This window comes from Onychostruthus taczanowskii, unplaced genomic scaffold, assembly GCF_017590055.1.
Source record: "Onychostruthus taczanowskii isolate IOZ18803 unplaced genomic scaffold, ASM1759005v1 scaffold41, whole genome shotgun sequence".
In the NCBI taxonomy this organism is placed as follows: Eukaryota; Metazoa; Chordata; class Aves; order Passeriformes; family Passeridae; genus Onychostruthus; species Onychostruthus taczanowskii.
The window spans coordinates 1,175,562-1,319,740 of NW_024501571.1; the positions used below are offsets into that span (position 1 = coordinate 1,175,562).

At 39.2% G+C, this 144,179-nt stretch overlaps 1 protein-coding gene across 1 annotated transcript; it reads right to left on the bottom strand.

Annotated features, from left to right (window-relative positions):
• Window positions 1-28,718: 28,718 nt before the first annotated feature.
• Window positions 28,719-98,193, bottom strand: SEMA3D (semaphorin 3D). Its single transcript, XM_041413425.1, has 16 exons — window positions 97,963-98,193; window positions 93,225-93,287; window positions 91,494-91,613; window positions 87,107-87,200; window positions 83,725-83,853; window positions 77,186-77,328; window positions 65,080-65,194; window positions 64,566-64,635; window positions 62,619-62,763; window positions 52,107-52,329; window positions 48,977-49,065; window positions 47,131-47,172; window positions 45,751-45,908; window positions 43,659-43,723; window positions 41,318-41,457; window positions 28,719-31,729 (listed from the first exon to the last, which is right to left on the bottom strand). Exons 1-16 carry the CDS (start codon window positions 98,110-98,112, stop codon window positions 31,316-31,318), a joined length of 2,160 nt encoding a protein of 719 aa, XP_041269359.1. The 5' UTR covers window positions 98,113-98,193; the 3' UTR covers window positions 28,719-31,315.
• Window positions 98,194-144,179: the final 45,986 nt, after the last annotated feature.

Sequence of the window (144,179 nt, forward strand, 5' to 3'; positions counted from 1 at the left end):
TCAGAAATCAGTGTTAAAATTGAGAAATTAAATTAAAATCTGAATCTGCAAAGGAACTTAGCAATTCTACATGTGCTGATATAATGCTTAACTTCAGATCACTGCATTTTTTGGTACCATACTTAGCTTCTAAGTGTGCCCATGATGCAGTCTGTGGCAAGACTTTGGTTAGATCTTTGTGTACAGTGCTCCTCAAGGTAAGTGCAAAAGCCACCTGAGATCACCAACTAAAAGAGACAGCAAGAGATATTTCAAAAGAGACCACCAGAGCCTCCTAAGGAAGATCATATTCTATGTTTATGACGAAGTTCATTATAATGTTCAGTCAGAGTTCAGAGTTTGGATTTGTCTTCTGGGGCTGGATGTCCAAGTTGTCAGTTTCCTAAAGCACAATGAAATATCTTCTATACATTATCTTCCTGTCCAGATAATTCAGGGGGAATCAGAAAACCTGTGCTCAAAGCTCATCTCTCAGAAATTATTAATTTCAAATCCACACCTCTCACTCGCCCAGATAAGAATGATGAAACTGTGTTTCAGGTGAAAATATTGACTTTGTTCTACTCCTTAGAAAAAGACTCGTGACCCACTGAACAAGAGTGATTGGACAGTCATTGGGCCACTTTGGTCCCTGCTCCTTGACTTAGAGGCAGTCCTGCTCCAGAAGCAGAAGTCAAGTTTCCCTTGCTATTCTCTCCAATATTGTTCCATATCTAAGATATTGTAAAACTTTCTGGATTTGCAGGATTACAGGTCTCTGAGACACAAAATAATGAACTATATACCTTAGGGGAAAAAAAAAACTGAATTATTAAGAATGTCATTAAAGTGTTTTCTCTGGGAAATAATTTGCTGAACCTCTCTCCTCTGCCCATAAACCTTTCCAACAGAGCAAATGCTTGTAATTTTAATGCTCCAACATAGACAATAGCAAGTGTTTATTCTGAATTACATGTGCTTGCTAACTGGTGGCTGCAGGCAGATGTGCTCACCCCATCAACAAACCAGTGAAAACTGGCCTGGAGGTTTATTTTCCAAGGTGACTGATAACCACAAACACCTGTATTTAAGCCAATAGTCATCTTAAGAGTTATGTGAAGTAATGAAGAGGCAACAAATCATATCCTTTTTGCTGAACTCCTGACAGTTTAATTCTCTGTGATATTTTAATCACAAGACAGGGTGAACCTGGCCAGACAAAGAAGAGGGTCATCTTATATCAGTTTTATTAATCTGTGACACCAACATTTCATGTTCTTTTCACCCGTACAGATATGGTAGCTTCCTAGTACTGAATTTGACTTTAAAAATAAGAAGGAAATCTAAAAAATCAAACATTACAGCCTATGTAGACAAATAGACAACCACCAATGGCTGTGGATTCAGAGACATTTGTCAGTGGGGACAAGGGGCAGTTTGACTATTTAAAAAAATCCTGGGGTTAGTGCCCTATTACTCATGTCACATGTTTTACTAAGGAATAAATTAGATGTCTATCTAATCTTTATCTGCTCCATAATGCATAAATGTTACATATACAAAAGATTGTGTAAGGCTAACATTTAAAAAATAAATTAAAATATGGGGCAGTAATCTGACTTTGTTATATTTCTGTTATTTCATGGTGGAAAGGACATAGCACATAAACAACATTACTAACATAGATGTATCAAACTTTTACTTGCAGGACAGTTATGGAGTGGTGAAGGTTTTTTCATTGCAATTTGATACTGAAACAGCATTAAGAATGCAAGGCTTATCCGACTTAATAACTGAAAAACCTATGTGTTACTATGATCCATAATTATCAATGCAATCAGAGCTTTAAATTAAGGTATTCTATTTATAAGGCAAGTACATGAATGCCATAACACAAAGACCAGACACTAGGATGCAGTACAAACACTAAGGTTATTTGCCACTGTAAAAATTTCTCTAGGACTGTGGTAAAGTTACCAGAACATTAAATATAAGGTATGACAAGAAAAACATGTGCTTGGGTTGGTCATGGTGGACTTTGCAGGGCAATGTATAAGTAAATGATGATAACTCCTCTTTCTGGTTATAGGTGAAGACTGTAGACAGCCTGTCCTTGTTTGACTGCTCTGAGGTGAGGATGCTGCCTCCACTGCTTGGTGCAGATGGGGTAGTTTGATTGTTTTTTTACTTAAGTAATTAGCTGGTTTGGATATCTTAACTTGAAGAACTGAACAAGAATTTTACCATTACCACACAGACCTCTAAGTAGACACTAAAGTAAGAACTAAAAAATCCACTGTCTGTCACTACTGATTTGGTTTAGAGTTGAATTAATTATCCTTTGTATAATTCATAAAGTACATTAGAATATTAAGTTAATGTAATGCTCTGCTTTCCTGATTAGAATATTTTGTCAATCTTTCCTTCATCTAGGTTTGCAGAATCAGGTATTCCAATCAGTGACATTTAAACACGACTAATTTCAACTTCAATGTGCAATCAGTAGTTTTTCACAAGCAATCACACCAGTAGATTAAAGAGGCTGACTCTCTTTGAGAGTCATTTCCTTCTCCAGCATCCAGGAAACAATCTGGTTTGAGGGTAAAGCAGTACTTTGAATAAAACCAGTAGTCTTGGCCTCTGGTATTTAACTGGAGTGTTATAAAAACAGGTGCTAATGTCAAGCACATTATGCACTCACTCCCCTGCAGTTGTTAAGGTGATAGATAGTGTGGCAGAAAGCACCTCCTGGCAGATGAAATTTCCGGAAATGTCCTTGTATTCCTCACCAGCTGTGTAAAAGTGGGGTCAACAGCCATGCCCTCTGGGCTGAGATGAGCAATTCAGTTATGAATTTCTCAGCTACAGAGCTTGGAGGCCAAAGTAAGAATGTGAGGAAGAGGGTGGAATCCTGACCCTGGAAGAATACAGGGGAGGGCTGCTAACAGCCTTAGGAAAGACCAGGATTTCCTTCAGAGTGTTTTAGTAATTGAAGTCAGGTAAGAGAGTCTCAAAAAGACAGAAACTAAATGAACTGTTTTGTTGGTTACAGGGCAGTAGTTTTCCACTGAAAACCATTCAAAACATTACTTCTGGAAAAACTTTGTCTTCTTCACATGTTTGTAGCTTCTAAACCAGGAAATAACATCAACTAAACCATGATTCTATTAAAAATCATCCTGGTTTCATCCACAAGAAATAACGACTTTGAAATTTCTGCATTATACAATTCTGGGCAGAATGGACAGGTGAGGAAGGATCCATGCTGAGAGCAGGAAGCACACAGCAGCTTATGAGCAGAATTGCTGGAACAGTTGCATGGAGCAAACAAGCTCTCAGATTGCAAGGTCGGTGCCAGGCTGCCTCTCATTCCAGATGAAGGGTGATACAAGGTCACTCCTCTGTCTTCAGGCTGTTGTTCCTGGTGCAGGCTGCACTGCCAGCAGGAAGCACCAATCCCTGCTCTCAGACTGATTTCTCAGGGATACACAGAGCAGAGTCAGCTTTCTCCTGCTTCAAAAATTAACACAGGCTTGTCTCACCAGTCATGCCATTATAAACCGTGGCTGGGGCAGGGGGCTTGCATTTTTGCACAACACAAAAACCAATGGTGGATCTTGTTCAGGTTTTCTGCCCCCATTCCCTGTCCCTTTATCAATACTCGTGTCTAAAAATAGGCATATGGACAGAAGTGCGCCTCACTTTCACAACATTATTATAAATTACCCTGTATAAGAGAACCATGATGCTATTTCAGAGGACACTTATACTAATGAAAAAAAAAAAAAAAAGAGAGGAAAAAAACCAAAAGACAGCAGATAGATTCTGTCCAATGTATGCCTGCCAAGCAGCTATTTCCTATAACTTGTCTTCTAGCAGGAATATTCATTCACCATCTCAGCAATAGCTGGAGTTTCTGAAGTATCTGAGAAAGGAGAGGTGGGATGGATGAATTCAAAGCTAGAACATATTTCTTTACAGAACTGGTTGGTGACTAGAATATTCAGGATATCAAAGCTATCTCGCCTGAACTTTAAATAAGAGGACTCATTTGAACTTTCACATGTTATTTTTACTGAGCCAAAAGCTGCAGTACTACTCCATGAAACAGGGATTTGGGCTTAGTATTCACAGCCCTGACCCTGTGGCTTGCACATTTGTGTCATGAGAGGCTCTTGCATTACGTGATCACATAACAAATTCACAGCCCTATTCCCTTTAGATGATTTGCAACTGTTGGAACCTGAGAGTTGCTCACTCTCCACCAAGCCCCGTGCCAGCCAACCACAAGTGTGCCCCACTTGAGCAGCTGAGGCTGTTCCAGCATGCTGGGATCCCCGTGCAGGCAGCACATGTCCTGCTCTGCACTCGGATATCTTGGTTTTCAGATGCTTGGGCAGGTGGTGTGGTTATGGCCTGCGAAGCAATTGTGTGTCCCTGACTAACAGATCATAAAATGTGGGGTTAATAAAGGGATAAGAGGTGTCGCACTGGCAATATCAGTGGGGAGGGGCTCAACAGGAGTCCAAGGTGTGACCGTGGTTTAGAGGATATTAAGTGATTTGTGAGGCTTATTAAAAAGTAAGAACTGTGTCTCAGTCTTTCTCTGCAGTTCTCTCTCACCTTTTCCATTGTCTTTCCCCACACTTCCCATGTATTGACAAAAGAATTTTATTACTATTGTGGCAGTTATATTTTTCATGGGTATTTAAAGCATAAAGCAGACTTAGTTTGTATATTTGCTTCTAAGTAATTGAGTAGGAAGCCTGCATGACCACCGTAATGCGGTGCTTTCTCTCTTTTCCTTTATCTTCTTTCCTTCTTATTTATTTCAGAAATGAAAAGACTACACATCATGTGATGAACCCTCATTCAGATTAGATAGACAGATAGATAGATAGAGTCAAACTATAACTCTGGAAAGCATGCAAGCAAGAAAATACCACTTCATTACACTAAAAGCGAGTTTCAGCAGTCCCTTCCTAGAGTTCACTTAAGATCTATTTATGTTTAATAAATAGTTAATAACAGAAGTACTAGGAATTAATCATAATAGCAAATTAGATAGGAAGAAAATTTTGATTGTAATGTGGGACCCATAGTGCAAACTGTACACTATTTAATGAAGTAGATTAAGGGTCAGATTTTGAAGTGGTGTAAATTCTCCTTATTTCATGGATTTTGTCTCCAACGCTTCACTAGCTCTGCTTTTGTCTTTGATTCACAATTGGATTTATGACAAATTTAATCTCAGGTTTTCTCTGCCTCTGTTCCATGATTTTTTCTAGCTGCTAGTTCAGTTAGAAGTTATGTATACCTAAAACTTTGCTGTGTCCAGAGAAGTTTCAGGAAGCAAATGAATACAGCAGTGTTTTATAGATTTTATGAGTCAATAACTCATGTTAAGCATCAAATATCTACTCCAGAAAAGATTGAGCTTACTTCTTTTTATTTTTCTAATGTACTTTATACAGGTAGAGTACAGGTATATCATATAAAGGTATACTACGGGCAGAATATTATTAAAAATACTGAAGTTGCAGGTTTGAGCACCCAACTTCAGACTAGTAAAAACTTAAAGAACAACTTTAGACACTAGGACACCAAAAGGATTAGATCTGATCTCCCTTTAGCTTTATAATTTAAAGGTCCTTCGTTGCAAGTTTAAAGTCACAGGGAAGCAATAGACTCTTAATTGAATTAATTTAAAAGGCATATTTAAATATTTTACTCTGAGACTCAAACCAGGAAACTTTCTTTAAGCTGAATCAGCAGATACATCTTTAAGCTATTAGCTGTAAATCAGTCTTTGAAGATCGTAGGGTGCCATTAATCCACATTTTCTAATTCACTAGACTCAAGAACATAATTCAGTAACATTCTAACTGACTCAGCAGTCCCCAGGAATGTGTCAGCTGTTTGACTTTCAACCTTTTCAAATTAAAAAAAAAAAGAAGAAAAGAAAAAAAAAATAGGAAGACTTTTAGGTAAACATTTGATTTCAATGCTGGCCAAAACTCCTAGGCTTTCTGCCTTATCTCCTGGATTGTATTTAATTTAACAGAGGTGACATGTTTGGAGTATCAAGTGTATCCTGCACAAAATATATCTAATTACAGAAAGGGCCTGAAAGCCAGAGCAAAACGACATCAGCTGACAATCACTCCAGCTCCTTGGCTTTGACACAAGATTTTACATTGTTCAAGTACTAGATATCATCCATTTTACATTGTTCGAGTACTAAATATCAGCCCAGAAAACCTGATGCTTCCCCTTTGGGCTGTGCAGTAAATGAGTTCCGTCCTCCAACACATGTGCTCGTGCAGTGTTTGCTATTAAAGTGCGTGAGTAATGGAGCATAAGAGTATCTCAGACATAAATCAAAGCATGTGCCCTCTCTGTGATGTTCAGTTTTGCCCAGACTTGAATGACCAGGAATGCCTGCTGGCAAGCAGTCTGCGTTTTTGAGATAACACCCACTGCTCGTGGCATAAGTGGGTGCCACGGAGGGTATCATTTAACCCCACGTGGGAATACCCCAGAATGCAACACATCATCTGTAACTTATTCCCCTTCAAGAAATTGCACTGCAATTTTAGAAGGCTTGTTCTAAGTTACTGCTAGAATGTAAAGATAAACTTTAGTCAGGGAAATACACAGACACACAGATCATGTTTTTCAGTTCTGACACTTTGCTATTTGGATAGGACACAAGAGATTATGGTCAAACCTGCTTGTTTTGCTTTCAGCAGAAGTTGTGTTAGCCCTGTGCTGACTGCTCCTGAATATTCTGCCTCCTTTAACACCCACCTTCATGGTATTTAGTTCTGGAGGGCAAAGTTCTCCCATTTGTGTCATTCTTCTTTTCATTGCTGTGGGACCACATATACTTTTTACATGTTGATTAAAACCTAACTGTAGGGCTTGAGAACAAATCTCATCCTCTTTTCCTACTTTCCCAATTTCTAGTGATGCCATGGAGGTTGTAATAGGATGAGGCAAATGCATTACACCATACAGAACAGAAGTTTAAAAATAAGTAAATTTTCACATGTCACTTGAAGAAAAATCATGAAAAACACCTTCTACAACTAGCTGGAAGGCTTTATGTTTCAGCATAGTTTCTTTTTCAGAGGAATTTGAACTAGCATTTCAACCATTCAGATAAATACAAAATGCTTTTAATTGCAAACCACAGCCAGTATCAGCAACATTGCTACTTTATTAAACAGTTAAGTAAGAACAATCAAGTTCTGCCTATATTACTTACAGTGACTATTCAGATTTATGATTGATTAGTCAAGTTTCAAGTGATCTGTATCTTAATAAGAATATCCATGGCAATAGGAATATAAATTTACTCTTTTTCACCATAGTTTGACAGTCCAAAACTACAGTGATCAGCTACAGAAGTGGTAGGCATTATTATTTTCCTGAAAGAACAGTTTTGCACCAAAACATTGATTAAATGACTTGAAAATTTCATAGGAGCATGACATTTTTATCAACAATTTATTTCTTTTTAGGATCACATCAGAACGCTTGCTTTATCTGGCTAAATAACCTTTAAAATACAATCTACCTTAAAACATTTTAATAAGTTCAGGACAGAAATATTTCAGCAGTTTGTTTGACAAAAAGTTTCAAACTATTTGATATATTGATGTAACAATTCAGAAGGAAAACAAATGTCAAAATGTCAGAATTTCCTGTGGGTTGGGACACTGTTTTAGAGCTCACTCTTTGGACAAGCCTCTGCAGTAACTTGTGAAAATGAAGACTAAAGTGCAGTTTGGGATCACATCCTTCTGCATAAACTAATGTGCATCAAAAGTGATGTTGGGACCTGGGAACCACATAAAGAATTTAATGGAATTAGATCACAATCATCCTTCCACTCCTTTGAAATTCTTAGCAACAAAGAACAAAGGAAGGAAGAGCTTAGAGCAGGTTGCACCCTCAACTACAACAGATTGCTGAAGTTTTGGCCCTAGAATAATGAGGAGGAAAAAAAAATTTAATGTCCTGATTCCACCCAGTAAGTAGAACACTTCATTGATATTTAACCTTTATTCTTCTTTCAAGTAGTGGAAACATGTAATTTCACAATGTCGCAACATTAGTGACAAGAACAGGATTCAGAACTTCAGCTTGAAATGACTGGAAGTTAATCACAGAATTACTCAAACGAAAGCATGTTTTAGAGCAGTTGCAAATTTTTTTGGGTTTTTTTTTTCAAATATAATTGAAGAAATTAGTAAAATTTTTGATTAAAAGGTTATTAGATTATTTTCCTCCACGATCTTATTTCTGCTTTGAGGCTGGATTTTTTGGTGATATGTTTTCTTTTTATTTGCCTGCTTGTGTTTTGATTTGGATTGCTTTTTGGTTTGGGTGTTTGTTGTTTTTTTTTTTTTTGTTTTTTTTTGGTTGTTTGTTTTTGGTTTTGGTTTTGGTTTTGGTTTTTAACAAAATGCTACAGGATATTTGCTTGAAACTACAGACCTGCTGTGTCTGGCAGTCAGATGTAGCAGCAGCATTTAGAAATGTACTCTTTCTGGATCTTGAAAATTAAAAAATTGAATAGTTCCAATCTGAATTCAATCCATAAGCCTCAGGGTATAAATTGATCACCAGATGGAGTAAGGAAGAAATATCCCCTGTTGTATAATATCACATAATATCACATGCACTAAGTGGGTTTAACACCTTCTTCTGAAGTATTCTGAATTGAGACAAGATGCTGGATAAGATGGATTTTTGATCTGCTCTGTTAAAGCAGTTCCTCTGCTATTACATTTCTCACCCCAATGACTCATTTCATGCAATGGAATCCAGCAGCTCCAACTTGGGTGTCTTAAATAGACAGCACAGCGAGCTATGGAAAGGGATCAGGAAACTTCCTTGCTTCCTTCAAATGGGAAACTATTACTTTATTTGATAATTTTAGAAACCATTAGGAACTTTATTAGCAGAACATTTAAACCCTCCAGCCAGTGTCAACAGAAGCAGCAGGTGCTCAAGTCCTTCTGGAGATTCATCCCTTGGTTTGCAGCATGTGCTAAATATACTCTAAGGTCTGGGGGAAGAATGATGAAGAAAAAATAAGGGAAAAAAAAATTGAAATATAGAAATGGAAAACTTGCATATACTCAAGGATGAGCTCCACGTGGACATCACATGGACATCTAAGAAATCAGAAAGGACATCTTCTCAAGGATCTAAGAGTTTATAGATCAATTTGTACAAGGTTTGAGGACAAGGTTGATGGCATGGTCAATGCTACCCGTAGCAGTCTCACTATTTATCTTTCCAATTGCTGTCTCTATAGTCTCATTTTCTTCCTTAATCTCTTGGCTTTCAATGCACTCCATGTTGAGCTATCCTGAGCATTTTTTTTGCTCCTATTACATGTAGAGGGAATTTGTTGTACTGCCTCTGATGGCAATAGAGATTGAAGAGCAATGAACTTGAGACATTCTCCAAGACTTGGCAGAAAATTCAACCTCTGAAACCTCCAGCTGATTACACAGTTTGCATATACACATTAATTTGTGTTGTAAGGGTGGGGAAGGGAATCAAGTGAACTCTGAAGATACAACCAACAGCTTGAGCAAAGCTTTTTGCTCTGACCTCAAATGTTTGTCCTGTCCTGCAGAAACAGTCTGAGGTTACTCCAATCCCACCCCTCCCTCCTAAGCACCCTGTGGAATGAGGGAAACTACATAAGTAATTAAAATTCAAAGTTTCATCACTGAACAACAGTGTTTCAGTGTCAGATTTGATGCTTAATACTCCAGCCATTTTTAACCTGACCCAGATCTGCTTTCTCATTACCCCTAACCCTCAAGCAATGGCATGTCTATATGTCTGCTTTATTTTTGTTCAAAAGCCAGAAGGAAGACTGATATCAGACACAGGTAAATTGTACTGCATGAACTGTTCATTTCCTTCCTTCTGTTCCATTTCTCACAGCAGTTCTGACAGACGAATACATTAGGAGCTGCTGAGGAATGTGTGATAGCAGTTTTTTGAATTAAGCAGATGTATCAAGCTCACATTTCAACTATCAATAGAATGTGGATACTTAGAGAGCTTTATAAAGGTGACTATCTGTTCATAAGTTAACAACTGAGATTCTGAGGTTCTGTGGAAACCAGCTTCCAAAGCACAGATCTGTACATCCAAGAACCTCATCCAAGATTCCATTCAACTTGGCACTGATGTGTTGACTGATAAGAAGCAGGACTGCACCTTCTTGTGTTGGGGGATATCGGTGCAGACAAGAGTTGTGCTGGTGTTCCACAGCAGAACATCCTTGGCAGTTGGAATCACATTTGGTGTTCTCTGCTGGAACAAAACTAAGACATTGCTTCTGATCTGACAGGCTGGAACTTGAGCAATTTTGTGCTTCCTGTTCAACAGCACATCCAGCTTTCAGAAAAGTAGGACATTGGTTTTATTTCATTGTAAAAAGGAAAATCTTTTAAATGCAGATCTTATTAGCTGAGGAGAAGAAAAGTAGGAAAGAGGAGAAGCAGTAGGAAAGAGGAGAATCCTACTCACCTGCTTTCTTTGGAATTGTTCAAGTAAAACTTACTGTGGGAAAGATTTTCCAGATAAGACAGTTCTCCCTGTTTTTACACAGAGACCTTGCATTCCCATTCACATCATGCTTTTCTCTGAATCCCTAAACACAACAAATAATCATGCTTTAGTAAGCACCTGCTTGGCTTATTTGAAGAATCCTTCTGTGATGGCATTAAATCCTGACCTTTGACTTTTCCTGTCTGATGCCAAAATGATTATTTCTGCTGGTTCTCAGTTTGACATCAGGGAGCAATTGGTTAAGCCTCTGATCCTTCATCTTGTTATCTGCAGTTCTAACATGTCCATCATGCTTCTGTATTCAGATTTGTAAAGACAGATTTACTATTCCAATAACTATAGAAATATGCCTCACTTTCAACTGATATTAGCTCATCCACAATGTACAAGAGCAAATAATGTTTTTGTTGTTGTTTTTTTTCCCCCCTATTTGCCCACAAAAACTGATAAAGGGCAAAAAGACCATTCAGTCCATGGAAGCCAAATAGTCAAGAATTTGAAGCCTGTAGAGTTCAATTCAGCTCCATAGAACAAACTCTGTTAATGAGAATTCTGCTATTGTTTGTCACACCTAGATAGATAGAAAAAAAAATTGAAAATATTTTCTAATTAAAGCATATTACAGACTTGTGCTGTCCTAAGTAATGAAAAAAAAAAAAAAAAGAACTAGCATTGAAAATTAAGCATTAAAAACATAAAAACATTGGTTTCAAAGAAAAGCTCTTATTTTTCAAGTCAAGTTCACTTGTCATTAGTCATTTGTTCATTTGTCATTTTCATGTGTCAAGTTTCACTGACACATTTGATTTCAGATATATGTGTTAACAAAAGTGAGGTCAATGTATACATCTTACCTTAGGTTAATATGGACGTGCTTACCTTAGGTAAGCATATACCTTAGAAATTAAGTATTTTTTGTGAACTAATTGCTTTTATTTTGAAGTCACCATATTTTTTCAATCTTCTGAACTAAAAATGCTGACAAACTTGCTTCTAAAACAAAGTCCAAAAGTAACAACACAAACAACCAGCAATTTTGGTTGCTAATAAAAATACAGCTCACTAGGAACATGTGGTTTCTATGTAGACAAAATTCTGTGCTAGCCCATTTCTGATGAAAGAGGAGACCCAGACCAAAGACTCTGGCCCCCACAGTGGTGCAAACAGAGCTGTCACGGTCATGCTGCCAGAGCTGGTGACCTTGTGTCATCCTGGTGTCCCAGCAGGGACAGTGTGCATCACCATTAGCTCCAGCACCCCCATTACGTGCTCCAGTGATGGGGGATCCATGCTCCAGTGATTGCACATACCAGGGAGATTTCCATGAAAATCTGCTGTTAGGAATGCTTGGGCACTTGTAGGAAATGGAAGCTAATAGGCTGAAGAGCTCAAACACACATCAAAGTCAAGAAGCTAATGCCTGGAATTAGTGACAACAATGGCAGTGTCCTTGGTGATTTCCATTTGTGGTGATTTCCATTTGTTGTGCCATGTTCCAAGGCAGATCCATTGTGACAATTTCCTAATGCATTCACTCAGAGAAGCATAGGTTGTCGGTAATGTGACATTTTAATTTAAACTGTTCAATCAAATCACATTACATGTCATTTGCTGTTTGGTCAGAGCACTGAGGTTGTTTCTAACATTGCTGATTTCCCCCAAGCGCAGGTCACAGCATTAGCTGACATCAGTGCAGCAGCTCTATTTTACATTAGCATTTCTTCTTCTTGAAAAAAAATTTATTTATTCCTTTGTTTTTATACCAGTGTTTCCTTCAGTATTATAGTTTCCTTCAAACCTGCATTGCTCTATCCTTCCTTTCAGGTAGGGAGGTCTTTTATTTAGAATTTTCATCTGATTACTGTGGTTACCCAGTGTCCACAAGAGTAGAGTTTCCTACCAAGTCAGCATATTTTTAATTCCCAATCATGCCCACAGTAACAGAAATAAGTAGAATTGGTTTCAGTATTCCATTGAATCTCTTCTCTGCAGGGCTGATCCAGCTCCACATTGCCACTGTCAGGAGCCAGAACACCTTTGCTGTGCCCCTTGACTGGCTGGAGAACCTAAACCTTCTCTTACAAGTAGATGTTGATGCTGGTTTCACTCTCTTTCTCTAATCCATCTTTTATTACCTCATCTTCTGCAACTACCTGGAGCCACTGACTCTCCACCCTGGATTGTATGTTGTCCTTTATCCTTTGGTTTAGATATTTGTGCGTTTCTCCCTGCCCTTCTCCCTTTTCTCCTGCATGCAAACTGTGACTTTTATTTCTAATGCATCAATTCATTTGTGAATTCTTCTTGCACAGTAGCTTCTGGCCTAAGTCTGTTCCCACGGAGGTCAGCTGGCAGCTTGCCACAGACTTCAGTGGGAAGAGTCTCAAACTGTTAAGTGTAAATTCATTCCCAAATCTGCAGTTTGAAGGATGACATTATGTCCCAGCCTCGCTCAGTTTGATCTGTTGATATTTTAGCCAGTTTAACATCTTATATCATGTTCTTGGCATGTTGCTCTGAAGCTGAACACCCCCCATCTTTTGTTACCTTCATGATTGCACTCTCCATGGGTTCTTACAGTGCTCTCATCACTGTTGTATCTGAAGCCCTTCCAATTATTCATTGAGTAACTAACATTGCTCACATGCAATTCATTTCTGGTCTCCCAGGAGGAGCTCAGTGGAGAGTTTTGCCATGGTTTCCTCCTCCCCACATCAAACACAGTCTATCCCCTGGCCTACCCATCAACTAAAAAATTAGGGTTGGTAAGAACATGCTGTCTAAAAAAAAATCCCTCTCCAGCCATAATGAATGTTTCCAAGGTCAAGACATTGCACTATTCCCTATGTAAGGGTCTGTTTTTGCTCCAGGATGTATTGTGATACAGATGTCTGGGCTACCTAACTCTGCAGGAGGCCATCTACATTCCAGATGTGGATTCTTGTTCAGATCATGCTGGCATTACGTGCCATAGTCTTGACTATTTCCCAGATGTAGCCTGAGGGATGTAGCATAAAACACTTAGCTATACTGAATGGATGGGTTGCCTCACAATTTCAAGGATGTCCTTGTCCTTGTCCTCAGGCAGTGTCCTTATCCTCCCAAGTCTATCCACAGAAGTTTCTATTCCCTTACTGTCTTCACATGCCCCCCACTTCTGTCTATTGACACAGCAGAGACCTGGCACTGCAAAATAAAATAATGGCTCATACCATGTCTCAGGTTCTTTATTGTCCAAAGGCTGGGAAGCAAAAGAAAGAAGAGAGAAATGCCATGATTAGACCAGAAGTGATATAAAAATTAGAGTGCTAGTTAAATTGAAGAAAAGATGCAATAAACTGCACTAGCATGTTTGTATCTATTAGGAAAATATTAATTCACTGTAAAAATACCTTAGAGTCACTGAATACCCCAAAATACAATTGGTTAGGAAATTGGAAATGGGGTTAGGAAATATTCAGGATTAGGTCTATATGGGAGATTGGAATTGCCTCTCATGATATTGTTCACAACAGTTATTCTATACTAGAAAGGAAAACAATGCTTCACAGAAGCTGAAAAACTCCAATTTGTATGAAAACAACACTTTGGAAATTAAATCTTTATGACCTTGCCCCAGAGGATGATTTCAAATGTTAGTCTGAATTGAATGTGCACATAGGGCAGAGGATATGAAATATTCAGATTTCCAAATCGTCTTTTTGGCTCTGCACACATGCAAAATCTGCCAGTTGCAGATGGATTAAACTGAGGTCTCATCCCTCCTTAGTGTCATTGTGCATTAACACATAAGACCAATACGCAGAAAGAAAGGAGAGTTTAACAGACCTCTGCTTTCGTCTTTCCATCCAAAATCATCTTTTGTGAAATTAAAACTGAAATAGTTTGAAACTGAATAGCAAGGCTTTTCTGTCTTTACAAAATATCATATTTTAACAACAAAAAACTAACCAAAAGTGTTGCCTATCTCTTTGTGAACACTTGGCACTGGAACCTAAGTGTTGTTTTGGTTTGGTTTTTTAAACACCATGAAAAAAGTGAAACATATGAAAGTAAAACCCATCATTTTTAAACAGTTCATCATTTCACAAATGAATCATGGCTGTGATAAATAAAATACTTCTGGATGATCCAGTCTGTCCAAGAGAACAACAGATGGTGTAGAATGTCACTTGTCCTGCTGGCCCTCAGAGGTGCCATATTCATCTAAAAGCAGATTGGTAACAGCACAAATGTAAAATATTCTGATCTCAGACAGTCACCACATTGATTTACTAGTGGTATGATTCTTTAAAAACAGAAGGCTAAACCACAAACCAAACAAAAATCACTTGAAGATGAAGTAGTGTGCTTTGAGGCCCTTCTCTTTTTTTTTTTTTTGTAAGTACAAGCTGAAATTCTGACTGCTTCACTAAACATCATGGCTTTAAGAAAACATTTGATTTTGGTAATACCACAAAATCTTGACAACAACACTGTCAAGTAAAGTGGAATAGCTATATTGGGAGTAAAATAATCGAGTTTGGTTAGAATAGAACATACTGGACACTCTGAAGAAAAACATGATTTTCATTAGAAGTTTTTATTTAAAATCTTGAAAAGTCTAAGAGTGATATAAAACTTTCATATGTTTCTTTTCATTAAAACAGTTGTAACCTTTCTCTGTCCCCAGTGTTTATGCTTTTAATGGGCCCCCTGAATAAAGCACTCAGATATTATAAATAATCACTTTTGCAATTAGCTTTCCAACTTTCAAAGAAGTTATTGGATGAATCAGGAATGGAATGGGACCAGTTAAGTTATTATGGAATCATAATAGGCAAATAAATTCTGAAACAGCATGGGAATGAAAACTTCTTCTCTTTCAGAAATAGTCTTTATTTTTTTCTTTTTGCTAAAGTAAATTGCTTTAATGATTCATTCCACAATAGTCAAATGTCTGCAGGAAAATATTGCCTTTGAGGGTTATCTAAATAGTTACTCAGCTTAGTAGAACTTCACAGTGGAAGATGGAATCTACATTAATAACATGAATTATGAAAAAAAACCCTGCCTGTGATCTATTAAAAAATCTGTGAGTGAGATTAACTATCCTCAACTAAGAAGCTTTCCCTTGTTATAAAAGTCAGCCTGAAAAGCCATACATATATCAGTAATGGAAAGATTGTGCTATTTATTATGACACATAAATATAATGAATGTTTAATTTTATTCCTTTTGGAAATCAGAATTTTCCATTTGTTCCTCTGAAATACTGTATTTCTGAGTACCTTACTGAGTTCTAGTGCTTTCTCTGCCCCTCAATTTCTCCCCGCTCAAGAAACTTACTAGAGAGAAGAAATCCAGGGTAAAATCCAGCATAGAAAAAACAAACAAACCCTTAAGCAAAAAATTATTTTTGCCTTCTTCTGCTTCCATGCTTTTACCTGATCTGTTTCTTTGTTTGTTGTTTTTCATTGTCATTTTAGCCACAGTGCTGGATTTTGGTAAAGAAGGCAGAAGGAAGGAGGATATTTAAATAACTTTAAAAGTGTCCTTTTAAGATTTATTTTTTAAATTATTTTCCTAGCTAACTCAAGGGAGATTTTTATTCTTAAAGGAATTGATATACTAAATTGATTAGCTGCTCATCCTGACATTGTTCTTTGTCTCCAGAAGTTGAGGGGTTTAGTGAAAGGAACTCATTAGAAATGGACTTTATAATTCCATACTATCCTACAGAAAACAAACGACAAAAAAGCTTCTTCTGTCAGCCACCATTTACCCTGCAAGGATAGTAGGAATTAGTGAAATTGTTCTATATTGGATAAAGACATTTCTAACTACTAAATTATTCACTGTTACTGGTGGGCATTTGGAAAGAGTACACACTAAAGCCTGGTCTTTTTCTATTTATAATATGTACTGATATATCACCATGCCAGACTCACAGCTACATAAGCTGAGAAAATTGCCCTGTTGACAGTCACATCTTTTACCAAGTAAGAGCAGAAATTCTATGCCACAAATCCAGATTCAAGGGTTATATACCCAAACCTTTCTGTACCATATGTTTAGCCTGAGATTTTGATCTAACACAGTGACAGTTGGATATAATCTTTATTGGTCTTACCTTTGCAGAGGTTAAATGCACAAATGAAACCAGCCTGTGTGGATTTAACTAGATTTTTAAAATGATATGAACAGGGTGGCAAAATGCACACACAGAAAATACAAGCATCTTTCCTTTGCTGACCTAGGTTTGATTTGATTCAGCACAGAAGCACAGAAAATGTTAAAGGTCTGGGTTATGTTTTTGAAAGAAGACTCCATAGAAAATATGCACACAAATTACTATAATGAAGGACAGTTGGCAAAAATGATAAGAATGATAAGGGAAAAAAGTGAGCATATTTCAGTCTGAAATAGTCTTTCGCTATCACAAACCATCTGTTTTCACAAAGAGTTGGAATGATGCTTAGCCATGTTTTCCTAGCTGGAAGTAAGAAAAAGGAAAGTATTTCTGTCAAATCCCCATGATCATGCTAGCAATTTTTTAATGCCATGGTTCTGAAAATCTTTTCTTTGAAGTCAGACTCCCTGGAAGCACTGAATTCACAGTTTGTGGCAATGTTTTAATGTAAATCAACAAATCATTCTACTGGATTCTTATTCTTGCACTCCAAAGCAAATAGAAATATTTTGTGTTCAATACAAAATCACTGCTTTTAGGAAAAAAATAAACAAACACATGAAAAGAGTGCTTCAGAGCAAGCTACATTTTGATCAGCAAATGAGAGCTTAGTTTTTGTTACTTTCTTCCCCAGCTCATCCCTGGAAACACAGAAGCTGTTTGAATTTTAGACTTGGCATTTAAAACAATGAAATAATGAAACACACTATATTTAAAAATTCCATAGGAGGAGTCTCAAATTTAAATTGTTAGCATATATATTTTAAGTAATTGGCAGGAAATTTTTTTTTAAAAATTCTGGCTACATGGCTTAATTTGAAGCTTTTAACCTAAAATTAGTTGTATCTACAGTTTGTGAAGTAACAATGTTAACTCTACGTTCAAGTTCAGATGAAATTTGCCCAAGCCTTTTCAGATGCTGCTATAGGAGAGAAGCTGCCTCATTGTAACTATTTTCTGATGCAGAAGCTTCTTAGTGAGGAATAATGTCAGATTGTGACTTATAACCCATTTCTTCAGCACCACTTACATCATCTTGTAACTAATCATGGAGAGGTCAAAAGATTTCAAGAAGACAACTGACTTAATAGAGTCCTGTTAGCACAGGTCAGACAGCAAAATGGGATTCTGAAGTTATGCAGTCCAAGTATGTCTTTGGTCAAGTCACATGGAATAGATGTGCAGGTCTGGGGCTTTTTTTTTCCACTTTCAAGCAAAATGAATTTATGACCATGCCCATGTGCCGCGTTATGTGTGTGTTAAATGGATGCATCAAGCAGCAATCTCTCAGTAGCACAAACAATTCTGTACTTGGCTTACACATACTTCCTTAAGGTGGAAGAAGAATGTTCTCTTAGCTGATAAGGGCTCCAGGTGTACTATATCTTGCAAGCTCTCTTAAATCACTTCAAGCAATTATTTTGGAAGGAATTTTGAATAATAAAAGGATGTTTCTTTAGTCATTTGTCCTCAACACGTGATTTAGGCAATTTTGGTATGGGGCTTGAGAGATCACTGGTTGTGTGCACTTTACAGGGAACCACAGGCAGCAGCACTTGGCCATTCTCAGCAGATTTCTGTGCCACTCATGCATAAATAATGTTCACTGGCACTTCAGGGGTGAGGTCATCAGGAGAAGGGTTTTGAGTGAAAAAACTTTGAATAACAATTTTGGCTAAGCAGAGCAGATAAATCTATATTGATAGCAGTTATCAGAAGCAAAGCTGGTGACTGGTATATCCAAAAGATGCTTCAAAGCTTCAAAGCTCCAAAACAGCATTTTAAATTCTGGGAGTTTAAGATATTTAAGAGGTTGGACAAGTGATTGTGGAGAGGGACAGAGAGTTAATAGCAGTTGAATGAAATCTGTTTACAGGATGAAATTTCAGATAACCTATGAATCACATTACAGATTGGGAAACTTTTCTTCTTGCAGTTTGAATTCTGGCTCTGTACTGTATCACTCATACCAATCAGAGTGCAAAAGACCAAATTTTTGGTGCTGACTCCACATTCTCAAGCCAAACTCTAAATAAAGTTTTCTTATTTAGAAAATGCTATATACAGGCATCTTGGAATTTGAGAACAGATCAACGTGGCAACAGACAAATAACTTACACTTTTTAGTGACATTCAAATCCTTTTAGTCTGGGACCAACTCCCATGTAGCTGTTTAGTGATGGACTCGGTGCTTAGTGTGCCAGATTTCATAGCTATGATTCTTCAAACTCTGTGACACACTCATTTTAAGATTAAACAAAGCAGTCTCTACAGCATAGCAGTAAGCTAAAACATGAGCCAGATTCTCATGTAACAACACAGGACCAGAATGGAGCATCAATGCAAATAGGCTATTATAAAAAAAAATAAACCAGGATGGGAATTTTAGGCATGCCTTGGAAATTTCAAGTGGATCAAACTGAATTTAGTGAAGCTGGAATTCAGTCAATATCCTGGAGGCATATCAGCCTGGCCTAAATTAAGATAACTATGAATGATTTAAGAAACTGACCAGGGGTTGGGATTGTACTCCATCACATTTCTGGTACTTTCAGATCTATCATTTATGATAAGCAAGTGGGAATGATGGCTGTTATCCTGTGATCAGTGAGCAGATGGATCCCATATTTCAATAGGAAGTAAAGCTACAAATGACACAGCCAGGTAATGATGGCTTTTGCCAATAGCCTTTGATAGAATATCTTTTGTAATAAAATAAGATCCTTGTGTATGGTCTATAAAACAGCATTTCACAAAAGGCTTTGAAAGATTTTTATTTTTTCCTTTTAAATAATGTGCTTCTGCAACAATATCTACAAAGACATAGACCAAATACTCAACATCTGTAAATCTGGTTTCTTATTTTGAACAGACATTGGCACATTCACAGATGTATTTTCCCCCAAATAATACAAAGCAGAAAACACATTATCATTTCCATTAGTTCTTTATCAAGAGAAAGGAAAAAAAAATTTTGATTTCAGTGTAAAATTTTTATCCATTCTGCCACCCTTGAAACACTAATGCTTATGACACTCTTTACAACACAGTCCTAGTCACTCAGCTAGTTTAGGACTGAACTTGTCCTAATATATATTAGGATCTGTCATTAAAAATGCATCACACATTATCTCTCATTGTTCCCCAAAAGCTATGATCAATGGTCCACATTTTGGATTTCTCTCTCCTGAAAGTATAATATATGAAATCACTGTCCAAAACACTAAATTTTAAATCTCAGCTTTCCTAACACATATATTGCTGTCACTATGTTCCTAAAACTTCTCCTGTTATTGTAATTATTTATATGTGTGCCTCAGACAAAGTTCAGATTTTTGATTCAATGTATTATGCCAATGAAAAGATTCATCTTTGAAAAACCACGGTGTGTGACACAATGCCACATAGTATGAGACATGCAGCTGCCTTCCACACATACTTTCCTGGTCTTTGAGTTCCTGTCTCTTCATTTAACCAACTGGCTGCACATTGCATAAAACAAGCTTCTCGTATTATGTCTGAAATTTTGGCAGTTTCTTAATATTGTTTTCCTCTTTCAAAAAACTTCTATACATGAATGTAATCCTACATTCTGTTATGAATAAAAAAGGTCTCCTTCCAGTCTAAACAAAAGCAGAACGTATATCACAAACAACAAAAGCTAGAAAATAAGACCCAGAAGTTTTAGCGTTGTGTGTGGAGAAAAAGGACAAGAACACTCATGATGAAAAAATCCTTTTAACAGGAACAAAATGGAGTTGCATTGGTGCATAAAATAGCATGTGCTTCCTACTACTCATATTCCAGAGCATTTTCATTTGTCAAAGAGGACCTTCACAGGCCATTTTAGTGACATGGAAAAGGAGGGAAGGTGAAGTATGCAACAAGTGAATTATGGGTTCCTGAGATAAAGGCACCTCTACAAAATGGAGTTTAGACAGTATTAAGTGAAAACATTGTTACCCTCTTCAGCATGTTTTAAGTCCTACGATCAGGAATGCACATTGAAATATACCCCATGTGAGAATATGACATCTCCTCAGGATTAAGTAAGAGAAAAATGTAACAAGAAGTAAAAATACTTACCAGGTGCAAGGGAAAGATACAAAGAAAACAATATGCAGATGCAGGTTGATTGTTGCCTGTTCTGTCTTCCTAGTATTTCTTTTACAAATAAAATAATATGAAGTGAAAGGTGCAATATGCCCCAGATGAAACCAGCACAGCCTCTTTCATGAAACATACTTTGCTAAAAGTACATTCCTTGAGAATATGATTATGATTTGCTGACCTGGCAGCATATATCTGACTTGTATCAGATTAAGAAACGGAATTTCTAGTCTTCTCTTCATTAAAAGGGAATTATCTGTGTTTCCCTCAACTTTCCTATTACTAATCTGGAAAAATTTTCTTCAAAAATCTTCAGTCCACAGCTGTGCTTTGGGAAATGGAGGAGTTTACCTTAGCTGTTGACATTTGAGGGCTTTTCTTTAAAGGACAGCAACAATTTCATTCTGCTACCCATCTTCCCTGTATGTACATTGCTTTGATTTAATAACAAAACATTGTTTCCTTAACTAATAAACCTTAATGACAGTAGCTCTCATGTGAGTGTTTTTAAACATGTCCTATGTGCCCAAGCTGTCAGCTTCCAAAGCTAAAACAACAGTTTCATGGCTGTGCACATGCCAACACCTGCGCTCAACTTGAAATCCCTGACATTGATCCATCCACAGAGAGAATCAAGTCTAGTATGTGTTAGTAGATACAGTCCAAACACTGAGTGTTTATGGTTGTTTTCTTCATGAAGGAAAAAAACAACAGCTAAGTTTTCTTGGGAGAAAGTTAAGAACCCCACCTACCCATGAGAGAAGCAGAGAAGAAACAGCTTGCTCCTTCCTTCATGTGGAAATGCACCTAACACTGGAAGATGGAATTGTAATGACACGTAATTGCAATGACATGTAATTGCAACACTGGAAAATGTTAAGAAGGATAGCCATTAACACTTTTATTGCAAGGGAAAGAATCAAACTTTGGCCAAAGAGTCAAGATTTGTCATTTCCTGTCCTAACAACATTTCAGTTTCATCTAGCAACTCTTAAAACTTCTTGCTAACTTTTTCCGTTTATATATTCAGTTACAAATTGTTACAAAGAATTTAAAGCAAAACCAGGGAGGGAGATAATGTGTGTTAGCAATTCATAAATTGTCCTGTCTAAGCTGGTGTGCATTTTTGTTCAGTGTTTGATGAGCATTCCTGCAGAAATGGGCTTGGGAACTGCAGATTCTCCCATTCTGCAACTCTATCCCTTGTTACTCTGCACAGTAACTACATGGACGCAGTGGTGCAAAATATATGAACCCCTAAGTATCCCCTGGACTATGTTTTACACTGCAGAAATAGAAATGATTATGAACAGCCTGCTAGCTTGTTTTCACAGTGCACATGGACTCTGTGTGTGAGCACGTCCCAGAACACTTCCCGCCATTTGAATCATGAAGGGCCGGATTTTACCTCATAGCTCTTACTTTAAGCACAGACTTCCTCAGCTAACAGCCCTCCTGGATTCCAAGGGCCTGAAAAGAGGCATCACAGGTGGAAAAAACAGTGGAGCAGGGGGAGCTCAGGAAGCCAATCAGCTCTGAAAATGTTTCTGAGCAGCTAGAGAAGAGCTTGTGTGCATCTTCCTGAGACTCATCACTAATTGTCTTGAAGTCTGACCCTGCTAAACTCTTACAGAGAAAATGACAGATTTCAGCTTAATTAGCTTTTGTTTCCTCGAGCACACACAAACCATTGCTGCATTTAAGCTCTTACCAAGCCTGTGGTGTCAGAAGGAAGCTGAAGGGTTTCTCTCGTTCTTTCTCTCCCTCTGACACCCGCCTCTGCTAATGAACGCGGCTAATCAGCCAGGCTGTGCGGAGCGCCTCTTCTCCTGCAGGAGCTGGAAGTGCTTTACCAGCTGGATGCAGAGCCAGATCTGGGACACGCTGGCAGAATTCCCACTTACTTCAATGGGACCAAGATTGATCCTACATGAGGCATTATCAACTGCAGCCACCTGTGGGGAGGGAGTGGGGGAGCGCAGCTGTTGAGCAGTGCGCGGTAACGCAGAAACAAGAGTTCAGGCGCGTAAATGAAGAATGCTGTATCCAATTGCAGCTGCAGGTGGAATTTAGGTGAGCAGAATGCTACTGCCGCAGTTGGGATTTGGCATCAGCTTTCAGGCCAGCAGTACCCTGAGACCTTTCCCAGCAAAGGGTCAGGAGCACAGTGGTCTAATGGACACAGCATGGGACTGGGAAACAGGCATCCTTGAGAGCAGCAATGCGGCTGTCCTTGGAAGCAACATGCTGACCGTCTGCTAACAAATTAGCCTCTTTAACCTTCCATAAATCCCCTGAAACCCAGGGTGCTGTGCTGAAGGCTAGAACAGGAGGTGGACCAGTCAGCCTATTTATTTTCCTGCCTAGAGATATTTTTTTTTCAAAAAATTACTTTCGCTCTGTCGCTGTGGACAGATGCAGCAATGCCTGGCTAAAACAATGAACAAAACTTCCTTCTCCCCAGTTACCCCCGTCCTGAAAACACTTTGAGGGAGACAATCACACTCTAGAGCCAAAGGTACTCCAGAGACAGCCCAAGATGGATGGGTGATCAATTTGGCTTGTGGGTAATTAAAAGCACAATGTCAGCGTAGACTTTCAGGAAAATGGTTGCTGCTAATCATCTAGAAATGCAGGCATTAAAAAGCTATTATTGAATTTAAATTAATAAGCATAGAGCTACCTATTGTGTATTGCTCTGCATCAACCCCTGTGCAGCCCATAGCTTCTCTAAGCTGTCTGTAAACTCACTCTGTTGGCCTTGAGCACATTCTCAGTGGAGTGGTGAATCTCAGTCCATCCTCACTTAAGAAAGCCTTCTAAGAAACACACTTCAGATTACTGAACCTTGCCTTAGCACCCTTGCTATTTCTCTAGCATGCTGTGGACTTTGTTTCTCTGAAATCTTATGTTTTATGCTTTAGTTTTACATGGGTTTAAAAAAGAAGCAAAACCTCTGATTTTTCTTGTTTTATTATAGTACTAATAAAATCTAGATTTGTTTCAGTTACCTTTACATATAAAATTGAAATATGTAATAAGCTAGCAGGCTAGGCAAAAATGTAGATTAAGCTCTACTTCTGTAATAATGTCAAGTCAATGAGCTGCAACATGTACAAATAGATACTTCAGTCTTATTGCTGTATAAATAGTTGTACTATAGAGCGAAAATCACCCCAACTCTCAAAATCAACCTGAGAACCACTCATGCCTTTTAAATTAAAAATAAGCCAAATGGCATACAATTCCTGTGCTGGGCAGAATGATAAATTTCACTTAAAGAGAAAAAAATAGTCTTTCTTATCAAAAGTGAAGTATTAATCATAATCCTTGCAGTCAGTCCATTTAATGTGACTTTTCATTTTGGAATTTATAATTTGGAGATAATAAACTTTTGCAATCTCCTCCTTTCTTCCCAGCCAAGTGACATTCTGAGACAGTTACTGGGGAATATGGGATGGAGATGCATCATCACCAAAACTGATAAGTAATGTAAATATTTGGATTTTTTTTTCATTTTTTTCATTTATGTTTTCATAGACTCATGTGCTATGCATCCAGTTTTTACAGCCAAGACATGTTCACAGGTAGTCTTAATATGTGATTATTACAATTAATTTCAACAAAAAGCATCCTGGGAGGAAGTTACATGAAGTCTCTGAAGGAGGATATGAAAAACCTCTGATGCTGATATCTCTTTGGACTTCTGGGGATTTTTTTTTAGTTTGTTTGGCTTGGATTTCTTTTTTCTTTTTTTTTTTTTTTCCTTTTTTTGAGAGGTTTGAAAGTGAAGATTTAAAACATATTTTAAGAAAAAAAATTCATAAAGTAAAAAAATACACCTTCTACAAATCTAACTGAAATTTCAACTTCGGCCAGGGAAGTACTCTATGTTCACTGAACTCTCAGCAGAGTCATTTAAGCCTTAAGATTTTGTGTCTTGCAAACAGACTGTGCTGTCTCCATACCAAAATACCTGCCAAGCCTTCTGTTCCTCTTATTTCTTTGTCATATATTACACCACCAGAAAGCATCTGGCCTTGGGCATGGTCCCTTTTAGTAGGAGAAATAACATGAAAGAACAGACGAGTAGAACACAAAAGCAAACCAAACACACATATGCATACAAAATAAAGCAGAAAAAACCCAACCATCCAATCAAGGAAAAACCCCAAAAAGTCTGAAAAACCCAGACAACCAAAAGAGGCCCTCCTAAAAAAAATTAAACTGACAAAAACCATTCCATCACTCCAAAAAAATTTCCCAAAATCCAGACAAATCCACTTCTATACCACAGAGGGAAGGGAGAAGAATATGAAATACCACCCAAACTGAGATGTGTCTGGGGTCCTTACAGATATCACAACAAACTGTTTGGATACATTATTTTCGTGGCTTGTACTATCTGGACTAATGCATTGACACTGGACCAGCAGTCCATATTAAAATAAAAAACCAATCACCTAGAAATGTTTGGTTTTTCTGTTTTTTACATCATGTGGAAAATCTTATGCTTTTAAGCACAAAATACTTTAATTTTAAATTTTACACAGCAACCACATGAGGAAAAAGAGAAAGGAGACCTCTCAGCACCAGTCCCAAAAAAATTTCTTTGTGAACAAAAACTCCATCTGGTCTCCAGTTTACCTCACAGTGTCTGGTTTGCATCTGCAACTGAATGCTGAACTTAAAGCTAAGGGAAGTCTTCACCTGGAGGCAGACTGCGATACCATGACTGTGTAGGGGTGTGCATATGTCACAAAATACCTGATTCCAAAGCCCTCCTCCCTGTAAAAGTGGGGTTATCTGCTAGACCAGAGTCTGAAAGGTAGGAGACAATGGGCTTACTGGGAGAAGAAAAGATCAAGCAAGTAAAAAATGAGTCTCCCCACAGCTGTCACACCAGCTGTTCCTAACACACATTGGCAAGTGAGACCCTCAAGATTACAATTTGTTATGTATCCTTACCTGCATGGAAAACAAATGGTGTTTCTCACACATTCTAGTATAACGACTATTTTGTTATGTGGAAATAAAATATTATAAATCTGTTTTGTAGAATTAATAATTAAACTTTTTTTCACATGACTTCATTTTTTCTGCTGTAATGAAATGAACTTACTTTACCAACCTTGAAATCTGGATTACAACTGAAAAGAATGTCACACTTCAGCTAGTGACAGCAGCCTAGTTCAGGGTAACATTAGCAACACTACGGTGAAATATTACAAGAGAGACCATTTAAAGTTTATAAAATGTAACAGAATATATTAGAGAGACATGTGGGCTTAATTTTCCATTCATGTAGATGTAATTTCTTAGATCTCCATGTTTCATCTATAACTGTGTGCAAAAAGAACCAGGCCAATATATTCCACAGAGCAACACATAGATTTGGGATTTGGCTACCAGACTATAAATAGATTATAGTGTATTTAGGCTTCAGTTCAGTTCCAGAAAGATTTTAATCTCTGCTGTCAATGGAGGCTGAGATGAACCCTGACTCTTGAAATCATATTTGCTTTTTGCAAATTAACCTTTGTTACAAAATAAATAGAAAATAAGACATTTGTATATGCACTCCTGTACACATAAGCTTGTATGAAAAAATGTCAGACAACTCAATTTCCATTAGCTGTTATTAAATATTGAGACATTATTATGGGACACAGGCTGATTACATGATCAATGAGCAATGATAACAAATAATTATTCATTCTCTGAAATGTTAAATGAAGATCAATAGCTTCATAAGGGTTTGAACAAGAGGTTCATATCATTTGAACTGTAGGAATCTTCTGATCTCAAAAGCACATGAACCAGGGGGTATCTGTTGCATTTAGCCTAATTACTTCATTATGAGTGACATAAGAACTGGGGACAAAATCTACATATGAACTGGAAAGTACTCAGGTTCTTAGATACCTCAAGCAGCTAAACTGCTTAGAGGGGAAAGTATTTTCTTATGGCATGAACACACATTCACACCTGTTGTTGGAATGGTTTCCAGTAACAGAACCAGTTTATCAGAGTAAGTGTTAATACTTTATTCCTTTTTCTGCTAATCCCATTTTGTGTTTTATTTTAACTGACTGCAAGATTGCTGCAAAGTTTAGAGCCCTGTTGGGCTTTAAAGCTTATATCAGTTTTCAGCATTTTTATAACTACAGCTCACATTGTATTGGTTATTCTAAGAATCTGCTTGAAACCACTTTGGTTCAGTAGAGCACTGACCTGTATTAATAACTGTAATCCCTGTTGAATGCATATTCAAATAAATATATCATATAGAAGCAAAGATTAGAACCATAGAACCATAAAATTGGAAGAGCCCTTTTAGACCATTTAGTCCAGCTGTCAGCCCAGCACTGTCCCTGCAACCTTTGAACCACTGAACCACATCCCCCAGTGCCAGATCCAGGTGCCTCTTAAACACCTCCAGGGATGGTGACTCCACCACCTCTCTGGGAAGCCCATTCCAATGCCTGATCACCCAGGCAGCCAAAACATTTTTTCTAATATCTAATTTGAATTGCTCCTGCCTCAGCTTAAGGCCATTTCCTCTCATCCCCTAACTGCAGGCACAGCAGAAAAGCTGGCCCACACTCACCACTCCCTCCTTTCAGGAGTTGTGGAGAGTGACGATGTCCCACGTGAGTCTCCTCAAGACCAAACACTCCAAGCTCCCCCAATCATTCCCCAAAAGAAGTTTTGTAGTAATTTTTACCCTTTGCTGGACACACACCATTATCTCCTTGTCCTTTTCAGACTAGGGGGAGCAGAAATGAACGCAGCGCTTGAGGTGTTGCCCCACCAGCGCTGAGTACAGGAGGGAATCTCTTCCCTGGTCCTGCTGGCCACACTATTCCCAACACAGGCCAGGTGCCATTGGCCTCCTTGGCCACCTGGGGACATGCTGGCTCATGTTCAACCACAGTGGACCAGCACTCCCAGGTCCTTTTCCACTGGGCCACTTTCCAACTCCTCTACCCCGGCCTGTAGCGTTGCAGTGTTTTTTTCTGGCCAAAGTGCAGTGCCTGGCATTTGGCCTTGTTGAACCTCAGGACATTTGAAACAATGCACTAAGGGATCTGTTTAAAAGCTACAGTTATTAATGTGGAGGCAACTTTTTTTTTCCACTCTGTATCAAAAATTCACTCAATTTAAATTTTTATGGCACTCTTGAAAGAGGCGGGGCTCAGTTTCATTTTAACTATGGGCCTGTTGTGGCTCATAGTACAGCTCACAGCATCCCAGCTGACCCCCAAATCACAGAATTGAAATTCAAGCAGACTTCGAGATGAGCCTCTAAATTACATTAAAGATGAAACCCCTTTGAAAAGTGGGGGCTACTCCTCTGTTAGAGTTTCTGGTCTAGTTCATCTTCTGAACCTCCCTCTAGAACTGGTTTGCAGAAAAGACCCATGGCTCCTCCTGTTCTTGGGTTTGCATTGCTGAGTCCCACCTAACAAAACCCTGCCTTACTTCCAGTACTGATTCTCAATCTATCCCTCTCATTCCTTGGTCTCCAAGGTCCTGTGGATTCCTTGCATGTGTATTACCTGAACTGTAGGAGGTGTGCTACCCCTGCCAGCTACAGCATTCATCTTACCCAGTGTATCAAACCACAGACTTTTATCTATGTGGGATTATTAAATATGTTCCCTGGGGGGGCATGAACCCAATGCAACACATTGGTTTGGAGGATATTGAATTTATTTCCCATGATGGAAGAGGTCTTATATATCACTTGGGGTTTTATGCTACCACTGTACCCCAGACTGATGAGGTAATTTCTTTAAGAAGAATCTCATTGCAAGAATATTTGAAATAAAAGAAATGAAGGTAGTTTTTAAGAGCAATAACATTTTAATTCAACCATTGAAATCTAATGTTCCCAGTACTGAGACCCTTACCCCGTATTTCTACTGAAGTCAGTTGGGAGGGGTTTCATTTGTAGAACACAAACCCCCAATCATACCCAAACATTAATCAAATGATTTAGTTTTCATGGAGGAGAAAAAGTATGGAAAAAGACCTTGCTTTTCTTTTTTATGGAGTAGGCAAACATGTGAGGATAGTTGTCAACTGAAGTACCTTGTCACCACTGATGAGAAGAGTGGATCCTTTGCCAGTGCCTGGAAATGCAGCCCACCTGCCATTCCATAGCCTTGGTGTGGTTCCACTCATTTCCTTAATGCCCAAGCCAGAGAAATGGGACTTTGTGGACTGATAAAAATCTAATAATAACTAGGCAGGTTCTGTATGGTGACAGCATAATCTTCCAGCTAAGAATATTAAGTATCCCTGTGCTTTATATGTAGTAGTTTAATACCCCCATACCTTCCCTAAGTAGTCTTAATTGGCCTTAAAATCAAGGTGCCCAAATTGATGAGCCTCTTGTGAAATGCCTGGTCTACATTATTTTGCAGCAAAAATGCCAAAAAGTTCTCTGCATGTTCTCAAAGTACTGTACGACTGGTTAGTATCTTCAGCATCAGTCTTTCTGCTGATTAAAAGTCCTGCGCTAAGAAATTCCCTCCTCCCCACAGATGTATTTTATAATATTTAGCACTCAGTGCTTTACACTATCAAAGCATTGTAAGCATGCTATCTAATATCTCCTAATTAACTCATACATCTCCTATTAAAAAAGCATCTAAAATTAATGACATATGGTATCGCTGGCTTTTGTACAACACATGCAAAGGCAGCTTTCAGGTTTTACAAGAAACGTGGGTAAGCTGAGATTCCTTTCTGAAATCTGACAAACACTTTGCCATATCCGACTTTCAACAGAGAGGAAATGAACAACGATACAAATTGGACCTTCACAATTTCAGATCTGTGACTGAATGCGCACACAAACACCAGCACGGGCGAGGGCTTCAGAGCCAACAGTTTTGGTCCCTTAATGAGGTGCACATCAATTGCACGCGTTTCCCACAGACTTTGCTCTCAAGATCTGTAGAATGCATGAGAAACAAGCAAAGTCTGTCATTTTGGTATCCATCAAAGCTGTCTTCCATGTGAGGAAGTGGCTAATTTGTCATTTCACACTCAAAAAGGCATGAAAGGCAAAAGGGAAGGAGGTTAGATGGAACAGAGGAAAGGGGGGCTGTGACTCAGCCATGAGAGGAGACAGTAGGCCTGATTTTGAGCTTGTGTTTGTTGCTGCATATCAGGAATAAAATCAATTGAATAATACTGATGTAAAACAGACAAGGATGAGGCCAGTATTTCTTGCTTATGTGTAAAAATTTACATTATTAAACCCAAAATATAAACCAAGGAACAAGGAACACTTTACAAATGAAATTATGGTATACAGCAAATTTCTAACTTACAAGTTTTATTTACATGTGGACATCTCTTATTTAATTATAATAAAAGTATTAATTCCAACAATACACATTTTCAACTTAAAATTACATAAGATCTTTGAGAAAGAATCCCAAAGAATACGCACATCTGAGGAATGTCAGCTCCATGTCAAGAGCACTGGTCTCAGCCACTACATATTTCCCTCATCGTCTTTTATTTTAGCCTTGTTGTTGTCTTTTAGTTTTCTTTTCCTCTGCATAAAACAAAGCCAGCAAGGGGCCAGAGAAACAATCAGAGTCAAACCATTAGAGACATAGAAGAGGTGCAGGCAGGAGTCCCATTATTTGTTAATAGGATTTGTGCACATACCTCCCACGGACCACTTAGGAAATTTACTCCCAAGAATCTCGGTGGCAATTTCAATTAGAGTCAGCATTTCATTTCAGCAGATGGACTGCAAACTGGTGGCTACTCAAACACTAACGAGTAACACTTGATAATTCCCCTCTCTTAAACTATGATTATGCTTTCTCTTTTTTATGGGCAGAATGAATGCTGTCCCTAAGCCAAAACTTAATTTGATTTTTTGCTTGCCTCTCTGTGCTAGCAAACCCCACCCATGTGCCTGTATACAGGCCCAGTGGGTAAATTAGGGGTATTTTTGCAGATCTGTCACACATTTCTACCATGCTTCTTATTCAGAAAGATGCCAAAGAACTGGAAGTACATCTGCCTTCCCCTGAAACGCAGCCACCTCTGGGGTGGAATGTGGCAGCAAATGTTAATATGGGAACACAAACATTAAACCCTATGTGAAAATTACAAAGGAAGTAAAGAACACAGCTCACGCACTCTAAGGCTACCCAGAAATTAGCTAAAAGTGTACACTTTTTCTTTTTTAATGAATGCATTTGAAGTGATTGCCTGGTTTGCGGCACTCCAATAAGGAACATGTCATTTGGCATTGAATCCCACTGTACATTCTCACACAGATTAATAGTGATGGTAAATTTTCTGATTTCAAGAAGAAGCAGTACTAATTCATAGGCAAGATGCACAAAACCAGAACACAGTATTTTTTTTTTAATGGAAAATGTCCTTTCTTTAAATAGCATTTACAAACTACGTCGATGGTGGCCTGGCTGGCTTGTGGTGCCTTCGGTTTCGCTTTTTTTTCATCTCCTGCACATGCTTCCACTTGGCACCACCTTTGTTCCGCTGCCGCCGCTTCTCCCGGTGCCACATCTGTTCACAGTACTCATCCAGGCTAAAGCTGGGGCTGCTGACCAGCTGGATGTAGTCCTTGTACCTCAGCCGGGACTCCGTCAGGAGATCCCTCACCCGGCCCTCCTCATCCTCAGTCTTCTGAGTGCTTTCCATCTGTCCATTCTCGATGACGTTCAAATTCAGCTTCACGATGGTGTGGACAAAGGTGTGCTCCTGGGCTTTGCAGAAATAGGCTCCCGCGTCCCTTTTCTGCAAGCTGCGGATCAGCAGCCCATGCTCTGTCTTAATGATCCTTTCATCAGCCTTCAGCTGTGGGGTTGGACAAGAAAAGAACACAGGAAGTGAGTCTCGTTGTCAAAATGAGATGTGTGTGTCAGTGCTATGCTGAGGTGGAGACATGGCCTGGCTGGCACATGGCCAGGGTGTCCCATCCCTACGGTGCAGCTGGGACAGAAACCAGCAGTTCCCTCAAGGCCCGAGTGCTGTTCCTAACTGCAACATCTGGATCATGGACACTCAGCATGCAGTAGCAAAAGACACATGCTGTACAGCTGACAGGACAGACAGCAACACTCAGCACCATGCAGTGAGTGAGGCTGCATTCTCCAAGGAAGGGGAGCTATTTACTGCCACAAATCCCACCATTTTTTAACTGCTGCTTTTGAGGTATCTGTAATACACCCAAAATACCAGAGTGCTTGCAGTGCTGAGGCCCTGTTATGATGAATATGAATACTACTACTACTGATCTTTACAGTGAAATGTTGTGTTTCTGATCTTCTTCAACCAAGTTTTACAAAAGGAAATTGATCCTGGCTTTGACTCACTGAGATGTGATTAAAAGCAGGCAATAAGGCTGGATGGATACAACAAAGTACAGTTCTTTTATTGCTAAGATCTGTGGAGAATAACTTAGAGAAAAACAAGAATTTTAAAAAAACCAAAACCCCGAAGAAAAGAATAAGATTGCAAGTGGGAGCTGAAGCCTGACAGCATAGAGGTGTAATTTAATTTACGAACAGATATATTTCAAAAATACAGGGTCTCACATGTTAAGAGTAAGGTCTACCTTAGACTAGTAACACTGTCAGGTAATATGTATCTGGTAATTTGAAAATTAAAAAACAACCTAAATCAAAAAATAGTTCTCCTCAAAAAAAAAAAAAAAAAAAAAAATCAGAATGGGGCACTGGGCACCTAAGTATTTTTGCATCTGGGAAACATAGAAGGTAAGTGATTTGCCAAAGACCATATAAAGATTAGTAGCAAAAGTGGAAGTAGAAAGCAGAGCCCTAACTCCTGACATCCAACACCAGCATTTCCTTTGAAAACGATGCCGGTTTGTCCCAGGCTGTTCCCTCCCAGGCGTGCTGTGTTCTGCTGCCACACAGAGGCTGCAGCACAGCTGGCACCCACAGACCTGGACTGCTGCTGGAGGCAGCCTCGGCTCTGCTGCTGGCATCACTGCCAAGGGGGAAAAATTCAGCTCAAGGCTGGGTAGTGGGTTTGAGAAGGAGGGGCCTGGGGGAGGAAAGAACCAACACAGAATCTGCAAAGTTTCCCAGAGTGCACATCTGACCCTCCAGCAAACTTCAGAGGGTGAAGATCAGGGAGGCATAAAGATGACTAAATTAGATTTATTCACAGTGGGTAAGCTACACACTGTTTCTTTATGTAAAAAATCTGCACACTATTCCCTCTACTACTCCATGGGAAAAAATTTATACATACATATGATTCTCCATCTGTTATGATTCTAACTCACTAGTACTTTATCATAATAGAGTCTCTTGGAGCAAAGAGATGGATGAGATGACCTTACAGTGCTTTTAGCTTTACCCTTTTCTAAGTTTCTATGACAATGACTTTGAAATCATTAAAAAAGTTTTAGAGATCATACTGAGATCACCAGAAAAAAACAATACACATAAATATAATACAACCAGAGACAGAGATTTTTGTTTCCTACTGCTTCAGCTGTAAAAGTCGTCAGTAACATATGCATCAGACAGGTATGCAGGAAAGTCATATGGATGGATGGATACAGGCCTGTGTACTGCCACAGATAGGAGAGCAGCAGACACAAGAAATCAGCTCCTACAAAAGCAGGTCAGATTTTGCAGCTCTGGTTGCCTGTTTCTCTGGCCAAGTATTTTTTGGCTCCTGCCCCCAGTTGTTGGTGTTGAGAGCTTTAGTTTCACTGTTTGTAAACTGTATATAAGCATGTCTACTCAGTACCCGGAGGGTGAAATTATACAAATTTCAGGAAATTCCTGGAAAATCGATTGCCCTGACAACAGGTGCTACATGAGCACAAGCTACTTCTGATTTACCACACTGAGTTTAAACCAGATAAATTATGGTCAAGCCACATGCACACAAGATAACAGGGAGACAAACTAGAAAAGGCTGCTCTTCTTTTGCAGAACCCACGGCACAGGGCACTAGTCCTCAACTGGATCAGCTAGTGACACTTCACTCTAAGTAAATGCTCTTTTTTTACAGTAAAAACAGGAGCGTAAAATTTACAAAAGAATCTACAAATAGGGTGCTGTAGGCAGAAATATGTCTAGGACAGGTCTTTCCTTGTGGTGCTGTGCTCCACAGAGAGTAGCTTGGAAGTGCTTGGAGGCCTGGCTTTTGCAAGACAACAAGGAAATCCCTTTCTTCTGCTCAGGCTTCATGTCAACATGAAGATCCAAGTTTGTGAAATTGAGGGGAGAAGCCTGGGAAGAAGCAGCTAACTTCCAGACATTTGGGTTTCATAAGGCACTGTGCAAAGACCAAGTTCCCACATTGCCTGAGTGAAAACAGGACTGATGTCTTTGAGCTTGGGGCTTGATGCAATTGCAGCAGTAGCATCTGCCTGCCGGTGGCTCTGCCAGTATTGTAGTCTAGACCCTCTTGACAGCTGTGCACCTCCCACTCTTGGAAGGGCTCCAGCTGGCTCTTTGGGCTGGCTGGATGCCAGTCCAAAGTGCCCTCTCTAGGGCTTTGCCTCTTTTCAGTGAAAGAAAGGCAGAATAATGGCAGATCTAGACTTGAAAAGATCACTGGACCCCCAAGTCCAGCACCCTGCTACTCACAACTATTTGCCATTTGTGTAACAGCCATCACATTTTAGTCATAAATGTGTTAACTGATGGAGCTGTCCCTCCCTCTGCCTTGGGATACTGCGGGGAAAGGTAAAGTCTAAATTGGTTATGTCCCTTAATCCCAGCCCATCATTACTCCTATTTTTAATGAAGCAATGCTCCTACACAGTGTCCTGTGTTAACCTTGGACATTGATTTAGGGTGACTGTCACCTCCTCCTCTGTTCCTTCATTGTTCATTCCTTTCTTATCCTCTGGCAGGATAAAATTATGGCTCCGATTTCACACATATTGAGCAACACTTCATTACTGCTTTCCCCCCTCACTTCTCTTTTTGGTATCCTGTTTATGTTGTTTTACCCATAGGTTCAGAACTCCTCCTGTCTTTCCTCTCTGCTTTCCTCCCCACAGGGCTCTGGAGTTTCATAAACACCTGGCATTTCATTACTTGGTAGTAGATCTTTAACCTTTCACTTGAATGTTTAATGTGGTCTTTGGTTCCTGACCTATAGATGTAAAATGTATTTTATTAAATTCTGAGGAAAGTGAAAAGATTACTTAGATAAAAGAAATTTTGTTTTGTTCAATTGTGGATTCCCTGTTTCACCCCCCACCATGTCAAAATCATTAACTCTTCTAAAATATTTCTAAATACGATTTAGCAATTCAGAAGTACACAGGCTTAAATTCATAAAAGCTTGCTGACATGTCCTTAAATTTGAACATACAATAAAACATTAACATGAAAGACAGCTTTGTTCCATAGGAAACAACTTAAAAATCACAAAAAATGAAGCAATTGATTACCAATCACTTTCTTTTCTTAGTGAAGTGGAAGCAGATTTTTGATGAGATTGTATCAAAAAATTGTACTTTCATCCTTCATGATAAGCACGCAAGTTTTCCAAAACTTACAGTAACTGAATTATGGCACATGCCTTAGATTCTGGCAATGTATGACAAAGAGAAAAGAACTCCATGCAAATCTAACATTTGATTTTCACAACCTGAATTTAACAATGAAGAAAAAAAAAAAGTATTGCCAATAATGATGGCAAATCTTTCAACAATCAGTAAGTTGGAAAACAACCAAAGATTTGAAAGTGCTGTGGCACCAGATTAGGTCAATGCTTTTTGTCCTTTGCTAATGATGTGTTTAGATAGCTCCCTCTTTACAAATAATTCACATGTCAGCTCTTTCACAGTTAAAACACTGCACCTGTCTGGGAGAAGAAAGTGGCTTCAAAGCCTGCCTTTTCTCATTAATCAACATGTGAAAAAATGTTAGAGGTAAAGCTGGACTAATCATGGGTTAGCTGCAACCCCTGAACAAATTGAGAGAGGGAAAAATGAAAATGAGGAACATTTGCAGAGAATTCACATTCATCTTTGTTTTTCTATTGTTCTCTTCTTCATCCTCATCATTTGACTGGAAATAAAGATCACTCTAGGGTTTTTCTGACATTATTGTTACACATGACTGTTTCTCTTGTATGGGAAAATAATAATTTAGCTACAACACAGCTGTACAGTTAAATTTTTTTAACATTTTTTTTAATTCACCAACAGCCTCAGGAAAAATGAAGAACATGTTGCTGGTACAATGGCATTATGGACACGCATGATTCCTATTAGTTTCAAGGTGAAGTTTACTTCTTGCTCTGAGTCTAAACTTGAAATTCATCCATTCCTATCACTTCTCCAATATATCCAAATCAAATCAGAAATGTCACTCAGTTCAGAGTTACTTCTTTCACCATGAAACTGTCAAAAATATTAGTCTTACTTAAGACACTCAAGATGTTAGAAGAAAAAGAAGTTATAAAGTAAAATAAAAGAATGAAAGCATGAGAACTATAAGTAGTCCTTAGGCTGCAGAATTCATCTCTTTTCTTTTTTCTTTCCCAACATTCTTGACTTTCTTTTTCTCACTGACCTAAAGATTCAAACACTGAATTCACTCCCCCAACAGAAGGCACTACTGGAAATTCAGTCCTTGCTGTGTGTCCTCTGCCTTACTCAGCCACCACCCAACTTTTGGATTTCAGGGCTGGCACTGAATCCGTGGCCTTTATTCTTAAGATTCTGCTAGACCAGATATTTGTTACAAAGTTGCCAACATGATGCAAAAACCTCCAGATGCAAAAAGATACTAAAACTTATCTCTTGGATAAATTGAAAAAAAAATGCCTAAAATGTGGAATGAAACAACATCTCCCTGCTCTGCTGGGGGAGCTCCTGGGAGTCAGTGTTGTGCCCTGCAAAATGTCCTGCCCAAAAGTGAGTCCAGCTCTTGTATCTACCAAAATATCAGATGGTCCTTAAGTTTGGTCCATCAGGAAAACACAGCCTGAGCTGTGGGGCAGGAATGTGGAAAGGTTGAGAACTGCTGAAGGAGAAACTGGAACGTCCCAGGCATTTTGGTGGATTTATTTTCACCACCAGGTATAAGCAGAGCAGAAAGAACAAAATTAAAAGTGATCTGCACCTATTTTGTCACTTTAGACCATATGGTTTATTCTGTCCCCTGCTGCTGAGGTGGCAGCTTGGTAGATTGGGAGCCACAGGGGATTGAGGGTGAAATCCTGCCTAAAGCAAAGGGGCTGAAGCTTTTTAGAGCAACGAGGCACCAAAACTAATGCCTTTGTAGGGAGCCACGCATTTGCTTTTTGCAGTCCTGACACTTATCATATACATAAAATAACACAGGACTTTTTTTGAGAAATAACTAGTATCTGTTTAAAGCTTCAGAGAGCTCCAGCAGTTTAAGACACTAAGAACAGATGACGTCCCCAGAGTTTTTTATGAACTCCAGGCACTGAAACACTCTCCGTCATCCCAGTGACTAACGCTGCACGCACAGGAACAAACATGATCAATTGCGTGAGCAACACTAACCACAAAAAGCACTAGATATTTGACTCCTGACCTTAAAACAGCCCTAAACTACAGGGAAATGTACTCCCACTGGCAGCAAAATGACCTGGTGACAGCTTCTGTACCACAGGAGATCCTGTCCCTCCCCACAGGTTGCTCTGCCTGGAAGTCACATTCTGAACCATGACCTTAAGGGTGAAATGTCGGGGACATCCTGCTGGGCCAAATGCTTCCCATCTAGTCTGGATTTTGCCCTTTCCCTTCCCTCAGGAAGCTGCAGTGCATGTCTGGGACAGTGCAAAGCCATCTCTTTGTAAAGCCAAGTTTAAAGACTTGCTAAGACATTACAGCTCCAGCCCTGGAACTAAAAGTCCGTAACCTAAGTTCCAGGTGCGTGGAGTCATCTGCAAAGCATGGTATCGTCATCACAATAAGTTACACTGCTAAGACATGCACCAAAAGAATGCACAGTGTTATTTGAGAAATCTGCTGCAGGAAGGGAGACAGAGAGAGCAGAAGATATATTTGTAATGGGAAAAGTTATGGTAATGCATTGGTTGAGCAAAGATCAAGATATACATTAAATATGACCTCACTGTTTCTGTCACATACGGTATTTTTGTCAAACTGAAGTACTTTGACAAGAAAGTCAATTACTCTGCTCTTTAGATTTTCTATGAAGGTCTCCAATCAGGTTTTTATACTTGTGAACTCATTTTCACTGGTAAGTCAAGTTAGAAAACGTGGGAACCTCAATTTCTGGATCCGCAAATTATCGAGGGATTAACATTTTAACCATTTCACCCTTATTCCATCAAATAGGAGGAATGATTGCTCAGCATCTCTACAAACCTGGTCAATCATTTAGGGATCCATAAATGAAATTAGGAATTTAACTTCCCGCATTTGAAAACATGTAATTTCTACATGAATATAGTTATCTTAAAAAGTAAATAAAAAGTTTCCTTATTTTTTTGTTTCTTCTAAAAATGATGTATACCAATATAAGCAAATAGATTTTGTTCAGGAATTCAGTTTCTCAGGATCCTCAAACTAAGCTGGGTCAAAATACTATAAACTGTTATTATTAGAAATTTATGGCAAACTTCAAACAAAACTAGTATCTATACACTGTCTTTAAGTGACTTGATCCTCTAATCGTAAGTGTGTGCATATGCATTTCTACAGGCTATTATCTTCAGACTGAAAAAACCAAACAACCAAAAAACCCCCCAAAACCCCAACCAAAAAAACCCCAAAACCACCCCAAGAGCTGAGTTTTCCCGAAACCAGATCACAGAGGCACTGCTGTGGGTTAAGGCACAAAGTGCGGCAAGAAGCTCCTTGCCTACTTTTAACATTCATATTGTAGAAAATCTGTGCACATTTCTCCTTCAAATTTTCTACTAAATTTGCCTCAGAGGTTAATCCAGCCTTTTAGGAAAGATTTACTTTTCTCATGCAAACAGATGTCAGACTGTTTACACAGAGCAAGCCCAGTAAACATTGCTGTTAATGTGCAAAGATGAATTCTGTGTGCCTGCTGGGGCTCCTAATGCCACCACACATGTGCACACATTCCCTAAATCCCTCCCAACGTGCACATCCTTGGCTTGCTAGGCAGTCCTGCTGTACTGGACATCACCAGGCCTGGTAAAGGGGCATTTGGATCTGAACAAATAGGAGGAGCCACTGCCACAACAAATCTCTTGGAAATACAATGTATATTAAGAAAGAGTATAGCCTTTATTTAGGCTATACCATACATGTTAGCATGCTGTAAATTTGCTCAGAAGTTGGTTTGACCTGCAGTTTGTTCTATGATCAAACAAGAAAGACAGCTTGAGCTTGGTTCTACGACCTTCAGAGGCCTAGCTGAACCTGTGATTTATGAGAAAATCAACTGATAATATCTTTTTCCTTAAATTGACACAGATAAAGACTCAAAAGCAGCCCTTCAAAAGAGGCTTTTAAGTCTTCAAAGTGTAATCTCTTATGATATAGAAATATTACATTCTTCACAGGAAACTGGCTCCTTTATGCAAAGTTTATAGTTCATGGTATAGTTGCAACACATTCCTTTTAAAAAGACTGAGTCTTCTAAAAACTTGACTTCTCATTCATAAAAAAAAGAAAGAAAACCACACAAAAGGAAGAAAAAACAACAAGAAAAAAACACCCCCTCTCCTCCAAGTCAGAAACCTGTTAACTATCTGCTTAAATTTACTTTAGAATTAGTCTTAAATACATAGTAATAATTAAGAAAGTACTTTACTTGTTTCCCTGACCAAATATGTGAGTGTATTTACAAACTGCTCCCTTAGGGAAGGTGAGCACAGAGTCTCCTGTACAGGAGAGTAAAGGTAACTCCATTTCAGTAAAATGAATGACTGTAGGTCTTTAAATGCCAATACAATAATAGCTGGGTGTGCTCTTCAACCTCCTGTGTCTGAGAGAGTGCTTGGCCATCTGATCAGAAGACAATTTTTTTCCACATACAGCTACAATGGGAATTACAGGTAGAATTTCAAAGTAGTAGTATCTTTCTTTTGGTGTTAATGCACCTGTCTAAAACTTAATTACATTTTTCCCCCCAGCAGAGGAAAAAAGTTTTGCCAATCCAAAACATGTGTAAGAGAAGGGGAATAAATTAAAAGTACTGTAGTGTTACAGTCAACATACAGCCTTGTAGGTTATGTTATGTGGTAGAAAATCAGAAGTATCCCCTAACTCTGGCTTTCTGGGCCAAGACATAACTGGGGATGCAACTTTGGGGTGACTACCATGAGTCACATCTCACCCAGAGGTGATTCCCTCACAGACACCTGCCCTGGCCAGCATCTCCCCAGCCTTTGGAAAGCACCAGCACGTCCTCTGCACTCAGAAACTCTCATAGGATGAATTATCTCTGACCAGTTGTATGTTTGATAGTTCCTGTCATTTAAACTAATTTTTGTCTTGGATAAACATCTAACAGAAAGGCATATCTAGCACCTGGGACCAGATCCTTTGAAAGGGCAGCTCATTTCCCTTCTCCTTCCCTGTTGCCATGGTTGCCTTCACAGCAGGACTTGGCCTCAGACACAAAATCACTCATGTAAGAGAAAGGCTATGAAAACTCCTGAGGTTTGAAACTCACTCACAAACACAGTCCAAACCAGTCCCAGTACACATTGACCTTTTAGTCATGTTGGAGAGCCCCTTTGTCACTAGCTCAGAGAGGAGTCATCAGGAAATTGTGCACAGGGTTTGCAGCAATCTGGAGGCTTCTCCAGAGCTCCTCCATCAGTGAGGACCCCAAAGTCCCATCCCAAAGGAATTAAGGGCCATGACAAATCTCACTGCTTTCTACACCAGATGCATGGAGCAATCCTTAACCTGAATTCTCTAAATGCCATTTAAGCAAAAAATCTCAGACTCCACTAACAAGAAAAAAAGCAAATAAAAAGCCTTTTAACCACAGACCATTCCTCCTCTGGGAGAGATGGAGAGAAGCAGCAAACCATACATGCAGTTCTTAGCTACACTGCTTAACATGGTGAGGGAAAGCAATCAGACACTAAATAGAGCTGAGACTTCACTGAAACACAGGGTTTTGAACATACTTTTGCCTACAGAAGCAGATGTGTTAATTATCAGACAAAACAGCTTTGACTTTTTATCACTGATCTATATTATCTCCCTTTTTATTATTTTTTAAGAGGATAACCAGGTAAGTCAAAATAAATATCAAAATCTGCTTATGATACAGTGCAAATGGCCTCTCTCTTCCCCACTGCATGCCCCAAATGGTGATAGCAGAATGCTATGTGATACCCAAGGTGAGGCAGGGAAAGTAAAACATCCACTAGTCCCAGTAACTCCTGCCTCTCAATGCTCAGCTGAATTCCCTATGGAGGAAGCCAGCCTTGATGATTATAACTTACCTCTTCTCGATGTTCTTCTCCAGAGCGTTGAACATACCACCTAATAGAGGCTTGCTGGGACTTAGGAGTACATTCCAGAAAAGTGGAATTAAATTCAATGCCAAAAATCACCTTTTCATCAGCAGTTTCATGACTAATGCCTGGAAAGCAAACATGGTACAGGAGATTAACCCTGACCTGCTTTTTAAAGCAATGGGAAAACAGCCTGATTCAGAACAGATGCTATAAGAGTGAGTGAATTATAAAAACGCAAAAGGAAACTTAACTTTTAGCTTAAACTATAACTATGAGGATTTAGAGGCGGCTGCTAACCTTCCTTCAGTGCAACTGGTTTTTAAGGAGGTCAATAAAATCTGTATCATGACTTGCTCCACTTTAAACTTGGGGCTTTCACCTATGAGGAATTTAAAAGCTGACCTGTATTTTCCCTTTAAGTAATGCAACTACTAAACCTGAGCTAAACCTGTTAAGTTAGATTGTATGGTCTGGTTTGTTCACCCAAAGGAGTCACAGGACTAAAGTAAACTGAAGTTTGCTTCCCTTCGGTGCAACTTGAAATGCTCTGTAGTATGTTTCAGAACAAATACTGAAGGAGCCATGAAAAGATCTGAAATCCTTTCTTGGTCTTCTGTAAATCTGAGCAAGTAATTTCTAATCTCTGCATCTTCATTTTTCCTTCTAGTCTGTCTTATCTGTGTCTTACCTACCTTAGCAAGAGACTAAAGCTGTTTCTTATGTCTTGTGAATAACAGAAATGAAGGTGAAAACAATGGTGTCTCCTGAATCAAAAGTTAGCTCCACATCAGAATTTAAACCATTTTGGATCATGCTTTCAATACAACAAATACCTGTATGAGATGTATAGACATTCAAGCTCTCTGCATAATTTCCCTGTGCCACTAAGCTTTCAGTAGAGCCAAACAACTTCATTCAGCCAACAAAGTCTCTGGGAGAGAATCTCACACAGTGGAGCAGTGGATTTAAATAAGTTTGGGGGCCATAATATTACTGATTATCACAAATGGCCTAAATAAGCCAAGAGCCTGGAGTAGCAAAGGTCATCTTCATGGGTTTATGGCACACAGGAGTCACTCCCAGGTGGATAAAATTGCTATTGGTGGCACTGTGTCAGGGCAAAGAATTAATACCAATTTCTGTGCTACAAGACTGTAGATTTGTCTAATAAAGCTAACTCTTCCAGTATCTCTTTATCCTTCCAGGAAAATGTGACACTGTCAGCCTTTCTGCTAGGGTTTCTATAACCTTGAGCTTTTCACAGCCTCAGATATCAGTGTTTGGAGAGTCGTGGCAAGCAGCAAGCAAGGAAATTCTGGCCCCTGGGATGAACACAGGAGTTTTGCCATTGACTTTGATGGAAATGAGATCTTACCCTGACTTTTTAACTATGTCTGCAAGCACACATGCACAGTCAGAGCCCTCTAGACTGTGCAACAGACTTCAGGCTTTGATCCCATGGCAAGCAGCTCTGATTTCTGCACTGCCTCCCACTGAGGTCTGCAGCAGGGACCCAGCACCACAGCAGCACGGAATAACCGGAGATCAATGGGAAGGGATGGCTTGTCCCAAAGCCAGTGCTCAACGTGGTGATACAATCAATACTGTTTTGTCTGGCTTGTTCACTTTAATAAGCAGCTAGAAGAACCCCAGACAAAGCCACGCTTGGGTTTGAATGCTATTCATTTATTTTATGCTGCCACAGAGATTGCTGTGTAACCGCAGGGTTTCACACTGACAGTGTTCGCTGAGAGAGAAGGGCTGCAGATGCCAGAGGAGCAGCCAGACCCTTTGGCATCTGAAAAGAGGGTGTGGGAAAGGGAGGGGGAAACAGGCAGGGGGAAAGGGGTAGGTTCTTGTTAATAACAGGAGTATTTAAGTAGCTGTGGGAAGGGGAAGGGGCTGGTTTGGCAGCTGCAGCTCAGCCTTGGGGCCTGTGTCAAGTGGCAGAGGAGAGATGGCATGTTCCCCACCCAAACCTGCAAGCTTCCTGTGGGATTTGCTGCCATGTTTCTGGATGGAACATCATGCACACCCCATTAGCTACCTTCAAGGATGTGTGATGTTTTGGTGTCAGGGGCATATCTCCCTGCCTGGTGTGAGTACTGGGGAGGGTTGCCCATAAGGGATGCCAGGGTGACATCCCATGGTGGCTGTCCCTTACCAGCTCCAGCTCTGAAAATTTAACTGTGTGAGGGGTAATGGAGATGAAGTGTGGCAAGGGCAACTGTTCTGTTGAGCTTAGCAAGTTTTTGGAGACAGAGACCCTCACAGAAAAATCTGCTGCCTAAGTGACAAAAAAGCAAGAAAGGTGAAAAATACTCACTGTCTTCCACATCCCAGCACTGTGCAACTGGGTCTCCATACTTGACATCCTGCCTTCTGGCTCGCCTATGGGAAGAGCATGCAAACTTGTAACACTTCAGACATAATTGCTGGAATGCAACAACAAAATACAGAGGAGCTCAGCAGATGTGGACTTACATTGCTCCCATCCTACTGCTGACAATTACAGTCTTAACTAAAACCAGTCTCACCCTCAAAGCAGCATGTGGCCTAGAGAGATTTGTATGACTGACATCAAGGGAAGAGCCTGTGATTTGGGAAAACCACTGGGAGGGAAAAGAGAAAAAGCAACAGAAAACTACCTGCCTAAAATAAAGAGTGTGTAAAGCAGTGACAGAAAGAGTGTCTAAACTTGCTTTAGGAGCACAGGTCTGATGGTGGGGTTGACTGTGTTGCAAATACCTAAAAACATTTCATGTTGTAGAATGAAAAACATCTGAAGTTCAACAGGTGATATTCAAAATTAAGCTCAGCATTAGCCCAAGGTAATACTGACTAATAAACCAATTATTAAAATGTAGAGAGAATAGCATGTATTTTAGTTTGTTAAAAAACAATTGACAAATCTGGTTATCTTTCATCTTAATGGACAGAAAAAAACATAAGGCAATGGTCTGAGATGATCTACTAACTTGCTTAACAGTCTCTGGGTTTGTCACATGAACTCACCATGATTTACTGTCATTTCAGTGTAAGAGCACTAAAAAAAAAGCAAACTCTTCCTCTGTGTATGATTGGATTTATTTCACAAGAGCTATGGGAAAAAAAGGGAAACTTTTTTCAATTTTTCAGTAGAAGAATTGGAGACCCAGGAAAGAACTGGTTCTTTCCTCACAAGCAGCAGCAGTGGGACCTCCCGTGTGCAGAGCACGGCCTCAGAAGGAGAGCAGGTTGCTAAGGCTGATCTGTTCACTGAGCAAAAGCTGTAGACATGCTAGAAGCACAGCCTTCAGCACAGAAGGAAAACATTCAAGTAACTGATCGGCTGCAGGATTCCCAGGGCCAGTCACCCATCTTTTGTTTTGGAGACACAGACTTTTGGCCTTCCCTCCAAGCTGCACATCTGTTAAAAAGCATGGACCATCGATCTCCGTGTCCCAGCCCACCCCAGACTTCAGCAAGCCTCATGTGTCACTAACTTTGCAGTGAGCCTGAACACTTGCTTTTCTCCTTTCTTTTATGCTTCTCTGAATTTAGTTTGCTTTGGCTATGAGGGAGAACACATAAAGTTTCTTGACACCATGACATGATAACTTATGAGTCATTAACTTCAATGGCTCAGGACCCACCCCTGTGACCCCTAAGGTAGAAAGTGTCATTCCAGAGCCTGAGCTCTAACTACAACCCCACTGCAAGAATTACTGTCAGGAGGACTTTGTCCAAAGCAGAATAAAGAGGCTGTGAAGGACTCTGCTTCCAGCTAAATCAGCCAAAACCTTCAGGAGACACATCCAGCAGCTTAGGCACTGCACTGCTAGACCCTGCTGTGTGCTCTCCCTCCATCCAGACCCAAGGTGTTGCCCTAGCTGGTGGGTACAGAAAATTTAGATGACGCTTCTTTCACTGTGGAAAGACTGCTGCCAATGTGGTCAAATCATGGTACTTAAATCTCTGTCTCCCTCTCATGGCTAGACCACAAATACAATTGTTGGGTTAGGTCAGGGAATTAAATATATTTTATTATTGACCACTCTGGGATGCTATGTTAAACTCTGCTTTCTAACTACTCTGAAAAAGTCAGAAGCTTAAGAGAGGCTCTTGCCTCTTGGGTAGAGTTAGCCACAACCTGGACCTCCATCTGAGCATCTTGTGTCTTAAAGCATTCAGCATAAAAAAGGAAAGTGATGGATTTATGATGTTAGCTGCCATGGCCAAGTTACTGTCACACACACTTAAACAAAGCTATGTTGTCTTCACAGCTCTTCGAGCAGAAATGTGAAACATGGCCAGAGTATGATGGCATTTTAAGGCAAATGATATGCTAAGTAAAAAGGCAACAAGTTATGAATTGGAACATCTAAAATTCTTGCAAGCAGCAAGATCTTTTACAGCACGTTGTGGTTTTTTCTTACCTTTTAGAAGTGGGGGCATATCTGGAACAAGAGTTTCCATCCCAGGCACAGTATGGGTCTCTGGCAAGGCAGCAGTCTGCACAAGCCTTCCCATACGTGTGACATCTGTGCAGAGAGAGCTGAACCAATCCATCCCTGGAACCAATGTACAATTGTTGCTGCAAATCAGGCAAAGCAAATTAATTAGAAGTGTTCTCCAAGTAGCCAGTGTAAAAAGTTCCCTTCTTCAGTGCCACAGTTGCAGACTTTTAACCTTATCCCACATTTTGTAAAACAAGGGGAAAATTCCTCCTTTAGTGTGAAATGTTTCTCAGGGCTCAGTGTGAATTGGCCAGTGCCCATCCATCCCAGCTACACAGCAGAGAGGAAAGGGGACTGCAGTCCTGGAAAGACACCAGCACTCAACACCCTCACACCTTCAGATGTGTGCTGTAGTAAAAGATCAGAATCAAACCACGGAAAGAATGGCTTAATAACACATTTAAAAACAAGGGCTGGATAGTCATGATGTTAACAATCTGGGAACTAGGGGTGACCTTGCGTGAATAAACTTCATGTTCTGCTTCTGATCCTGAGGTAGGACGGGGATAATGTTACTCCCCTCTCCCCAGTGTGCGAGTGGATCGCCTGTGGAGCCAAGGGTGGTCCAAGCTGGAGCTGGCTCATGCAGCCCTTCCATCTGGCCTGCCACCTTTTTCATGGGAGATGGGACCCAGCTGTGCTGTGCGTGCCTGAAAGGCAAAATACCTCCTCCTGTGTGAGTGAGCCGTGTTGTGGCAGAGCTGCTTTGGCCACTTCTGCAGGTCAGGGAGGGGTGGCTCTGGTGTCACACTGCCTCCTCAACACGCAAGGAGCCATCCCAGAGCCTGGAGCTGCTATAAAACCCTTTCCCATCAGGAGATACCGTGCTGGGACCGGCCCCTGCGCTGCCAGGGTTGGACCACCCAGATTCAGGCTGCAATTTTAGAGGAGGGGGACTGGTTGTGTGCATACAAATTTTAGCACAGTGAGACCCTGATCTCTCCTGACTACTAATAAAAATAAAAACAAAAATAGCAATAATAATTTATTACTAGATTGTAAAGAGACAAGTATTTCTGGAGGCTGGAAAAAGAATGTGCATTGGCTTCACTTACAAATCCCACTACCATATGACTAAAGGTTTGTTTCCCTGAATAATTACCAGCCTGGGTACACAAATTACTGTTTGTAAGCAAATAGGAATTAGGCAAGCAAACAATTTCAAACATATCTCCTTCCTTCCAGTTACATTTTAAGAGACATCTGTGGAAAGCTTGGCAACTAAGCAACAGGCGTCACCTGAAAATAGGTGTTCAGTGTACCCCATATCCTCCAGTAGTTAAACAAGATTATGATTACCTGTTTCTGAGAAATCTCCATGGTCGAGATAAATGAAGGATGCTGAAAAATAAAACAGCAAAGTGTATCAGTTTACAAATTCCCTGCTCTTAGTGAAAAAGAGAGCAAAACTTAACACACAATAAGCAAATAAAATTGCAGGTTCGTTTGCATGGTTTAAACAAAAAAAATCCCAAACAACAGAAAATCAAGAAATTCATGTTGCCAAAAAGAACTCCCATAAATTTCCCCAGCTGGAAGGAGGGAATTAGCTTCTCAGAGTTTGCTATCTACCCCATCCTGGGCAATGAACCTTTGCATCAACTTTAGTTCATATTAAGCACTATTTGAAAGGCTTAGCTGCCATTTCAGGGATACATAGGCAGATCCCTGCACCAGGATATATTCATGGCTATGAGAGACAGTGAAATTTTTGCCTGTAACTGATGTAAGACCAGCACAAAGCTCAGGGTATTAACTATCACCCAACAGAAGATTAATCTAAGCCTATTGTTTAATATTAATGCAGTTTGAGGAAATAAAGCACATTTTTTCAGCCATTACCCCCTTCAATTTTCTGGATTCAAAAACACAGAGGTAGCAGTTATAAACATTACCAATAAAAATGTGAAGGAATGTCTGCAGAGCAGAAAAAAAATGACCTCTTTTTGTTTTAAATACGATATGGCACATTTTCCCTTGACGTTATGTTTTAAGAATGCAGCAAATTGGTGCACGTACTGGAACTACTCATTATTTGGCAGGCCACTGAGTAATCTTGGTATTTTCTGAGTGATATTTATAATTGGTGTCCAAGACAGTGGGAAGAAGACATAGAGATACTTTAAATCAAAGTTTCATCATACACATGACATATCAAAAGGCATATAAAGAAATAAACTCTTTGAAATAATTGTTAATGATCCTATGCTTACACTTGGAAAACTCACAAATTCATTTGTTCAGTATGAACAACAATTTGGGCTGGACAGAGCATAGGAGAGAAGATGTGTGTGAAATTAATCAAAATGCTGTGGATCCACATGCACTTTGATGGAAAAGCAAAGTGAAAACTGAAGAAGAGCTGTGCAACATGAGAAGAAAGCAAAGTGAGAACGTAAAGAACTAAGAAGAAACTAATAAATGGAAAAGAAAATCAGTAGGGAAGACAAAGGTTTCCATTTTTCTGATGTAAATGTTGATGTCAGCTCCTTTACCAGCACTAAAGCTAATCAGAAATTGTGCCTGCGCAACAAAAAGAATCTTGGGCTTTTCACAAGCTGTATTTATGAAGAAGTCGTTGGTGTTAGCAGGGTTCCAGTTACAGAATAACCAAGTCAAAATGGTCAAAAATGCTGAGTCAGCCTTCACCAATAAATAAAGGCACACTTATAATCAAAACTAACTTCTTTTTTATTTTCCTTATGTTTTCAATTCCCAGTGTTGTTATTTTAAAGGATTTCTCTGCACCCATGGAATTTTGTGTGCTTGTCTTTTAAAAATTATGGTTGTACCTGGAATACTGTCAATGCCAATTGGGCCATAGAAAATTTTACATTAAAAATACAATACTGCTATTTTAATATGTATAAATAATAAAAAATGTGGGCTCACACTAAGATTTCAAACTAGAACAAAGCAGGCTAAATGACACTTTCTACAGGTTTGAAAAATCACGGTCTGTTTGGTTTTGGACATTTTTCAATTGACTTGCCCAAAAAATACCAAGGCATTTAAAAATTTACATAGTGTCCCTCTGGAAACTTGAATGAGTTCCAGTAAATAAACAACCAGACAGACAAAGCCAGTTTAGGCCACGAAGTCCCCTGAATAATATTTAATTGATGTTGTGGCTATTAATGCTTACCTTGAATATCTGCAGCTCTTCCAGGACCACCTCCTCCTTGGTCCACTTCTCCTTTGTGATACTCACAACCTTCAGGACTGTGCCCACATCTGAAACAAACGTGCCTCATGTAAAACCCACAAGTATGTTTCAATATGTATGGGCCACTCCATTTCCTGCCCTGTAGATAAAGCTAATCCATGAGGGATGCTGCTTTCCAAGAACACCTATCCCCACTGCATCCACTGCTGCCTGCAGAGCTCTCTCCATACAGTGCATTTATGGTTTCACTGTATGGCTGAGCCAACACAGTCACAGGCTGCTCCTGGCAGGGATGGTCCAGCTCTCCTGCTACACAAACACTCAAACACAGACAAGCACGTCCATGCTGCCAGCTACAAGTTTCTGCACATTTCCCTGAGCCAGAACTGGGGCCCATGTGACCCCAAAGAGAACTGGCTCAGGGGACTAAATTGGCAGAAAATTATTTCCTCTTTTTTATAGAATTCATTTGTTTCCAGTATAGCTCCTTAATCAGAAGTAAGCTTCATTTTAATGCAATGAGTTAAGCAATTTTAAAAACTTTTTAAATTTATTTTTTCATTTAAGGACTTTTTTTAAGTGACTTCTTTCAGTATCAAAATCTTAATTTATTCATTACTTCTTTGGAGTTATTTAGGGATTTTTTTTAAAGTTAAATCTATTCATCAATTTTAACCTGGATTCTTGCTTGGTGAAAAAAATAGCTGCTCACTTCATGTCAGACCATTACACGTAAGTGAACCTTGAACGGCCTTAAAAAGAGCTCAGAAATTGCTCAGGGGAAGTGGGTTGGGTGCTGGGATGTGGGAATGATGCAGTGCAGCTTAGTCCTAAGCTCTACACATAGCAGTGAAATAATGAAAAATAATACATTATACGGGAAAGAATGATATTTTCATTCTTCCCGAACTACTGAAGTTCATATTACCAATCAAAGCCAAATTATTACAGTTTTCCTTATGAATTAGAGATTTTTTCCAGAGTTTGTTTGACATAATTGCCAAAGTCTGCACATGTACAAGTTGGCTGTGTACATTCAAACATAATAAGCAACTGATCTGCTGCTGCTCAACATCTCCAGGGTTATTTGTTATATCCCTATTCAGTCTCTCTATATAATTGAAATTTTATCTTTGTGTTAATTGCTTTCCTTACAATGAGTTTAGAGGATAAAACAGAACAAAACCATGCACTTAAAGGAAAGAAAACTCACTTTTAAAGAAGGCATTGCAGAAAAATAAATGTCTGCATATTGCGGAGTGCCATCTAGTGACTGCATGGTACTTGCTGGCCTTGACACCTCTAAACCTGACCACTTACACTTGAAGTGTTTCTCTTAGTGCCAGGTAGGAACAGTTAACCTCAGAGTATTTGATTGCTGGTCTCTCAATACAATTTTATTTCTACAAAAAGCTTTAAAATGGAGGACAGCAAACATCCGAAAGCAGCCTCTACAGCCACTAAAATAATATTTTGTACATTTTTACAAGTGAACTCATCTTGTCAGACCACTGAATTTCAAATTATTTCTTCTCACTCTTATCACAAGGAAAGTAAGTTGCAGTGAGCATTCCCAAATTCTAGGCATCACACAGTTTGGGAATGAGTACCTTTTGCTTTTTTGACTGTATTCATACTGCTCTCAGAAAGCAACAAGGACTTTCCATCATCATACCTAAAGCTCATCTCCAGCCTTCTCAGCCAGCAGGGGAGAAAGCAGCACTTCAATGGTCTCTTTTTAATGAAACTGTGTTTTTTTCTCTGACACCACTGTACTAACTTGGGATCACATAGAGACTGTGACGTTGTCTGTTTTTGGAAGACAAGGGTTGTGAAACCACTTTTGCTGAAAGACATAAAAGTTCTGAGAGAGAGGCTATCTCTAGACTCCTGTGTGGGGAACACAGATAGAAAACTCTTCAAGGCTGAGACAACCCACGTTACAAGAGATGATGCTCTCTGACAATTCACTCCTTTCCTCAAATTACTTCAGAATACCCACACATATCATATATGACAAAATTTGGTCACAAGCCAGATAAAATGCTGGGCAATCCAATAGCACTGGGGTGGGATTCAAACTGAAATTTTAATTTCCCTGCAGCTCATGGCAGTAGCTCATCCACTGCACTTAGATAAACCTTGCCACCTTTATGTACCTCAGTTTCACTTTCTCTGAGATGGGGATAATGGCAATGAGCTCCTTGCTGAAGATCTGAGATCCACTCAGATCTACCAGTGGAAAGTGCTTTGTAAGACCTATACAGAACGGAGTGAGACAATGCTGAATTATGGAATAAGAACAAAAAACCCCAGAGCAGTAATGTGGTAGATTATTACTTCAGAATTGTTATGAATAGGTATATTCACATTCCTTAGCACACCTTGCTGTAGCATGATTCATCCAATGATTCTAGATTTAATTACTATGGGAAAACTAGGCCTTTTCCTTAAGGCATTTATCTATTACAAACATGTAACAGATAAATAATTATCCATAGAAAAACAGCAAAGCAGTTTATTCCCTGTCAGAATAGCTTAACCTCTCTCTGTTCAATCCTGGTTGTCACATTTGGAGCTATCATGCTGCTAATTTTTATCTTCAAAATTAGTTGAGTGGAACTGTTGCCGAAGGCTCAATTTGAAATCTTGAACTGTTCAGCATCACATGAGATAAAATGCTGAAGCACCATGTCACTACTGATAATAGGAAATACTCCTTGAAGCTATCAAGGTAATTTCTTTTAATAGTTTTATTGATGTGCTTTCAGCAGGATATGAGACTACCATGTAATGTAAAGACAGGCAGTACTTGGAGCGTAGGAAAGTTCAGGTACTCTGACCCCTAAATGGTTTATCACCTAGGCAGCAGGAGGCATTTAAATCCCAGCAGTAGTAATATCCTGAACTGACAAATTAATTTAATTTAAGCACTTGCATGGAGGCCTGGATCAGAACCAGGAGCACCTATGTGCTTCCTGAAGCCACATGCATAGGAAAAAGATATTAATCTAGAGTTTTATTGAGGTTTATTCAGGATCTACTGGACTAAAGGTGCTCTAAAAGGACGGGGTTTGTGCAGAACGACACTGGAAGTTCTCCACCATACCTGTTCCTAGGAAAATGACATCATACTGCCCGTCCTCTGCCATGACGTGGTCCACCACGATCTGCGTGAGGCGGTAGTCCACGTTGATGCGCGTGAACACCGGCGCTCCCGTCACCGGGTAAACCGACTTGTACATCAGCGGGTGCCGCCTGATGAAGCTGATGACTTCGTCAGGGAAGTCCCTGGTAGACTTTATGAGCGGATCATAGGTTTTGCTTGGACACTGAATGACAGAGAACAAGGAGATGAGAGGAATTTTAGGAAAGAAGTTCAAGTAGAACTCAAGTTTTCCGCAATAACATTTGCAAAGCTGGTAATAATCATATTTTTCAGTGGTTCTTCTCATCCCAAAGCAGCACTTGGTCACCAATACATCATTTTTTGAAAGAATTGCTTTAAAACCAGAGAAATTATCATGATGGGCTGAGTATGGGTGCAGAGAATTTTACCTCCTTGTTCTCTGCCAAACTCACAGCCGTAACACCACGTTTGGTATTTTACAGAAACAAGGAGAAGAAAGGAGACCTGCCATGCTCTGTAGGATTCACTTTAACTGTGCTAGCAGCACAGTTCAGTTTGCTGCAGGCTGCCCGGAGCAGAGCAGGTACCAGAGCAGGGGCAGCCAACAGCAAGCCTGGGCTGCCCTCCCGTGGCTGCTGCAGGAGGAGCACATGCACTTTAGCTGCAGCATCGCAAGGTTTTCCTGCTTCTAGTGTTTCTGTTCCTCTTTCCAAAGCTGCCTGAGTTTCTGCCTGAATTTCTACCTCTGGTCTGAAATCAGAGGCCATAGCTTTTCCCTGTATATGGCCTGAAATCAATTCATTTTCAGTGAACTGTACTTCCTACAGATCACATTTATTTTTTTCTTTTAAAAAAGGTGTATTCTCCAGATGCCAGACAAGCCCTGTGGCTCATTATTTCTCAAAATTTACTTCCTTACTCATTCACTGAGCTGACACTCTTGGCCAGGCCCATGGCTCAGCTGCTACAGCATCCTTTTCTCCAGCTTTTAACTGCACAGTCTCATCCTCTTCTGCTCCTTCAGACAATTCTCCATGCTGGGGTTCACTCCCACCTCTGACAGACCCCTGATTACTGACAAACTGATTTCTTTAGCTTACACAAAGTAGGTTCCAACACATCTTGCCTCAAGACCACCCACAAACCTACCTCTTCAACCTCCATCAGACTTTTTCCCTTCTGTGCCTTACAGGGTAAGCCCAAGTGCATATGTGCAAGGTGGCTCATTTTGGTGGCCTCTGATCTCTCATCACCTATCTCTGTGTTCTTTCCACAACTGTTTGCATGTCTTTTCTGTCCCTTCTTTTACAATCAGTCTCGAATCCAAGACTGAGAAAACTTCTGTTTTGAATCTGGAGGCATCTAGATGTGTTACTGGGGAACAAAAATTCTGGATAAGATGAACTGGACACATTATTCCAGCTGGTGACAACCTTTCACATACGAACTATCTATTCTTTTTCAATACTGTGTTTAATGAAGCAATCCCTGTGTTTACTGCCAGGTGGAGCTCTAACACAGCCTGTGAAGAAAGAAATGTGATCTGCTAATACCTCTGTATTCTTTCAAGACTAAGTTAAGATTCACGGTGAAGTTGCTCCACAGTCCTTCATAACAATTTTTGACAGGGAAGACTTTAGTTCACATTCCCAGCCACCCAATTTGATACGTGTTGAATCTGTGATGCCAGTTAAAGACTTGTGGTTAGGATTTCTTCCACCATGTAAGGTAGAGTAGCAACGAAACACAAATTTCTGACTGAGGAAAAAGCTTCACAGAAGTATCTGAGACTACCTGTATATTCAGAAACAAAACAGGCCAGCAAAGCACAGACCAGCTGATGCTATACATCCACACCTATGACCACATCTGAAATGTCTGTTTGGGTCAATTCCTGGTCTACCTTAGACCCCAAACACTGCCACAGCACTGCCATGGGGAAGGTGACACTTGGAGCATGCCTAAACTACAGCAAAGCCCATCTTAACATTAAACAAAAGACTGACAAGGGGTCTGCACTGGAACCTGACCTCTGGTTTTAGTTAACAGAGCTGTAGCCCCGGTGATTTAAGAGTCTGCAGCCTATTTCCATTCCTTGCTTGAATTGAATTTTATGGCTATCTAGAGTGCTAACAGACTTTGTGCAAGTGTTCACTTGCTTAGTGTTTCAGACTGTGGGAGTTAAGCCTCTGCATGCCCATCTTCATAATGGATCTGAAATAGTTTATTGAAAAACATCTTAAGCCCCAGGATCACCTAATAGCTTTTGACAATTTCCCCATGGACAGTAAACCTGTGCCAATTTGAATTAAGATAAATTCCATCACACAGTCATTTTTGTTTCATTGTACAATTCCATTTATGGCTGTGAAAGAAAAGACAAGAAAAAGAAAAAAAAGGGTTGCATTGTCATGTGATAACCATCCAAAAGACATTCCTTGAAGATACAGCTGAATACAAGCAAGAAAGAAAAAAAGGAAAATCCTGTTGAAAAAACCAGTTCCACTGGAAACACATATTGCAGGGAGCTATCCCTAGGGGCTTTGTGCCAGCAGTCCTGTAAGAACTTCACCCTCTGGCTTGCTGGGTATCATCTCCCACATTTTGTTTTCTGCTGTGCTTTTACAAAGTCTTTGCAAGGTTACATCCTTGCAGTGCGCTGTGATCAGCTTGCCTTTTGAAGAGAACAATATCAGTAAAATAATTTCACAAAGAAATATGACTTTGGGACAAAAAGTAGACTTTGGGATTCAAAAATTATGTTTACCTTTAGAGGTGTTGAAAAAAAGCTTTTTGGGATAAATAGAGAGAAGCATGTGATAACTTTAATTTTCTTTGAATCAGAGTTTTGCATTAATTTATTCTGTAAAGGATGAGAAAAAAATTCACCTCTTCAACTTCCCAACCACGCAGTAACTCTCTTCCCCCTCATGATGGACTACAGGTTGATTTTCCCCACATGTCCCTTTTCTGTGGTTCATGCTCTCATTACTCAGAGTGACCATTTGCATCTATTGGAAATGTGCTGACTGCTCACCTATTAACAACTCAATTCCAGAAGCCCATTTCTATGTGAAAAATGGGAGTAGCCCCTTCAGTCTTAAAGATCTCCTAGATTTTTGCCAAAAATCTATCATCAGAGGAAGATGAGAGCAGTGACATCACTTACTAAAAACCACTGGGATAAAATTTCTGACAATATGGAACTATAGAGCTGCTACAGTAATCCCAAAGGCCCAAGCCCTACCATGCACGATACAGGGAAATCTTCTGCCAGCTTGCATCGTTAATTCAATAAAAATAAGGACTAAGGGTTTGATCCAGAGATCTGCTTCAGTCAACAGGGTCTTTTCCAATTATTTCAGTGGGCTTTGGACCCTATCCTAAGACAGCGTGACCACCAAGAACAGCTGGGCAGGTGCGACTGTTATGCTTGGCCAAGGGAGTTATTTCCAGAGGCATCACTCACTGTGGAGTGATGGATGGAACACGGGAATCAGAAAGTCATTTTAGCCACCCTTTGGCAAAGTTCTCAGGCAGTTTTTTAAAAGCTGTGTCCACCCATCACTGCAGAACAATTCCTGTAGGCTTGTGCTTCCTTCCCTAGCAATCAGTAGGATGTAGGATGGTCAAGTGGGTGAGTGAAACAACCTTTCATGTCTGAAAACGTGAGTTCACATCCTGTTTCAGGTCTCATGACAGCGGTACCGGGTTCTCTGCCCAGTTCATAGTTCATTTATTCACATCATCAGCACCAGATGCTGTCTCAGATATGTGACATCTCCCACTGGGGACAATAAGATATTAGCTTTTATATCAAATGTCACAGGAACAGGTTGGCAGAGTTGTTTCATGCGGACTACAAGAGAATCTGGCTTCATAAAAGTTCTCGTAACACTATCACTGTGCTCTCTCAGCACCTTCAGCTTTTGCTATAGGGTGGGATTCATCTCACCTGATCTAGATTTTAATCTTGGCTGCATGTGAACTGCACAGAAGAGCAGCTTCTCGTCTCACAGAAGGCTATCTTTCTCTCTCTGATAGAGAATTCTAAACAAGCAGCTCAGATTTGATGTTCTTCTTCTACATAGCTGATACCAAACAAAATTAATCACATCATATCGGTCAAGTTCCTACCACTAGATAAGAATTTTGCAAGAAGCTTGTTCACCATATAATCTATTCTTCAGAGGTTGCTTAAGCCTTTGCTGCCATAAATAATAACTTGATAAAAATATATGTGTCAGAAATGAAGGATAAAACAAAACAAGACATGCACTCAAAACAAACAAACAAAAATCCCCAAACCCAACAGAAACAGAGTTGGAAATGCTAAGGACATCTCTATTCAACTGCTGTATAAACTCTGTGGGCACATATCTTTTGAAAAATCAGTAGTTACTTAAATTTACTGAAATGCCTTCTGTGTGAGCTCAGTTTGACAGTAATCAGTCTGGACTAAGTGCTGATCCCATGTGATCTACAAAGATGCCTTCTCTTCCCTCACCTGATATTTGTATCTGAATGTGGTCACACAGCGGTAAGTCAAGGCTAATCTTGCTTAAATAAAAGCAAATACATAATACAAAAGCAAATTAACACCACCACATATATGTAAGATTTTCTCCTTTTTCACTTGTCTTATTAAATTTGCAGCTTAGCAGAGTGCTGGATGTGTGGATCTCACACAATGCTGAGACATACAGTGTGACTATGTTAACATTATGTGGGAAACATGGCCAAGTTTCTCAAAAGCTGGTGCCAGAAGCTGGTCTCCTAAATAAACTTCCAATTTGCCCAACTGGATAATGCTTCACACCATCTAGTGAACTCAGTAAGAGCTGCTGGATCTAACACCTATTAAAATGTTGGCAATTATTTGGGAATTCAGCTATAAGGTATGTGAATACATATCCTTTTGATTAATGATGCATCTGTAGTTCAGCAGTGCTGGTGTCTACTGACAAACTAAAAAGAGAATGTTTTTCCCTCGGAACTTCAGAAGGGTTTCTATTACAAGTGTGCTGAAAATCCCAGTTTAAAAGTGTCTTGTCACATGTATCCTGAGACCCACTTAGCAGTGTGACTCAAGCGCCTACAGTGTAGGGCAGATTGATTATACTGAGTGAAGTAGGCATCTGTTTGCTTTTATAATGTCCAGGCTGGGGATTTTTATGGATTTCAGAAGGACAACTGAGAACCATGCCAGCAAGTTACTCTTGTGAGTACTGGAAGTATCCAGTATGAAACATGAAGGAGTGAAGTATTTCTTAAACCTCTCTCATATCAGGGAATTAGATGTCTTAATCTGGGCTTCCTTCCTTGAGCAGGTGTCCCTTATCCTGGGAACTCCTTGCTCCTTCCTGTTGAAGGTGTTTTACTTTTCACAGGTTAATTACCTCGCAGCCAAAACTAGTAACTAGTAAGTTACGTCTTCCAGGCTCGAAATAAGTTGTCTTATCACTGATTCATCAAGCAAACAGCAGATAAAATAGAGAACTACCTTCATCCTCTCGCTTCTGCGTTAAATGGGGACCTCCAACACAGCCAAGGCACTCAAGATGGAACTTGGGTTCTTGAGAGGCCTAAATACCATGTGGCTTCTGTAGACTGATCAGAGCTGCACAACCCATTCTGTATTTGTCTACAAGGTCTACAAAAACCCTTAATGCTCTCTACAAGACTGCCAGGAGGACTGAACACTCAGTGGGGAGACTTCCACAGTAACCTTGAAGCTACTCAGTGAGCCTGAGGCTGGGGTGAGGGGAACAAGTCAGGTTTGTAGGAGAAAAACAAACAGTTTTTGCCAATTTTAAGTGGAATCAAACTCACTCTTCCCTTGCAACAAAAGCACAAACAAAGCAAACTGAAATTTTAAGTCCCCTATTATTTTTTTATTGGTTGTATCCCATTGCTTGTGCAAGATTTGTTCTTGTGATTTTTCTTAAGCACTGTGTATTGCTTTCCCATTTAACACACCTGTGCTCTTGACAGAAAAAGCTGAGAAAATAGAGCATTAATCTGAGGCTAGCTGAGCTGAGACCAGCTGGATGAGTGAACTTGACTTTGCAGGTGGCACTTTGCAATTCTCTGCTGACCTCTGCCATGAAGAAAGGTGACAAGGTTTGCAGCATTGCAAAAGGCTGTTACAAGCTGGAAGGTGATTCACGTTGGGGAAAACAGGTTGGTAAGTAACAGGAGGTGTAGGAGGCTTTCTGAGGAAAATAAAACCATAAAGTGAAACATTTCACTTAATTAAGCTGCCCCATTTTACAGTAGGGAGATCAAAGGAGACAGGAATTGGAGAAGCAAAGAATGCTGTCTGTCCCATAAAAGATAGGTGAAAGGGGAAGATAAGTCTAAAAATAACAAGGGAAACCTGTGCAACCTCAAACGTTTTATGAACGAGCTTATTAAAGCAGCAAAACTAACCAGAAGGGAGGACAAGGGAGGCTTTTGGCAGGCAGTATTTCTCTGTGGCACAGCCAAGTCCCAATGATCAGCCTGCACACTGCACTACCAGAAGAAATAAAGGAAGGGGTTTCACTGAAGAAGGGGAGAGAAAGCAACTAAGAGAGAAGAAGATGAAGGATGAAGCTGAGTCAGGGGAAGTTTAGGCTGGGTATCAGGAAAAGGTTATTCACCCAGAGGGTGGGTAGGCACTGGAACAGGCTCCAATAGAAGAGGTCACAGAACCAGCCTGACAAGAGTTCTGGAAGCATTTGGACAATGTTCTTATGTACATCCTGTGACTCTTGGGTGTCCTGCACAGGGTCAGGAGTTGAACTCCATGATCCAAATGGATCTCTTCAAACTCAGTGGATTCTATGATTTTAAGATTCCATGATTACAGGAAAATCCGAGGGGTTGTAAGGGAACTCATTTAATAAAAAGAAAACACAAAGAATTCAAGAGCCCAGGACCATACTCAGACCTGGAGTAGAAAGAGGTGAGACATTAAACTCTTCAAATGGACAAGACCAATGTGTTGGGGTGCTTCTTCTTGTAGCTATGTGACTCAGACTGCCAGGTTCTTGCTTTGCTCATTCAGATGTTTGTTTTGATCTTTTGACAAATCAGATCAGTAAGATATCTAGACCCATCAAAAACACGTAGCATTTAGCAGTCCTGCATTCTGCAGTAGATCAGACTGAGTGTTAATCTGCATCTTTAAACACCAACATTCCTCTAAAAATCTGACCTTAACAACATTCACTCACCATCAATGGAATGAGTATGAGTCCTGTGTACCCCATCAGAATTTCCAAATGGGCACTATGAGTTGCTGTGATACTGCAATTGCTACAGCTCAAGAAATAAACCAGAAAAGTTTTCTTCCTCCTAATTCACTGGAAATCTTATTCAAATGCAGTCTGTGATTTCTGGGAGGGCATTATGAATACTCTGCTTCAGAATACAGAACACATTTTAAAGGAAGTTCTCCATGGTTTCTTTATTAATGGATGATTTCCTGAGAGAAACCCTAAGAGACTGGAATAAAACTGGATTTGTTATCTGGGGACAGCTGCAGATACGCAAGTCCAATTTTTTAAACAGCTAAAGCAGATAGAGCAAAACCTCCCTAGGTTTTCAACTCACCCTTTGTGTCGGGGCTGCCTGCTTCATGCTTTTCTTTCTGTCTCTTTTCATTTTCACTTTCCAAATGGAAACATATTTGAAGCCTTGCCTCTGTTTAATTCCCACTATTTCCACTTGCGCTTTAATACCGCTGAGGGAAGTTAAAGAGCTGCATGTTCTGTAGTGTCAGTGGTGTGGAGTGTGCCAGAGGTGCCCTGCCACTGTGCCCAGGGGTGTTTTGATGACAGCAGAGGGCAGGCAGTGCCTGCCCCAGCGCAGGGACATGAGCAGAGAGGGGCTCCTGCTGCCTGAACCCACTCAGCATTGCGAAGGCATGATATCATGGTCATGTTGGGAGTTTATCTCACACACAAACTGCCACAGGAAGCATTTTGTCAAAATTTCAAAATCAAAGTAGTCACAGTCTCTATAGTGAGCAGCTTTATTTACTTAGGAGATAAAGGCAGCAGAGCAGAAAGTTAAATTAGGGTATGCAGTCTCCTGCTTCTGTATAAATGCTGAAAGGACGTCAATGCATTTCTCAAAGCCAACCACCAAAAGAAATGCATTTCCTAGAATAGCCATTTTTAGACTTTGCCAGGAACTTAAAAGTATAGGAAATATAGAATCAGAGCAGTGTTAACTTTGCCAACTGTAAGCAACCCTTATGAGGAGCTTAAATTTCAATAAGGTTCTAGTAACTTAAAAAAGGGTAGATTATCCCCCTGGCTTTGTTCTGAGCATTCCTGAACCACCTCACAGCTGGCAAAAAACTATGGAATTAATCTTTAAGGAAAGATTTCAGATGCATTTCAGCATTCGCACTGTAGTGCTCTTCAAGGTTCATGCTGCTTCTTTTCCTTGCCTTTTATCACAGTACTGCTTGTCCAGATCCCATCCTGAATCCATTCATATCCAAGTATGGCATAGCCCATCACAAGCCAAGAGCATGGCATGAATCTACTTATTTGGACACCCTACATCAAACTACTGAGCCTGAAGTATTTTGCAATCTAGCTCACTAAGGGAACAGATAAAAAGTTATGCAGCAAAACGTTTACCTAATCTACATAGTATATATGATAGATATCTTTCTTCTGACAGCTTTCCTTCGTAAATTGACTTCCTTTCTCAGACCTTGGTCAGACAAACTCCTACAGAAATCCACTGACTATGAAGGTTTGGAGGACTTTTAAGACACTGTTTTTTCACAGCTGTTGTCAGGTGCTTAAAGGAAGCAGTTGGAGACCTAAGGGCTGGCTTACAGAAAATATTTAACTTTCCAGCTTTTACAAAACTTGCAGCCATGGATATTCAAATCAGTGATAAAGATCAACACTGACATGGTTCAGCATGGCATGTTTCCTTCCTTGTGAATCCCAGCTCAACCATGTGATGGCTAATACACTCAAAAATGCAATGAGCTTATGACCCGTCTATCTGTGCAAAGTGTTCATCCTTATGGGGCACTCTGAGTTTTTCAAGAGAGTTATTTTAATCTCTTTAGATGCCATGGGACCAGCTATTGTTCTCCCTGGCACCATTTTTGTAGCTAAAATTAAATTAATCTGATCTTGTTAACCACCCGTGGAAGTTGCACACACACACAAAAATTAAATTTAATCTTCTTTTTGGGGGCACTGTGTATTTCACATGACAGAGAGATGTGTAAGCTGGCAATGTCCAAATAAGTTGAGATTTGCTCCATCAGGGCAAATCATGGGCAGGCTAAATCAGTCTCTGAGCTGTCCTGGTCTCTGGAGAGAGAGCTGCTCTGAGGCTCATCCTCAGCTGAAAGAAGGGAGTCAGCATTTGGGGCCTGACCTGCCGAGCGCTGGGACCACCACGTGCAACAAACAGCATCAGCTTGGGCCACGCAGTTCAGCCCAGTGGAAGGATGAAGAAGGAAACACAGAGACACAAGAAAATGTGTGAAAAGATGAACTAAATTAAGTAGATAATGTGGCTTGAGGCAAAGGTTACACCAGTGCTGAGGTCAGAGAAATAGTGCAGAAATGGCCACATGGCTTCTAGGCCACGTCCAGCACTGACAGCTCATGGCTGGCTGCCTAATTCTTCTTCACTGAATACCTGACCAAGAGAATGAAGAACTATTCCAGATAAAATTGATGCTCTTTTACATTTCTATGTACTAAGACTTGCTTAAAGTTGTGATGATGCTTTTAAAGTTGACATATTTTTTGAAAATACCATTTCTTCCTCATCTGTAATGTTGGCTTGTGATTTTCCAAATTTAATACTGTGACAGAAATGGGAAAAGAAAACTTTAATGAGTTTTTCAAAGTATTTTTTCTTGTTTTGGCCTGTTACAGCTGAAGTCTAAGAGACTAGGCTTAAAAGTATTTCCAGATACCAAAATTTTCTTTCCTTCCTGTCACTTACTTTTTATCACATAACATGTCCAGCAGTTAGCTCCTCATTTTACTTCAAAACACAACACATGCACAAATACACACAACAGAATCAATGACAGTATCTCAATGATTTTAACAGACATAAAGTAATAGAAATACAAATTAAAAACCTCATGATAACTTAGCACTATATAAAGAAATGCCTTTGGCTTTCTGTGAAGCATTGATGCCTTAGTGGAGATCCCAACAGACAGAAATATAGCTGTACAGTGGAAGACCACAATATGAGAGACAATCAGGAAATAGTCTGGACACAATGTTATCTCAGAGACATGGAAAAATGTATATTTATATACTTACAGTGTAGGTATAAGTCTGAGCTATCAACAGAAAGGGGAAGAGTTGAGAGGGTAATTTGAAACATCCGGAGCGGAAAATACAAATTTACCAGCCTGGGGAGGGGTGTGAAGCATGTTTGCTTTTGAGTAAAACAGAGTCTCTTAATTACACAGAGGTGTGTAATTAAGGAGAGACTTACCGTGCCAGGCCTGGGGTAGGGGATGCGGCCCTCGTACTGCACCCAGCGGTGATCCGCGCTCTCCTTGTGCGCGTAGGGCCCGTTGAACACGGCCCTGATCTCGGCCATGCTGTACACACACACTGCAGAGCCCTTGAACACCGAGCTGAAAGGGAAGAGGCAAGCATGGGCAGGCTGCAAACACCCCCTGTGCCTCAGCCAGGGAGTCAGGGATGGGGCTGGGGACAATCCCACACCTGATGGGCTGGGATCAATCCCACACCTGCTCAATCCCCGCGGCTGACATGCTGCTGAACATCAACGTGCACAGGTCTGCTAACTACAGATATTTAATGTCACTGCTGTTGATGCCTTGAGAGGCTACCTGGAACAGAGGCTAGACAGTGTTACAGGAATAAAGTAGGTATTTATTAAAAGGCCTTTAAAGGATACACCTTGGGCAGTGCAAGGGCCCGGCTGGGGCTCTACCCAAGATGGATGACTGGTCAGGAGTTTTCACATTTTTATAAGTTTGGGTCCATTTACATATTGGGGTTAATTGCCCAGTTACAGCTTCAGCTTATGAAGTCCCATCCTCACAGACTGCTCTCCTCAGTTCCCTGCTATTTATACTTTTTGGGTCTGAAGCTGCAATGCTGTCCTTGGTTCTTGGGCTGGAAAATGATTCTTTTGTACAACTAAACTGTGAAGAGAACTTGTTAACGCTTTATATGAAGTTCAGAGTTATATATTAAAGTAGTACAGAATCTGGAAAATATGAAAGCTAGAACTTAAGGCATCATTGTTACAGTTTTAAGCTTTGCTCAGTTGAAACCTGGTTTGGCCTTTGGGACTATTTGAAAGAGTGTCATTTTTTCTAGTGGCTGACAGTTTCCAACTATCATTTACTAGCTTTATTTTTACTAGCTATTTTGATTAGAATTTTATCCAGTGAAGGACATTCATTTACAATGTGTTCACATCTGGAAGCAAATATATTAGTGATATAGGTAAGGTCCCTGAGAATTAAAAGTTGCATTGGAAAGACCAAAAAAACAAGATACAAAAATAAACACTTATTTAATTTTCATGCATTTTCCCTTTTTTAAATGCACTTGTCTAAAAATTCTAAAACATTTCAGTTTTCCAGAGTACACCTCACCATGTTGCTGAGTAGCATGTACTATAGTTCCTTCACAAACCATTTCATTTATTGTGCAATATTTACTTCAATTTTAAGTATTTTCTGTGGTTATATATTCTAGAGAGCTATGTGGTAACTGCTTCTGAATTAAGGAGTGTCTTGGCAATCCCTTATCATACTCCTACTCGTCAGCATTTGGCTAGTAATTATTTATACTTAATTCAAAGGTTCTGGAGACAAAAGAAAGAATTTTTAATTCTCTTTCTGACTTTTTATAGAGAGCACCTCACTACTGATCTGAAAGGTCATCAATTAATTAGTGCAATCCCCTAAGATGAAGTTGGGTTATCCATTTATTAACTCTGAACTATAAAATCACTTCACTATCAGTTTACAGAGTAATTTTGATACTAGGAAATAGCAGATGTCAAAGTGTAGCTTACAGAAATGAGGCATCACAATAATAATTTGCCTAAAATTGTAGCTGTTGGTTACTCAATAAATATAGAAATTCACAAATTCAACTGGATGAGGTTGAAATAATCTAGTTTGCTTTTGATTGTTACATTTATATTACTTTTTACAATCACTCTCAAAAGTTAGATACACAAAGGTTTAGGAACATAATTTATTATTTCGAGTTCTGAAAAATATTGTCCTCAGTGACTACAGCCCTGACATTGGACACCTTATTCCAGCAGTTCCTGACTGCTCTCAGGAATCGGGATCTAGTCTAGAAGACCTGAGTATATACAAAAGTACAAAAGTTCTGAGTAAGATCTTCACCATTTGTTTCCAAATGCAAACATGATCCCAACACATACCTTGTTGTAGTGAAGACTCCATACACAAGAGGGTTCCTCTCATCTCTTGTAGAAAGTAAGAATATATCTTCTGCAATGAGAAAAATATATTTGGGGATTTTAATTTTTTTAGTTAAACATCCATTGACTATTTCTACATTAACCATCTGTAACTAGGAAATTTGTAAAAATATAACCACGTTTTATTTTTGTTGGAATTTTAATTTCTGCCATGTGGATTTGTAGCAATATTCTGAAATGTGTTCATTTGCAGATAGTGTGGGTTTTATACCAAATCAGATTTTTACTTTCCAGCTTTTGGAGGGAAAGGGAAAAACACTGTAATTCTGATCAGATCAATATTAGTTATAATCAGGGACTTCTGAACAAAATCAGAGGTATTACCAGCATGGTTTGGAAGAGGAGTAAAATCAAAACACGACACAGTGCTTCTATAAACCAGAGGGAAAAAAAAGCCCAAGAAAAGCAGGTATCACTAATATCAAAATAAACCATTAAAGATAAATCAACTTACGCAGCTCATCGAAATGCGTGTCTGCCCCTTCAGGACCAGGTATGGAACACACAAGCCTGGCTTTCAGAAAAGTTGTCCACTTGTTTATTAGGCTCCTTTGGCCTCCCATATCATTCTAAGAAAAATAAAATTGAATTCTTGAATATTAACAAAGTAAGGGCTTTAACACATGACAGCATAGTATGGACTGTGCATCTTCTGTCTGATTCCACAGTTTGCTCTAACCACAACAACATAAAAATCTTTTTTTTTCCATTTTCTTTTTCCTAAAAGAGTGTAGGAGAGCCTTTTTCTAAGTAGTTTCTGTAGTTACTTATCAGCTCAGAGAGAGGGCAATTCAAATTTTCTAATTATATCCAAAACTGATTGTGAAGTTCCTTCACCAGCTTTTTAACTGGAATATCCATATCACATGATTTATTGCTCTCTGTGAGGCTAATTTTTATAATCAGTTGTTCTTCAAAATTCTTTACAAACCAAATAATAGAACAGAACATTTTTGATAGATTTTGCAAAAGAAAAAGGAAAACTATATTCATCAGCTTACAATGCAAATACTGCACTGTTTTGTTTTTTTTTTGTGTACACAGTACAGAGAAAAATGCATTCCAGGCAAAACCAGTCATATTATTCTAATAATCATTGTTGCAGAAATATCAGTCTGTCCTCCTGCAACAGGGATTTTTTTTTTCATTTATTTTACGGTGGCTTTCCAAAACATAAGCATGCTTGCCCAAATGTCCTTTAGCCACTGGAGAAAGAAAAAAAACCTATAAATGATGGAATTACCTTTCTGAAGGGTAAGTGACCTTCCACTGACTTGGATTAGCAAAGGTGTATCAGTAGTAGATTTTAGTAGGTTTAAATTTTAAGAAGCCAAACGAGGAGTTTGCTCATGTTCTTCCATGGACTACATGAAAGACCCTGCTGGTTCCCAACAGCAGAATGATTTAGGTTTTGCAAAGCTATCTGAGCTCCAGAACTCTTTATCCTAAAAATGGTAAGGGCAATGATGTACCAGCAGGAACCAAGAATTGAAACAATTAAAAGAAATGTTATTATCAGCAGTAGTCTCCCAGCTGTAGGTTCTGAATGATGCCAGGAAGGTGCCTGCTCCCCTCAGTTACAAACTCTGAAGCTTAGAGGATCTGTGCTATAAGTTTAAGGACCGCAAATTTAGCCATAAATATTCAGCCCCTTCAGATTCATTAGGAAAACCCACTTTTTTGTTAATTCACTTTGCAATCTGAAGGCACAGAACCAGCCAGAGTAGGAAACACTGGGTGGTGGGAACTAAATGTCATCACCACAGACTGTATTTGGCCCTTCAGGGCTGTATCATACATACTACAAGCATTCAGAAAGATGGTTTTAAGTGCTGAAATCACTTCACAAGGAGTAACACTTCTCTGGTAATGCACTCTAACTGCTTTTCCTTTTCATGTACCTGCTACTTTCAAACAGATTAGCTCAGCTGGAAATTATTCCTGTTAATGTATGGCCTTTGGAACTCTGCTCTTACAAGAATTGTTGCCTCCTCTATTGATTTCCTGAGGTTCTGCCAAGCCTGAAGCTTTGCATCTCCCCAACAGATTTATTACAAAGGTGTCAAAATTAGCAGCCTGAAGCCAATAGCAAAAAAACCCTCTGCATGTGTGTGTTCTGTTCAAAGGCAGAGCAAACAGACTTTGTGGTGCAGCTGAAACCAAACAACTACAAAGATGCAACAAAGAATGTTAAAAAGCAAAGAGTGTTAAGCTGTTCCTTCCCCTGGCAATTCAGATTAGCTAAGAAATCTCACATTGCAGGGCTCCCACTTTGATTTCTGGTGGATGCAGTGCAGCATCACAGGAGATGAGGTGTCTCTAACTACCTGACTAAAATCTGGGAACAGGAAGAAAGCGTGGAGCAAGTGATGGGGCTCGAATAGAAGAAGGACCCTTGTCTAGTTCCTACTCCTGTCACTGCAGCATTCAGCTTCTGCAAGAGATGGGAAGATATGTATTTGTGTTTTACCAATCTTTAGTTGTGATCCACCATGGCATTTTCACAAACGCTTATTTTAAATGTATCAGTAGTTCCACTGAGTTGCTGGAGAGCAGTATGAACCACTGTGCTCAAAGGAAGCAATCTTAGCAAGTGCTATGTGCATTAAAGTATAAAATATATGAATTTAAGATGTATCCACACTTGTTTGCTCTCAAGCCAGGACATGATGTTAACCGTGCTATTTGAATTTAAGAGACATTAGAACAGACATTCACTAGGTATGTTTTACACATCCAAAAGCTGCCAAAGTAACACTGTACACTTTATAATGGAGCAAAGGGGATTCAGTGACCAGTCAGCATTCCAAGAGCTACCATGTCCTTCTGAAGCCAGAGTGACAAATTTATGGCACTGAGAGACTGAAAAGACCTTAGACAGTTGCACATATAATATGCTGACATATCCTTCAACATGCTTCTTCCTACTGCCATGGCTGAGTGAAATAAAAAGCACATTTTACTACGAAGATATTTTTGTTTGTGGTTTTGGGGGATTTTTTTGATCAGTAGCCATATAGTACTCAATTCTATATGTCATCTCTGTTTTTGTCTTTCCTTTCCTATAACGTGCCCAGGATTCATTGAGATTGACTGAGAAAGTGCAGGAACTGACAAAAGCCATGATTTTATCTACACACAGAATTAGTTCAGCTCAAACTAAGGAGGTTCAGAAACTATATATAGTCTAGGTATGTCTTTGCTCCTCAAGTCTCAAGTAATATTTATGTTACTAAGCTCTGTAAGTGTCAATTTTTTAAAGAAAGGGCACCCCTTCCTTCCTCATACTATTTTTTGGTGCATATTAAGTCAGCCTCTGACTCATCTTGAGGCTTCAGATGCTGGATAAGATGCAGTTATTCTCCTTTCCTTCAGACCATGTTGATGTGTACTCACACACTTTGCATTGTATCTGCCCACTCTGGTGGAGATTCCTTGGACCCTCATCATTCCTGATTACGTGCCTCTGAGAGACTGCACAAAGGAAATACTGACCCAAGTTATTTTTGAGACTGAGCTGCTACAGAAAAAAGACAATCTCTTTTGCCAAATAGATTATTTAATAGTAGCAGTCTGGAATGAATCATTGATGTGCTCAAATGCTGTGAGCTGGCTGTAGAGCAGGACATAAACACAGGAGGATGTACAGGCTGGGAAGTCAGTGGATTAGAAGAAAGGCATGGCAGAGTGAAAATCACCAAAGCAAAGTCCAGTTAGTGCACAGATGGACAGTAGTAAGGACTAAACACAAATTCATAGACTCCTAAGAAGCCCATTCAGCTGATTTATACCAAGCAAAGGTTTGCCTCCAGCCTGTTTAAGTAATTGGCTGGATGTACTGAAATGATTTTTGACAAGAGATATGGTCTGAATAGAAAGAACTCTAAATATTTCAGGGAGATTGGACATGGAGACAAGATAAATTTAAGTGCTGAGAGAAGGGGAAGGCAGCTTGAACAAACCTTTCATTCCAAAAAATATGGTTAATCTTTTAACAGCCAACCAGCTTTGAGTATCTGAAATCTTATCTCCCAAAATATCACTTCTAAGCACACCGGATTAGCTGTGTTTACTATAAACTTTGTTACTGGACAGATGAAGGCACTCAGGGACTGCATATTTCATTTTGAATATAAATAAAGCTTTAATTAGCACTTACTGCTTTGTAATCTCACAAGCTGTAACAAATACCAACACTTCTGCCTGAAATTCTTTTTAACAGAAAGAAGTGCCTGTAAAATCATGGTTACTTGTGCTTGCCTGAGTTAGAAATGTAGATAATTACCAGCTAGAAGGGGGGCTCTTCAATCTGTCACCTGTTGAGGAAATACTACCCCAAAAGATCACAAAAAATTTTAACTACAAATTACTTAGATAAACAGGGAAGTAATCCAATAGGACTTTAATAAATCAGGCAGACTCTTATTTAAAGAAATCCTAAAATTTCATCCTTTTTCATTGAGCTGGTTGCAGAAAACAATTTGTTGGAGTGAGAAATCGGGTTTCTACTAAATTACGTTGAGAATTCAAATATCAGATGTCCCACTTCCATGAGCATAGGTAATTGTATGGCTTTCTGACATTCAGGAAGATTGCTGTTTAAATGGCACAGTGTAAATTTTGTGAAGTAATTTAAGGTCATGTCATGCACCTCTTCTGGGAGTCTTCCATGGAAATTTCAGTTTTCTGATCTGAAATTCATGTGTAATTAAACAAAACAACGGGTTTTTCAAACCATGTAAGTTCATATGAGAGTAAAAGCCATCAGAAAAGATACTGCCCTGTGATCAAGTGATTTAAAAATCAACTTATATTAAAAACTTTCTGTCATATCTATTTCCTATTCTGTTGCATCTCGTATGCTATATAAATATAGCTTCATTAAAATGAACAAATGTTAGTCTTGGAATCCAGCAGGCAGGAAAACAGATGGCAACGAAACTAAAGAACATCTGCATCTTTGGGGATTTAAATCTCTTATTTGCTTGTAAGTAACAGTGACAAATTGAACATTAGAACAAAAAGTGCAGTTATCTGAAAAATCAGTCTACATCAAAGATGTCAAACACTGTGATTCATAAAACTTTAAAGACAGTAATTATCCTGAACAGCCTCTAAAAGGAAGAAAAAAAAAAAGGAAGAAAAAAGAAAAAAGACAATGAGTGGAATTTCTAGAAGCAGGTTATTAATTACAGCCAGTGGCAAGATGTGCAAAAGGACTACCCAAAGAGAATTCCTGGCCTGAATAAAAGGAAATGCTGGAGAACAGAGAGGAAAAGTGCTGAAACTGCAAAAGGCCCTGGAGCCTTTCTCTTATTGAAGCTTAGCTATGTGACAAAGCTACCAGAAACAAATGGCATCCCCTGAAGCAAAGCCTTATAACATGGAGGAAAAAACCTCCAGCCTTGTAGCTGACTTTATAAATGGACAAACAGCCAACAGTCTCCTTTCAACTTCTGTCTTCAGGTTCACAGTTCTTTCTATAATTATTTTGTTTTATTTACATATTCTGTCCCCACTCAACCCTGTTAGGTACCAACCTAACACATGAAAGTTAAATTGCTCCTTCAGGAATTCACGTGCAAAATTTCTTGTCAAAACCATACGAATGTAGATGAAGATTCCTCTCATGATTTCATCAGGCTAAGGGTGAAAACATCAAGCTACCCATGAAGTGTAACTTGAGAGAGAATAAAAGCACACTTGAATTATAAGCAAGGGAAAGAAGGCACATGAGACATCAGAACTTTGGCTGCTCTCCTATGGATACATCAAGTAAACTTGGGAAGTTACTTCTCCTCTGTGTCTGCAGTTCCCATCTGACAGTGAGGTGGGGACTCTGTTTAGTTCCTGCTCCTCAACCAGGCTTGTTTTTATTTCATTGAGAAAGTACACTGAGCATGCATAACTGTTTGGTTCACCATGGAAAATGCTGATTTTTATTTTGGAAAATATTTAAACATCACACCCAGAAGTTTCTACCAAATTATCTTTGGATGGGATCCAGACTGGAAAATCTAAGTACACGTCAAAGAAAAATTCTGGGCTGTAACTAAACATACCATGAAAAAAATCCCACAATTCAGAAACTAACAGGCTCAGGTAAAGACAAAGATGGCTTGGGACAAATAAAAGAATAAAACTAAGCACCATTTTACCTTAAGGCCATGCAGCAATCCTGCTCAGATTATCTCCAGCAGGCATGCTAGTATTAAGAATATTCCCCTAAATTGTCCAAATGCTACCACAAATTAAATGTACTCTACTATATCCACCACTAATCTGTTCAATCTAACTTCAATTGGAATCTGAAGTTAGCAAAGTCTTATGGCTAAAGAAATAAAATACGTTATGGGATTCTCAGGAAAATCTACTTAAAATTTTGAGTATAAATTGTACATGGTTTATTCCAGTGTGTTTTATTTGCCTTTACCTGTCTGTCATTTAAATTTTCATATATGCATAACATAAATTATACTATATATATGCATAAGAAATATATAAAAATACAGAGAACAAAATTTTCAGGTTATGAAAGGCAGCATTCTTAATAATGAGGGCAAGTCAAGTAATTAGATGGATCATGCAATTAATGTCAAACAGGAAATCAGAATTTTTATGATTTGAACAGATTGACAGCACTGTGAAACTGGAGGAGTATGAGACCCAGCACTGGGATAAACTGGTTTCTTTATGAACAAATAAGATTGAATTTGCCATTCAGAATTTCACATTCTTACATAAGCATGTTTTGCATTTCAGGTTCCAGGGACTCAGTAGGGCAGAGCTCCCTTTATAGTCAGTGGAAAATATGTCCTTCAGAGAGTGATTTGGGTTGAGATGGAAGGAGTCTTCCTCCAAAAACTGATTGTCTGCCTTTAGTGAAGGAAGGGAATGCCTGATAATTAGATTCCTCACTTGGGTATACACAAGTGCCTGAAGTCACTTGCATGAGATATTGTGACCCCAGCATTGACAACCACAGGTTGAGAGCTGGAAAGGACATGAGATCAAAGAAAAAAGGAAGGTCATCTTCTTACAGAGTCCTTTGGAATCTGGAATCCTGAAACATCTGTATTTACAACACTGTACTCAATCAACAATAGCAAAACTGCAAACCTTGGTACATTTTTATCATAAATGTACTTACAGGGGAAAAAAAGACAAGAAGATAATTCAATCATGTGAGGAAACTTCGAAATCAGAAAATCATTATTTGTACTCTTACAGATATTTGAACATCTGAGCCAAAGCACTCACAAGTCAGAGACTTTGGATTAGCCATAGGAACTTCAATTAACTCTAGAGACTTCCACTTCTGAGCCAAGGTGTGCTGGCAGTGTCTTATGCAATGTCTCTCTGGCAACTAGGATGGTTTCCAAAGTTTGCTTCAGAGGTTGTGCAGCTGCATTTCCAAAGTTCAGTTTTTAAAGATCTATCTTGACACTGCAACTTCTTTCTCACTTTCCCTGAGGATCAGTAAAATTCAGTCACACCTCTTTACATATAAGCATATCTCACATATTTTTGCCTCATCTGTAAATCATGATTTCCCCTTTCAAAACACCAATTATTGAAACACACCCATGAGGGACAGAAATTTACGAAACTTCCTATACTTATATAACCCTTGCCAATAAGGAAACTTGGACCAAAAAATCTGACAAATCCTGATGTTATATCTCTTAATCCATCACAGTTAGAAGGAGATACTCTATGGAACTGGACCATCTCCAACACATCAGCCCTTAAAAATGAAATAATCATGATGAGCATCTGCTTTTCTACATAATTTGAAAACTTTCAAATGGCACATAATGTGCAAATATCAAATTTGGAAGTCCAAGAGGAGTTGGTTGCCAAAGGACTCACGGCTGCAAAGACACTCAGTGGGCAAATGAGGCCCAAGGTTGTTCAAGGGATGACTCTTTTAGAGAGTTCTTAATCATTCTTATTGAGAAATCAAGGAAAAAACTATTTCCCATGGCTGGAGTTGTGGGCAAGCAATATTATGGTGACAAAGGAGGTATGTAAGCATGTAACACACAGGAAGTTAAATGTCGTCTGGAATGAGTTGCCTCCAGAACTGGAAGCAGGATAGCTGCACAAGCATGGCTCTGAGCCCAGATTAATTAGCCCAGCTGAGAACATGTGAACATGGCTATTTGGCTTCCGGGACCCGGCTAGTGCGGCTGAACGGGAAAGCAGGACACTGCCAGGACAGCTCCAAGGGCTGTGGGGAGAGATCAATTACCTACACAATACAGAAATACCAATAATGACAATGGGCCAGTTATCCCCAGTCACAGTAAAGGCATGGCTAGACTACATCCAGGGCAAGAAAAACACCTCTTAACTTCTACACACCAGCAGCTCTGTGGCAAAGCCCACGGAGACTCTGGACTTGGAGCTGCAGAGGAATAGCTCCCTCCTGCCATCCTGGGAATACAAATTGCTCTGAGCACCAGACAGGAGGCAAGGTCACAGCCTTGAACTCTGCTGATGTTCATGGCTTTGGAAATAAATTACATTACCCAAAGGTGGAATGCAGGGTGTGTCCAGGGCTCTTGACTCAAGAGCTCTTAAAATGATTACATTCCACTGTGCTTAGAAAGTACAGTTTAACCAAGAGGGCTGTGCCTAATTGCAGTATTCTTTTCCCCAGGTACAGCTTGGTGTATATATAGGGGTGGAATGGCATTAAGAAAAAGAAAAAAGGGGAAAAAAAGGAAAATAAAAAGACAAAGAGCTCACTTGTTCCCACTAGAACAAAGGCTGCTTCTGGATACCAAACACTTTGGGAAATATGGGAAAACATCAGGAGCTGAAGTCTGATTTCTTGGCAGTTGAGGTCTCGGAAACCAGCCTCTAAGACTGCAAGCTTTAACTTTTGCAATACATCACCAAAACCATTAAAAAGAAGTCTGTAACACAGCAAATGCAAACCACTGTAATAATAAACAGGATTTTCATACTGCAGCAGAGAGACTACTGCTTTTGGCTAATTTCCACTTCATTCCAATAGGATGAGGTTGTAACTATGAAAAGATGTGTTTCTATATAGATAACAAACAAACAAAAGCTCCAACAACTTTCCTCCCTCTTCAAAACTTTTTCTGAGACTATTCTACTTTAGATTTTTATTTCTCCCTTTATTTGAGTGGGGAAAATAGGAGGGAAAACTGTCTTTTCTAGGGCTATACTTGTACACATACGAGGTGTCAACAAAGTAGAATTACAATTCTGACGCCATTTAGCGGTGAATATGTACAAAAATGAAGCTGACTTGCTACTGGACTGCATAGAGCATAGTATATGGATGATGAAATTGTATTTTTTTTCAAGATCTTCCTCAATGTGCAATGACTGTGTCCTGTCTTTACCTGATGCAAAGTGGTTCAGCATTGTGGGCTTGAAGACAGCGTTCCTGTAAAAGCTGATGCCTGTGTTTCTAGAAATAGGAATAAGTGGATCCATGCTCTTAAGAAGTTAAGGTTTGTGTGATCAATTAATATACATATGTCTAACTGCATGCATATTAAAAAAGAAATAATTTTTTCTGCCTGAAATAGTGATTTTTCTTTTTGATTATGGCCTTACTTGAAAAGAACACCAATAACCCCAAACATCCCAATTTATGAAAGTATGAATGCACCAGAAGTAGGATAAGGTATTGCAGACAGGGCAATGATACTTTTTCTGCCTTGGTCAAACCAAAAACAGGAAATGCCATTTGCCATGATAAATGACACAACTGGTTCTGAGAGTGACTGTTGAAAGCAGTTGCTCCCCAGTGCCATGACAGCCCCCAGCGACACAGAAGAGATGATGTGAGCCGAGTGAGGCTGTGCAGGGCTGCAGCGGCTGCGCTCTTGCAGCACAGGCTGCAGGGCACTGGGTGCAGATGCTCTGCTGAACAGGACAAGTGACAGCTGCTGGACTCTGGGCAAAGAGCTGCCAGCAAGAGCGCTGCCGTCTTCTGGGTCTGAAAGTAGCTGGGAAAGGGGAATGCTTTCCAGAGATTTTCCCTAAGGGAGGGGATCACTGAGAGACCATATTGTTGAACTCTTGAAAATCAGCCAAAGAATAGGCTGCATTGACTAAGCTTCTTACTAAAAACAAAGCCTATTCCAATTTCAGCATGTGTTTCTGGCATTAATGGACAGGAGCCCTAAGGCATAACGAGGTAGAGAGCAATCAAGTTCCAGCAGAAAAAAACTGTGTTTACACCAAGCAAACTACTTCAGAAGTTGCTGAGCTCCTCACAAATACTGTTATTCTCTGCTTGACAGGGTATGAAGGCAAAGGCTTAACTTTGTGCAGCACAGATCACATTAATGAGACAGTGCAATAAGAAATTGTTGTTATCAATTGTTGCAATCAAAGGCATTGTTCCCATGTCAGAGACAATTAAGCACAGCAGATGTTTCATGCCACAGCACAGATCCAAAATATCTCAGTCCATGAACAGACAAGTCTATTTGCATATTTAATTTATATCAAATGCCCATAATAATTCTATTTTCATTATAATAATTAGCAATATAGTTTTTAATTTGTAGGTAATTAAGACAAATATAAAAAAGCAGGAGTCTGGATTATCAAAGAATTCTGCAACCAGTGGGAAGCGCTCAGTACATAAAGAAGACAGTGTAGAACAATTAATAATAATCACCTTGCTTATCAGCTTTCATTGTTTTGGTTTGACTACTAAAAATAAAATTCATGACATTTTTCCTGTTAACATGATTACTCTACAAATTCATTCTCATTTGAGGTATGATTATATGCAGTCATTAGGATTTCCTTACAATACATTTGCTTTTATTATGATAGCTTATCTTCCTTTTTCTCTAGGTAAAGGATGCTGGTTTTCTCTAGCCAATATATCTTAGTTTACTATACTCTCTCATGTGCCTTGGCTTGAAAATGTTGTCTATCAATTTCTCCTAATGCATTAAGTGCTCTCTCATAATCAGCAAATGCCATGTCTAGCAGCAAATCATAAATGTTTGCATTTCCATTCTGTCATTAATCACTCTGCTGTGAAATACCTAACTAAAGATTATCCATTCTTTCGTCTGGCTAAAAACCTACTAGAGATCTGATTTATGAATGAATGTTTTGTTATCTTAACACTTTAGGTCAAGGACAGAAGTGTGAAATGGCTGTGGCCACTTAAATCTCAGCTGAAGCTGGGAGTCTGCTGGACTGCAGAGCAGTTGTAGATCTACACATCCATACACTTGTCCACTCTTTGTTTCCAGTGTGTGTGTCCATAGCTGAATGAGTGCTCTTCTCCCACACACATCTTATTGTAAATCACAAACACTTTTGTTCATGTACTAATTTTCAAGTTTCTCAAGAAACTGCCAGCATAGTCACACTGCTCAGAAAGTCAGTTAAAACTTCTGAACAAAATCATAGAAATGTACCTACTTGTGTGACTTCTGTAGTGCTGCTTATATCTAATTTATCACAAGATAAACAATTGCTGAAAGCTTAAGTTTATATATTACTAATGTGAAAGCAGCTTTCAAGTTCCATTTTCCTGATTTTTACCAGTGATTCCTGAGGACCCAAGGACAGGATGGGAGCACTTCTACTAAGTGCTTCTGTTGCTACAGAATAGAGGGACAGAATGTCCTTGGGGACAAGGGACTGTGTGTTTGACACAGAAGTCTACAAACCCTGGGGTAGAGACCTCAGTGAAACCATCAGGCTGCTAAACAGCAAACTACACTGACTGCTGTCTTCATGTGCAGGAATGATGTTTTTCTTCTCATCTTTTGAGGAGGCTTCTGCCCTGGACAGAGATGCTGTTCCAAGAAGACTGAAGCTCATGAAAGCCTGTGTCTGTATATTGCACTGAGGCACAAATCTTTCATAAAGGGCAAACCCAAGCAGAACGAAGGAGAAAGTGAAGGAGTAATCATTCAAAGGAGGTCAGGGCACCAGCCAAATTAACTTTTTACATTGCAGGAGACCTGGGGTCTCATTCCTCCTGGTCAATGGGTCAAGGATTGCTCCTCTTCCAAAGGGAGGAAACCTCTAGGCAGATGTGGGTGTATCTCAGAAACTGTGTATTTCCTTAGCTTCCCCTCATCCTAGCGGGTTATCAGGAATGTGCAGAAACAAATGATTGACCCCAGCTCTCAGCAATGCCCAGGAATGGTGTACAGAGCCAAGCTCAAGGAATGGGCTTCCATGTCCACACATCAATGGGCACTTTCCACAAATACCTTGCCACTGTGTACGCTTTGGCTCATCCACCTTCACTGGAAATTCATGAAACAAGACATGACATTGTTGCACTGAAGGCCAAAACTTTACTTTTTGGACACAAAATTATAATTTATAAACCTATTAGCATTTTAAAAGAGGTGCACAGTTAGTATCAAGTCTATTTTCTGCCAAGTAAATTTCAGATGGCATTAGTAATTGATGTTCAGAAAAATTACTACAGTGGCTCATTGGGTAACAAAGGAGAAAACATGTTTCTCATAGAAATAAACCACACCACGCTTGCTTAATTTTTATCAAAAACATAGAGTCCTCACCTTACAAACTCTCCCAACTCTGGAAAGGATTGTCTTGTCAGATGTGCCACTATCTTGTGATATTTCTCGAAAAAAGAAGTAGATTTTATCATCATCCGGGTTATAGGTATCTGGGATAGGGAAAGTTCCAATGAATTTCGCTCCTGGAAATTAAAAGAAAAAGGGGATTAAAAATCTGAAGAAAAGACTTAGTACTTCCTGTTAAACTCTGCATTTATGTTGCATCTTTCAGTGAAATAAAAATATTATGTAGATATGTAGCAGTGAGTTTTTTACGAACTCCAAGTGAAAAGCACCATGGAGTCTGAAGTATTTACTCTTAGGCTGATGTTTTTGTGTGTAGAACTTACTAACACTTGCAAAAGTATGCAGCACTGGTTATCATTCTCTGTTTGGAAACAGATTAACTCTCAGAACAAAGTATTGTTTACACAAATCTACCTTACTGCTTTTGCCACCAAAATGAAGCTAAGTGGATTTTCTGAAATCACCTGGTAGAATTTAAATTAATTTAATTACTCATGGCAGCAGTTATGAACACAGAAATATACTACTATTTACTAGAGATAGCTTGCAAAGGAATGTTTCCCACATATCTGTGATACAGCAATCTTACTGACTATATCTACCAAATCTGTGGAGTTTTTAACCTTTTTTTTTGTCAGAGTTTGGATTAAATATGTGAGATGGTATATTTTTGTTTGGATTTAGATGTTTATTAGTTCATATTTACATTACAGTCTCACAAACTGTGAGTTCTGTAGTACTTCATTTTAACAACCTGAAAAATGGAGCCATATCTCTCTCTCTATGAGGCTTTTTAAGGATAAACTATTTAATTAAGAAATGATATTTAAATTATTTTTACTTTTAGCTCAATAACTAACTACTTGTCGTTTGTAATGTAGACTTTTTTATTTAATTATACAATATCACCCAAACCCAGGAAGAAGAAGGTGAACAAGGACTAGCTTCTGCTTTAAAACTTCTGTCTTGTTTTATATATTACTATTTCTAAAGCTTTAAATTCTAAGTTTTTTACTGTGTGATATTACACACCTCTATTCAAACTCTACACTAATAATCTTAGTTTCATCACTTAATTTTGGAAATTTTCTCTGTGGCCTGAGTTCAAATGTAGAGCTCTCTTAGGAGTCAGTGTTTGTCAGCACAGAAAGTCTAAAATTCTCAGTAACCAGGGTTCCAACACAAATCCAGCACAGTGCCACGATGGGATTCCCCAGTTAGCACAGCAACCTCCAAAACCGGTTGGCCAGTCTTAAGGATTCAGTTCCCTGTGCTTGAAAACAGATTGGCTATATCAATGTAATGGTTTGTTTGGGTTATTTTAATCTGCTTTTTGCAAAAAATGCCTTGCTGTGTCATGTTGGGCCATTACATTATTCCTGGTCTCCTCCAAGGCAAGCGTGGGTGTCTGCCTGCATCTTGCAGGCATGCTTACTGGGCCAAGATGTTCCTCACTGCCCCCAAGCCCTCTCATCCACGGCCTCCAATCCTGCTCTACCTGCTCTTTTGTTTCCAGTGTTGGGGTTTCTTGTTTGTTTTCCTTTTAATTTTGCACTAAAATCAGAAATTGAATCAATTTGAGGGTCCATGACTGCAGCAGAACCAAGGACCCTGCCTTGCACAAGTGAACCAGCTACCTGGAGCAGTGATTTTTAAGACATTCCCCAGTGTGCTGCAATAGATGAGCTCTTCTCAGGGCACTTGGATCAATGATGTTTTTCTTTAAACAGAAGTGGCTATACAAATACAGTGCAAAGAGACCCTTGACTCTAAAATACATTCTTTCAGGAATAAAATACACAGTCTTTGTGCCCCAGTATCAGGTAGGCCGCAGTAGAAAGCAATAAGGAGGGTGGTGTAAGAATGCAGAGCAAACAGAGCACACTGTTTATGTGGGGGAATACTATTATCAGCTTTCAATATATCTTCATGCCTTTGTCCTTTTCATAATGATTGTTACTTTATATTAGCCTTGAGGAATTTTCACCATCAACTCCACAGTACACAAAAGAAGAAAAAGAGAGTCCTTGATTCAAAAGTTTGCAGTCTGAGACAAAGGGTCTGACACAAAATGGAATGTGTTTAAGTGCTCAGTGTGCACCTTTGTGACAGAAGAGTAAATTTATGGGTGAAAACAGTCACAGTGCTGCTTCCATTTTAAACCTTTCTGACACTAGAGAATGGTGTCAGCAGAAAAAATGAAATGATGCAGGCATCAAGATCTATAAATTTAAGTCAGGATTTCAAAATGAGCTTGAGGAAAATATTCCATTACCCCTCAGGGCCTATAAGGCTACTTTGAAGATTAGATCTCTAAGCATGAATAAATACATAAATATGCTTCTAGTATGGTTTCTTAAATATGTGGTTAGCAAAATAGCCATTTAAGAGGAAACCTGTGAAATTCTTCTATACCATGTTTTTGAAAGTCATATCCCTTTTTTTCTTAATCCACACTCACAGAACAAAGCACTGAATGTATGGGGGTTGAAGATTAAACTTCACTGCTTTCCTTGGCACGCCAAATGAAAAACTGAATGTTGCAATACCAATTTCTGGAACAGATTTAGAAGAATCTCTAACGAATTAAAGGAACACCAATATTTAACAATTTTAAATTACAACTAAAAACACTGAAGTTGAAAGTTAAATTTGAACAGAAATACATATTAAAAGATATGAAGATGAATTGAAAATAATTAAATAGAAGAGATTATGCTCTCAAAAGCACATAATGTTCTGTAATTGAGATCTTTGTCTCATCTTTTCTAGCCCATCTATCCAACATACAAAAATGCATTTAATCTAACTGTGAATTAGGCTTTTGGATTCTTTTCATGGGAGAAAAAAAATAATTATGATGATTTTAAACTACTGTTTGTTTTCCTATAGACATAGCTATCCCCCCACTATTTGCTTCAGCAGCAGATCTTCCCACATGTTAAGTTCATGGCTAGATTTCATGTAACCAGCCCAGGGATTAATGGCTTCATGAGCTCTGGCAATAGATGGTACATGTGTTGCTAGTGCTTTTTTTATGTGGTCTGATGGGAAAAGCTGATACAGCTGGTCCTTCACTGCTGGGGTGGCTGTTGGTTACCTGCTGGCCATCACCCCCTGCTGAAACCAGCAGTGAATTTTGGCAGTGCAACCTATGGAGAACTTCGGCTCAGAAAAAGAGAACCACAAAGGAGTGGCTGTCCCAGAAACCAAAGAAATGAAAAAGCAAATGAAAAAGCAAAGAAATTAAAAAGAAACAGTGGAAAGCAGCACCTCTGTGTACTTGGGCTGCCAGAAATACATGGCATTGACAGAATACAAAGGACAGTGCTTACCTCATTTACCATAACCACCTAGAGTCAAGCTCCTAACCCATTCTCAGCCAGGTTCCCTCTCAGGGAGGGACAAAGTGACAGTGAATAATCCTATTTTAAGGCAGATTCCTACAATAGGCAGGGTGAGTCACCCTCTGGAAGTGTCACCTCGCTCAGTAAATTACAGAGGCAAGCGAAAGGACTGAGCTCAGACAGGATGCTAGCTTTTGCCTTTTAGAGTTCAGGGAGCTGAATCCCATCCAAAGTTCGCAGGATATAAAGAACTCATTGCCTCCAAGACTTTGCCCTGGAAAAGACGACTAAATTGCTATGAAAAAAAGTAAAAAGGAAAAAAAAAGAGGCGAATGCAATTCAAGGAAGCCCTCATTCCAGCTGTGGCCTTCTCTTCCTACGAAGGAGGGAGCAATGTGCAGCTGCTCAGTGGATGCCTGTGTGTAGGGCTGGCGGGGTGCTCTCCTCTGCCCACGGGGCTGGCACGGGGCAGACTCGGTTCCAGTGGGTGGCTTTGCCATCCGGAGAGGGGCCACCAGCCCCATGTGCCTCGTCCCTGGGCGAGACAGCTCCAGTGAGCAGCTGTGGGAAGGCCTGACAGCCCAGCCCTGCTCCCCTCTGCTCCAGTGCCACCCTGGCGGGAGTACGAGCACGTGTGAGCCTGAGTCATGGGAAAGATTAGCTGCCTTCCTCCTTCCCCTCTGTGGAGCTGCTATTCAGTCACTGAGATTAGGACATGTCTTAATTAGCCAAGATAGAGATGCCCTGCAAGGAACTGGAAGGTATCCCACGCATTTTTCCCTCGTGCTTTGTCTTTACCTCCGTTCCCTCAGGGAAGGATAATTTTGTTTCCAGAAACAGAATACGACTAAACTTTAAAAATATTAAGGTGCATTATAGCAAAACTTCCTTGGCCCTCTGGAAGAAAACAAGCTGCACATTTTATGCTTATCCTAAGTAAAACATGAGTCATGCATGGTAATAATTTATTTCCAATTGTACAATTATCCAAGTATGTACAACTTTTACTGGAGGTCTAACACATGCTTCGTAAATGGGCAGTTGATTTAGGGAAGAGGGAATTTACATGAGATGGGAGCTTTGAATCTGAAATCAAGTAAATATTTTCTTTATACCAATATCGGCTGAAAGCACAGAAGTATGTAATTGGTAACATTACACAATAAACTAGAAATATATTGGCCACCCTATGGCTTATAGCAGAAATGACGCCGTCATTTCAAGTTGCACTTAAAATTTTCTCCAACCTTAAAAGGACTGTTTCAAAATATTAAAAGCACCTAGTTTATGTCTATGCCTCTTAGTGTAACACTGAATGGATTGTGTTTGTTAAGTCTTAGACAGAATTGTGGCTGCAGGGTTTTATATGGCTGGAAACAAGGCAAACCTGAAAAAAATATAGGGTCTTCAGTGTTTATATAGTGTGGGGCAATTTTCACCTCACAGTCTAGCACACTAAAGCTGTTTTTCAGACCCAGACATATTAATATACTGTTCTCCTTAGAAAAGCTTCACAAATACAGATGCTTTAAGTGAAAACAGAATAAATCATGAATCAATCTAAATGAGAGGGGAAAGGCAGACCCACCCCCCTCCACCCCAAACTAAAACACCTAAACATTTCTCAAACCTACAGTTTATTCTGTTTTCCTGTACTGTTCCTTTGCCTCAAACTGCTCGTGAAGAAACAATAATAAGAGAAAGAAATGTTTGGAACTGTATTTTTAAGCTACAAGTTCTTTTGGACTGGCAACTGAACCCTGTAATGCTCATCAATGTGGATCTATACTAATGATTACACCAGATGCTCCTCAGGGCCAAACCACAGTAAACCTTTGTTTTTACCTTATTACTGCATCCCTTAGGAAAGCAGCTACCCAGCCACCTTTCCATGCTGAGCATCTGCAGGCCATCAGTGATAAAACTGGACATGGAGTTGCATGGCTAATCAGAATTAGAGCACTGACTGCTGGAAGGACCCATCGTGGTCCATATGACAGTACATTTCTGCTCTGCACTGCACAAGGGGTATGTGGAAACGAGAGATGAGATAAGAGAGATGGAACAAGAAACACTTCCAGCACAGGAAATGAAAGTGGGATAGGTCAGTGGAGTGAGATTCTTCAATCTCCTATTTGGAAAGGTAAACCTGACTTTTAAGTGGCTTTTTCTTTTTCTCCTTATCTCACAGCAGAATCCTGGGGTTATGGAGTTGCATCTAGATAGAAATTTAAGGCAACGATACAGAAGAAGGCAGAGAAGGGGTAGGGAAAAATTATTAAGAAAAAAAAGAACATTTCCTCTTGCGGAGGTCTCAAAGAGTTAAGAGGCAAAATTATCCTTTTTAGAAGTTGTCTGCTGGGAAGACAACTTAACCCTGTGGTCAGCAGGCCCTGGCCTTACACTGCACCCATAATAGTCACACAGGCATCCTGAGCCAGGGCCAGTGTTGCCACATCTTTAAAGACAGTTGACAGCTAAACGGGGGATGCTTTAATTGTGCAGGGTTAGCTTGTGAGTGAAGTTTTCCATGTTACTCTGTGTGTGGTTTGAGACTGGCTGGGTGCAAATGCAGCCAGTTTTTTAGAGGGTTTACTAGCTCACAATGTTTTTTAACGGGCAAGAAAAAGCAGTGTTTTGCTTGGGAAGCTATTTTAGTGTGCCCTTAGTGGTTTTAAAATGATCCTTGCAGCAACAAAGGGTATTTTTCCCCCTAAAAAAGGAAAAGGAAAAAAAAAAAGACCTCCTAGCAAAAAATGTGGGATTTCTAGTCTGTCGTTTCAACAAGCTATATGGAACAGCTTCTTACAAGTGACTGAAAATACAGTTTAAAAAAATTATTCTGACAAGACTGGATATAGAAGCATTTAAGTCATATTATTTCCATTGTAGGATTATACACAGATATACAGATCAAAGACAGAAACTATGATTAAGTCTTATGCTCCCACTCTTCCCTTAATTAGCATTTTCACCTCTGTGACTTTTCTCAAGTGCACTTCTGTTCCACTGAGCTTTGTAAAAAAAGCCTACGTAATCCAAAGCCTCCATGATACAATATCTATATTTATAGTTACTGGACATATATTTATATAAGGAAGGAGCTATTAACTTCAGAGAGGCAGGGACAATGCAAATGACAACAGCATATGTTTGGGATCTTACCAGTAAGCCAGTAATGTTCAGAAATGTCAGTTCTGATGTAATGGTGGTCGTGAGAAGGGCCCAGAGAACGTGTCAGAGCAGTGTCTTTGCCAAGGAAATCAGAAGCTGTTCCAGCATAAAGATACTCATCTGCAAATGAAAAAGAAATAGGGTTCCTACCGCTGTGGCATAAAAAAAATTAAGAATATTTACATTTTGTTGGGTGGACAACACCTGTGTATAATTGGTCTATAAACTAATTTAATGCTTTAAAATATTATTGGTCATATTTTAATGGGTTTTGGTTCTGTGAAGTAATTTACATTTAAATGAGAGTGATATTTATATATCTGAGAACTAACATAGTCAAAGCCTAATTTTCAGATCTTTTAGGCATCCAGAAAAATAATTTCCCAGGCTTTAGTGGGTACTGGGCCCTTAAGGGTATAAAGATCTATTTAGTCTGAACACCCTGTCCCATACACCTGGGAGCCATGGTGAGGGCATGGCCACCTGTCCATTCCAGCTACTCCTGTGTCCCAGGACTGCCATGGCCCCAATGGCTTTGCTGCTCCTGAGCCAGAAAAACAGGATGGATGCTTCTCCACTGGAATGTTGCAGCTTGGCCCACTCCTGCAGCAAGAATCTCCGTCCAAAACTTAATTCACAATGAGGAATTCAGGCACAAATTCAGGGAATTTGTGTTAATGGCAGGAATATGGCTACAGACACAAATCATCATCGTTTTAACACAGAGTGGTCTCCCTAAAATAAATGACACACGCTGCTTGAATAAGGCACCCAGAATTTGCCTCTGCAACAAGGACACTACATCTGTAACACAGTGCCTTGAGCTTGCTGCAACTGCAGTCACTATTTGCTCTTCTACCCCTTTTGGGGCAATGAAAATGCTAAGAAATGCACAATATTTTCTGTTTCCCTTCAGATCTCAGTACTTTTCAAAAAGAAGCAAAGAGACAGTATCACTGTAAACCTCTTTTTGTTTTTTACCACATAGTGCATTTTAAAATACTCTTTTTTTCTGTAAAATAACAGATTTTATTTGTGGGACAGTTTTTTTTTGTATTTTTTGCTTAATAGCTTGCAGAAATAAATCCCTAGAATTCATAAAAACAAAAAAGTTCATGTTCATAAATTATAATTTTATAAAAATCTATATGATACATAAAAATCCCCTTCCAAAAGTTCCTTATCCAGGTTTTCTGATACTCCTGGGTTGAAACACTTCACAAGATCTTTCAGAGAGAAGCCTTTGTTGAATGTGAATGCAGAATAAATACCATTCAACACTGATATTTGTGCTTTCATTTGCGAAAGATGTAAATGCACTTAAAAAAATAAGATCAAGGGGGGAAAAAAAAAATCAACAAACCAACCCACAACCCATGATCCACAAGCCCTTTATTTGTCCAAAAAAGATCTATCATCTTTCTTTTTACCTCATTATTATTGTTACTTCTGTATTATTTCCATGACAGTTGTGGAAAGCACATCTTTCAGACAGCATGTTGCCTTTGTAAAGAAACAAAAGTGCATTCTGAAAGGTATTTGTCATAATGAGGAATGGGCAGGGTAATTGGTGTTTGCTAACTGACAGGCACTTGGTGATCGATACATCTGAAGGGCCAACAGAAATTCTCCATCCTTGCTTAGGCTCTGCTGACAAGGCATTTTCAGCACTCCTCTTGGCATTTGGTATCTCTCATTCCAAGTTCCTGTTATGTCCTGAACAGTTTCGGTGAGTGGTAATTTGTAATAGAGGATGGATGATGAGCAGGTGATTTTTCAGTCCAAAAAACCAGCTTTTCAAATTTATCTATAAGTCTACTTGAAGATATGTCATGTAGTACTCAGATTACTTATTTCTGCAAAGATTGAAAATTACTCAGTTGCATTAATTTACATACATCAGTGAAAATATAGTTAGATATTACTTAGCTCATAAATGTATAAGTGAATAAAAAGTGTTCTCTGAAGGATATAAGTAATCTTTACTGCCATTTAGCAGATAAATAAAAGTAGATGGAGAGAAGTGACGTGCCAAGGTTACTCTGCTCATTAGTGGCAGAGATGGGAAATGATCTCACCTGAGCTCCAGGGCAACATCTTACCCATGAACTATACTGCTCTCCTAGTTCACTTGGGAATAATATCCACTGATAGACCAAAACCACATTCTCTACTTAGGCCTGTAACCCTTTACAGTGCTCCTTGTACTTTACCGTGAAGCACTGGACACCAGCCACAGTCAAAAAAGGGATACTAGAATACCCTGACCATTAATTTTATCTCGCTCAAAAATTGTTATGCAGCAAAGTTCATGTCTTAGCTAGCTAAAAGACAGCAGCTTCTTCATTTCACAAGATTTAATAGAACAGTCAGAGCATGAGACTGCTACTGAAATTAGGCAATGCTGTAATAAATCACAGAGTTCTACTGCTTGCATTAAAAAAAAAAGTTAAAAAAGAAGTTAGAGTTTCTGGAACCCCATTTCAAAAATAGACTTCACGGTCATTAAAGAGTACTAGGGGTCTCTGAGAAGAATAAGCACAGGCTTTAATCTATTGTTTTTAATAAAGGAAGTCCTGCCCCATCCGTAGGGTCAGAATCACAAATCATCTATCTTATTATCTGAGAATAAAGACTGATCATTAGTCATATTCTTTTTATAACACAGAGTGACCGATACTTCAAAGAACTGTCACCACTGCTCTTTGGCTGTAAATGAAAACGTCATGGTGCTTCACTCTTATCTTGTATTCATATGCTCGACGGACAAGTTAAATGAAAATTGTCCAAAGCTATGAACCAAACCATGACAAAAGTATCTCTTATAGTGATTTGAAATCCAGAGGTCAAGCTGACATTCCTCAGCCCCAAATGTCAGACCACACAGTGCTGTGATGCACGCAGCAGGCAGAGTGCACTATCTGCTCCTCGGCTCCCGGCTTCAGAAGTGGCTACTCGAGTAAAGAGAAACCTCAGAAACGTATTTATGGAAAGAGTGTATGTCAGCAGACTTCAAAGGGCAGAACATATTGATAATTGCAGAAAGAGGCCCACAAGGGCTTCAAACACTCTCTGTCCGTGTGGGTTTTTTTGTTGCTCTCTTAAAGGAGCAATGACTGGGTGAGGGTGAAAATGCCTTCCTGCCCAGCTGACAGAGGCTTCACTGCCATTCTAATGCCTCTGTTTGCACTGCTGCCCTTCCAGCTCTCTGGTGTCTGCAGTCTGAAGGCTTCCCCAGCTCTGAGAGCACAAACCAGCCCTGGAAACATGACCAGTGCCAGAGGAGCTCCAGCAGTGGCATCTGCTGAGCCCCTGGGCTCGCACAGAGCCATCGCAGCTCCGAGGGCAGCACCTGGCTCTGGTGGCTCCTTACCTGCCATCACTGAAGCAAACGGCTGCTGGGGATCGAAGGGGCACTTCAACCTGCCAGACTCCAGGTTCTGGGTATCCAAACGGAACACCATCTCCTGAGAATAAACACAAATTCATTATCCTGGTGTGGCTACAGAGAAAAACTCACTTAGACAGCCTGTTCTGCAAGCATACAAAGTGGTTTGTTAGATCATGCAGCTGTCATCTCAGCATTGATGTTTACAGTCTGTGTCTGTTTCATATCTGGATTTTTTCACTCAGGGTTTTACTGTATCCTGGTCACTCTATAGTGAAACACCAATCTTAAAAAAAATACAATTATTTTCCGAAAAAAACAGATGCATTGTTCATTTCTACTCCAATTAAAAGCTGAATTGTACTTAAAAGGCACTGGCTTCTATTTGGGAAAATGCTGATAGATTGTGTTGCAACAGGAGACCCTGCAGGGATTCTGGCTGACTCTGAAAATTCTCCAGGGACTGCTGAATAATGTTCACAACAGACATAGTTCAGACCCTTTTAAAATGAAAGCAGCATATGCTCTGTCTTATTATTTTTAACAAGGCTAAAGATACAAGAGATATCAGAATAGTTTCTTCCTTTAGCTTCCAAATGCAGTATGATTAATTCCTGGGCCACAGAACAAGAGCATAGAGGAAGATAAAGAAAATAACTTATTTAAAAATTATTGCCAATGTTTTCAGTGGGCAATCAACAACTCGATTCCCGTAGGCATCCATTTGAAGCTTTATTATAGTTTTGCATTGCCAGCAGGGGCTCTTTTACTTGACCTTTTCAATGGTTTCCTGAAAGTGCAGTTAACCTGAAATACACAGTAAGTCCTGCTGAAGGCAAATTGATAGCTCATAGGTGTAAAGTGAATTCTCTGCAGGTATAGGGAGTTCATCTTCAGAATTGTGCTGCCTTTAAGAGAGGGGAGATTTCCTACAGAAGTGCTTTTAACATTTTCCTTTAACTGTTCTACCAACAGTGATATTTAAAATCCCACTAGTGCTCAGAAATCGAATCAATGTATTATAGAAACAAAAATTTAGAAGCTAGTTTTTAAAAAATCAAAACATCTCCATGATTTCATCAATTAAAAATGGGTTAAGTGATTTTAATTATTCCATATCTCTACCTTGCAAGAGGCCAGGAGAGTACAAATGACAAGCAAGTATGTCCAAAGATGGCCACATAGGATTAGACTTCACAACACATTAATTCAATTCATCCTTAATGCACATCAGATTATAAATGACCAAACCTTTCTATGTTATTGAGGTGCCTCCTAAACTCTCTAGGCTCAGAAGACAAAAGCCCAGGATATTGAATAATTAAGCTCCTTAAGAGAAAAGAAAAATCAATTCCAATCTGGGAACATAAATTCAATTTCCTCCAGCAATCCTAGCTCGTAGGAAGCAGAATTTAATCATCAAATAACTCGTTACCTTTCCAAACCTGTGGAATATCAGGGAAACTAAATTCTCAGGCTGCTGAAGTGAGCATAGCAAGGACAAAACTAAGCTAAAAATTAGGCTTTTTTTTTTTTTCTGACAAGGCTGGTGTCCTATTGTTCTTTGTTCTAGGATGTGGAAGCCTGAGCAGCTCAGAGAACCTTTGCCTTATCACACGGGAAGAAGCTGTCTGCAAGCCCAGCAGTACTCAGGGGACCAAGAGAGTTACAGATCAACATCAAGTATTTCAGACTTCACCCAGACAAACTAATGGACACTACCAGGCATTCACACAGAATTAACCTCCTGCTTTCACTTCAGGCAAAGCTTTCAAAGAAAAGAGCATCCCTTGGAGAGCTGTGGCTAACAGCATCAACCAGGCCAAGCCTCTTCTTCACCAGCCAAGAGAAGTTTTGGCAGCGACTCGAGCAATAACAAGACGAGGACTTTAATCCCCTTTAATTGTGTGATCCCGTTGGGGATTTGTACTGCTTCAAAAGCAGTGGCTGCTGTGGTTTTGAGTCACCTGATCCACAGTGTTTTCCTCTCTGTTTTCACAGCAGTGGCACTGTCCAGGAGAGCACTGTGCAGATCCACCAGCAGCTTTCAAAGGTCAGCAGAGCACTGCCTGGCTTCACCATGAGGCTATCTCAGGGCCAGGCTCTCCCAAGCATCCCACATCTTCCTGGAGAGGTTGCTAATTACCAGACACTCATTGCCTGTTACTATAACCCAGAGATTTAAATTTTTAATTTTTTTTTTTTAAAAAGGTGAGGGACAGAAAGAAGAAAAAAAATTAAGAGAATGGATTTCCTGGCTTCAGTTCCTACAAGGAGACATTTTCAACTGCCTGTCAAAAGCATATCACTGGGCCTATCCTCAGCACCCTCCTGCCTTGTCACATTTATCTGGAGAGGCAGTGGAAGGATGCTGGCTGAAGAGTGTTTGGGCCTCCAAGAAGGAAAGGGAAAATATGCCTGATGCCATTCAAGGCTGATAAGTCAGTAGGAGGTTGTAGAAAAGCTGCTCTGCCAGAAGAGGCAGGAGCAGTGCTGAACACTGTCCAACCTACCCCTCCAGCTGAGCAACCAGGAGGAATGTCGGAGAGGCAGGACTGGGGGACAGTGAGGGGATTAGGAAATACAATACCAGGATTCTTCTTCCATTTCCTCTCACAAGGTAATTGGTCATGTCTAGCTGAGACAGACCCCTTGTCTAGACTGGCTGCTGGACTGAACAGTCAGACCAAATCCATAATTTCATAAGGTCTGGTGAAAACAACCTTCACAAATGAAGTAGATGAAATGAAGTAGGGCAATGATAGAGTGAATAAGGAATCTTGCTAATGACCCAGAGGTAAACCAGAGCCTTATGTATACTCTTGCTGAGAGCTGTTCTGGCCTATTCAGCTGTATATTTGATCATTCAGCTAAGAAATCAGCATGATACAAGGGATCTTATACCCAGTTGCTTCAACTGGAATATTTAAAGTAGCAAAGCAAAGAAGGCTACAGACTTATTTCACTGTAAGCCAAATTATACACCACATACCAGACAATAACAAGAGCATTAATGGTTTATTAGGCAAAGAACACTACTGTGTACATTTCTCACAGCTTCAGTTTTCTGTTGCACGGAAAACACATTGGTCATCCAACCCACAGATTGTGGGGTACATAATGACAGATCTCAGTCTGGGCAAGCATTAATTCCTTTTTTCTTCCATTAGGATCTTCCCTTGATTCCATGTATCAGTGTGACAGAACAAGGTGGAACAACTTTAAATGAAATAAGGTAGGTTTCGATTAGATTTTGGAAAGAAATTATTCCTTGTGAGGGTGGTGAGGCACCACCACAGGTCACCCGAAGAAGCTGTGGATGCTCCATCCCTGCAATTGTTCAAGGACAGGCTGGAGTGAGCTTTGAGAAACCTGGTATAGTGGAAAGGCAGGGGGGGTGGAATTGGGTGATCTTTAAGAGCCCTTTCCACCTAAACTGTTCTATGATTCTTATTCTGTTTCAGGTTAATCCATTTAGTAACTTTATGTGCCATTTCTTGTACTCCAGAATTTCACCCAGCCTTGAAGAAAAGAGAAAGCTATTTCTATAGCAGCATAGGAAGCCTGCACCACAGGCAATCAACCAGACAGGTCACATCTCAACACTATCTGAGAACAGCTCCAGTGGGATAAATATAGCCAAGGTGTGACACATATAGGAGTTAAAAAGAGACTTGTGTACTAAGTGGATGCTTGACACAACACCAAAATTCTTCTGTTTTGGGGGTTATGTCTCAAACATTTACCACTTAGGATAGAGATTTCTTTGTCACCAGCAAATGAAAACCAATCAGCTGCTAAACTTCAGCTCAGGAATATGCCACCAGTGATGGACGACACCCAACACCTCCTTAGTGACCAGACTGCAACACATTACAAAGTCCTGAGATGTTGTCCTTGCACTCAGGCTCAGAGGCCCTTTCAAAGTGTTCATTACTCTCATGCACGAGGCATAGGAATCCCTCTGTGGGCCAAGGGTATATGTACATTAGAAGATAGAACTACAAGTTTCATCTTGAACTCTGAATGTATGTGTGTAAGGAAAGTATGTGCAGAAATGACTTACTAGAAAGGAAGACATCTGGGTTAGATGTTCTCTTCACTTAGTTAATCACAGGGAAGTGTCATTCCAAAGAACTTTGTGTATTAAGCCTGAGGAAAGTGCTTTGTTCAAAAGTGATATGCACATACCAAATGTGAGAACGAGAGTTCCCGTCTGACCTGCAGAATGCACCATTTATCCTGTTATTTATGCAAGCTGCTGTCAGGTCATTTTTTACACACTCACATAGTATTTTCCAATCTGTGATGAATGCTAAACAAGAAGAGGGCTATTCCTTGACATGTCACACTAGTGAGAAAGTTATATTACCTCTTTGTGAGTTCCAAGTTCAATGTATCCACAGAGAGGGTGAAACGCTCCTGTGCCACAGACGTAAACATGGGTCCGGTTGTACGGCTGAAGAACACGAATAAAATTGGCACATTCTGTCTGTTGGGAAAAGAAAGATAAAGGTTACTTTTCATGTTTATTCTTCTTTTTTACATTATACATTCTACTAAGTTACAGCCATAGCAGTGGTGTACTTAAAACTACTGTAGCAGAGACTGTTTATGAAGTAGTTCAAAGCTGTGACAACTACAATTTGACAGTGGCACTTCATCAATCAGGCACTTCATCAATCAGACCTGCAAACCTAATTCTGCTGTAAGACTTACAGCCACAAGAAGCTGTGTGCCCACAGCACAAAGGTTTGGAGGGTATCTGTTCAGCCTGTGTCGTAGCAAACACCACCTGCCAACAACTGGGCAGAGGTCGCAGAGCCACTGGGTTTGTCTGGCTACCAGTCCTCCTGCCTTTGCTCCCAGCTCAGGATGCTGCACATGCTTTAACACCAAATATTGCATTGTTAAAGTAACTGTGGTGGGCTGAAAGGCTTCAACACACTTCCAAGGGTATGTATGCTTTGCCTCTGCACCAACCACATTTTACTGGTGACTTTTATTTGATCACTTCTGAGTTCCGTGGGCTGTCCTGGCTCTAGCTGGGCTTGGTCCTTGCTGTGAAGCACAGGCAGATGCTACGTGCTCCAAGGATGATAGAGGGCTGGAGGAAAAGGCTTGCTCTAGCTTTCCCCAGAATGAAATTAATACAGAAACACAAAACAAGTACTTCAGAGGGAATACACATACTTTCTAGACATCACCCTACACCTAAGTGAGAGTCCAAAACAAGTATTTCTCTCCCAGGACCCTGTCCTTCTCTTAGTATAGAAACAGAAGAGCACAAAGATCCCATATACACCAGTATAAGAATATTCCCAGTGCTCAGCAAAGGTTTTGTTTAGGTTTTGACTGCCGTAAATATAATGGTTGCAACAAGTTAGAATAAGAAGTTGAAATTCTTCAGGCAGAGAGCTGAGAGTGTTTTGAGCTGGAATTTACCTTGGTAACTGATGTGCTGGACAGAAATTACGAGATTTTTTTGAGACAAAATGAGGAAATTTTATTTTACAGCCAGGAAATGTTTACATTTATGGGGCTAGGCTCTAGACATTGTGCTAAGCAAAACATATAAAGTTGTATTGTAGACACATATGTACCTTAAATATACTTCCTAAAGAAAATTTGTGGTTCCAGGGAAAAGCCACTGAGTCTGAGATTTTCTATTAACCCTAACTGAAGCTGTCTGCAAGTTACGTTGATTTGTACACTGCTCTACTTCTCTGTTTCTTTAAAGAATTATAATGAAGTTACATTCAGGACACTCCCAAGAAAAAAAGAAGCATTTTAATGCAAAAAAAGAAGATTTCATGGAAGTATTGCCTGGTATACATTTCTAAGGTAAGCCCATTCATCTATGAGCTGCATTTATTACATCAAAGAAAAATCTAGCATGATTGCTGCCTCCAATATTGAATTTTTTTAAGTATTAATATTTCAAAAATAACAGAAATGTAATTTTTTTAATTAAGAAAAAACACTTCGGACATTAATTCAGAAGAAGTGTAACAAAAGCTTACTAATGCATTTTGTGCATTTAGTAACAAACATAGATATTCATAAATCTCAGCAATAATAAAAAAATATACATCATACTTACCTGGGCATCTTTCCCAGCTAATTTGCATAATTCTACCTTTTCTTTTGCTGCAGGCCAGTAAATCTGTAACATTGTTAAAAAAAGAAAAGATTATGAAGATTATAACCTGTCCTGTGACTGACAGATTAATTATTACATGAATAAACAGTTAAAACAGATTTGTGCATGTTGAAAGACCTTGCTTGTAAATTGAAATGAACATGACTTCAAATACAAGATTCCACCGCAAAAAGTTAAGAGGTTTTAAATTAACCCCTGACCTTTGTTTATCTCTTCATTGGCTACATGTACTTTTAAAAAGTGTTCAGTTAATCTGGCCAGGGCACCTTGTCACCATTATGTGTTTCCCTCAAAGTTATGATGAGCCAAATCATCTGGAAACTAAGCTGATTGCAAAGCCAGGCAAATTACATTTGTGAAGAATTTAGGCCAGTGGACTTGGCATAACTGTTATAAAAAAATACTTAGCTCTTCCTGCCAATTTTGAAATAAAATTAATTAGATTCAAAAAACTAAGGATAGCTTGAGGGAAATTTGTAGAACAAAAAGTACATCTGACAGAAATCAAGAGTGCATGGTTTAAAAATGTCACCCATCAACATCAACTGAGTTTACTGAGAAAATGAAACAGAGGTTTAGAGTACAATCATGGACCTTAGATAAGTGGCATTAAGTATTGATACCGTTTCTCTTTCTTTTTTAATCTGCCCTGAAGAATTCTATAAAATAGGTTTTGATGTAGATGAATCCAGATGGCAAAATACTATCAGTTACTGTAATCCAAATTGTGGTAGTGGAGAAATATCAATGAACAACAGTTCAGGTTCTGTCTCATTGATTTCAATTAAGCAGTCAAGACTGGGTATGATTTAGTACATGTTTGACCCTATTAAATTTAAAATAGAAGCTAAATACAAATTCTTCTACAACCACCCTGATAAAAATGGGTATTCTGTAATTCTAATTTTGACAAGACAAAACTATTGTTATTTCTCATAACTAATAGCAAAAACGCCATAAATCACACTAATTTTTAAGCAAATATTGATTAGTACACTGCCTCAAGTCCCAGGCACCAGTAGCAGGTCTTTAGTAGTCACAAATGCCTTAGTCTCCAATCACTCTTTACAAAATCTTAAATAGCAAATATATAAGAATGAAGAATTATTCCAATATGCATCAGGAATAAAAACATCATCAAGGAAGGATGCATAACCCACAGGCATACAAGAGGAGTTGACTGCTGTCATATTCCCTTTCACCCAGCTGTTGGCTTGACATACACAGGCTCAGTCCCACATGCGTCAGGAAAGCAAACAGCCAGTGTCCTGTGTCAAGTACCTTTATCACTTCCCAAAACCTAGAGTCACTGTTTCTCTGAGTCTGGAAAAACTTTTTACTTCTCCCTCTTTCATTCCCAGTGAAAATGGATGTATTGGATTTCTGCAAGGAAATTAATTTCCTCTCACGTGAATTTAGTTACCTTTCTGATAAAAACCTCTTAGTAGAGATAATGCAGTTTAAGTTACTTAAACCTGAACCCTCTACAACAATATTTACATGGAGTCAGAGATAAGACAGTGTAACAGCATTGCAGCACTGGAGCACAACTTTGCTTTCCCAGAGCACTTTCTCAGAATGATGTGGTCATAGCATCCAGGTATGAAAATGTAGTCTGAAACCAATTGTGCCAGGGTATGTGGGTGGCACAGTGCACAGTGCCAGGAAGCACGTACAGAGGCAAGTACTGGGAATGTCAGGAAGGGTTGAAGGTAGGTCCAGTCTGGTCTCTGCCTGGGCAGAGTGGGACGAGTCTCGATACCAACACAGGTTAAGTTGAAGAAGAAAAGCTGATGAAAAGCTACCAGTGAAGAAAAGCTGATGAGAAGGAACAGAGAGAGGAATGTAAGATCATGGATCTCCAAACACATCTGGCCGAGATTTGTCTGAGCTGTCAGCTCTCTTGTTCACAAACTTTATGCCCAATTCTGCCGAAGATCCCTGAATCATTTACATGAAAGACTAGAGGCCAAGGGGCTTGGGAGATGTTTGGCTGAAGTTTAGTTATCCAGTTGGGCAGACAAGATGTTCCTTTGTAGGCTTTTGAAAATGCCAAGCTCTCTTTGTCAAATACACAGAAGAACTGGAGGAGTTAAAAACAGAGACATCTGCTTCAAGGCATCAGAAGTGTTAATGGACTTGACTTAACCTCAATTCTACAGATTCCTTTATGGGAACTAGTGTTTGTCCTACAAGGCTGAAACACACTCCCACTTCTATGGTAATTGACCACAGACCATTATATAAAAAAATAAATTGTTTTACTCTCTAGTTACTCAACAGTCTCAGTATTTAGCATTATATAAGGCCACATTAGACAACGAAAAGTGAAGCTAAGTGATCCAACTTGAAAATCAATTTGCAATTATATATGGAGGAGTAAAAGTGATGCTTATTTGCTTTATATATGAGAAATGAGAGGTTCCCAGAAACTGTCAGTTCTAAATTGTAATAGATCACTAAAATTGCATAATAAATGCTGAGCAAGAAAGCATAAGCCTCATTTTTCATTACAGGACACGCTGTGTAACAGTACCACAGGTCTAGTTCCCTAAAACACTGACATAAGGAACGTCACACATCTGTATTGACTTTTCTGTAGAGGGTGAAATTAAGTTTTACTATTATATTTTAATCTGATGAGTTACTTAGTTTTACAATATCCCAAAAAAGTAAGACCACATGCTCCTGCAGTTTCCGTTAGATTTAAAATCATTGAGTTTTTAAATGGTTTGAAGCTTTGAAATTGGCAGATTTTTTTTCTATTTGCATGCTTTATTTACAATGGTAACAGGTTATTAACAAATTTTTTCCCCAAATTCCTCAATAAGCAAAAACTTCAAGGAATGGGAACAAAAACCAGATAACCAGGCACTATTTATTAAAGGTGACAACAACACTGACTTAAGTTATAATCATTTCATGTTACAAACAGTAAAAATTATATATTTAATATATTTTATAGTTGCATCTGTATTTGAAACGTATTGTGAAATCTTAGAATAGCTTAGTGGAGTTACTGAATTTAAGGCAAGAATCCAACCAGTTGGAATATGTGAACTATATACTTAAAATAGAATTCTTTTCTTAACCTTCAGTTTATTTTCCTTTTAAAATAACCACATCAAAATTCCAAAGGTTGGCTACTGTCATGATTTCCAGATTTTATCTTCTATTGCCCAATTAAAATAAAAAAAAACAACCTTACCATTACTTTTAAATCATTCTTCAAATGTTTTCTTAAATTTAGCAACAGGAAAGAAATTAAATTCTCCTAATAAATGAAAGTTAATAAGCTCTTTTTTATCAGAGACAAAGAATACCTCCCAGGAGTACGAAATTAAGCAGTACATAAGTGTAGGACAGATAAGGTATCACTTTAAAAGGTAGCTGGAAATTGATTTCTAATTAAAACAAAACATTTAAAACCACAAAGGTCTTTCCTAAATCAGGAGCAGCAGATTTCTAAAAGTAACATTTTCCTGTCACTAAATACGCATTTTTATTATAAGAAAGGAATGAAAAGGAAAGCAAAGAAATTTTAAATGTGTGTGTATATATATATATATATAAAATTGGTATGTGGATGATAAATATATATATATATATATACAAATATATACACATGTGTATATACCTATGTGTGTGTGCATATATATGTATAAAAAATATACACCCTTCTCATTCCAAAAGAGCTTAATTTCAGCTGCTGTCAGTCATGAATTAATAATACTGGTATTTTACTCATTTTTCAGTATCTATCTTTCTCTATCAGATTTTGTTCCTAAGGTAACACTTCAGACTCTAAATCCTCAGGAGAAGGGATTCTCAAAAATAAAACAGTGAAGTCTGATTACAAAAAAAAAGTGTTGTGTGAAATTACAGCTTTTTCAAGAATCACTTCTAATTTGTCTTCTAAATCTAGGATGGTGCAGGACTTCATAAAATGAGTGGAAAATGCTATATATTGTCCACAATACAAAAGAGGAAGATCATAAGCTACCTAAACCATTAAAAGACCCACTGGTCTTACTTCATCTGTTTGTAAGGTTCCAAAACAAGTTTTTAGTTAGGGAAGAAAACACAAGTTTCCAATGAAAATGGAGTGTGGTAAAGAAGATGATATAACTTGGTAAACAGACATTGGTTCACTGTAATATTGCACTTTATTAACCCAACTGAAGCACACTATGGTGCTAGAGCTGCTCTTCCTCATGGCTCCATTTAAGTATTTACTAAATTGTCACATGGAAACTGATTAGCTCAGCTCCAAAAACCAGGCACTAGTACAAGAAAAAAAAAAAACGGTCTGATAAGTAAAGAGGTAGAAAGTTACTCATGACCTCCCCCAAGGAACAGAGCTCATCCTATTTCATGTACCCTTCAGTAGCTTTGGTAAAAACCCAGAACTCTGCCACAACCCATGCAGGTGACAGAAAGTTGACAAGCACCAGTGATACAAATGGAGTTGAATTATGCAGGAAGAATCAAAGAGCTCTGAAGACCAGAAATATCAACAGCCAGCGGAAATGGGTATAAACTGCTCATAAATAAATATATATCATAAATCGTAGATTTTAGCAAAAATTAAATCTGAAACACTGGAGTAACAAGGATCTGTTCCACGGCAACAACATTCCTAAAGAAGTTGCATGAAATATCCCAAAGAGCCACTTACAACAGCTGGGTAATGAAAGGAATAACTGCTCCATGAGGTAGGTGGTGCTGATAGCAGGGAGTGAGACCAATTGACCAACGTGACTCCTTCCAGTTTCAGATCCCCAGGACAGCCACGCTCATGCCAGCAGCAAGCACTTGAGTGTCCCATTGAAGCTGTCAGCTTTCAGCAGCCCTGGGGTTTTCAGCAGAGCCTCTCCCTGTGCCTGATGCTGTGCAAGTGCTGCAGCACTTCTCAATCAGCGCAGCCCCTGGTCCCACACACCCCAAAGCGCTCTGCTAGTGGTGCATGGAGCAGCAGCAGGGTGTGGCCCTGCCAGGAGCAAAGGGCATCAGCTGATCATCAGGTCTCAAAATACTCCCACACTGAATCTAGGGCTTGGGAAGAAAGGGAGTGCTCCCTTCCTATTTTAAAGGAATAAAAAGTGATAAAAGCATTTAAATGGAAATGCAGATTTTAAAACAGCTGCTTGATGCAGCAAGAGAAGGCCAGCTTTCTTCCCTTGTTTCATTCTGTGTACTAGATATTCATCATATTGATGCTTGAGGGAAGGTATGCAATAAAATTGCAGCTTTCTGGGCATCAAAATGTCGTATTAAGGCTTTGTGAAGCATGTACACTATAACTCAGAAGCTTAGTCTCATTGGCGTGGGTAAATTCCGCATATGACAGTCCCAACTGCAGCTTCTGAAGAACAAAGCCAGATTGAGTTGTAAACCCTTTGTCACAATGGCATAAGCAATATACTCCCCCTGAGAAACTCTTCTCCATGAAAAACTACCCCCCTGTGTGAAAAAAAAAATAAATAAAGGATTCATGACTTAGCTCAATGGGACCATAAAATGAGTACAGTAAAGAGGGCAACATGAGCCAAACAGACTGAAGAAAACCAGGAGACAATCTAATCCTAGTTTTGTTATTGCCTTACTATATGTGACAGTCAGGTCTCAATTTTCCCACCAGTAACATGACAATAATGTGACTTTCTTTTTTTAAATTTATTTTCTTGATTTTCTGAAGAACTTTGTAACTCATAGCTCAAAAATCAAAAGCAAAGAAAAACAGTAAGATCAAGGAGCACTGAGAAAACATACGACAGTGATCCAATAAGAATGTCACCCTGCTGCACAAGACAATATCACAAATGTCATGCCCCAATGCAAAAGAGTGGGTGTTCATGGATTGTATCCTGAGAACTAGGACATTTGTCACTGCTGTATACTGACCTCGGGTCACTTCACTGAAAATTACTGCAAGCACTAAAAATTTACTGAATTTCCCAGAAAACACTGGAAAGAATTTAATGCATTCTCTGCATTATTTTGTGGAAAACAAAGAGTGTTACAATTATCACAGAATCACAGAATATTCTGAGTTGGAAAGGACCTACAGGGATCATTGAGTTCAACTCTTAAATGAATGGCCTGTATGGGGACTGACCCCGTGACCTTGGTATTATTAGCACCATGCTCTAACAAACTGCACTAATTAATGAAAAAATGATCTGATTTTAGCACACCATATTCGTATACTAGTTGTTCTCTAAATATCTCACATCTGCTGCATTAATGTGGGCAGTATGGAAGTCCACAGCTTGGGGAACTGGACAGATTGTCCTCACACAAATCCTAACAGGAAGGTTACCCCAAGCAGGTCTTGCTACTGACTCCCACTGTAATTGCTGTACTCTGGAATTCAATATTTTAAAGTCATCAGCAAACAAAAGAAGCTGAAACATCGAAGTTCCTCATCTAACTTTCTCCCTGTATTTGAAAACGAACCAGGCTGTCCTTAGTGTTTTTTCATCTAGCATTCCTCATAGCAGTTTCATCAAGGTTTAGCTAACTCCCAGAAATACTTAAGAGATCCCTAAAAGCCAAGAATGTATCCTTAATATTTCTTACATCTGCCACAGACCTTCACCTTTGGTACTAATTCCCATACCTGCAACACAAATCCAGGAAATAAACTTACCAGAATTTCCATCTCCAATTATTTCAGAGTAACAGAAAATTGGATCTCTGATGGATATAATCTGATGTAACAGGAAGGGGGAAAGAGAGAACATGAGGCTTGTTTCAAAGTGATTGACAACACAGCAGGAATGCCAGTGTCAGTGTACAGTATTCTTTATTTTCATGGTGCTGTCAAACTGAGTAAAATGCATTGGAAGTCAGAGGAAAATAAAAGTTGTGTATCTGGAAGACACATTCACAAGATTTTGGTAGCTCAAATTTGGCAGGTGGCTGTTAGAGTGAAACCTCATATTAGAACCAAATGGGCTTTAATATTACATCTGTCTGCGACAAAGCAACATCTCCACATGCCCCAGTTCTCCTCTTAAACTGTGATCTCCAACAGCTTAAGTAGCAGCCAATACTTCCATCCTCAAGGGTTTTCTGAAAAGTGCATTTTCATGTGTATGTTATGAGCACATGTGAAAGCTTAAAGAAAATAGACCAGATGCTGATTTCATTTACACTGGATGAAATCTTAAAAGGCGTCAGTTCTTCTACACTTAATTTTCCACAGTGTAACCACAGCAGACTTCTGACTATTGTCTGTTTCTCCTAAAAGGAAACCATACACCAGGATTTTTAGGGTAAATGGCGTTGCTCCTGACATGTTTATCACTTCAGACTAAAAACAAATCCTACCTTTGAAAAAGGCAATGACCAATATAACCAAATGTTTTCAGAGAGCAGGATACCGGCCATTCTTTATAGCTAAACACACGGACAAAACACAAAAATGACAGCGGATGTTTATGGGAACATAATTTATGGCAACAATGCAAAAGGAAATAACAGAGACACTCTCTTCCACCTAAGACTGCTGTCATTCTGGATTCATACTGCTTTCTTCACGTTTTGCTCCATCTGTGCTTTTGTGACTGTAAACACTTTTCAAAAGCTTTCACTTTGTCTACACAGGTGCCTAAATTTAAGTCTGTCAAACAACTTTGTAGAGTAAATTGCTCCAAGGTAAGACTCCTCCAAGGGCTCGCAAGCACAAAGGTATCACCTCTGCCTCTGGAAGTCCCTAACCTGAAGTTTCACTGGGTTTATCCTAGATTATCCTGCTGCCCCACTTTCATAAGTTTGGATATCTCCAGTGGTTTCCAGATGACTCTCTGGCCTTCAGTAATGTTTCCTGGCAGCAAACATTTTCTTCTGACAGGTCAAGAAAGCTTCTCTCAGACTGTCTGCAGTTTTGCTAACAGGCAGGAAGCTAACTTCCTTTGAGCTATAGAATAAGCAGCACATATTTTTTAAGAAGGACCAACTTGGTATTACTGTGTTTCAAGGCTGCAATAAACACCTCAGACTCTGTATGTATTCCTGAGGCTCAGGCCTGGTGGCAAGAACCAAAGCCTCCTTTCAGTACTGGCTAAATTCCCACTGGGTTCATTCCTAATTGAGACCACGCTTATATAGACTGACAGAAAGTTTCTCAGAGCAATGAATGTAAAATTCTGCTCCTGTATCTCAAGGGTGCTGTTTTACATAAATATGCATATGTATTTGCCTACATGTTCCCCTTCCTGCAGAGATGGGTGGGTCACACTGCAAACAGTGCTGAAATACAAGCCCACTTGAACTGCTGGCAAGTAGAAAAAAATTATGTGCAGCTATTTCATAAGCATTTACACAGCAGATAAATATATATTTATGCACATGTATATTTTTCTCTGTGAAATACAGAAAACAGTCAATACAAGAGGGCATTCAAGGATGTCACAAGACGGCTGCACATTCCAGAAAAACAGTAGCAACTACAAACCAAGGATGCTCCAAGCAATGGTAATTTGTGACCCGGAGCCAGTGCACACTGGGACAAGATGAAAACAACTTGCTCCAAAGCTGCTATTGGGGATCTGACATGTTTATCTATTTGGCCCACATGGGGCTGTGTCTTCTAGCACTGACAGCTCCTGCAGGTTGGCAGCTTTTCAAAAGCTTGTCAGGCCTTGATAGCATTCCTATTCCCGCGGAGCTGGGCGGGTCGCGCTGCGGATCACACCGTGATAATCGCGCTGACATGTAACCCCACGTGCACTGTTAGCACAGCCACAGAAAGGGGCACCACTGCTTTGCAGATATTTACCACTGTTTACCCAGCTGACAACATTTTGTATTTCCTATTTATTTAGCTTAAGGAGTAAAAGAGAAAAGGCTTTAAGCAAACTCACGAGAAAATTCGATGTACTAAAGTGATGTTTCCAGTAGGATCCCAGAGCCTGGTGTTCCTAGAGAATTTCTTCTCCAGCTTTCCAGCCTCTCATGCTATTAAACATCCTTTTGTTTTCCACAGCACTTCTGATGGTAATGGTACAGAGGCCTTCAGCAGAACTGCTTTCTTTCACTGATCATCTTTATTTTAGTCATAGGAAGAAATCACAATTCTTCCAGTTTGCAAACAGCTTGCAGAATTTGTCAGGCATGCGAGGATCTTTCAAAAAAAGACTATGGCACTTGATAATGCCACTCCAGCAAGAGAAGCTAAAGGCTTCTGTACAGGAAAACTTCAGCGAAAATATATCCTTGCTACAGAAAGATGATTATCTGTTGCTAAACTTCATATATTTATTGACTATAATCACTTTAGCTTTCTGCATTTGCCTGTCATTCTCGGAGACTTGCTTATTACACTGTGGTACTTACTGTTGTTTTATAATGAGGTTTGCAAGCACTGGAAACCGGAGAGACTTTTTTTTAAGCTGCCTGCTAAGGAAGTTTTCAACCTATTACACAATAAATTGAATAACAACTAGAGTGATTTAAGAAATTGGGACTCCAGCAGAACTATTGATTTATTTCATAAGGAAAAATACACCAGGAAATAAAGCTATAACTTAATATATGTAAGTCAAATTAACTAATTTGGGTAAATAAATAGGTTTTTAAAAGGAAGTTATTCAATTATATATATGTATGCATTAGAGAAGGGAGCAGGATACAATGCTTTGGATGCTTCTTTGGATACTATTCCAGAAATGTCTTAATACAGAGCTTCAGACTCTAAAATATAATCTTGCCAAGTAATTATATCCACATATGAGAATAAATTGTTGGGGATTCTGACTTGGCTTTTGGAGGTATCAGTAGCTCCTAACAAAACAAATATCTGAAATTGAAAGCCTTATTAAAATAAGATGAATCTACCCAGCACAGAGCATTCTAAATGGAAACCCTAAACTATGAACAATCTTGCATTCTAGTCTCAAAGTTGTTATACCTCTCTTGCCCCCTCAGCTTGCTTTTAACACTCCTTCCTCAAAGTCATTAATAAACACATCATTTACAGGCAGAAACTTATTATTCAAATCAATTTCTACTCATTTTAGTAGCTGTGTATTAGCAGATTATTTTTTCCAGACGACTCATACTCCAGAGGAGTACAAAGGACACACTTCAGACCCTTGTAGTCCCAACATGTGTGGTTTCCTCACGCTGGGAAAGCCTGGAAGGGAGCCGCCTGGCCCGGCGCCAATCCAAACTACTGTCAGTCTAAACACAGCACCGGCAAATGCTACTTTCTGACACTTCCCTGCTACTGTAGAGTATCCTTTAGCATCCTCCTCAGCACTGAGATTTATACACAGTTCCTCAGGCTGCTTCCTTCATCTCGCCCCTTCCCTCCACTGACAAGATTCAACCAGCCAAGCACAGTGGAATCAAAGAGAAACACTTGCGTGACACTGCCTTCTGTTACCTGGGCATTTATGCAACAAGATACATTTGTGACGTTGTGGAATGCCCATGGAGGCCTTGGAAATCATCACACCAGGATGCTCTGCAAGGCTTCTCAAGTCAGTTCTTCCCACTTAGATATATTCTGCCTCATGTGTTTTTTTCTAATTAGTTAAATATTATCTGAATAGTTAAATTGTTATTAGTTTACTACTAAAAGAAGTAGAAGTATCTGAACCTGCACACATATTTAGTCTTGATATGCAAGTGGTTAGGAATTTTTTCCCTCCTTTCAGGTTACCACAGATATGTAAGCATACATTCTCTATTCATCTTAGGAAATGCAAATTTTCCTTCCAAATACAGAGTCTTTTCTCTGTAATATCTATACCAATGTCTGACTGCAGGTCAGTTCTCCTGGCTCTGTGTTCTGCTCTTCTTGGAAAGCACCAGGTCCATAATGATCAGTGGGGGCTTGGACAAAGGCAAAATGTCACCAGCTTGGACTGAGGGGTGGCTCACACAGGGTGCTGCCACCTCCAGCAAGGTCTGGGCTCATAAAGCCGCACTGAGCATAATGGGAAGTGACAGCACTCAGCATCTCTCAGCAGGCAAGCAGCATCCACAGAAACAGCAGTCTGCTATTCACACAAACAAAACTTGTTTTGTACAGAAAGCCTACACCAAAAATCAATTTGTAGTCTGAAAATTTGCAATTATAATTAGCAGTGCTGTTATTAATGCAATATCCTGAGGGGGTGGTGGATTTTGAGTCAGTTACTGAGATGACAGAAGCAAGTTAAGTACTTGATAAAGCATCCCAGGAAGAAATTTCCTGAAATACTTAGAATCTGAGTTTTACAAAAACTGGCATGTGCAGCATTGCTGAAGTCAAGATAAGGAACAAGATATTCTGCCTGGTACTGTATCTCTTCTGTACAATGACAGCAAGTGCTGCTCTCAAACATGTGGGCTAAATAGTCTCTTGTTCCACCTGTTCAGCCCCTGCCTGCAATCGCATTAATTCAGGGTCAGTTACCTCTTCAGAGCTGGCAGCAGAACGCAGTAATTTAAAACCCCCCTCTGGTGCCTAAAGAAAATACCAAACACAGCTGAGAATTCAAATTTTCTTCGTATCTGGAAGAAGCAGGAAACCAGTTTCATGTGTTCCCGTGCAAGCATCTGGTTTTCACTCATAGCAGTCAACTGCGCTTACAAAAGCTCCAGTTCACCATGTCTGGTAGAAATATTGAAGGCTAAATTGTCATCTTATTATCTCAATTTAACACACTGTCACTGGGCAGAGGCAAGGGACTACAGCAGATCCCAGTGGAAGCATTTCCTATCACTAGTAATTCTAGATATTAACAGAAATGCTAAAATTGCCACTTACATTTTGCTATAATTTAAACCATCCAAATTGCTTCTGCTCTGTTCAGTATTACAGTAAAGCAATCCCAGTGATGCCAGGAAGCAATGAAAGAGCTGTCTTCAGTTATTTCCTTCCAAATGCTTTTAAATGGGGAGGGTAACCATGACCAGAAGAGTTGAGAAGTGAACACTCTGAGCTACATTTTCCTGTTTGCTGATATTTTGATGCTACTTTCATGCACTGCAGGGCTCTTCCACATAGCTAATCTCTTGCAGGTCATCAGTCACACAGGAGACCATACAGCATGAGAAATTCAATTGCTTAAAGATAATATGTATAATTGTGGGAGGTGAGATTATCAAATCTCGGTAAATTGCATTGCAAAATGAATATGCAGTTACCCAGTGAAGAAATAAATAAATAAAAAAACCACAAAACAAAACAAACAAAAAAGGAATTTAACAAAATTTAACTTAGGAGGTAAACTCCATGGAAAGCACACTGACCTTTTTTACATTTTTGTTTACATCAACCAAGTTGAGCTGGAAGATGTGGTCCTTTGTCCCGACTAGCAGCCGGCCCCTCTCCTCATCTAGCAGCAGGGTTCGAAAATCAAGCCCCTCTGTTGAGCCCAGGAATGGGATGCAGCTGTTGGAAAGCAGCAAGTCTGTGGGAAAACAAAGAAAATCTTTATAATCAAAATGTTTATATATGACTCATCAGTGTCTTTTCTAAATATATGCAACCAGCATGGAGTATACCAACGAGATAAGTGCAGTCTTGCAGCATGTCTTTCCAGAGTCATAATACAGTTTCCATTAACTTTAGGGCTCTCTGGCTAGTATTTTTCAACTTCCAAATTGGGTAATACTTACTTTCACAAAACATTTTTCTATGTAAAATTTTCTTAATATACTATATGTATGGCATAGAAGAATCAGAAATTCAACATAAATTAGAAACCATGAAAGACAGATCTTTGCAAAATGTGTACAATATCTTTCATTCTAAGAAAACTAATTATGTTTATATTATCATACTCATGGATACACATGCTCAAGGATCAATACCTCACCGTATTTGGTGCTCCAAATACAACCTATTCATCACACAATCTATCCATCATCCAGTCTGTGTTGATATCAAGGATTGCCCTGACCCAAGTGTAGGATCTTGGACTTGGCCTTGTTGAACTTCACATCGCTTACACAGGCCTCTGTCTCCAGCCAATCAAGGGATCCTCAAAGATAATTTATTCCAATTCAGTGAGGATGGTATAGTAAGGGGAATATCCAGCAGCAACACCTCTAAGATCCCTATTAAAATAAAAAAATTGACACTGAAGTTTTACTGTGAATGAACAGTAGCTTCAAATCTCTTTAAAAACGTAATTAGGAAAAAGAGATGCCCTATGAAACTAAGGAAAGAATCTATAAAGCTACAAAAAAGCTAAAGGGCTGTAAAATAAAAATTCTGTAACATTCTGCCTAATGAATACTCTGTGGACGTAATTCTGGATGAGGACACAAACAACATATAGAAAAGAGCACAAGCATAGTTAAGTCTTGTTGGGTAGTCATTACTTTGGGGAAAAGAAAATAAACATGTGAATCAGTTCTTCCACAAGCAAACTGTCCAAGCTAAATTATTTGGAAATCATCAGACAGAAAGGCAAATCCTGTATTTAACCGAACATAAAATTAAGGATATTTCCACCTTCCTGGCACTGGATGGACAATGTAGCATTCCTGCTAGAAAAGCCAGACTTACTGCGAAAGCCATTTGCACATCCTGATCATGATGAAAATTAGGGCCAGTGTTTTGGAGAAAAAGTCCTGAATGAAATAAAGGGGGAAAAAAAAACCCCACCTAAACATTTTTCTCAAAGGTCTCTCACAAATCATGTGACAGGGAAAAAAAATTAAGTTCTGGTGCTGGCTAAAACAGCACTCTGGGAGGAAAAGTATTTTATCATTACTAACCTGACTAACTGGAATATAATTGTGACAGTTATTTTTTGGCTCAGTCACTTCTACTTAAGTTTGTGTGCATTTGTCTGGCTCAGTGCAGGGTGTTGTTAAGGTACAATCTGAAAATTGTCGCGTATTGCCACTCCTGTTCCCCTAGGTGAGATTTATTTGGCAGTTCTCAAATTGTCGTGTATTGCCACTCCTGTTCCCCTAGGTGAGATTTATTTGGCAGTTCTTCGGAAAAAAAAGCCTGCTTCACACTGAAAAACTATATCCAATGCTGGGCACTGCACTGCTCTACATCAGCACTGTCCTTTCTCTCATATTTTCTGTGAAGACAATGATGTCAGGGTTTATTTTCTAAACTAGTAACACTTTAAAAGATCTGTTCATTAATTGCCAGCAAGATCATCTAGGAAAATTCCTTCCCATCTGCAGCCACAGGAATTTGATCTAAGGAATGACAAATTATATGCTTGTGCAAATAAAAGCATGGGCCTTTGCAAAAGTGTCAATCACAAAAATATGTGGATTTGATTCTACACATACATGAAGGATTATGACTGAGACTCCTCTCTATTTCCCATTTCCTTTTTATTTGAAAGGAACGATCTCGGAAGAAACCACTCCAAATGGACATTTCTCATCTGTTGTTTAACAGTTCTACAATTTGTCAGTAAGAAAACCCCACCTAGAAGAGCTACAACAGTGAGGGAAAATGCTGCCTCATGACTGAAATGCCCAAGTGGGAGTGAGCCCTGTCTGATACCTTGTACAATCATTCATTTCACTACATGAATCTCTCAGTAAGAAAACCCCACCTAGAATAGCTGCAACACTGAGGGAAAATGCTGCCTCATGAATGAAATGCCCAAGTGGGAGTGAGCCCTGTCTGATGCCTTGTACAATCATTCATTTCACTACGCGAATTTCTCAGTAAGAAAACCCCACCTAGAAGAGTTACAACAGTGAGGGAAAATGCTGCCTCATGACTGAAATGCCCAAGTGGGAGTGAGCCCTGTCTGATGCCTTGTACAATCATTCATTTCACTACATCATAAGGAAAACATCCGTAGAATATTCCAGATTGAAATGACAAGACAGCACACTCCTTTCTTACTGACACAGCTGACAACACAAGCTGCAAAGCAGTGAAGAATCAGGTTTGGCCAGTCATTTACTATTGAAAACAGCTTGGAAGTAAGACTCTGAGCATGAGCGTTGATAAGACTGTAACTGTAACATGACCTAATAAAACTTCACAAGTAAACATTAACAGAGGGTTGATTAAATTGCAGCCAAATTAATCACCGTTCTCACTCCATAAAACAACACAATCCAATCTTATGTGTTGTAATTCCCCTTCACAATGAGGCATATTTACTATCACCAAGGACATTACAATGGAAAAATTTACTGTGAAAAGCTCATTTCCCAATGATTTTCAAGCTTAGAGCAAGCTGTCCATTTGAATCACTGCATCTCTGTAGCCTGGCTAACACAGAAACAGCATTCTCACAAGGCACAGTAACAAAGTTAGTTACAGGGATGGTCTTTCATGAGTACATGTGCAGCACTCGGTTTTATAGTCTCTATTTGCTGTTTTCCTCAAAATCCAGTAGTTTTTTCCAGCTTGGTGATTAAATAAGCATCCAGCTAACTCCTCTTCTGGGTTAGTATTTCACTGCTGAGTGGTAGAAGCTGGAATAGTGACTGGATTTTATTCATTTAGCACAGTATCTCAGTGGACTTGGCTTACAACAGCATGATCATTGCTTACTTAAAACACCTCCAGCAGCAGAGCCACAGCAAAAAGGCTTCAAAAGTAAAAACACCATTCTGATAATACGTATTTGCATTTATAAAACATATTTAGACTGCTTAGCATCAAGTCACATGTGTGGTGACCATGCTACCATTCCTCAGCTCCAGGACAGTGTAAGAATGCAGCAATGTCTTGGCTGAGACTCAGAATTCCCTTTGTGACAAGTTACAGACTTTTTTTTAATGACATGTCACACCAAAATCAGCAGAAAGGGAACATCTCAACGTCCTTCAAAACAGTTACACCTAATGACACCTTTGAAGGCCTCTGAAATTTAAGGTCGTATAATGTTCGTATACAGCACAAAACAGAGGTCGCCTCACTTTCCTTTAGGCAGGAACAAGTCCTTTCTCATGTTGGAGAGTACACATGAAGATTTACGCGGGCATTGTAGAAATTCTCAACCAAACTTTTGAGATAAAGTATTGATAGCATAACTGCAGCACTTTATCCAATCCCTAAGGTATTCTAAAATTGACCACTTGACCCCAGATGTATTGGTACAAAGGCAAAGAGAATAAATACTTCCAAACTACTATGAATCTTACTATGTACTGCAAGAAGCAAATTATATTTTGTTTAGCTGCATCTCACTATGGACAAAGCTGTGCATGCCAAGTGGCTCTCATTGCTATACAATATTACATTGGCCTGGTGGAAAAAGGTTGTATTTGTAGATCAGCAGGGCCGCTCCAAAAGGACACAGATAACCATAGAGAAATCCTTGCCACCATCACTGTCTTCTTTTTCACTGGCAGCCACGTTACCTTCTTCGTCTTCCTTTCTATCTTCCTTCTTGTTTTCCTCCACATTCACATCACCCTGGTCTTCATCCTTGTTTCTGTCATTGCCATCTTCTGTAACTTCCTTATTTTCTTCCTCAGTTTTAGCCAAAGCACTATGGGCAGCTTCATTCCCAAGTTCACCGCTATCTTCCTGCCCAGTGCAATCCCTGCTTCTCAGTTCACTGGCATCACTGCTTTCCTGCACCTTGACATCCATGTATTCTTCCTGTCCATTTATGTTGTCTTCACCTTCATTTACATCATCATCGTTGCCCACCTTCAGATTTGCACCATTGGTGTTTTCTTCACTTCCATCTCCTTCTTCTTCCTGTCCAACATCCGTGTCTTGCTCCACCTGTACATCCTTGTTTTCTCCAGCTCTGTCTCCTCGCTGCTCTGCACTCACCGCTCGCCCAGGCTCTACTGGGGCAGCAGCCCGCGCTGCGGCCTTTTATAGTTGCCCCCATTGTGACGCGGTCCCGGTGCTGTCACAGAACCCAGAGCGCATCACCCAGCCCCGCCCTCTGTCGCCAGCCCACTCAGGGAACTCATCATGGCCCTGGGCACCCAAAGCCCCAAGTGTAAGCTTTTATTTATATTTCAAGGCAGAACTTTCTGCTATTAATTTTGACATTTATTACTGTGGTGGTGCATCTCCCCCCGCCTTGCTCCTTTCCGGGCTGCAGTTTGGTCTGAGAAATACTTGTTAGGCCTTGGCCTTGACACACCACCTGGGATCAGCTCTTTCTTTTTTTGGGCGATCTTAAGCACACCCATTTGTGACAATTACTTTGGGGCAACCTGTCATATCAGCTAATATTTATTTACTGATTTAGTGAGAAATAAAGAAATCCACACTGCTTGAATGATGCACAAGAAGTTGTATCATCATCCAGTCTTAAGGCCTACACTTACTTTACACCAGTACTGTCCTGCCTCACAGATCTTTTGTGAAAATAAAGATGTGTCAGGGTTTCTCTCCTGAATTAGGAACACTTCCAAAGATCTGTTTATTGACTGACGAAAGATCACACACAACCAACTTATGGTTTGCACAGCAGCATAAAAATCCTCAGGCCCATACAAACTACTTCTTACACCAGAGATGGCTGATCAATAGTCTGGCTGAAGTCTGGCAAGCCACTGTAATCAAGAAATACAAGTTTTAAAATGGAAAAAGAAAAGTCCTTGAAACACAGAACTTCTGAAGCTTAGCTCATTCCACTCTAATGTGCTCTCCCCCAACAACACATAAAGATGTGCCCCTCCTGCCACTTGCTGCAACTGGCTACCCTAGCATGACAGCCATTCTGAGGGAAACTCTTTTTTGAATGGGATGTAGACATGTCTGCATTTGGACGGCATCCTGGGTACAAACGTCCTCCTTTGCTTTTTTCTGGTTGGAGATCCTTGCTGCTGCACATGATGGAGCTGTTTCTTGGGAAGAGTTTCTCTGATGCTGATCACAGCACAGCGGGAGGTTTTTGCTCCCTTGGGCTTCTCAAATTCTTTTTGGATGATCTCTTTATCAGCTGAGGGCTGATACAGCACAGAATGTCGGAATAATTGCCTTTCTCTTCTCCACCCATGACACAAGAGCTGACTGCACTCAGAAAACACAGTTTTCTGAACTATCCTATATAATAACAAACAATGCCTTCTATATTCTGCCATCTAAATGAGGTCACTATTGAACAGCTTCATGTCCCAAGTGTTACCTAGCAGGGAGGGAAGCAGAGGAAGACAGGATCACAGCAGCCACTGATCAGTCATTCACAGGCATCACCAGGAAGAAACAGGAGAGAGCCATGAATTTCATATGCTATTGTGTTTCAGCAACCCATATCACCCTGCTCCTTTTAAATCTCTTCTGATGACAAGCTTCCAGTCTCATCACACTGCTCACCTGAGGCACATGAGTAGCTAAGATGAAGAATAGGAGGGAAAATTTCTTATAACCTCCAGTCACTTGAGCATCAAGCAGACAAGAGAAAACTCTGCCCTACTCTGAGGGAGGTGCTTTGTAGATTCACCTATAGCTAAAGCTATTCTGAAAGGCCACATTATTAGACCAAGAGTGATAAAGAGCCTATGAATTTGCTAAGTCTGGGAAAAACGCATCTTTAAATGAATTCTGCTACTCCTAGTCGTTCCCCTTAGAACTTCACATTGAAATGCTTAGGACCAGCTAAAGAAAAAAGTAATTTCATTCATGCCCTGGTCAGCCATTTCTCAGTTTCTTGTCCCTCCCAATGCACCAGCCAGTCAAACACAGAAAAAGCAAGATACCCATGCTAAGCTTTCAGTGGAAATACTGGCAGAATCCTCTTGGACTGCATTATTTGAAGGACCTGAGGTCAACTCACTGACTGGGAATCACTGTTACTGCTCCGCTTAGCCTACCACCTCTGCTCAGCTCAGCTCAACTCAGCTCAGCTTAGCAACCTACCAGCTACTTTCAGCTGCATAAGCCCATGACCTCCAATCAGAAAGGCATGAGTCTTACAAAAAAAACCAGACATGGGGAATGAAGTGTGGAGATTAGTCCACACTCTGAGGAACAGGCAACACTAACAAACAGTCTGGCAATAGCTTGTGTCTAAAAGCTGTGTACCTTCAAAACCACCTCAGGGTTTTGGGACTTGTGCTGACTTGCACAAAGGAACCCACTCCACCCTGCAGCAGTGGGCTCCTTTCCAGGCTGGATGGAGACATGCCCTGCATTTTGCAAGCATGTCCAGGTGTTCAGAATGGAACATGCTGATCATATTTAGCACCTTAAGGCATGCAGCTCTTCCTTTCTTAAAGTATGCTTTGTGAAATTATAGGTAGTGCTATCCCTACCTTTCCCAACAAATTACCCTCATTATATTGCACTTGCCTTCAAAATACTGCCACTCCTATGTTTCAGACTTTGCTTCCCTCAGAAGGATGCACAAATATTTGGAGTAGTTGCAAGCACCTGCACCTGCAATTTTCAACTAACTGCATCTTCAGAAAGGGTTCTGACAACAGGCCATTTTTTGGACATGAATATGGCATGCTGAGGCAAGACAGATGACTTTGCTACATCATGTAGCCCAGGTCTCTGTGGCTGGAGTCGCAGTCCTTGAGATAAAATGGGAAAAAAAATCAGGGAATGTATTTTTGCCAAATGAAAATGAATTAAATCTATTGTGGGCTCTCATTCTGTTTAAGAGCAGAGTTGCATATACCTGAAAAACAGGTTTGTAAAGGAAAGGCTTCCAGACACTACTTTATAAGAATGATAACAGGCACCACTGTGTTGAAGGTACAGATAACAGCCCAATTAAGGAGGGTTTTCTTTCATTGTAGTCACACACAATTTAAAACCAGCTCCTTAGTTGCTTTCCTTTGTCATGTTCATTGTGAATTTTTCCTTCTAGGAAAATGTAAATAATTGTTTTCTATTTATGTTTCTCATTAATTTGCCATTACTTTATAACCATTGTTACTCACAAATTAGATTCCTAACCATTGAAAAGATGAAGAACATCATGGTCTTGGCTGAAGAGAGTGATGTCAAAAATAAAAAAGCATGGACTGTTTTTACTATTCACATCTATTACTATTTTGACAAATAAATTTTATTGTTGTTTGACTTGATATTTGATTTGAATTGATATTGATTTGAATTGATATTACCTATAAATTTCATAGGTCAGCATATTAATTGTTTTTTCTTGGTTCTGCCAAGAAACCCACTCATTCTAATTCTTAATGACAACACCTTTCATCTTTTTTTATGTCTTGTAAGTTATGAGCAGAAAACCAAATTGTCAGTGAAAAATGTTACCTTACTATTCTCTATTTTCCCCCTTTCTTTCTTCCTCAGCACAACTGAAACAGTTTATTTAGTTCAGTAGTCTTGGAAACTAAGATAAAAATTGTCTTAACAATTCTGATACCCATCAGTTATTCAGCAGATATTACAAGACTGTCTTATCTCCTAATTAATCAGGAAAGCACAAATTGCACTTTCCGGGCTTTCCTGAAATGCAGTGAATTTCTGTTTTAGTTGTACATACAACTTTTTATTCTAGAGAAGCAAGATGATGGTAGAAAGATCTTCCATGGAAACCACAATGCAGATTCCTGACCAACAGGTTTTGAAGTCTCTGATCCTGAAATCTGACTTCATTAAGCGTAACTAGAAACAGCTACAGAGCTACAATGAAGCCAGTGAAGGTCTCCTTGAGTCTGTGCATTGTAATAGATGATGGTAATGGGAGAGCTAAAATAAAATGCTTGGAAATCCACAATATAAAATCAGCGTATGAAAAGGAAAGACCTGAAAGATTTAAGAGTCCGTAAAAACAAAACCTGATGGCAACTTTGTTTCATCACTCTCAAAACCTATAGAAAAATTTTAAAAATTGTTCTCATGAGGTACTATGAAGGTGAAGGTTTAAATGTGTGACAAGAAAGGAGGAGGTGTTAGGGATGGCATGAGTTTGCTGGATTAAGTGATTTGGCTCCTAAGAAGTTGTGTTGAGTGATGAGGAAGGGACAAGGAAATATGGGGAATTCCATTCTAGCCAATAAAACATTAAGGAGAAGCATTACTTGAAGAGTTCATTCTCTTGCAGCTTGATTCCTCCCTGCTGAATGTAAGGGCAATAAATACTTCAGGGTTTTCAGGAGAGAATGCACTGAAAATTTTTGTTCCAGAGTTCCAGGAACTCTTCCATTCTTTTATCAATGATGATGTGTACTGCATGTAAACAGTTGCCAGGAAGGGTAAAGTGATAAGAAAAGGTTAAATTTACCAATGAAAAAATTGCATGGTTAAGGCTTAAAGAAATTCAAGTCTGAGACATTATTTTGAGCTAATGCCAGCATGTTTCCTTCTTCATAGTCTGAGAAGAGCCACCTTGTTGCTCTGCTCACATATTTTCAGGTTTGGGATAGAAACCTGCTCCTTTAGAAAGGATCTAAAAGAGCCTCTACTAAACCTGAATATGGTGGGCTTTTGCTCTGCTATTTCTGAACACCTTGTTCTTATGAGGAAAAGTTTTTCTGTGAAAAGAGATCTAGGGAACTTCTAGGCCATAATGGAGTTACAGATGAAACAAGATTGAAGTACAGTAGGGAAAAATAATTTATTTGCTCTATTCTTTATGCTCAGATATTTTTGAACAAATATCTGTGTGTGCAGAAGCAGCCAAATCAACCATTTGGTCTTGACTTCTTCCTTCCTCCTGACTTGGATAAAATGTACAACAATGAGCATGAGGGAGGCCGGGAAATGGCAGATGTAATAGTGAGTTGCTGTCATGCTTCCTATCCCTTTCAAAAGTGTGGCATAATAGTATTGAAGGCCTCTGATTGTTGAGTTGAGACCTTCAGCATGGCTATCTTGCCCTTATGACACTCACAGTTATGAAGGATGGGTATCCACATTGTCACAATGGCCCTTTCTGGGTGATTCTTCCTGCAGGGGAGTGTGACTCACCCAGCCTGAACATTTCTCCCTGCATTTGCACCCATGAAACACAATGACAATGGAGCAGATGCAGCCTTTATGAGATTTGACCTGTGATTCATAAGAGGTGATTCTCACTTTCCAGTCTGCTCCTCTTCCTGAAGGCTTCCTGCTCAGATTTGATTGATCACTGAATGCATTTTCCAGATATGCTTTTTTGCTTTTATTTCCTCTCTCCTTCTGCTTCCTCATTTCTGAAATGAAGCAATGAGGGGGAAGAAATGAACTGTAAAGCAAGCACAAAAGCAGAGATTTGTTGAATGACTACAGCAAACTCAAGGAGCCTTCAGGTAAGAATGGAGTAATTGGACAACAAAAATCATATGATTTCAGGACATGATGTGACAAGCATTCAAATGACCTTGAATTATACGTGTTCAAATACTCTGTCTTCAACCACCATTCTTCTGGAAGCTCTTTCTGTATCATTTAGCTCAAAATGAAAGATGCTTTGTTCCTCTAGGCATACAGGGGTTTCTCAGATATCCTTCAGGCTGTGTTTAGAAGGAGGGGAGGATACACATTTGCAGCCTGTCCTGGCAAGTGTGACAGGTCTGTGAGTGCCCTCATAGCTGCTCAGTTTCCTCTTCCTCTCATGTGGTTTTTATAGCTCTGCATCCAGTCCAGCTTTTCTCAGCTCACCAGTCTTCCTGAATGCATGTCCCATTGGGTCCTTGACTTTCAGTGCATTCCAGCAAATGGTTTTGGTTTTAGAGTTGCTGTAAGTGTGTTTTAATCTTCTTGAAAAAGTTTAGGCTACCATAGTACTTTTCTGAAAATACAGACAAGTGAGTGGATTGGGAATAAGGCCTAAAGAATACAAGACCAGTGTGGTGCCTGAGATCTTTCCTGTTTGTTGTATATTTCTTAACCAGGAGACATAGAATCTCTTCCTTTTCCTCTTTCTGAGTCCTCTGTTTAGCTGAAAGAAATCTCTCTGCAACACAGGGTTGCACACAGTGTGAGAGTCTCAAAACCCCGTGACTAAGGAAGATGCAGGGGGTGGGAATTCTGACTAATGAAGATGCACGGGATGGGAATTCCTTTCAAATCACAACATTAAGTTCACAGCAGCTTAAAAAAAAAACATTCTTAGAGCTAGGCTGATTAGTACTGCTCTGTTGTTCAGAAATGTCTGAGAAGCAGACTGTATCTAGATTATTATAAAATGTGTTACTCTTTCAAACTGTATGGAGTATCCAAAATGTGGTTTTTATCTGCATAATTACAAATAACACCAAATATGAGATGCATCATTTGGGTGTCTCTACACTGTGTTGGTCACATAGGACATTAATTTTCTTAATGTTTCTTTTTTTGCTGAAGAAGATTTTATTTTACATACTGTGATAGATGAGTAATGCTATGGTTGACTCTCACAACTAAAAAGCAAATATTATGTATATATGTATGTTAAGAGAAGTTTTATAGACTTATGTTTTAGCCTGCTTGCCTTGTTGTCAGGGTGTGGCCTGGATTTGGGAGGGTTGGCTTGTTGCTATGGCAACATCTGACCTCCAATCAAGATTTAAGGAAGTGAACTCCACCGCTGGACAGCAAAGAAGGAGTTGATGGACAGAGCTTTGCAAGGGGCTAAAGGGTTAAAAGGCAAAACCTCCATTGTGTGGACAAGCACATGGTGGGGAAGATTCTCTGCTTCTGGAGCTGTAACGTTTTCTCTATTCAGTCTTCTGTTATATTTTTGATAAGGTTTTAATAAACCTTCTTAAATTTGTGGAAGTGAGTATTATTTCTAACAGTAGCTTTATAGAGCCTGTAAGTATAAGATATAATATTTATTCTTTTAAAAAGTAGATTTACAGGAATCTCCTGACATGCATACCTCGTGTCACATAAATCAATTTTGAATACACTTCTTAAGACAAGTTTTGTCCAGATGTAGCTAATGTGATGTAATTATGAAAGTTCTTCTGTGTCTTCAGGAAGGAAAACCCCCCAACATTTATTCAAAACTATGGAATTCTACTCCTTTTTCTGAGCAGCATATGTCATTAGTAAACTTAAAATATGCATTGGAACTGCCTACCTCAGGGCTATGTTGGCTTGTCCCTCTCCTGTCCCTGAACATTGAAAGTGAGCTGGAGTCCTTTTATACAAAGTACAGTTGTAAAGACTTTAAATCAGTAAAATTTGCAGCCATTTGAGCAAGCTTCATCGCTTCTTTCAGTGGAAGAGAAAAGAAAGGTGAATGCTGTCTTGATTAGAAGAACATGAATAGGGAAGATCTGTGGATAGTCAGTAGTGACTGTTGTCTCCTTTCGTGTGACTTAAATACCTTTAAAAGAGGTTTGTATCCAATAGAACACAGAGTGTTACAGTCCTGCTGCAAAACAGAGGAAACATCCAGGGAACAGCACTTACTTCTTCACCAACAGCCGTGTATTGTTTGATCCTTTGGCACAGGGAGGCTCCTCTCCCATCCAGGGAAGGTGGAAAAAAGCACAACCCAGAATTTTTCATGCAGACAGAAAGCAAGGTCTCTTCTTCCTTTGGGCATCTCTTCAAAAGTCTTCTGTTGCATCACCTCTTCCTATTTCAGAATCCTCATAGCGGGGTTGAGTGCATAGTATGGAATTCAGTCTGCCTCACGTGCCAGCCATTGTACTAGGCTTTTTTTTTTTTTTTCCCTTATTTGTTTTATGCTCATCTTTCTGTGGCTTGGACTCTGACATAAATATTTACAGGCTTTTGGATTTCTTTTTGCTGTAAGGAAAAGATTGTTTTTAATCAGTATAAGCTCCTGGGAAGTCATTGGTCCAGAAACCAAAATGTACTTTTCCCTATGTATCATAGCAGAAGAGGAACATAGGAATCTGTTCCCACTTCTCAACTAGGAGTAATTTCCTTTGCTCTCTGTACTAATGCTTCTCAGACTGAGGCCAAGAAAGCTGTTAGATTTTATATCTGCACTTTTGACCCCCATAAGATAAGTGAATATGGACAAAGACGTTCTATGTTTTATCCTCGTGAACAAGGACTAGAGAGGAAACTGTGACTATTTTCAGAGTAGTTGCACTTTAAAATAACAGAATTGTTGAATGGTTGGGGCTGAAAGAGACATTTCAGATCACCTAGTTTCAATCCTCCTACCACAGACAAGGACACTTCCCACTGTGTCCTTGGTTGGTCAGGTTGCTCAAAACCCCATCCAACCTAGGCTTGAACACTTCAGGGATGGGGCATCTACAGCTTCTCTGGGCAACCTGTGCTAGTGCCAAACCATGCTCACAGAATACTTCCTTCTTTGTATCTATCTAAATCTACTCTCTTTCAGTTTAAAGCCATCTCCCCCCTTGTCCTATCTCTACATGCCCTTGGAAAAAATCCCTCTCCAGCTTTCTTGTAGATGCCCTTTATGCTCTGGAAGGCCACTATAAGAACACTTTGAAGCCTTGTTTTCCCCAGGGTGCACAATCCCCTCAGCCTTTCCTCATAGGAGAGGTGTTCCACAAATCATCTTTGTGGCCTCCGGACTTCAGCAGAGGTTTTGTCCTTCCTCTGCAGAACCCCATTACTTTCATGATGCTGGTTCACTGCTGAGCAAGAGAATCAATTATCTTCCAAACCAAGCATTTCCAAATCCCAGGTGCCACCTCCATGCTCCATACCCACACTGGGTGGTTTAGCCTGTGCTGCCCCAGGTGTGGCTGTCCCATCACTGATCTGCTGGTAGCAGCATTTTGTAATTACTCTGTTCACAGTACCAACCACAGACATTTACAGATAGGGGTGTAAATGATGGATTCTCATTTTCACCTCAGAGTATCCTAGTGGAAGGTGGGAGGGGAGGGTATGTTGTGGACAGTTGTTGCTTGGGGGAAAGAGGTGATAGTGTGGGAATGGAAAACCAGAGGTCATACACGTGCTGCTGAGGCTTGTCACAGGGCCAGTACTCTGGACTTTTCTGAAAGGGTCTCATGGACAGTCCTGGCACAGCAAATTAAACCTGGGATATTTTCCCTAAAACTTTTCATCCCTCAGATACATCCATTTCCAACACATTCTTCATTACCCTGTAATAATCCAAGAGAGATAGGATTCATATTGATCACAGCTGTCTGTTTCTTCAAGCTTCCAGAAGCCACACGTTCATCTCCAAAACAACACATCTGCCATGATATTATCATGGGAGTTTTCAGGGTATTTATATTGATCTGACTGAGGATGATAAGCCCTTTGCAGTGTTGTCTCCCTTCATGAAGGCCCTAAGTTTCTAGTGATGTTCTTGCAGCTTGGGTACACAATAGCCACTGTGATGGCAGATCTTGAAAATCTCAGAGATCCGATGTAAAAGGCAGATTTGAATTTTGTCAAATGTGTGAGTATCCCCCCTGCACTGACTGAACCATTTAGGCATTTGGAGAAATATCCCTTTGACAAGAGTGCACATCCTGTGTTTTCTAAAGCATTCCAGTGCACATGGGTGAGGAGCTGTTTGAACTCATCCTTATGCATATCTCTTGCTGCAGTTACCCCCATAGGTCATTTAATCTGTTAATTTACAAAAGCACAATAATGCTTCACACACTGGTTTGTGGTGCTTTCTCCTCATCTCTCTCAGAAGTGTGATGATTTTGCTGTAAATAATGTGAATGGTACAGTACAGTAAGTGTTAATTTGTAAAACTGTGTGGCTCCACCTGACCTAGATCCCCATAATCCCTCCCCATGCATGTGCAAGTGCTCCTCATGCTAATGAGGAAAGCATGCTCCTTGGAGAGGAAATACACACATCATGCTTCACATCTTAAAGTACTCAAGATGTTTTTTTGACATGCCAGAGATAAGTAGCATGAGACACAAATACATCCAATACTTGATGAGGTACCATACTACTTGATGAGATACCAAAATATACACAAATCCATTATCACTCAGCTGTCTTCCACTACACATGCTGAGACTATTAATAATCACACTTGGTTTGGATTTCTAGGTAATATCCTGAGTTGAATTCAAATACAAGTATAACCTGGCACTAAGACGTTTTTCCTGCATTACAGGAAAAGCAGAGCTAATTCAAAAATGTGATGGATTCACTGAGAATTTTGAAGTGTGTATCTGCAACTACTTGCTGCAGCTGGATTTTTTTTTTTTAAGTTTTACACCCTTTTTCTTCTCAATTTTTCCAGCTTTGACCTAGGAAAATACAGAGTAAGAAGGTAATAATTTAGTTTTCTTATATTTATGATAAAATTGACAAAAACCCCCAGCATAAATTATTACTTTTTTTTTTTTTTTTTTAAAGAGGTCTGGCCTTCGTTAACTGCCTTTGAAAATCAAACCAACAGAAGCTTGATTAGACTCAAAGGTCATGCTAGATCAAGAATAATAGTTAAAGAATTAAATATAACCAGCCAAAAAATATTATAAGCATTTTAATGAAGTCATAGAATTCAAAAGAAAATAAATTATTGACTGGCAGACCGAGCACTTGGAAACTTGCAGCTGGCAAAGAAAAGAAGCAAATATGTTCTTTGCAGTATTTTAAATTCATAGATTACTCCAATAGTTTAGAAATGGAGCCTGTAATAGGACCTGTAATCCTTAGCCAGTGCCTAGCTGGTTATGTTTTCCGCATTGCCAGTGAATCAGAAAGCAAACACCTCAACAGCACTGCAAATTCCTGTGGGTTTTGTACTCATGTTATTATTTTTGCAAGGTCTGACTCCTGATCTACCTGTTTGTAGAAAACTCTTATTCATGCCAATAAACACAGATGTAAGAAGAATGCTGTATTTTGCCTAATTTCTGTATTGAGTAAAACAGAACAAAATTTGGTTATAAGTAGTATGAAATAATCACTATTTTAAAAATCTCCTTCTGGATGTATATACTACATTCAAAGAACTACTCATAATCACCTGGAAATGGACATTATTTGCAAGACAAATGGATAATATTCCAAAACCCTTTCTTGGGCTGAGAGCAAAAATAATAAACCAACCTAAGTACTATACTGCTCTGGGTTGTAGGCATGACCAGAGAGAATAAAAGTATGAAATAACACAGTCCATCCCAAGTTCTCCTTGACGTGTCACCAGGACTCAGAATCAGATCATTACATGCCCCCTTGCACAGGTGTATTGCGATCCTGTTTTATTATGTGAGCCTCTCTTTCCTGCAGTACGGCTGCATCCAGCAGAGCACAGGATGAGCTTACATTAATGCAGGATGGTATACCATGAGTGAGACTGCTGAGATTCCTTTCCATTTCTTATCCTTCAGTATAACACTATGCCTCATTTCCTCCACACTATCTGAAGTTTCTGCAGAGGAAATCTTGTTTGTTGTTGCCCCTCTGATTCTTACTGTTACGGTATTTGTGCACGTCTTCAACAAGGACAGACTCCTCCTTAGCTCTCAGTTTGGGGCAAAAACATGGAGAAAGAAGAGATTAAGCCTCTTTCTTTGTATGATAGAAGGACCAAATACTAAGGGCTTAAAAAATACCCAGCTCTCTCAGATTGCACTCTAGAGCCCTAATTCAGTTAATCTTTTCTGTTCTTGGTGGTTTAAACCCCTATTCCTTGTGGTCTCTGCAATGAATGTAAGAGTACCAAGACTAGCAAATATCATTTCAGGTCTGTGCTAAGTTTGGCACTCCCTGCTCAGCAAGGAGCTGCCTGTGAGCATTGTGGAACTCAGTGGGTTCATGTAGCAAAAACCCAACAGCAGGGCTAAGATTATTTTGGCATTTAATGGCACTTTCCCAGTGTCACTGGGGTAGACTCAGAGCGGTCATGTTGAATTGTGCAGTGGCAGAGGAAATTCCACTTTGTAGCTCCATATTCTGGGCAAATACTGAACAGTCTGGAGAAAGGACAGCAGTGAAATGATATAACTGATTCTATGATTCAATGCCAAGATGGTGACACAATAAGTGAAAGTGTTTTGTGGTGCCAGATGCTTCCTTTCACAGCCAAAGGACTCTGCTTCCATTAGCTAGTCCTACATAAAGGGAAGCAGATATTTGGAAAAAGGGGTTTTGCCACTTCTGGTATTTGCTGATTCCTAGCACTGGGATAGAGTAACTGTCCTAGTCTTTTCCCCTAATTCTGCTCCGTCCTCACAGTGTTCTAACTGCTCCATTTCCACTACAACTTTAATTCACAGGGGAGAATGGGGAGGCCTTTTCTTCTTGCAGGTAATGCAAATTTCCTACAGGGAAATATGTTAACTTTCCTGCAGCACTGTTATGAAGAATTTCTCTGCAATATCTGACATCCCCCAGTATTGCCATCATTTGTCCTTGACAGGCCTGAGAAGTGGGCTGATGTGAAATATGTGAAGTTTGCCCTTGCTTGCCAGTAATTCTTTGGCCTGCCTATTTATATTTCAAGTGTCTGCCATCCAAATCCTTCAGTCATAATGTGTTTGAGATTCAGCAGTAGCCTTCCTAATAATGCAAAATGCCATCCCTTATTTTTGAAGATTGGATTTTCTAGGGAAAAAATCATTTTGGACTGCCACTTGGACTTAGAAGAAACAAGCTGTTCCAGATGAAAAATTAAAACAGAGAGGTAAATGGACCTGAAAGAGGTCTCAGAAAAATCTTTGTGTAGCTTTAGGGATAGGGATTGCTGACTATAACAAACATGCATTTCATTGCAGCTTCAACTCCAGCTGGGAGCCAGCTATGCACGGTGTAAAGTAATACAGGGTGAAAGGACAGTTGTCTGGTAAAAACAAAGCATGAGGATGGACTAGGCACTGAAATAAGCTGTTTGGTCTGTTTCTCTCTCCCTTTGAATAACTACTTATAAAATTACTGTAGTCTTGCACACCTCTTGGAGGCGATGGATTGATAAGCTGATTTAATAGAGGGCTATTTTAGGTGGAGTACAAGGTACCAAAACATTATTTAAGACAATGAAGAGAATATTTTCTGTCTGCCTTTATCATAATTCTTAATAATTTAGCTAAAAATGTTTCAGATGGTGACAAGTTTAGCTAGTATAACTGATATAACCAAAAGTGTTTAACTGTACTGTTTTGACCACGGATAGGCTTTTGGGTTTGGTTTTTTAATGGTTATTAGTTTATTTGGTTGGTTTTATAGATATCCACATTTTTAAATAAATAATAAACATAACTTACCAAAAGTCTTCCTGGGTTATCTGCATAACCCAGAGAAGACTGTCATCCTCCAAACAGTCATTCTGAGTTTTGAAATTAGATTTTCCTTTGAAACTGGCTTTCAAAAGAGTATTTGCTGACTATTCAGTGACGACAGGATAATTAAATACTGGATGCAGCTCCGCAGGTTTCAGTGCCTGATAGGTACATCTTCACCTGAACAAGTCATTCAGGCTCAGTGGGGAGAAATACTTCAGAATAAAAAACAAACATTTCTCACAAAGGACACACATTTGTCCAGGCAGCCATAAACTGAATTTATAGAGTGGCTATTAAGTAAATGTTTCCATTGAAGAAGTCTCAAATTATATTCCTAATGTTTAAATACCTCTTTATTCTCTGTCCTTTACCTGTCCTGCTATGAAACAGATGTCCTGATTATTCTTAGCATTTAAAAGATAATACCTTGATTTTCCACACAGCTTGAAATAAAGATTATTATCCCCAAAACATAAGTATATAATTTGGTCTGTCTCTTACTCTGAGAGTGACAAAGTGACAAAACTTTGGTTGAACCAACTTCTCAGGTTCAGGATTTAATTTTTAGGAAGGAATGCCAAACCCAAAAAGACCAGAACTTGGGGAAATCTGCCCAATTTAGAAGAGGAACATGAGGCTTGGCTCTTTTCATGCCAGATGCAAAGCTTATCCTCCACATTGTTGGCAGTTCTACTCTAGGCCTCTCTTTTTTCTCTATCTCCCACACTCCTTCTCTTCCTTCCCCCACCTCGGAAAAAGTTTTGCCAGGTTTGATTTCCCTTCCTTCACCATCAGAAAAGAAACACTGTTTACAGTCTAAAATCTGTGAAAAAACAGAAGATTTTTGTCTTTCAGGTCAGTCTGCTTATAAGTTCCCTTAGCATCAGCAGAGCAATAGAATAGTTTTGTTTAAGTGGCCAGAAACCTCTGTTTAAGAAGGGAAAAATATGCACTGCGGCAAGCATTCAATTAAAAAAAAACCCAAACCCCCAGAAATACTTATGAAATGGAAATTAAGCTAGTGTTTCAAAACAACTTTTTTTTAAAAAAGTTTCATTTCATTTTCTGGCTTTATTCAGTTTTCTGTTTCTATGTGTTCCAATTGTTTTTTGTCTTGTTTTGTTTTGTTTTTTTTTTAAGAGATGTATTATTGAATTCTTTTTGCTGAAGATACTGCTTTGTGGTAAACAGAATTTGATCCCTCTTTTTCCAATCCTTTTGTCAGGCTAAAGAAAATTATTCTAATGCTTTCTGATTTTTGTTTAATATGTTCACTCATATCTTCCAATTTTCTTTCTTTCAAAACATCAAATAATGAAGAATTTCTCCTCTGAATGTTGTTTTCACCTTCATTTTTACTCCTTTTAAATATTACTCTCTCTGCTCTCATTAAAAGAGTAGCACTATCTTGGCTTATGAACTGGGAGACTGTCACAGGAAAAATGGCTCCTACACAGATGATTCTGCTGACCAAGGGTTACAAAAGTTTTTTTTGTGAGACTCTAGCTGATAACAGAAAAAGGACTTCAGTGCAGTCCTGTTGTGAATGTCCTAAAGTGGAAAAGCCCTTCTTCATTTGTCGTGAACGTTTTCTCCTTGCACTTGGCCATTCTTCATCTTTAGACTTGCTGCTCACTGCCTGTTCCATGACCTTCTTATCACCTTTTCTCCTTCAGATTTCTTGATCTCCAGAAGCAAGGTGCTTCCAGAGCCTGTGTTAGAGATAGGAAATGTAAATCAGTTGCTTGCTCACTCCAGGCCACTGCTATCTTTACAGGCACCTGAATACTAATGGTAGTGTAGAGAGCAAAACTGATGCACTTAGAATCATAATCCTTAGAATCATGAGGTTGTAAAAGATCTCTATGATCGAGTACAGCCCTTAACCCATCACCACCCTGTTCACCACTAATCAGTGTCCCCAGGTACCACATCCACATGCTTTTTTTGAACATTTTCAGGGATGGCACTTCCGCCATTGCCCTGGCAGTGTATTCCAACACCTGACCACCTTCTCAGTGAAAATTTTTTTCTTAGTATGTAATCTAAACCTTCCTGTGTGCCAGGCTCTCAAACCAGCTGAAAGCCCAGGCGATTTTCAGACAAATGACCTCTGGTCTGTTCCTTGCACTAGAGCCTGTGATAGATATGTTGTGTCATTGCCTGCATAACACACAGCAGCTAGTTCAGGATGTTTCTGCTCTTTCTTATTCTCTTCTGGGTGTTGATTATGTGCCCAGTCTTGTATAATGCTTAAGAACATATTGTTCTCTCGCAGAAGGTCATTGCATACATATTAGATATACAATGCAATTCTAGACCTCAAAAGAGCTCTTTCAAAGTGATTTTCTTTCATTTGCTAGTAAAAAAGGTCAAAAAACCACTGCATTTTTCACTCTGAAGCAAATCAAAAGCAGAGTTGGATGCTCAGGAATTTGTTCTGCCAGAGATGATGTTACGCTTAGAGCACAGGGGTCATTAAATGTACCAGTATGCTTTTACAAGAATAAGGCACAAAGGCTTCAGCATTAGTGTCATATACTAAGGGTGAGGCATACTTGAATCAGAACCCTGCCATGACTTTTTAGGCCCATCTAATAAATATGCAGGAACCTCAAGTTTTGTAATCAATTTCTCAATTCCTAACTATTGTCAACTACGTTTTAGAAATTAATTAAATGCCTCCTGTGTGAAACACTTTTTGTGAATAAGGGTAAGGGAAGATGGTGAAGGGCCTGGAGGGGAAGCCATACAAGGAGCAGCTGAGGTCATTTGGCTTGTTCAGCCTGGAGGAGACTGAGGGGAGACCTCATGATGGTCTGTAACTTGCTCACAAGGGGCAGCAGAGGGGCAGGCACTCATCTCTTCTCTCTGGTGACCACTGACAGGGCCTGAGAGAATGGATGGAAGCTGTGTCAGGGGTGGTTTAGGTGGGATATCAGGAAAAGGTTCTTCACCCACAGGGTGGTTGGGCACTGGAAGAGGCTCCCCAGGGAAGTGGTCACAGCACCAAGCCTGGCAGAGTTCAGGAAGTGTTTGGACAATGCTCTCAGGCACCGGGTGGGATTGGTGTGCAGGACCAAGAGTTGGAGTTGATGATCCTTTTGGGTCCCTTCTAACTTAGGATATTCTATGATTTTATGGTTCCTCAGGAATGTCTGTTTTCTTCACCACCTTTGAAGTGACTTTGAGGTGGCCATTATATCCTGACACTGGCTTGATGAAGTCTTTTCTCATTATCCAACTGCATTTTTACAATCAGTCTACATTTTCCAGTTGCAATTGTACTTCCATTTCAGCATTTGAATCCAGCTCCAAGGCTTCCCTGACAAATAAATCCCAGAGTGGTTTAGCGTCTGTACAAATGACATATTGCAGACACAGTACACTGAAATATGTCGTAAAAATTCAGATTTTTTTATGGTAGTCTAAGATATTTGAGTGAAAGCACAAACTGTGCTGTCTGCTCTTCATGAGCAGTTGTTAATTAATAAGTCTTGTATCATACGTGTTCTTTGCTCTTTATTGTGCTGTTTCAGAAGTGTATTGCCAGACTACCTCAGTTATCTCCAAGACAGTTTGGGTCTTCTATCATCTCATCAGTCTGAGGACAATCAAATTCTTACCTTTTGGAGAAGATATTTTGTCTGAGCAGTTCCATGTGTGCTGAAGCATATCCATCTGGCATCTGTGAAGGGAACTCAATGTGATAAATATTACTACAAATTAGTATAGTTTGAAACCTTGGCTCCAAAAGGATTTAATTAACTTCATTTACTGAATGGTCTTGGGATGTATTTTAAGACTACTCCCTGCAGAGAGACAAAGGTAAACACAGACTTTGATACTGCATGCTTGTGTTTGTATGTGTGGATGACTGCTCTGAAACTTTCATCCAAAATACAGGTTTTGTTTTCTTGTTCCAAATGGAATATCCAACAACTTAGTCATTGGCAGTAAAACTTTTGGGTGCCTGAACTCTTCAAAATAAAATGTCAATAGCTGTTTTTTTTTTTTTTTTTAACATATGAATCAGGGTAAAAGCGCTATTGCCAAGGTTTATCAGTCATTAAACTTTCACTCAGTGCAGATACAGTCTGTGTGCCTGGGAGCTGAAACAAGAAAAAACACGTATTCCAAGGCATAAACAAAGATCTCATATGATTATAGTGCTGACCTATCTTTGGTTAAAATACCTTCCAGAACAGCTGTGGATCACTAGGCACATACTTATGGACAGGTATTTCATTGGCAGATTGATGCAGGTCCTGCTTTTGGCAGCAGCAAGCATTAGGTGTGGAATGAACAGAAGTAGAGAAGCAGCAGGTTTTGTGAGGAAGCGTAAAAGTAGCAGCAGAAGATTAGGAAGGGCAACTGGAACCACTTCTAGATGGCTAGACAGATGGAAATGAATTCAGACACTTTGGGAAGTAAATTAAATTACAGTGCAAGTATGTGCAAAAATTAAGAGACTGATAACAAAAGACATTAGGAGAACTTAAAAAATAAATAAAACATGATTCAACAACTGCTCAGCTTTGCTGTGTTAGGTGAAGTAAAACTCCAGATGGACCAACGTCAAGATGGGTAATTATGGTGAGGATACTTTAGATTGATATCTTGTAGCTGGTGTTGTACACTAGTAGACTAATCCACTTACAAAATATCACACATTCATAGTAATGATTTCTGGAAGACAGAAAGAATATTAGTTCACAGAATGAGACTGGGTCAGGTCCTCAGCTGATGCTAATTGCCATAGTTACTTTGATTTCAGTGGAGTTATGCCAGTTAATTCTGAACTAAATCTTCAACTGAAGATTTGACTTGTAAAAGTTTCAAATGTTTCATTTAATACATTCTGTGCTAGAGAAATTCTCTCTTCTACATTTCCTCTGTACTTCTAATTTTTTTTTTTCAATTACTCAGCCTCTTTTTTCAGCGATTAAGGCCTGTTTCTGAGTTAATTAAATTAGAACAAATATTTTCCAGGAAGACATACTAGGAATGTATCACTTGGATTCATTTGCAAGGCAGAGCAATCCTAGTCAAAATAATGTTTCAGTTATTCATTTTTGGAATCTAGAGTTACATTGGTATTTGTCTTTTATTTGTTGGAATCTGGAATTAACTTTCAACATAATTTTGGTTTTTTTATGGGACTCTTAACTCACTACATGTGAGATTTGGTGTCAATGTAATATTCTTCTATGTATATATATATAAATATATATATATATGGTCAATTTTCTTTTAGGTTTATGTACACAAAAGAAGTTATAGATAATTTTAATATATAATATAACATACTTATAAGATATAATACATCAGATTAGGAATGATAGGGCAAACCCCAAAATATTGTCCAAGGTCTTAAGAAACATGCAGTTCCTAATTCTGAGATTTTCTATATTATCTTTGAAAACTGCTCACTCTCTTTGTGTCAGTTCCCCCTTAATTGTGGTTTAACCCCAGCTGCAGCCACATCCCCCACAGCCACTCACTTCCTCCCCCACCAGCAGGATCAGAGAGAGAACTGGAAGGGTATAAAAGCCAGAAAACTCATTAGGGTTGAGATACAGACACTTCAATAATGGACACAAAAGCTGCACATGCTAGAAAAACAAGGAATTAAGTCCCCTCTTCCCATGGGCAGGCAGGTGTCCAGCCATCTCCAGGGAGAGCAGGGCCCCATCACACGTGATGGTGAGGTAAGACAAACACCATCACTGAAAATGTGTCTCTCCATTCCTCCTTCCTCACCTCCCCTTATATGCTGCCACAATGTCACAGGGTCTGGAGCATCCCTCTGGTCAGTTTGGGTCACCTGTCCCAGCTGTGTCTCCTCCCAGGCTCCCACACAGCCCCAGCCCCCTTGCCAGTGGAGCCGTACAAAAAGCAGAAAAGGGCTTGGCTCTGTCTAAGCAGAACTAACAGAAACATCTAATAACAAAAACATCTCTGTATCATCAGCTGTGTGTCCAAGGCAAATCTGAAACACAGCCCTGTACCAGGCACAGTGAAGAAAATTAACTCACCCCCAGCCAAAACCTGCACATACTTCTGTTTAATGAGACATATTCTCATTCTTTATCAATAGATAGCAAAGATAAAACTGCTGGTACCTCGTGCATGGTCAGGTGGAATACGATTCATCCCATCCAACCTTGACTTCATTGCTGTAATCTTTAGTCTACCTTCATTGACAAAGGAAGAAAACGTACTTCCAGAAGATGCTTGTTCTTACCCATCTTATATTCCTCTCTTATGCCAAGGTGAGTCCATCCCTGAGATGTCCATTTTGTTCTCTTCAGGTTGGAAGTAGCTTAGATTTCTAATCTGGAAATTGCTGAAATTAGAGAACTTAATCACACATTATTAATTGATAATTAATTGCATATACAGCCAAATAAACTGGCTTGAGAAGACTGAATTTTATAAATTGTGATATACCTGAGCCTACTCACAAAATCACTGATGTTCACTGCTGCCTGGGGATTTCCCCACAATTTGTAGCAGAAGCATCAGAAGGAGGAATTTTAGGGGGAAACAGATGATTGCAATATAGTCAGGTCAATCTTTAGGGAATATTTTGCAGAACAGCAATCATCAACTATCTCTTTATTATAACCTCCCAGATATTAGACAAGCCATGTGTCAGTGCTTCTGAATTTGAAAGAGGGGGAAATATTCATGGCAGGAAGCACATCTATGTATGTGTTGCTAGGCATCAAGCAGATACAAAATTAAATTTAGCCTGGTTTATGCCGATTATAGAACCATTACAGATCTATGTAAAAGCTTAAATGATGTGTCACCCTTAAGATCTATAAAATTGCCTGTTCCATGGGCAACCCATTAAAGTGATATTCTATGCCTAGAGGGATTCAGGATTTTTTTTTTAACTTTTTCAATGCTTTGGTTTTTGGGCAGGCCATAAACTCAAGATCTGTGCCTGGAAGGCAGAAGTGCTCTGTTTGACGTGGGATTGCTCTGTTTATGCCAAAGCAGAGGAACAACCTACAAATAAGTTAGTATTCTGTCAGTAGGACACATTTGCTTGGCCTCAACTTCCTTTACTATTTCTGGAGCTTATAATTAATATATAATTATTTTTATATAATTTACATATAAGCCAAGATTACATTTAGCAAATACCATAGCTGAACTGAATTTCCTGCTCCACACTGAAAATTAGACTCCTCTTTGAAGCTCTGTTCGTGTCACCTGTGTTTTCCCCTTCAGTTTTCCCCTGCCTTCAGAGATCTTTGGTCTCTGATGCAGTTCTTCATTCACAGTCACTGACTGTGTCCTAAAATTGGAGAGGAAGTCAGGTTAAGAATTTTGAAAATTGGAGTATAAAATACACTTTATAAGTAGTGTAATGAATAATTCAAATTTCTTTTCTTTATACCAGATGCCACAATCCTTAGTGAATTGTTAGGTTTTATTAACTTTGCATGGAATCTCTTTGGTGTTTTCACTTGCCAAATTCAGAATAAGTATCTGAAAAAAATATGTTAAATTAAATACACTACAATATTTTAGATCATAACCTCTCTCTGCACACACAAACTACATTATCACAGCTGTGTAATGCCCTTTTGACTGAAACTGACAGCAACTGCAGACAAGAAACCTATGCATTAACTTTACTCGTGCATACATCTTTTACTTGGTTCTAACTCATTGCTGACTAATCAGCTCTCTGGCAGGGTCTACTGTATAAAAAGCACCAAAGCAACTTAAAGCCACTTTTGTTTTCCCATCACTTGTATGAGGAGGTACGAAATACACAATTCAACTCATTGTGCTTTATACCACTTCATAACCAGCCCTCATCTAGTTTTCCTCTCACTAATAGCAGTAAAAGGATTATGACTAACTTGGGAAAAGTACGGCTTTAAATAATTATGGTTTCCTGAACACAGCTCAGATGGTAGATACACTCAGCCTTTGTATTTCCTGGGATATTGGCCTAACCAACAACAAAAAAAAAACGCACAAAAACTTCATTCACATCTCTTTTTTTTAGTAGCAGAAAGGGATATTATGTAACTTTGGAAATTCGATAAAGATGCAGCTTCAGAGATGGGCGAGTTAATGGAAGCATTCTGGTTTCCTCAAAAGAACTATGTCTTTGTAACAATCATGGCTGAAGGGTCCCCCAGGGCTTGAAGTCCTCTTCTGTACTGCTGAAAGGATAATATTTAGAACAGAGACAATCAACTACTCATCCCCTGCCCTGATTTATGCTGTACACTTTTTGGATAACACTCATGCAGTAGCGGAAATTGTCAAAGCTTTGCCTATCTTTTAAGCCCTGGGCAAGGATGGAAGGGGAATAAGAAGCTTGAATGAAACACTGACTATAATACACTCTGCTGCTGTGCATAGTAGTTATAGACACACTGATATGCGTCTCTGGAAATACTTTTGACCTCTAGGTGTTCAGAGCCTCAGTTTAGTCCTGCTTTTGCCATGAATTAGAGCTTTTTGCCTACAGAATCTGTTCTGTGAGGCACCATAGAGAGTGGCTACTGCAGCTGATTTACGGTGTGACATGAGGCTTAAGGAAACACCCAGAAATACACAGCTGGAAGAGGAGAGAATGTCAGAAGACAAGGAAGACTGGATGTATCACAGGTGAATAAGGATGTACTCAGCTTAAAAGAAAGCCATGAGTTTAGGACACGTGCTCACTAAGACACATAAGTGGTAGTGGTGACAAGGAGGGAATTTTCGTTTGATGGTATAGATCTCACTAGGATAAGAATGATGACTGGTAGGTGAGGTAGCTTATTCACATAATGTTTAATAGTGTTTGCATAACTCAAAGAAAATATAGTCCTCTTCTCTAGGCTTTTAGTAATTTATTAGGCTCTGGGCCACCCAGTTTCACCACCAAACAAGTTCCCTGGAGGCAGCAGCGGGGGGTACTGGAGGGATTATTCTTTAGGCAGCAATAACACAAATTTTTTTCCAGATAGGTCAGTGATTCTCAAACTAGTTTTCCTTTGCTTCTCAATGGGGGGGGGGGCCTTGGGATAGGACACAGCAATAATTATTTGGCTCTATGGAAATGTAGCCCGTTTTCTGCTTCTGTGTGTGCGGTCCATCTGTGTCCCTAATCAAAATTAATTCTACGACAGATAGAAACTTCTTGACTCTTAACTGCCACTTTTTCTTGTAGGAATCTGCCTGGCAATATGCCTGATCTTCTTTTCCATTCTCTTTGTCTCTAGTTTGAGAACTCTGATCCTAAGACAGGTTTTGCTTATTTATATATATATATATATATATATTTATATGTATTTTTTAAAATTTGAATTTAAATTAATTGGTTTCCTGAAGCTTTCAACTTCCTTGAGGAGTTTGGAGTTGATCTGGTAAATCATTTCAACCTTTTTGCTTTGCTAGTGTCTTCTTTATTTCTCTCCTCTTCTTTTGTATTTTAAATTCTCCTCCCTCATCTTCATGATATTACATTGACAGCTTGGGAGGGTGGGGGAGGAAAGGAATAACCCCTTTTTATTTTCTCATTTCCCTGTGTTACTTCTACTGCTCTTGTTTTAACACTGAGAGAAACCATTGCAATGTTGTCATACTTTTTCATTGGCACAAATTCAATGTTCTGAAAAGCAACCTCATGCTCTGAATGGCATCTCTATTTGCTGGGAAATCACTTATTTACTCATGAATGGCTACACCCCTTGCTGAAACTGTCAGGTGTTCTAAACACATATGGAACTTCTTTGGGATATGGAGGTTTTGGCTTAGCTGGCATCTTAACTAAGAGGCAGTACATACAATCAAAGTGGAAAGGATCTTCTTGAATTAAATAGAATGTTTTCAAAAAAGTTTAAAAGAAGAGCTTAAAGAAAAAGGGGAGAAACTTACCAAAGATAATTTCATCTTTAATCTGTCTTGAAAAACAATTCTTAGTAAGTTAAACCAGGCAGGCACAGGGAGCCCTGGCTATGACTGTTTTGGACTCAGAAAAGTTATTTTCTTAATGAATCCTCCACTTAATCAGGAGTTACTTGCTCCACATAGTTAACAGTGTGGTGTGTTATTGCCATCCTAGGCAGACCTGATACAGAGAAAAATTAAACAAGTCTATCACTAAATAATCACAAAATTTTAAGCATTTTTAGTAAGTGATCAAATATTGTCAAGAAGTAGAAGCAACTGAAAAATGCTACAGGATAAATATAGCAAAAGGTTTAAAGAAATAAGTATGATTCTGTATTTATGAGATGTGCACGTGCTTTCAAGAACTTCTCTGACATCCTTCCTGACAAAAGTAATGCTCTTATAGACATTGGCTTGCCTACTGCAGTGCCTGGCCAGAAAGCCTTCACATACAGAGGAGGGTTATAAGCAGGAATTCTGTAAAAGACAAAATTCAATGGAATTAATTACCTGATTTTCTGCAATAATTGGTATGGACCAAGCAGGCTTGCTCAGAGTAAAGCTGGTTTCCCCGGCAGAGATTAGAATTAACTGAAAGAGAAGGTAATATTGGAATGCTCAAGCCCATATTCTGAAATTAAGATAATATCACCTGGCTTCTTAAATGATTTCTTGGTTCCAGCTGATTTTTAAGGTAGAATGACCATTTTATGAAAAGGATATTCAGTTAAAATTCATATGCTGAACAAGCACAGTCCCTGAAATTTAAGTACTATCAAGTGCAGTATAATTCAAGACCTGAGATAATTAAATATTAATGATGACAAAAAAAGCACATTGGTATTTAAACTCTTAAAATTGTGAAAAATAAATGAATCTTTCATCAATTTAATGTGTGCAGGCAAAGAAAAAATGCTCTGCTAGGCAAATTCATACCTTTATCCACAAAATCTTATCTTTTAAATAACATAAAATTTATGTGCTGACCTTTCAAGAAGAAACCACTGGAAGATATTGGAGATGATAAACTTCATTGCGAATGCTGTAATAATGAGACACATTCATATGCTTTGTTATAATAGTACTCTTTTTGGATGATAATTTTAACCAGCCATAAAAATTACTAAACCCAACTCCACCTTCTGTGTCTAACGCTGCACAATTGTACTGTCAGTCATTACACACAATACTGAGATTTTGATATTTTCAATGTGACAGAAAGTTTTATATGACTAAATTAAGGTCATTAAAATACTGCCAACTTGAAATCTTCATGGACAAAAGGAGGAAATGTCTAATACAGATGCACTTAACCCAGTTTAACCCTCGTTTTGCTTGTGAGAATAAATCTTTGGATTTTATCACTGTAAAGAATAAATTTCTGTGTGTGTCACTGCTTTGAATAGCTTTGCTTGAAAACCCACTCAAACCAGTCCGGCACTCCCAACACTGACCATGCTTTAATCACACTCACGAGCACAGGCAAGAGAGTGCCTTAAATTTTCAGAGCACGTCCCAGTGGAAACCAAGATCTTGCAAGTGGAAATGGGCTATCTAATACCACCATAAATATAAATCTGCCTGGAAAGATCATGATTATCCTGGAAGTCAAACAAATTGAGAAACTTGGTCTTGGTTAGGAGAAAGCTTTTAGATTCCTCAAGTGTTATCTGCCCAACATTCATTTAATCTCATGCAACACTTCTAGATTTATGTTAAACTGAGGTGTACAAGCCCTTCTATATATTTTTTTTTCGTTAAACAAAATGTTTTAGAGTTTCTGTGGCTGAGGGCGAATGAACTAAAATGCAAGCTTTGGTGGGATATGTAATTAGTAAGGATGTTTGATCAAAAAGGAGGAAATAAAAATAATGGTTAAACTGTTACAGTCCTTGAGTTTTATATTGCTGTTGTCAGGTCTAGAAAAATGACAATGAACCATGCTTAATATGGTTTTAAATTTGGCCAGTGTCTAACATGATGTATTATTTCAAATAAGTGTTTTGAGCGAATCATATCTACAAGAGGATATTTCTAAAAGTCTTATGTTCATAAAAATATAAATCTAAGAACTTATATTTTCACTTGTGCACAAACAAATAAATCATTGTTGAGAGTAGGGTATGGCAATTTTTATCAAAACCATTCATTTTTTTCTATTAGAGTAGACAAGAAATTTCTGAAATAATCTTCCATATGTCAGATGAAAATGGATTTATAGGAAAGAAATGCTTTTTTTCTTTGACGAAATAAAAGAAGACTGTGTTTATTAGATGTTATTTGGGGATTTAAAACAATGAATCTTCTGAAGAAATCCAGGAAATACTGTTCTCGTTGTAAACCTATCAAATTTGTAATATTTGGGTGACCATTCTGATATTTTTTGTTCAAAATCTGGATCTTACACTGGATTGATACCACCAGGTACATTCATTAGTCTAATCAATACCAGTGTGTTCTTGGTAACTTCTAATGCTTTGATGTCTTCTAGATACAGCTCAAAATCATAGTTTACTTTGTGTTGCCTGTATATGTGTTAAGGATTCAAATTATTCATGCAGAGTGTAAGTAAGTGCATGCTATAACTGACAAAATCTCGACATCAAAAGCTCGTGGCCGGTCACCTGAGACTCTCTTTGCACATAGCCGAGCTAGTTAGCAGAGATATATTTCATCACATCTTAAAATAAATGTCAAAAATAGGTCAAGTGTATCACACCCTGGAAGTCCTTAATTCTGTCTATTGACATTTGCAAACTCAGCCCTTGATGCCTGCTGCAGAAATCCAAGCACAAGTGTTTATACTTTCATTGTCAGATATGATTAGGAACTTGAAAATAGCACTGAAGTGATTGGAGAAACACTCCTGAGGCCTCTACTCCAAATCTGTCCAGCTATTAAAGAGATGTATTTATTCCACAATGAAAATTAAAAAAAAAAAATCAGTTTGGAGCTATGATAATTTTATTTTCTCTGACTTTGGGATTCCAGTGGCACACACAGGGGCACAGGTTTATGTGTGCTGATTGCAAAACTCATGAGAAGGCAATGCAGCCTGGCATGACAGCTAATGAGCACCAAGTTCACATTTCGTCACTACTACAGGCTGGACTCAGCAATGAAAGAAATGTTACATGATAACAAGTATTCTGCCTGACATGAAAAATCATGAAAGAAAGAAAGAAAACAATGGAAGGGCTCAAAAAGGATGGAACTCCATAAAGTTCTGAAAAAACTCCTGATATTTAGAGCAGTTAAGCTGAAGACAAAGAGTTGTGATCAGAGAGAGTAAAGAAACCAATTGTTGCAGCATAGAACACAATAGGATGAGAAAAGATAAAATCACAAGCAAAAGAGGGCCAAGTGGTTCTCTCTGTGTCTTTTGGAGTTGCTGATAATTGACAGTTCTTGGATTCAAACCAAAAGTCTTGCTGTATTTGATATAAAGATAACCCCAATAGCTTGGAGGGAGTTTCATGAGTGTATCTTATCTCACTTCATGAAAACAGTATGTATTTTTAACTGATGACAAGTTCATTTCTGTAGAGTAGGAAAGAAAGGTGTGGAAAAAATGACTGATTTCCAAATACGATAAGAAAATAAGTAGTGTTTAGTTTAGAAGGTGTGTCTGACAGCAAACTTTAATTTATAAGCCCAAAAGCCTTGGAAAATCTGGGGTGGGGGAAATAAACCTCAACAAAAATAGAACAACCATCATTCTGAGGTATAATTTACCTGCATTAAGGAGGCAACACATATCATGCCTTGTTTTGAGCAAAGTCTCTGGATGTATAGAGATTAGATCCAGCAGCAATTAAACCACTGCCTCTGGAACACTGCACATTTTCAGGTGTGTAACACAGGGTAAGGAAAAAAATTGGATTTATTCAACTACATGAGAAAGAAAGAAAGAAAGAAAGAAAGAAAGAAAGAAAGAAAGAAAGAAAGAAAGAAAGAAAGAAAGAAAGAAAGAAAGACATGTATGTTGTTTATCGAATATTCAAAATCATAGTATCAGTATGTGGAATACAAGACTGAATTATCATTGTTTAACTCATTGCTGTCTGTCACTGTTTTCTGGAAATAATGGATAGTTTTAGCCCACCAGTTGTGAGGTTATGAATTATTTGTGAGGTTTTTAAACTGATATGTGTTGCCTCACATCTGAAACAGGATGAGCTCAAATATGTAAACATATGAGCTCAAATATGAATGTGCAATAACTTTGCTAAATCCTAATTAGATTGTGTACTCACGTCATTGAGCCATTGGATCTACACTCAGTCATTCAGGAGCATGCAGTACTTCTTTCATGTCTGTGGAAAAAATAAACTTTATTTCGCCCAGAAACAAATCTGTAAACCATCTAGGACAACTTTCCCATTCCAAATCAACACTATTTTTGAAGATGACAACAAAGGAAATGTGTATTCATTAAAGGCAGGCCATTTTCTGAGAAGTTATATTTTACTGCAGGAATGGATTTAATCAGGTCAAAATCACAGATTTCTAAAGTATCACATGGATCAGATATTTACAGTGTTCATTTCTAGGTTTTTTTGTTTGGTTTTGGGGTTTATTTTCTGTTATTTACAAAATCTGATGTACAGGGAAACAGGTCTCGAAGTTTCATTAAAACTAATTGTGGTGCACCTCTGTTCAAGAAAGACTGTCCCTGAAGACAACAAAACCATAAAAGATCATGAAAAACTGATTAAATGCAGACTGTTCTGGAAAACTGAGGTTCAGGGTCGCTGGACTCCTCACTGTAATCCTAAAGGTTTAGCCCAGCTGAAGCTCTGGGACTTCTGGAATCAGGAATTACAGTCTACCAGATGAATCACTATTCCAAGGGAGAAGATGGAAGCTGTGGCTTTACTGTTTTTTTACAGGGAAGGAGAGTTTAGGAAAAAATCCACTTAACCCTTTCTTGGAGTTAGCAGAATGGTCATTGAACTGGAAATGCTTCAAAATAATCTAGATTCAATAATCCACTCCTGAATTAATGCTGTTAATTAAATTTTCCAATAAGTTTTAAAGAAAAACATGAAATATTTCCGTTTCTGGGTCTTTCAAATCATAGTCACTGAAAGGAAAACACATTTATAAATTTCTTTCCAATGTAAATTAACCAGGTTTTGTGTACACACAAGGGTCCATTTAGAAAGAGAAATGAGAAGGAGTTTTGACTGCTCAACAGCCAACAGACTTATCTGCTCCCAGCAGAGTCTCCTAGGTGTTGAAACACTGCTCTTGTGTCTAAATGGAAAGCAAAAAGTGATCTGTTTAAAGAAAATTCTGGTGTTGGTGTTGGGTTCTCATGAAAGGTGGGACTTTTAAAGGAAACATACTAACTTCCTATATGCGATTACCAGCATGCTATGTTTTTTCCTTTCAATCTACAGTTATACATGAGCCTGCTTGGCTGCCTATAGAAGAAGCATTAAAAGATGCAATCTGTTCCAGTTACAGTAACCTGCAGCAATTATTTCATAATTGAGAGCTATGGAGGCGTTGAATCCATACCTGAAACAATAATATCTTTAAAGCACATAAACAACTTCAGTGTCAAAGACTCTTTTCCCACGAAATTTCATTATGCTATTAAAATTCACATCTGAGGCTGCAGGGTAGGGTTATTAACAGCTGACTTGAAATAAAATATACACCAGATAGAGTTTATTCTATTAAACTGACTTGTCAGTAGTTTCACTTTGTATTCTTTCCATAGAACTTGATCTATGAAATGAATGTCTTAATTTAACACTGTAAATGAAACTTGATACTTTGTGTTTTAAACATACATCTCTGTACAAATAATTGATGGTATGGCTGTATTTTTCATGATGCAATGACATTTTGCATAGTTACCAGCCACTAACGAGGTTTTAAGAAACTGCATTTTTAAAAGTCAGGCTATGTGTGCTCATGGAATATATCTGGCAGCCTCAGAGAAAGCCTGTCATACTAAACAAGTTATTTTTCTGTGAGTTATCTGATAAGTGGCCTGTATCCGTGCAGAGCTCTAATGTAAATCTTTAAAAAATGTAAGAAAGCCTCAATATGATCACAGTATGGTCCTGGGTGTTTTGTAAAGCCAACAACTCTTCCAGCCAAGTTAATATTCCAGCCCTGGGAGGGACTCCTCCCTGTGTTTTGGGAGCTCTACAAGTTGTTTCTGAAATTCCAATATAATTACTAGCTTTATACCAGAAATCCCATGGAAGAGGCCTGATTGGAATGTATGCATTTTCAAAAACTATATGATGTTTTAAAGGCTTCTTTTTGTAGCTCTGTTTAATGGAACTGACTCCAGCCTCAGCCTTACAAGAACAGAAATACTTTCCTTTCCAACATGTCAAAATATGGTCACTTGCTCAGTTTCAGAAAGAATATATTCATATTCCTTTCCATGCTGCTTCTCATGTCACATCCTCAGGGCTATCTCTTTAACTTTCAAAGCATTCCTTAAAATTGTTCCCCGGGCTGCTTACAAGTAAGCAAGCTAACATCAAGATCAGACTTCTGACCACTATTAGTGATCACCAGATAGACCAATATTATTTAATTTCCTTAAAAGCCGTTGGCTGCCTCAGCATAACAGTTTCACCTCCACGTTTATTTTTCAGCCTTTGGTAATATGCGTTCAAGGTCCAGTAGGCCTCCTCTTTTCATTCAATGTAGATGCTGTGGCATTTTATAAAACCAGACTTGGCATGGCATTTAGATCAGGATTAATCGGCTTACAAGAGAGACATTTTCATGTACTGTATTTAATATCCTTTCTTATTTATTAACAATTTAGTCAGCATGCTCAATAGGATTTGAGGCTGTACAATTCACTTGTAAAGAGACAAAATAAATTCAGCTCAGTATCTCAGATTTAGGCACCTAAAGCCATTTGGGATGCTTGAAAGTATCAAGTGTAGAGACAGAACTGACAGATCTGACATGATACCTGTGATCTTCTGAAGCAACACTTCAGGTCATTCCAAATTACACTGGAGGTCTAAATTGCATCCTTAGTCTGAATTCCACATTTTGCATGTAGAAGGTAATCTAGATTACATAAATTTATTCTGTCATTAAGGAGAGCCAAAGTATCTGTGGCAAAAAAAAAAAAAAAAAAAAAAAAAAAGGAATTTTGTATGAGTGCTGAGCTACCTGGAGCCCATTAAACATTATCTCTGTTCAGATATATATCCAAATTTTTTCTTTTCTGTTGACACTTTCCTGGGGTTGTACATTTGTTCATTTGGTCTTCCCCAGTCTGGCAAACTCTCTATTTCTAAACCCATGCAATTCCTGTGATTAATGCCTGATGCCAAGACCAAGGGAAAAGCACTTCTCAGAACTATTTCCCTCTAAAGCATTCAGTCTATGGTGTAGATAAAAGGTACCAGCTGGACAAATGGCTTGTATCTTTCCTTCCAGAAGAGAACACTTTCTGAAAGTCTAGTAAAGAAGGCTTATTCTGATCTAGCTGGTGGTTAAACTGGTTCTGATGTAGTAATTGCTCTTTTAAAATACACTTTCTACAGGACTGTAGCCTAAATTTAGCATAGTGAATGTTTTTGTTCAAAGGCCATGCTAGTCAACAATTTCCAGTGCTGGAAAATATTATAAAAATTACTGGGAACAGCAGGCTGGCTGTTTTTTTCCAAAAGCATTAGAAATTACCAGCTCTGAAATGAGACCCAGGCTCCCAGCTAGCCTGGAAATGGAATAAGAACCACCTATTTCTCCAATACAGTTCTTGAATTAATTCTGGCTTCTGGTTGGAAACATAATCAATTTTCCTTTCATTTTTATGTTCTTGAAAGTTTTTTTAATTAAAACTGGGAGGTGAGATGACAGAAGAATGCCAGCTTGGTGCTGCTTGTTTCTTGAGAACAAGAAAACCAGTTTCCTGATGGAGACCTCATGGAAAAGTTCTGTAAGTCTGAGGAGAGGGATGGGCTGAAGGAGAGAGGGAGATGGGAGAAAAGGAAGAGGAGAAAGGAGATTAGTAAAACAGGAGGCTGAAACAGAAAGCTGCAAAGTAGAAACTGAAAAATTTTTGGGTTGCTGATTCCAGGATTTTGTTCTGAAAAGGAGGACTTGCTCCTTTTGTGACAGGAGTAAGTTTGGGAAAGCAAGTAGAGGCAGAAATGGTTTCTGGCCTAACCTTTCACAGCAGCTTGGCTGAGCTGTAGACAATTTTACAGTGGAGACAGGCTTGGGCATGGAATAGGGGCGAACTCCAACAGCCCCAGGTTTTTAAAGAAAAACAAGAGGTTGTATAAGTCTTTAAAGAGCATCCGAATTAGAGACCTGTGCTATGCTATTATGATTTGTAGGTATACAAAGTGCTTTTGCTGTGAGCTGATAATCAATGTTTTTCAGAAATGAAGGTGAAAAATCTTTTAGTGAAAGATTATCAGATTCATCTCTGTACAAATAGCAACTGTTATCTATCTCAGAGGGTTTAAGTAAATGTTAATATTTGCATAATTGCAGACAAACATTTTTAATGAATAGGAAATTTTGACATGTTGTGAAAAAGCTTCTTTAAAGAAAACCAGTCCCAAACTCAAAACAAACAGCAGAAAAAACCAACTAAAATCTTGCATGGGAAGCATTTCATTTTAGTTTATTCCATCCTCAATTAGTTTAAAGGAAAATATTTTATTATAGAAACATGGTTTAAGAATAAATCTCTGTTCAAGTTAGCACTGGAGTAGTTACTTAATTTCCATTGGCACCTGTGGGACCTAAGCACATGATTCATATTAGACAGATGCTTAAGTGCTTCCCTGAATATGACTGTGACACAGTGACCCAGCCCCAAAAGTGTATTAATGTATTATATGCAGTCTCTATAATATGCCAGTAAACCAGAAATAAAATGGCTGCTTGTGCCAAAAACATCTCATGATATGTAGCTTACAGAGTGGTACATTGTAGGTTTACTACTGTAATTCATTTTTATCATTGCAGTTCAGCTGATTTCCTGACAGAGCAGGTAAACAGGACAGAAGAATCAGCACTCCAGGATTCCTCTGTACCTGAAGAGATTTATTCTCAAATAAGCTTAGGGACATTCCTTCTGTATTCTGATAGACAGCAGGCAGATTGAAGAAAGGCCATGCTATTCCTGAGGCTCTCAAACAGTAGAGAAATAAAAGGATTCCTAAGACACAGATTGTAACTTTGTCAGCACTCAGCAGAAAATCCTCAAGTGAAGTGAAAAGCAGAAACACCATGGAATAACAAATTAATTCAGAAACTCCTCAGTTCACTAGTTTAGAAATACCCTCCCATATGACAGCTAGGATAAGACACATTTTAAGATTGTTTCCTTATTTTTATAAATTTATTTTGTAGATGCTTCCAGTTCTGCAATTAAGTATCTTGCTCTTTTGCTTAGCTGGACTACAATTTGTCTTCTTATTAAGTCCAGAGTTCAAAGTGATTAGATAAATCTGGGGGAGTACATAACACAGGTTCAAGCAAAAAAACCCAAATAAATCAGTGTTGCAAGTAAGTTCATTGCTGGGTCTACATTTTGAGAGGCATTAGGGGGTTGAAAGCAATTGTGTGCTCTTGCTGAATTCCAATGCTTGGATCAAGGTCTGAAGGAAACAGGAGTTGCTCCTAGATGGTAATAGGCAATTAATGACTCAAAATTACACTGTCCCAGGGAAATAAACCCTTAACTGCTCATTGCATTGAAAAGTGCTACAGCTGGAAGACTAGGATGGAAAAAACCCAGACAACTGGAGCTGGAGAAGTGACAATATGTAGGTGAAGATGTGCTGGAGATGAATTCAACAAGGTGAAGTCCATCCTGTGATACAAGGGCTCTTGGTGCCCGAGACCCAAGAATGGCAACATGTGCACTGAGGAACAAAAATGCCCCAACTTTCAAAACTTTAGTGTTGAAGAGGATTTAAACAACAAGGTTTAAATTACTGTGTTTAAATTGATTATCACAGTTTCTGAATTGAACCTGAATCTTGGGACAATGACTGAATTGTATTCTAACTGATGAAAAATACACATGACTGTTTCCCATGCTGCTGCCAAACAGTCACTGCACACATTGCATTAATTCTTGCTACTTTTTCAGTATGGATTACAACATGCATTTGGTCCGACCTGGCTGGTTCGGTTTTTTTTTTCTTATTTTCATGGCAAATTATTCTATTTTGTATATTGCTAAGATGGGCCTGCAGGCAAACTTTCTAAATCGTCTTATCTTCACTGAAATTGCCCCGAAGAAATGGAGGAAGTGAGCTTGATTCCCACCTTACTCAATCCAGCCCTAGAGACTTGGGTTTGGTGGTGATTATCTTCTCTCAGAGGACTTAGAAGACAACTGCTTTGATTTCCTGGGTTGATACAGATCTGAAATCATCACCCACCTCTCTCTTTTTTATCTTCAAAAGAATAAACAGATTTGCACACAACCATTTAAATGAGCTTAAAGTTCAATGTGTTAAAATATTTCCCACTAAAGTCTTATTGAGGAAAATCTCTTCTGTCATTCAAGCATGTTCAAATTCACAGTAAGCATGCATGCTCTGTTTTCACAAAAAAGTCCTGGTAGGAAATATTAAAAGAGAATACAAGAATTCTCAAAAAAAAAAAAAACAACTAACCCAAAAAAACCAAAAAAACAAAAAAAACAAAAAAAAAAAAAAAAAAAAACACCCCAAAAACAAAAAAACAACAACAACAAAAAAAAACAAAACAAAAAAAACAAAAAAAAAAAAAAAAAAAACCCTTACAAATTCTCTAGTTTGATTACAGTTGTATTTGAGTGCCTAAAGCACTATGTTGCTTGTGAATCAAAGGTTATTTCTATTTTTAGATATTCTTTCAACCACTGATGGAATTTCTAATCAACAGGAATGTTTTCATCCTTTGTTATCTTGTATAAATTGTTTAAAAACCTCGTATTTACATTGAGGGGACACAGAGCAAAATTTTACATATTGCAGGAGAAGTAGGTTGTGAATGTCCACAATG

Bases quoted from the DNA above. Each gene is read 5' to 3' on its own strand.
- SEMA3D (XM_041413425.1), bottom strand. From the start codon at position 98,112: ATGGGACACTCAAGTGCTTGCTGCTGGCATGAGCGTGGCTGTCCTGGG. The intron at 77,329-83,724 runs GTAAGATCCCAA...TTTAATTTCCAG, and splicing joins TGAACATTACTGGCTTACTG to GAGCGAAATTCATTGGAACT. The intron at 64,636-65,079 runs GTAAGTTGATTT...TTCTCATTGCAG, and splicing joins CACGCATTTCGATGAGCTGC to AAGATATATTCTTACTTTCT.